The following is a 144,179-nucleotide window of genomic DNA, read 5'->3' as shown; positions in this document are numbered from 1 at the left end:
GTATTTACCTCAAAGATACAGATGTCGTGAAAAGAAGGGCCATCTGTACCCCAATGTTTATAGCAGCAATGGCCACGGTCGCCAAACTGTGGAAAGAACCAAGATGCCCTTCAACGGATGAATGGATAAGGAAGATGTGGTCCTTATACACTATGGAGTATTATGCCTCCTTCAGAAAGGATGAATACCCAACTTTTGTAGCAACATGGACGGGACTGGAAGATAACATGCTGAGTGAAATGAGTCAAGCAGAGAGAGTCAATTATCATAATGGTTTCACTTATTTGTGGAGCATAACAAATAGCATGGAGGACATTGGGAGATAGAGAGTAGAAGGGAGTTGTGGAACATTGGAAGGGGAGGTGAACCATGAGAGACTATGGACTCTGAAAAACAATCTGAGGGTTTTGAAGGGGTGGGGGGTGGGAGGTCAGGGTACCAGGTGGTGGGTATTATAGAGGGCACGGATTGCATGGAGCATTGGGTGTTGTGCAAAAATAATGAATACTGTTATGCTGAAAATAAATAAAAAATAAATTAAAATAAAAGTGATAAAATTCAAAAATATTTAATATTTTAAATTTATGTTTATAGTTTAACATGTATCATTTGCAAGATTTATTTAAAAAATAAACATAATTTTCTCCCTTTTTATTTGAATATAGTTGATACACAATGTTATGTTAGTTTCAGAGGTACAACATAGTGATACCATATCTCTATACGTTATACTATGCTTACTGAAAGTGTAACTACTATGCATCTTCATACAATGGTATTAAAATTTAAGTGACCAAAACCTTTGTGTTATACTTACATTCCCATGACTTATTCATTTCATAATTGGTATCCTGAGAAGATGGCAGAGAAGGAGGACCCTGAGTTCACCCCATCTCACATTTCCTATTAGATATCATCCACATCCAAGTCAACAAGTCAGAAACAAATCCAAGGACTGGAAGAATTAACTCCAAAACTAAGTATAAAGAAGAAACAGCAGCTGAAATATTAGGAAGGTCAGAAAGGCAGTGCTGGAGGCTGGCCACAGGAGAGAGGAGGCTGTGCATGTGGAGAGGAAAGAGAAATGGGTGCTTATACTAGGGAACTCACACGGGGGAGACTAATTCCCATGTTTGGTTTAAAAACCAAAGGGGCTAAATTCCATGAGTTTATAAAATCAGTGGTACTTGGAGCTTAGGGCCTTAAAATTCTCCTGACTCAGGACTAGGCAAGCAGGAAAGGTGAGTGATAGCTGGGTTACTGTCCTTAAAGAGACAACAGCCTGCATGGAGAGGCAAGAACAAAAACAAAAAGTGGCAGTGTCACAATGCAGGGAAAAACAGAAGGCAGATCTATTCATACTGATTTTGGAGCATCTTGCAGGACTTCCCAAAAAATGAAGGAGTTGATAGATGCCAATTTCCTCCCCTGCCCTCTGTAAAAACACAGAGTTCCCTGCCAGAGACAGGGCTGTACAGACTTACTGCCTGACCTAGTGGATGTGCACCATGCCCATGAGTCCTGAGGACTAGCCCATGCCAAGCCTGTTGGCCTTGGCCCTGAGCTAAGGGAAAATTTTGTAAAAGCCATGCATGTGCCCTGACCAACCACCAGGTTCACAGCTACAACTGTATATGATACCCACCCACAGCACCAGGCCCAGGTATTGCCCCATGCCCACCTCTATGCCCTGGCAGCCCTGGCACCCAACTTCCAGGTGCCTAAACTATTTCAAGAATCCCATATAGGACTAGTGGTCAAGCATAAATTGTGTTAATACTACCAAGTTCTCCAGTGGGCACACCCCCTCAGACCTCGCCTGATGGGGTTCACTAACATCACAGAGAGAAAGCACAGCCCACAGCAGGTAGAGATTGAGTGCAGACAACATCACTGAAAGGAAAAGTAACTCAAACACAACAGCAGATGTAAGCAGCACACAGAGGATACTCTCCTGAAGTACAAGGTTCTGGTGAATAATGTCCTGCAGGACACTTCAGAACGTCTTAATAGAGGCCCTACTTTCAATAGCAGAAGACACAGCCTACTTTCTTAACAGAGAAACAGACACAGACTGAATGAGGATATAGAGAAATTTATCCCAAATAAAAAATCAGGGCAAAACCTATGCCAGAGACCTAACTAAAAAATATATATAAATAACATGTCAGATAGAAAATTTAAAGTAATAATAATAAAGATACTGGACTTGAGGAAAGAGTGAAAGGCATCAGTGAGATTCTTAACAAAAATAAGGAATAACAGCAGAGATAAAGAGCTCAGTAAATAAAATGAGAAACAAACTTGATGAAATGAATAGCAGGGTAGAAGAAGCAAAATGACTTGGTAACCTAGAAGACAGAGTAATGAAAAACAATCAAGCTGAATAAAAGGGAGAAAAAATTACACAAAAGGATGGGACGTCTGGGTGGTTTAGTTGGTTAAGTGTCTGCCTTCAGCACAAGTCATGATCCCAGGGTCCAGGGATCAAGATCTGCACTGGGATCCCTGCTCAGTGGGAACCTGATTCTCCCTCTCCCACTATCCCTACAAGTGTTTCCTCCCTAGCTATCTCTCTCTGTCAATTAAATGAATAATTTTTAAAAATTACACATGATCTCACTCATATGAGGAAGTGGAGATGCAAGATGGGGGGTTAAGGGGGTAGGAGAAGAATGAATGAAACAAGATGGGATTGGAAGGGAGACAAACCATAAGTGACTCTTAAACTCACAAAACAAACTGAGGGTTGCTGGGGGGAGGGGGTTTGGGAGAGGAGGGTTGGGTTATGGACATTGGGGAGGGTATGTGCTATGGTGAGTGCTGTGAAGTGTGTAAACATGGCGATTCACAGATCTGTACCCCTGGTGAAAAAAATACATTATATGTTTATAAAAAATTAAAAAATTTAAAGATAAACTCAAAATGGATAAAAGACCTCAAAGTGAGACAGGAATCCATCAGAATCTTAGAGGAGAACATAGGCAGTAATCTCTTTGATATCAGCCACAGCAACTTCTTTCAAGATAAGTCTCCAAAGGCAAAGGAAACAAAATTGAAAATAAACTTTTTGGACTTCATCAAAATCAAAAGCTTCTGCACAGCAAAGGAAACAGTCAAGAAAACAAAGAGGCAACCCACGGAATGGGAGAAGATATTTGCAAATGACAGTACAGACAAAAGGTTGATATACAGGATCTATAAAGAACTCCTCAAACTCAACACACACAAAAGAGACAATCACATCAAAAAATGGGCAGAAGGCATGAACAGACACTTCTCCAATGAAGTCATACAAATGGCTATCAGACACATAAAAAAATGTTCATCATCACTAGCCATCAGGGAGATGTAAATTGAAATCACATTGATATATCACCTTACACCAGTTAGAATGGCCAAAATTAGCAAGACAGGAAACAACATGTGTTGGAGGGGATGTGGAGAAAGGGGAATCCTCTTCCACTGTTGGTGGGAATGCAAGTTGGTGCAGCCTCTTTGGAGAACAGTGTGGAGATTCCTCAAGAAATTAAAAATAGAACTTCCCTATGACAGTGCAATTGCACTACTAGTATTTACCCCAAAGATACAGATGTGAAAAGAAGGGCCATCTGTACCCCAGTGTTTATAGCAGCAATGGCCACGGTCGCCAAACTGTGGAAAGAACCAAGATGTCCTTCAATGGATGGATGGATAAGGAAGATGTGGTCCATATACACTATGGAGTATTATGCCTCCACCAGAAAGGACAAATACCCAACTTTTGTAGCAACACGGACAGGACTGGAAGATATCATGCTGGGTGAAATAAGTCAAGCAGAGAGAGTCAATTATCATATGGTTTCACTTATTTGTGGAGCATAGCAAATAGCATGGAGGACATGGGGATTTAGAGAGGAGAAGGGAGTTGGGGGAAATTGGAAATGGAGGTGAACCATGAGAGACTATGGACTCTGAAAAACAATCTGTGGTGTTTGAAGTGGCGGGGGGGTGGGAGGTTGGGGGAGGCAGGTGGTGGGTATTATAGAGGGCACGGATTGCATGGAGCACTGGGTGTGGTTCAAAAATAATGAATACTGTTATGCTGAAAATAAATAAAAAATAAATTTAAAAAATTAAAAAAAAGAATTACACAAAATGAGAGTAGACAGGGAACTCAGTGGCTCCATCAAATGTAATATTATTTGTATTGTAGGAATATCAGAGGAGCAGAGAAAAGGGAGGGCAGAAAATTTATTTGAAGAAACAGAAGCAGAAATCTTCTGCAATCTGAGGAAGGAAACAGATATCCAGATCTAGGGAGCACGTAGAACTCCCATCAAAATAAAAAAAAAAAAGCAGACCCTCACCAAGACATACTGTAATTAAACTTTCAAAATATAGTAATAAGGAAAAAAAATCCTTAAAACTAACAAGGTTGTAGTAGTCATTAACTTACAAGGGAAAACCAAGGATGTTTTCATCAGAAACCTTTCAAGCAATAAGGGAAGGACATGATATATCCAATGTGCTAAATGGGAAAATCTTCAGCCTAGAATATTCTATCCAACAAGGTTATCCCAGAATAGAATGGGAGATAAGGGGTTTTCCAGACAAACAAAAACTAAAGGAGTTTATGACCATTAAACCAGCCCTGCAAGAAATACAAAAGGGAACTCTTTGAGTATAAAGGGCAGACTAAAAATGGCAGTGTAAGGGTAGAAAACATGAAAATAGTGAAAATGAGTATTCATGTAAAAAATCAGTCAGGAAACTTGAAACGAAAGATATAAAATATAATAACATATACCTAAAACGTGGGGAGTATAGCTGAAAAAAAAATGGGTTCAAATCCAAATGACAATCAACCTATAAAAGACTTCTATATGAAGAAGACATTATATATAAACCTGCATGTAAGCATATATAAAAAACCACTAAGAAATATGAAAAGAATAAAGAGAAAGAAATCCAAATATGTCACTAAATAAAATCAGCAAACCACAAGAGACATAAAGACAAGAAAGGATAAGACAAAATCTTCAGAAACAACTACAAAACAAGTAACAATATAGCATTAAATACATATCTACCAATAATTAGTTCGAATGTAAATGGACTAAACACTCAAATCAAAAGACATAGGGTTCACAATGGATTAAAAAGGGACCTATCAAAAAGTTGCCTACAATACTCATTTGAGTCCAAAAGACACCTTAAAATCAATAATGAAGGAATAGAGATACATCAGTTATGCAAATGATAGGAGAAAGCTAGAGTAACAATACTTAATTCAGAAAAATATTTGACTTTAAAACAAAGTCTGTAACAGGAGACAAAGGGCATTATATATTAACAAAGGGGGTGATCCAACAAGAAGATATGACAATTTTAAATATTTATGAATGCAGCTTAAGAGTGCCCAAATACATAAATGTTAATAACAAACTTAAACAAATAGATAATGCAAAAATAGTAAGGGATTTCAATACCCCACTTACATTAAAGGGAAGATCATCTAAACAGAAAATCAACAAGGACAGAATGACTTTAAATGGCACACTGGAACAGATGGATTTAACCAATATATTCAGAACACTTCCTCATAAAACAGCAAAATACACATTACTTTCAAGTTCACATAGAATATTTCAAAGAATAGATCATGAAAGAACCAACAAAACTAGCCTCAACAAATTCAAGATCAAAGTCAAACCATGCATCTTTTCTGACCACAATGTTATGAAGAAAAACAATTTTGAAAAACCACAAATACATGGAATTCAAATTACATGGTACTAAATAATAATGGGTAAACTAGGGAATAAAAGAAGAAATTTTAAAAAGTACATGGGAACCAATTAAAATGGAATCACAATGGTCCTAAAGCTCTGGAATGCAGCAAAAGCAATTTCGAGAGGGAACTTTATAGCAATACATGCCTAACTTAGGAAGTAAGAAAAATCTCAAACAAATGAGATGCAAGGAACTTTGCATCTAAAGCACCCAGCAAAAGAACAATAAGTGAAAGCTAAAGCCAGCAGGAGGACGAAAATAATAAAATTTAGAGGAGAAATAAATAATATGGAAACTAAAATCAATAAAAGATATCAATGAGGGGACCCTAGAAGATGGCAGAGAAGTAGGGAATAATAGTTTTGTCTCATCACTAAAAATCAGTTATCAAATCTTTCTGAAAACCTACAAAATCAATGAGATTTCTGAGAAAATAATTGCTACAATTCTACAAATAGAAAAGCGAAAACTTTTTGCAAGGTAGGAGGTATGTTGATATGAATCTGAGGAGCTACATTGGAAGGTAAACCCATGAGTGGGGAGTGAGCCTCTGTAAGCCAGCTACTGGAAAGTGTTACAAGCAGCAGAGCTCAAAATTGGACCTTTTAGAAATTTACCTGAAAGGTGTTCAAGAGGCAAAGTGGGACAGAATCCCAAGTGGAACATTGTTGTATCAGGATCCCCAGGATCACAAAAAGAATAGGGGTGCCCAAATGCATCCAGGTTCCCAGGCATTGGAATGGAGAAGATGGTTGCAAACAGTGAGACCAAGTATCAGATTTCTGCTCAGTGTTTCCATAAACCATGAATCGCTGCTCAGTTGGGTGACCACTCTCCATGAAGGGGCCCAGCAAGAGGCAGTACTGCAGTAAGACCCCTCTCCTCCCCACCCCAGGAGGACCAGTATGAGTTACTGCTGCACGAGTCCATAATGTTTGGAGACGCAAAACAGGGTCACATGCCTGAGATAAAATTGCTTTGTCACAGGCTGGGTGAACACAAGAGTTTGGAGAGAAACCAGCAAGAAAAGAGTGATTGTTTTTCTGTGAGGGTCCACTGAAGAGTGTAGAGGAGCAAAATTTCAGCTTCTGGGGTACAGATAAGTTCACCATTATTTTAAGTCCTCCCCCAAGAGCTCTGGGGCCTCTTAAACTGTGATTAGCCCCTTGACAAAGGCTATGCAATTCCTCGAGGGCAAAGACACCTGAGAATCAGCCAAATGAGCCCTTCCCTCAACAGACCAGCAGAAACTTCCAACTAATACGAAGTGTACTGATCATACATAAATGTAAAACTCCTGCTCTTGGGGAAAGAAGTATATAGCACTTGTGTTTTTTTTTTCTCTTATTATCCTTTAGTCCAGTTTTATATTTTATTATACTTTTCAGCTATGTTCTAATTTTATCAATTATTTTTAAGACTTTTTAAATTTTCATTTTTACAGTTATGGAATATATATGTTTGCACATATTATATACAATATATACTATATATACCATATACTATATATATAGTGTATATATATATATATATGAAAATATACTATATATATTCATATTTGACATCCTTTCACTGTGTTCAAGTTTATTTTTGTAAGTCTATACATTTTTTTTCTTACTTATTTTGGGATCTAGTTTCTTCTAACAAGCAAACCAAAATACACTCAGGAACCAGTTTATCATTCTGTTCTGTTCAAATTCTTGTCTGATTTATTCCAGTTTTATCCCCAATTTCCCCTTTTCCTTTCTATTTGGTTTTGGTTCTATTCTGATTAGTATAGTGTATATTTTTCTGATATAGTTATTATTATTTTGTCCTTCAGTTTTATATTTTATTATCCTTTCAACTATTTCAAACCTTATCAGTCTTTTTTAATTTTTATTTTTACATGCTACATATATATATATTTCATTTTTTGTTTTCTTTCATTGTATTCAATTACAATTGTGTGCATGCGCATGTGTGTATGTGTGTGTGTGTATAGATACATATATTTCTTTTCTTTATTTCTTGCTTATTATTGGATCTAGTTTCTTCTAACAAACAGACAAAATACATTCAGAATTCTGTTTATCATTCTTTTCTGTTCTACTTCTTATTTGATTTTGTTCTCTCTCCTTTATTTTTTTCTCTTCTTTTTGTTTTCTGTTCTCTTATGATCTGTTTAGTGTATAATTTTCTGATGTCATTGTTGCTGAATTTGTGTTTTCCCTCTTTTACCTATTCTTTTCTGGACATAATGACAAGATGGGAGAACTCACCCCAAGAAAGAGAACAAGACGCAGAACTCTCAGCCAGGGATATAATAAATATGGACAGAAGCAAGATGTTGGAACTAGAATTAAAAACAATGATTATAAGGATACTGCTGGGCTTGAAAAAAACATAGAAGAACTCTAGAGAGTCCATTAGTGGAGAAATAAAAACTAAAACCGAATCAGATTGAAATAAAAAAGGCTACTACTGGGGTGCAATAAAAAAATGGAGGCTCTAAGTGCTATGGTAAATGAGGCTGAAGAGAGAGTCAGTGATACAGAAGACGAAATGACGGAAAATAAGGAAGCCTAGATAAAAAGATAAACTACTAGATCATGAAAGAAGGATATAAGAGATCAGCAAAACCATAAAGTGAAACAATATTAGAACTGCTGGGGTCCCAAAGTAAGAGGAAAGATAGGGAATGACAAAAAGATTATTTGAACAAATTATAGCTGAGAACTTCCCTAATCTGGGGAAGGAAACAGGAATTCAACTCCAGGAGGCAAAGACAGGCACCTTCAAAACCAATAAAAATATGTCAATTCAACATATAATAGTGAAACTTGCAAATTTCAGAGGTAAAAATAAAATCCTGAGAGCAGCCTGAGACAAGAAGTCCTTAACCTGCAAGGGATGAAACATAAGCAGACCTATCCACAGAGACCTGGCAGGCCAGAAATGGCTGGCATGATATATTCAGGGTACTAAATGAGACAAATATTCATCCAAGAATACTTCATCTAGCAAGCTTGTCATTCGAAATAGAAGGAGAGATAAAGAACTTCCGGGACAATCAGAAAGTAAAAAAAAATTTATGATCACTAAACCAGTTCTGCAGGATAGATTAAAGGGGATCCATTAAGTGAAGGAAGAACCAAAAAGTAACAAAGACCAGAAAGGAACAGGGTCAACATAAAGAAACAGTGACTTTACAGGTAATACAATGACACTAAATTCCTATCTATCAATAATTAATCTGAATATAAATGTATTAAATGCTCCAATCAAAAGACACAGGGTATCAGATTAGATAAAAAGAACAATAAGCCAAACAGAGAAAGATAATTACCATATGATTTCACTCATATGTGCAATATAAGGAATAGAGCTGAGGACCATAGGGCAAGGGAATGAAAACTAAATGGGAAGACATTGGAGAGGGAGAAAAACTACGAGAGACTCTGAACTGTGGAAAACAAACCGAGGGTTACTGAATAGAAGAAGATGGGGGGATGGGTGACCAGGTGGTGGGTATAAAGGAAAGCACATGTTGGGATGAGCACTAATTAATATGCAACTAATTAAAATTATTGAATAAATGAAACAAGATGGGATTGGGAGGGAGACAAACCATAAGTGACTTTTAATCTCACAAAACAAACTGAGGGTTGCTGGGGGGAGGGGGTTTGGGAGAAGGGGGTGGGGTTATGGACATTGGGGAGGGTATGTGCTTTGGTGAGTGCTGTGAAGTGTGTAAACCTGGTGATTCACAGACCTGTACCCCTGGGGATAAAAACATATGTTTATAAAAAATAAAAAATTAATTAAAAAAAAAAGAAGGGCCATCTGTACCCCAATGTTTATAGCAGCAATGGCCACGGTCGCCAAACTGTGGAAAGACCCAAGATGCCCTTCAACGGACAAATGGATAAGGAAGATGTGGTCCATATACACTATAGAGTATTATGCCTCCATCAGAAAGGATGAATACCCAACTTTTGTAGCAACATGGACGGGACTGGAAGAGATTATGCTGAGTGAAATAAGTCAAGCAGAGAGAGTCAATTATCATATGGTTTCACTTATTTATGGAGCATAACAAATAGTATGGAGGACATGGGGACTTAGAGTGGAGAAGGGAGTTGGGGGAAATTGGAAGGGGAGATGAACCATGAGAGACTATGGACTCTGAAAAACAATCTGAGGGTTTTGAAGGGACGGGGGGTGGGAGGTTGGGGTACCAGGTGGTGGGTATTATAGAGGGCACGGATTGCATGGAGCACGGGGTGTGGTGCAAAAATAATGAATACTGTTATGCTGGAAATTAAAAATAAATAAATAAATAAACACACCAAAAAAAAAATTATTGAACCTTATGATGTGCTATATGCTGGCTAACTGAAAATTTTAAAAAAATCCATCCATGTGCTATCAACAAGAGACTCATTTTAGACTGAAGGTCTAGACGACATGTTGAAAGTGAGGGGGTGGAGAACCATTTATCATGATAATGGACACCAAAAGAAAGCTGGGCAGCAATCCTTATATCAGACAAATTAAGTTTTAAACCAAAGATTATAATGAGAGATGAAGAGAGATAACAATATCATAATAAAAGGGTGTACCTAACAAGAATATCTAACACTTACAAATATTAATGTCACTAACATGGGAGCAGTCAATTATATAAATCAATTAATAACAAAATTAAAGAAATATATTGTTAATAAAACAATAAGAGTAGGGGACTTTAATGCCCCACCCACAGCAATGGACAGATCTTTTAAGCAGAAGATATATAGTGAAACAAGGGCTTTGAATGACACACTGGACCAGAAGGACTTCATAGATATATACAGAGGATTTCATCCTAAAGCAACAGAATACACATTCTTCTCAAATGAACATGGAACACTTTCCAAACTATATCACATACTGAATCACAAATCAGGTCTCAATCAGTACCAAAAGTTTGGGAATATTCCCTGCATATTTTTAGGCCACAATGCTTTAAGCCTTGAACTCAATGATAAAAGAAAATATGAAAGAAACCCAAATACATGTAAGTTAAAGAGAATCCTACCAGAGAATGAATGGGACAACAAGGAAGTTAAAGAAGAAGAACAACAACAACAAAAAAGCAAATGAGAATGAATACAAAACAGTTCAGAACATTTGGGATGCAACAAAGGCAGTCCTGAGAGGGAAGTACATAGCAATACAAGGCTTTCTCAAGAAACAAGAAAAGTCTCAAATACAAATCTAAACTTATGCCTAAAAAATTTGAAGAAAGAACAGTAAATAAAACTTAAACCAAGCAGAAGAGAAATAATAAATATAAGAGCAGAAATATATGAAATAGAAACCAAAAGAACAGTAAAACAGATCAATGAAATGGGGAGTTGGCTCTGTGAAATAATTCGTAAGAACAGTAAACCCATAGCCAGATTTAAAAAGAAAACAGATAGGATCCAAATAAATAAAATCATAAATGAAAGAGGGGAGATCACAGCCAACACACACACACACACACACACTAATAATAGAAACAATTATAAGAACATATTATGAACAACTATATACCAACAAATTAGGTTATCTGGAAGAAATGGATGCATTCCTAGAAATATACTACTAAAAAACTACTAAAACTGAAACTGGCAGAAACAGAAAATCTGAACAAACCCAAAACAGCAACAAAATGGAATCAGTAATCAAGACTTCCCCAATAAACAGGAGTCCAGGACCAGATGACTCCCCTAAGACTGTACCAAGCATTTAAAGAAATTAATACCTCTTCCTGTGAAGCTGTTTCAAAAAATAGAAATGGATGGAAAACTTCTAAACTTGTTCTATGAAACCAGCATTGCCTTGATTCCAAAACCAGCGACCCCACCAAAGGAAGAATTACAGGCCAATATTCTTTATGAATATGGATGCCAAAATTCTCACCAAGATACTAGCCAATAGGATCCAACAGTACATTAAAAGGATTATTCACCAGGATGCTTGGGTGGCTCAGTTGGCTAAACCACTGCCTTCAGCTCGGGTCATGATTCCAGCATCCTGGGATTGAGTCCCGCATCGGGTTCCTTGATCAGCAGGGATCCTGCTTCTCTCTCTGCCTCTGCCTGCCACTCTGTCTGCCTGTGCTCACTCTGACAAATGAGTAAATAAAATCTTAAAAAAAAAGGGATTATTCACCACAGTGAAGCAGGTTTTAATCATGGGCTGCAAGGATGGTTCACCATTTGCAAATCAATCAACTTGACATATAACATTAACAAAAGATAGAATAATCATATGATCTCAATTGACACAGCAAAAGCATTTGACAAAATATATCATCTGTCCTTGATTAAATCTTTCCACAGTGTTGGGACAGAGGCAACCTATCTTAATATCATAAAAGCCATCTATGAAAAGCCCACAGCAAATATAATTCTCAATGGACAAAAATTGAGAGCAAGACGGATATCCACACTCAGCACTGCTGGTGAATATAGTACTAGAAGTCTTGGCCTCAGTGGTCAAACAGCCAAAAGAAATAAAATGCATTCAAATTGGCAAAGAAGTCAAACTCTCACTCTTTGCAGATGACATGATATTCTATGTGGAAAACCCCAAAGACTCCACTCAAAATTTGCTAGCTTTCATACAGGATCTCAGCAACATGGTAGGATATAAAATCAATACACTGAAATAAGCTTTCTCACTGAAAGGAGACAGGATGAAGATAAATTAAGGAATTGATCCTATTTATAATTGCACCAAAACCCATAAGATATCTAAGAATAAACTTAAGTCAAGAGGTAGAAGACCTTACTATGAAAATTATAGAACACTTATGAAAGAAATTGAGGAAGACACAAAGGAATGGAAAAACATTTCATGCTCATTTATTAGAAGAACAAATATTGTTAAAATGTCTATGTTACCCAGAGCAATCTATACATTCAGGGCAATCCTTATGAAAAACCATCAACATTTTTCACAGAGCTGGAACAAACAATCCTAAAATTTGTATGGAACCAGAAAACACCCCAAATATCCAGAAGGATTTTGAAGAAGAAAGCCAAATCTGATGGCATCACAATGCTGGGCTTTAAGCTACAATACAAAGCTGCAGTCATCAAGATAGTATGATACTGGCATAAAAACAGACACGTAGATCAGTAGAAGAAAATAGAGAACCCAGAAATTGATCCTCAACTCTATGTTCAACTAATCTTCAACAAAACAGGAAAGAAAACTCAATGGAAAATAGACATTCTCTTCAAAAAATCTTGCTGAAAAAACTGGATAGCCACATGCAGGGAATGAAACTGGACCATTTTCTTACAGTATACACAAAAATAAACTCAAAATGGATAAAAGACTTAAATGTGGGACGATACTCTATCAAAATCCTGGAAAAGAACCCAGGCAGGAACCTCTTTGACCACAACTGCAGCAAGTTCTTGCTAGAAACATCTCTAAAGACAAAGGAAACAAAAGCAAAAATGAACTATTGGGACTTTATAAAGATTAAAAAAAAAAAAAACCTTTTGAACAGCTAAGGAGATAGACAAAGCCAAAAGCAAACTGCAGATAGGAAGATACATGAAAATGTCTTATCATACAAAGGGTTAATATTAAGATTTATAAAGAATTTGTTAAACTCACCAGCCAAAATCAAATAATCCAGTCATGTAATCGAAAGAAGACTTAAATAGACATTTCTTCAAAGAGGACACAAAAATGGTCAACAGACATATGAAAAAATGTTCAGTATTACTTGGAATTAAGGAAATGCAGATCAAAACTACAATGAGATACAACCTCACAGTAGTCAGAATGTCTAAAATTAACCAATCAGGAAACAACAAATGTTGGTGAGGATGCAGAGAAAGGGGAACCTCCTTACACTGTTGTTGGATTGCAAGCTGGTACAGCACTCCGGTTTTTCATATTAAAGTTAAAAATATAACTACCCTACAGCCCAGAAATTGCATTACTAGGTTTAGGATACAAACATAGTGATCCAAAGGGGCAAGTGCACTCCAGTGTTTATAGCAACAATATCCACAATAGCTAAGCTATGGAAGAGCCTGCATGTCCCCTGATGATGAATGGATAAAGCAGATGTAATATACACACACACACACACACACACACACACACACACACACACACACACAGGAATATTACTTAGCCATCAAAAATGAAATCTTACCATTTACAATGATGTGGATGAAACTAGAGGGTATTATGCTAACCAAATTAAGCCAATCAGAGGAAGACAACTATCACATGATCTCACTCATACGTGTAATTTAATAGACAAAACAGGGTACCATAGGGAGGGAAAAATTAAGTAAGTTGAAATCATAGTGGGAGGCAAACCATAAGAGATTCTTAATTATAGGAAATAAACTGAAGGTTGCTGGAAGGGAGATAGGTCAGGGGATGGGGTAACAGGGTGATGTGCATTAAGGAGGACACATGATGTAATGGGCACTGGTTGTTATTTGCAACTGATGAATTTCTGAATTCTACTTCTGAAACAGAGAGTATCATATATGCTAATTGAATTTGAATGAAATAAAATTTAAAAAAAAAACAAAAAGAATTAAAAAGTTAAAAAAAAATTGATACAACCAGGAGCTGGTTCCTTTTAAAATTGAGAAACATATAGGCAGACTATGAAAGAGAAAAGAGAAAAGACCCAATTAAATAAAACCACAAGAGAGAAGAAATAACAACCAATGTCACTGAATGCAAACAATTATAAGAGAATATTATGAAAAACTGTATGTCAACAAAATGGACAACCTTGAAGAAATGGATAAATTCCTAGAAATATATAAATTACCAACTTTGATACAGGAAGAAATACAAAGCTTTGATAACCAGCGAAGATATTGGATCAGTAATTTAAAAAATCCAAACAACAACAATAAAAACAAAAACCTTCAGGGCCAGATGGCTTCACAGACAAATTCTATCAAATATTTTTTAAAGCTTTCCCGCCTCAATCTAGTTACTTTATATGCAAAGTAATATTAGTTTCTGGTGTAAAGTTTAATGACTTGACACTTGTATACAATACCTGGTGCTCACCACAAGTGCAGTCCTTAATCCTTATCACCTATTTAACACATCCTGCTACTCTCCTCCCCTTTGGTGACCATGAATTTGTTCTCTCTAGTTAAGAGTCTGTTTCTTGGTTTTCCTCTTTTTTTTTTTTTTTACATTATGATCATTTTTTTTGTTTCTTAAATTCCACATATAAGCGAAATCATATGATATTTGTCATTTTCTGACATTTCACTTAGTGTAATACTCCCTAACTCCATCCACATTGCTGAAAATGACAAGATTCTGTTCCTTTTTATGGCTGAGTAATATTCCATTGTTTATATACACACCACATGTTCCTTATCCATCTATCAGTTTATGGGCATTTGAGCTCCTTCCAAAATTTGGATATGATAGATAATGCTGCAGTAAACATCAGGATGCATGGATTACTCAAATCAGTATTTTTGTATCCTTTGTTTAAATACCTATACTGCAATTGCTTGGTTGTAGGGTAGGTCTATTTTTAGCTTTTTGAGAAAACTCCACAGTGTTTTCCACAGTGGCTGTACCAGTTTGCATTTGCACTAACAGCATAACAGCCTTCCCCTTTATCCACACCCTCATTAATATTTGTTGAACCTTGTGTTGTTAACTTAAACCACTCTGACTAGTGTGAGATGATATCTCCATGTAGTTGTGATTTGTATTTCCCTGATGATGAGTGATGTTGAGCATCTTTTCATTTGCCTGTTCGGCATCTGAATGTCTTCTTTGTAGAAATGTCTGCTCATGCCTTCTTCCCATTTTTAATTGGATTGTTTGGTTTTGGGGTATTGAGTTTGATAAGTTCTTTATAAATTTTGATAATAACCCTCTATCAGGTATGTCACTTGAAAATATCTTCTTCCTTTCTGTAGGTTGCCTTTTATTTTTGTTTTTTTTCCCTTCACTCTGCAGAGCTTTTAATTTTGATCCATTTCTATTAGCTAATTTGTGCTTTTGTTCCTTTGCCTCAGAACAAATATCTAGAATGAAGTTGCTATGGCCTCTGTCATAGAAATTACTTCTTTTGTTCTCCTCTAGGATTTTAAGGGTTTCCTGTCTACATTTAGGTCTTTAACCCACTTGATTTTATCTTTTTTTATGGTGCATGAAAATGGCCCAGATTCATTATTTGCACGTTGCTGTATAGTTTTCCCAACATCAGGTGCTGAAGAGACCTTTTCCCTCCATTGGATAATCTATCCTGTTTTGTCAAAAATTAATTGACCATGTAGTAATGATGTACAAATCCAGTAAAGTCACAGAATACAAAATCAACATATACAAATCTGTTACATTTTGATACACTAATAATGAAACAGCAGAAAAAGAAATCGACTTTTGCTTTTGTTTCCCTTGACTTTGGTGACATGACTTGAAAGAACTTGCTGTGTCAAAGAAGTTACTGCTTATGTTCTTCTCTAGGAGTTTGTTGGTTTCCTATCTCACATTGAGGTTTTTCATGAATATTTGGGGCTTCATCAAGATAAAAAGCTTCTGCACAGCAAATGAAAGAGTCAATGAAACAAAGAGGTGACCCACGGAATGGGAGAAGATACTTGTAAATGTTATTACAGATAAAAAGCTGGTATCCAAGATCTACAATGAACTTCTCAAACTCAACACTCAAAAAACAAATAATTGAGTGAAAAAATAGGCAGAAGACATGAACAGACACTTCTCCAAAGAAGACATATGAATGGCTCACAAACTCACGAAAAAGTGTTCATCATCATTAGCCATCAGGGAAATTCAAATCAAAACCACCTTGAGAGACCACCTTACACCAGTTAGAATGGCAAAAATGGAAAGAAACAGCAAATGTTGGAGAAGTTGTGGAGAAAGGGGAACCCTCTTACACTCTTGGTGGGAACACAAGTTGGAACAGCCAGTTTGGAAAACAGTATGGTGGCTCCTCAATAAGTTAAAAATAGAGCAACCCTATAACCCAGGAATTACACTACTGGGTTTTACCCCCAAAATACAGATGTTGTAAAAAGAAGTTGCACATGTACCCCAATGTTCATAGCAGCAATGCCCACAATAACCAAGCTGTGGGAAGAGCCAAGATGCCCCTCAACAGATTAATGGATAAAGAAGATGTGGTCCACATATACAAAGGAATATTACTTAGCCATCAGAAAGGATGAACACCCACTATTTGTGTGGACATGGATGGAACTGGAGGAATTATGCTAAGTGAAATAAGTCAAGCATAGATAAACAATTATCATATAGTTTTACTTATATATGGAACATGAGGAATAGCATGGAGGACATTAGAATAAGAAAGGGAAAAATAAGAGGGGGAATTTCAGAGTGAGGGATGAACCTCAAGAAACTATGGACTCCAGGAAACAAATTGAGGGTTTCAGAGAGGAGAGGTGTGAGAGGATGGGTTAGCCAAGTGATGGGTATTAAGGAGGGCACATATTTTGATGGGCATTGTGTGTTATATCCAAACAATGAATCATGGAATACTATATCAAAGTTAATGAAGTACTGTATGGTGACTAACATAACATAATATAAATAAATAAATAAATAAATAAATAAATAAATAAATAAACAAGAAATACCATTTAAAGTTGCATCAAAAACTATAAGATCATAAGAATAAATTTTACCATAGAGTTAAAATATCTGTACCCTGATAACTACAGGACACTTGTGAAGGAAACTGAAGATGACACCAGGAACTTGAAAAATATACATGCTCATATATTGAAGAACAAATATTGTTAAAATGTCTATGTTACTTAAAGCAATCTACACGTTTAATGTAATTCTTATAAACATACCAAAAGCACTGTTAACAGAGCTAGAACAAATAATCCTAAAGTTTATTTGGAACCACAAATGAACAAAATAGCCAAAATAACCTTTGAAAATGAAAACACACCTGGAGACATTTCAATTATGTTCTTCAAGTTACATTACAAAGCTATAGTGATCAACTGGCACAAAAGTGGCACACAGATCAATAGAACAGAATGGAAAACCCTGAAGTTAACCTCCCAAGCATTTAAAAATCAGTAATACCTATTCTTCTCAAACTATTCCAAAAAATAGAAAAGGAAGGAAAGCTTCCAAATTCATATTATGAAACCAGCATTACCTTGATACTAAAAAACAGATAAAGGCATTCCTGAAAAATAAAACTACAGACAAATATTCTTGATGACCATGCAGCAAAAATTCTCAATAAAATATGAGAAAATTGAGTCCAAAGAATACATCAAAAAAAGCATTCACCACAATCAAGTGGGAATTACTCACTGGTTGCAAGTGTTGTTCAATATTCACAAATCAATCAATGTGATACACCACATTCCATTGCATATGTGGACCTAAAGAACCATAGGATCATTTCAATAGATACAGAGAATGTATTTGACAAAGTACAAGATCCATTCATGATAAAAACCCTCAACAAAGTAGATTTAGAGGGAACAAACCTCAACACAATAAAAGCTAAAATCACCCTTGATGTGAAAAAAACAGAGCTTTCCCCATAAGGTGAGGAATAAAACAAGTATGTTCACTCTCTCCACTTTTATTTATCATATTGCTGATAGCCACAGTAATCAAACCACACAAAGAAATAAAAGGTATCTAAATCACTAAGGATGAAGTAAAACTTTCACTATTTGCAGATGATATTCTATTAAAAAAAAAGACCATCAAAAATTGCTAGAACTGATACAAATTCAGCGAAGACATAGGATGCAAAATATTTGTGCAGAAATCTGTTTCATTTCTAAGCAATTAATGAAGCAGCAGAAAGAGAAATTAAGAAAACCATACCACTCATAATGGCACCCAAAATAATAAGATACCTAGAAATAAATCTAACCAAGGAAGTAAAGTCTCAGTACTCTGTAAACTATATGATACTTATGAAAAAATATTGAAGATGATAGGGAAAAAAAAGGAAATACACTCCATGTCCATGGACTGGAAGAACAAATATTGTTAAAATATACTACCCCCCAAATCCTACAATTTTATGCAATACTTACAAATTACATTTTTCATAGAACTAGAACAATCCTGAAATTAATATAAAACAAAAAAAGACCCCAGATAGTCAAGGAAACTTTGAAAAAACAAAAACAAAACTGGAGCCATCATGATTCCAGACTTCATGTTATATTACAAAGCTATTGTCATCAAAACAGTATAGTACGAGTACAAAAATAGACACATATATCAATAGAACAGAATAGAAAATCCAGAAATTAACCCACATCTATATGGTCAGTTAATTCTCAACAAAGAAGGAAAGACTATCTAATGGAAAAAAGGCAGCATCTGCAACAAATGGTGCTGGGAAAAGTGAGCAGCAATATGCAAATAACGAATCTTGACCACGTTCCTACACTATACACATAATATAAATTTTAAATGGACAAAAGACCTAAATGTGAGACATAAAGTCATAAAAATCCTGGAAGAGAACATCGGCAGTAATCTCTTTGATAAAGTATAGCAACTTCATTCTAGATATGTTTCATGAAGTAGGGAAAACAAAATCAAAAATAAAGTAAATGGACTACATTAAAATGAAAGCTTCTGTACAGCAAAGAAAACAAACAACAAAAATAAAACTGGGGTCATCACGCTACCTGATTTCAAGCTTTACTACAAAGCTGTGATCACCAAGACAGCATGGTACTGGCATAAAAACAGACACATAGACCAGTGGAACACAAGTAGAGAGCCCAGATATGGACCCTCAACTCTATGGGCAAATAATCTTCGACAAAGCAGGAAAAAATATACAGTGGAAAAAAGACAGTCTTTTCAATAAATGGTGCTGGGAAAACTGGGCAGCTATATGAAGAAGAATAAAACTCGACTACTCTATTACACCATACACAAAGATTAACTCAAAATGGATAAAAGACCTCAATGTGAGACAGGAATCCATCAGAATCCTAGAGGAGAACAAAGGCAGTAATCTCTTCAATATCAGCCACAGCAACTTCTTTCAAGATATGTCTCCAAAGGCAAAGGAAACAAAAGCGAAAATAAACTTTTGGGATTTCATCAAAATCAAAAGCTTCTTCACAGCAAAGGAAACAGTCAAGAAAACAAAGAGTCAACCCACGGAATGGGAGAAGATATTTGCAAATGACAGTACAGACAAAAGGTTGATATCCAGGATCCATAATGAACTCCTCAAACTCAACACACACAAAACAGACAAGCATATCAAAAATGGGCAGAAGATATGAATAGACACTTCTCCAATGAAGACATACAAATGGCTATCAGACACATAAAAAAATGTTCACCATCACTAGCCATCAGGGAGATTCAAATTAAAACCACATTGAGATATCACCTTACACCAGTTAGAATGGCCAAAATTAGCAAGACAGGAAACAACATGTGTTGGGGGGAGGGGGATGTGGAGAAAGGGGAACCCTCTTCCACTGTTGGTGGGAATGCAAGTTGGTGCAGCCTCTTTGGAGAACAGTGTGGAGATTCCTCAAGAAATTAAAAATAGAACTTCCCTATGACACTGCAATTGCACTACTAGTATTTACCCCAAAGATACAGGTGTCGTGAAAAGAAGGGCCATCTGTACCCCAATGTTTATAGCAGCAATGGCCACAGTCGCCCAAATGTGGAAAGAACCAAGATGCCCTTCAACGGAAGAATGGATAAGGAAGATGTGGTCCATATACACTATGGAGTATTATGCCTCCATCAGAAAGGACAAATACCCAACATTTATATCAATATGGACGGGACTGGAAGAGATTATGCTGAGTGAAATAAGTCAAGTAGAGAGAGTCAATTATCATATGGTTTCACTTATTTGTAGAGCATGACAAATAGCATGGAGGACATGGGGAGTTAGAGAGGAGAAGGGAGTTGAGGGAAATTGGAAGGAGAGTTGAACCATGAGAGACTATGGACTCTAAAAAACAATCTGAGGGGTTTGAATTGGCGGGTGGGTGGGAGGTTGGGGTACCAGGTGGTGGGTATTATAGAGGGCACGGATTGCATGGAGCACTGGGTGTGGTAAAAAAATAATGCATACTGTTATGCCAAAAATAAATAAAAAATAAATAAATAAAAATAAATTTAAAAAAACCCAAAAATGCAGCCTAGGGAATGAGAGAGGATATTTGCAAATGACATATCTGATACAGGTTTATTATCCTAAATATGCAAAGAACTTAAAGAACTTATAAAACTCAGTACCTAAAAAACACAAACAAACAAATAATCCAATTAAAAATGTGCAGAAGTTATGAACAGACATTTTCCCAAAGACATATAGATGACTAAGAGATACATGAAATGATAATTATCACTCACTCATCATCAAGGAAATACAAGACAAAAGCACAATGAGATATCAACTCACATCTGTCAGAATGACTAAAAATAAAACACAGGAAATAGAAGATTTTTTGCAAAGACTGAGAGAAAGGAGAACCTCCTTACATTATTGTTGGGAATGTAAACTGGTGCAGCCACTCTGGAAAATAGTATGGAGGTTCCTCAAAATGTTCAAAATAGAGCTACTAGAATCCAGCCAGTGCACTACGACATTTACACTACTACTACATTTACACAAAGGATACAAAAGGATACAAAATATACAAAAGGATACAAAAAAGGATAAGGATACAAATATACTAATATTTGTCTATTAGTATAAATTTTACTATTTTACCCAAAAAATCCTACAATTTTATTCAATACTTAGAAATTACCAGCAACAGTTTTCATAGAACTACAATAATCCTGAAATTAATATAAAACCAAAAAAGACCCCAGATAGTCAAAGCAATTTTGAAAAAAGAAAAATGTGAAAAAAACTGGAGCCAAGGATGCAAAAATAGGGATACAAAAGGATACAAAAATACTGATTCAAAGGGGCACATGTACCCCATTTTTACAGCTATGTTATCTGCAATAGCCAAATTATGGAAAGAACCCAAACCTCCACTGGCTAATGAATGGATAAAGAAAATGTGGTGTATATATTTAATGGATTATTACTCGGCCATCAAAAAGAATGAAATCTTGCCGTTTTCAATGATGTGGTGTTGCTAGAGTGTATTATACTAAGCAAAATAAGTCAGTCAGAGAAAGACAAATATTATATGACTTCCAAAGTCAAATGTGGAGTTTAAGAAAACAAACAAACAGATGAACATAGAGTAAGGGGCAAAATGAGGAGGAAGTAAACCATGAGAGACTTTACTATAGAGAACAAACTGAGAACTGCTGGGCCATGAGGTAAGTGGACGATGTGCTTTAAGAAGGGCATTTGTTGTGGTGAGTACTATACGGGCACTTGCAAATGATGACTCACTAAATTCTACTCTTGAAACCAATATCACAGTATATGTTAACTAAAATTTAAAATGAAATTGGACCATTTCCTTACACCACAGACAAAAATAGACTCAAAATGGATAAAGGACCTCAATGTGCAAAAGGAATCCATCAAAATCCTTGAGGAGAACACAGGCAGCAACCTCTTCGACCTCAGCCGCAGCAACATCTTCCTAAATACAAACTTTTTAAAAATGATGTAATTGACTAAAAACATTATGTTTTTATTTTAAAAGTAAAAATTGCTCAAAAAGTAAAAAGAAATAGATGAAAGAAAGAATTAAATGAAAAAGATATATTTTTATGAAAATATGTTTCATGTGCATGGACTGAAGGCATAGTATTGCTAAAATGTCTTTATGACCCAAAAGGATCTTCAAATTTAATGTAATTTCTATCATAATTAAAATTACATATTTTTTTCACAGAAAAAAAATCCTGAATTTATAAGGAACGGAAAAAATATCTCAGAAAACCAAAGAAATCTTGAAGACGCATAAAAAGCTATAGGCACCACACTTCCTGACCTCAAACTACATTACATACAACAGTAATTAAAGCAGTAGAGTATTGGTTTAAAAACAGATACATAAGCCAATGGGACATAATAGAGTGCCCAGAAATAAATTCACAAACATAGACAAAGGTAATGTACCCTTCAAAAAGGGCACCATTCATATAAAATAAGAAAAATATAGTATCTTCAATAAATGGTGCTAGGGAAATTAGGTATCTTCATACAAAGGAATAAAATGGGACCCATATGTTTCAACATTCACATAACCAATTCTTTTTTTTTTAATTTTTACTTTTTTTTTAATTTTTATTTTTTATAAACATATGTTTTTATCCCCAGGGGTACAGGTCTGTGAATCACCAGGTTTACACACTTCACAGCACTCACCAAAGCACATACCCTCCCCAATGTCCATAACCCCACCCCCCCTTCTCCCAAACCCCCTCCCCCCAGCAACCCTCAGTTTGTTTTGTAAGATTAAGAGTCCCTTATGGTTTGTCTCCCTCCCAATCCCATCTTGTTTCATTGAATCTTCTCCTACCCACTTAAGCCCCCATGTTGCATCACCACTTCCTCATATCAGGGAGATCATATGAATTTTTACTTATTTTTTAAACAGAATTTATTGTAACCAATTCTTAGATAAATATTTAAATGTAAGACCAGAAGCTGCAAAACTTCTGGAGAAAATACAGAGAGGGAGAAACTCCTTGACATTGGAATGTGCAAGGATTTCCTTGTTAAAATAACATTTTAAAAAAACAGGTAACAAAAGCAAAAATAAACAAGTGGGACCACATTAAATCAAAAGCTTCTGCAGAACAAAAGTCATCAATAAAATGAAAAGGGAAAAATATACTTGCAAGCTATATATCTGATAAGGTGATAATATCTAAATTATGTTTTTAAAAACTCCTTCAATGGCAATAAATAGATAATAGGTTGATGATAGGTAGATGGTAGATGACAGATGGATAAATGGATGATAGATAATAGATGGATGATAGATAAAAGATTATAGATAGAAAATAGAAGATAGATGATTAAGTAGGTAGATGAGAGATGATAGGTGATAGATGGATAGATGATAGAGAGATAGATGATAGGATGGATAGGTAGATGATAGATAACAATTAGATAGATAAATAAATCAATATAGATAACCAGAATATACAATTCTCCAAAGAAAACATACAAATTATCAACAGATATATGGAAAGACGCTTAACATCACTAATCATCAGAGACATGCAAATCAAAACTATGTTGTGATATCATCTCACATGCATTCGAATGGCTATGTTCAGTATACAAATTACAACAGGTCTTGATAAAGAAAGGAAGAAAAAGGGATCCTGGTACATTGCTGGTTGGGATGAAAATTGTCATAGCCATTATGGATAATAACATAAAATTTCAATATGGATATATTGAATTTATATATGAATATATACATTTATATGTATATGATTTATATATGAATCTATATATATACATGAAATATATGTATTCATTACATATATATGTAATGATCCAGCAAACCCACTTCTGGGTTTATATTTAAATCAGGTCTAAAAGATGTATCTGCAGTACCATTTATATTGAAGAATCATTCACAATAGCCAATAACTCAAATACCCATCAACTTATTAATGGATTAAAATGAAATACATACAATGAAATATTACTCAGCCTTAAAAAAGGAAATACTGTCTTTTGTGACAAAGTGTACATATTGATAAGCCATTATGCTAAGTGTAATAAGTCATTCACAAAAGAACAAATTCTGTGTGATTCCTTTTATATGTAACATATTAAATACTCGGTGGTATAGAAGTATAAAATAGAATGATAATTTCCAGGGACTTGGGGGAGAGAGATTTGAGTATTTGTTTGATGGGTGTAAAGTTTTAGTTATATCAGGTGAGTAAGCTCCAGAGACCTGACATACAACATAGTGCCTTTGTTAATAATAAGGTAATGTGTATTTTAAAATGTGTTATGAGAATGCATTTCATGCTAAATGTTGCACACAGACACACACACACACACACATCCAGAACAAATAGACACACATAAATAATACTTTTGGTGGGAATGAACATGTTTAGTGACTGTATTGCAGTGATAGTAACATTAATGTATATGTACAAAGTCACCAGATTATATACGTTGATCAAATATAGGGTTTTTTAAATTTGCTTTTTGCTTCATTTTGTTTTGTTTCTGTATAGGACTACCTCAGAAATATTGTGGTTTTGGTTCCAAACTGCTGCAATAAAACTAATATTACAAAAAATTGAATCATTTTTTTCATTTCCCAGTGCATATAAATTTGTGTTTACACTAAATTGTAGTCTATTCATGTGTAATAGCATTTTGTCTTAAAAATGTATATACTCTAATTCAAAAAATACTTTATTGCTAAAAAATGCTGCCATCATCTGAGCTCTCAGTCACAATCACTGATCACAGATCACCATAACCAATATAATAATAATGACAAAGATTGAAATGTTATAGGAATTATCAAAATGTCCCTCAAAAACACAAGCTAATTACTGTTAGAAAAATGGTACTGATTTACTTGATGAAGTGTGCAACAAACCTTCAATTTGTAATAAATGAAATATTTGCAAAGCACAAAAAAGGAAAGTTCAATTAAATGAAGTTTGTCTGTGTATCAATTATACATCAGTAAACTTGGAAAAATGTTTTTAAAAGACTGATGATTAATGTAACAGCTGGTATAACAGCTATACATGAATGGCTTTATGTTTGGGAAAACAGAAGCCTCTAAAATTTCATGAGGGTTGACTTCTGCATAAGGTGCTTTTGTATCTCTTCTGGGTCTCTAACACAGGACATATCAGTGAACAATATTATATCAACACTGGCACTAAGAATAACAGGTAAATCATAGCAAGGTTCACTATCTATCTCAATGACTGTGAGACAGTCAAATTCAACCTATTTTATCAGGAAATTGAAATATTATAGAAAGGTTTAAAATGTTACACTTGCACAGAATAGCACCAGGATTAGATGATAATATTTGTTCATAGCTAGTCAGGCAGCACACTGAGAGATGAATGAGTCTTAAGAACTTGTAAAATAATAACAGCTTGGGATTTCTATTAGTAAGCTAAGTGTCCTAAGGTCAAAGTCTGGGTTTTATCAGTAAGGAAAGTGGTTGCTACTGGGTATTGATAATACCCTTGAGCTCTCAGAGCAACAAAATCCAATAATGCAGAAGAGTAAGCAATATGCCTATAACCAGGGCCTAATTTTCTGAATAAGCACACTATTAGAAACACCTTTAATCTTATGACAGAAAATGTATAATGTTTTATCAAAGTTAAAACTAATACAGATGCAGAAGCAACAACTATTTTAAGACTGAAAGGGTTCTTCAGCTTATTTTGACTACAATTTTGATACTTTATGTAACGTCTCAGGAGAGACAATGTTTTCATAAAAGTCAAGGATCTACAATCCTCTAAATTGTTGGAGGTTTTTTTTGTCTGTGTATGTGTAGTACATTGTTTCATTGGTATATTAGGCTGAAATCAGATTCCATCTACTGAAACTGTCTTCCATCTGTTGGCCAATAATACATACCTCAAATATTTGACTTCACTTTGATGGTATTGCAACTTATCCAAGAAGGCTTTAGTCCTGGGAGACTAAGAAATTTAGTAAAGCTAAAGTATCTTTTTTGCTAGCATTTAAGGTATTAACATCTAACAATAAATCAACCAGTGTTGAATTAATACGAAAACTTAAGGTGGAGAAAAAATTAAGCTTTCTTATAAATGTCTAGAGAATACAGTAGGTGAATCTTTGAATCCCTGGGGAATCAACTGCTACAAAAACCAAAAGCTTCCATAGGAAAACTTAAGCAAGATACTTGACTTCTTAGGTAAAGCTTAAAAAAAAAAGCTGAACATGTTTATTATAAAAAAAAAAAAATTGACTCCACCACTGTGAGTAAGGAGTGGCAAGGTTGGCTACCACAGGTGTTAGAGGAATTATTTCTCTTACATTATGGACAAATCTGTAAACAAATTACCTTCCTTGTAATTTTTTTTTCTTTCTGACAGGGGAGAATTATAAGGTAAATGTCCTTTTAAAATTATGTTGTTTATTTAATATTTTCCCCTTTTTAAAAATTTAAATTCAATTAGCCAATGTATAGTACATTGTTAGTTTTTGATGTAATATTCAGTGATTTATTAGTTATGTATAACACCCATTGCTCACCACATCACATTCCCTCCTAAATGCCCATCACATAGTTACCACCTCCTCCCACCCACCTCCATTTTCACAACCTTTAGTTTGTTTCCCAGACTCAGGAGTCTCATATGGGTTGTCTACCTCTTTTATTTCTTCCCCTTCAGTATTCTCTCCCTTCCTCTACTGTCCTCTTCACTATTTCTTATGTTCCACCTATGAGTGAAACCATAACTGTCTTTCTCTGATTGACTTATCTCACTTAGCATAATACTCTCCAGTTCCATCCATGTCAATGTAAATGGTAGATATTCATCTTTCTGATGGCTGAGTAAGATTCCATTGTATATATCAACCACATCTTTTCTGGTTACTTGTTTTATATATTTGAACTAGAAATAGAGAATATGTTCTATATGTGGTCATTTTTTCTTTTATTGTAATTTTTAACAATGGAATCAATCCCTTTTATTAAACTGCTATAATTTGTCTGGAGGCCCATAAAGAGAGATCAATTTCTTATGATTTGGGTGTAAACTTATCAGCATTGGGTGACGCTGCCACTTTCCCATCAGAAAGCACATATTTACCAACCTAGATGGCATGTATCTCAGATTCCCCAAAACCACTACATCCATGGTATGGAATATCATATCCTGTAGTTTACACAACTAGGCAGCAGTTCCCTTACTGTCTGTTTATGAAGCACATTGACAGACAAGGCATATTCTTCTATGGGATGACCTACTTGCACAGAAACTTCAGAAGAGAAAGAACAGGCAGATGATTGTCCAAAAACACCCACACCTTGGATGTTTTTCTGGGTAAGGCAAAATAAGAAAGGTAAATAGAATTGCAGAATTCATGACTCCAGTACACACACAAACACACACACACACACACACGGACAAATGTAGGGAAAGATTAAGTTGGGGAAAATAAACAGACATGTAAATTTATCCCATTCCCAGATTTGAGGTTCCATTATTTTTGCCCATTTCCCTCAATTTTGCCCATTAGTTTACAGCATTTGCCAATTATTTCCTCTCTGATTTCCTGGGGCTGGGGAGGATCCTGTTGAGAAGGTGGTGAAGATTCAGTGAGATTGTATCCCTTGCATATTTCTCAGTCTCTTCCTTTTTCCAACATCTTGACTTTCCAGTAGTTACTTACTGACTTCACATTACAGTTTGCCTTCTTGTTTGTTGGTGGCCCCAAATAATTATATGAATTATATGAATTAATATGAATTATTCACAATATTTTTGTGAATAATTATAGGTGGACAGCTAAAACTGCATAACACAAATTTTGTCTTATATTCTACATATTTTTCCAGAACTGGATAGCTGCCACAAATATCTGAGAAACTATCTGTTTTTACCATTAACTTGCTTTTTCTCCCACTTCTGCTGAATTCCTGGAAACAAATCCCATAAAAATGGAGAGATTCAGTGATCTATTATAATTTTCACATGGATTTATATATTTAAATTTATAAAATGCCTGAGTGAAAATCAGTGGAGGAGTCATCCAGCTTCTGAATACAGTATTTAACTTCTCCCTACTCATCTTGTATGGAAATATTTCTTGTATAGAAATATTTCTAGGGCGCCTGGGTGGCTCAGTGGGTTAAGCCGCTGCCTTCGGCTCAGGTCATGATCTCAGGGTCCTGGGATCGAGTCCTGCATCGGTCTCTCTGCTCAGCGGGGAGCCTCCTTCCTCCTCTCTCTCTGTCTTCCTCTCTGCCTACTTGTGATCTCTCTCTGTCGAATAAATAAATAAAATCTTTTAAAAAAAGAAATATTTCTATATTTCAGAAATATAGAAATATTCAGCCCCTCATATTGGGTCTCCAGGGTGCAAAGAACAGCCTGAGTTGTTGCAGGAAGTGTATAGTTGGAATCCTGAGAACTTGTTATTCACTCCCTGATGTGGGGGTTGCCATTTTGCTTCCATTATGACTTTATCATTAGTCAAAGAATGTCAACTGAAGGCAAAAATCCATGTAGCAGCCAGTATGCATCCCCTGTATAGGGCATTAAATTGAAAACAAACTGCAGAGCAACTCAGGAAATTTTTGTGGCTATCTCCAGAGTACTTGAATTCTAAGAATAGCTTAGTTGGGGAAAAGAACATATGGACTTTTACCATTTTCGGTTCTTGCAACAATCTTCAATACATTCTAAAAGGCATTTGAATTGCTGGAGTTAAAAAAGAATAGGGCTGATACATTGTATACTGAAATAAAAAAATAAGTTGATTTCTATGGTGCTGTATTTCTAATTTTGCCATTTAGTAGCATAACTGTTTTTTATTTCAGTTTCTTTCCTTCCTTCTTTCTTTGTTTCTTTTTTTTCCCAATTTACTGGGGCAATCACTGTCCAATCTGATGCTTTCATTCGGATACAATTTCTTATCTAAATTTTCAAAGACTACATCTTCTTTTTTATTGTATCTGCTTTCATAGCTATATTTTCTTAGTCTAGGACACTTCTACAACACTTTCTGAGAATGGCACATATGCTAGTGTCAGCATAATTTTTATATTATCATAAAATATGACCCAAGCCATGGCGTTCTCATTATAGATCTATTTGATCTCAAAATTCTAACTCGAGTTGGCATTCTTAAACCCTTGTGATAAAGTGCATTGGAGTTTGGGAAGATTCAGCAAAGTTAGTCTGGATAGCTCTCATGTGTCCCTAGTGTAGAATGTCAGAAAGTACTCTTCTTCAGTAGTCTTTATTTAAGAGGACAGGAGTAGGATAGTAGTCAAAGTTGAAAACTGTACCTCTATTTTTATTTTTTGAGGAATCTCCACATTGTTTTCCAAAGTGGCTGCACCAACTTGTATTCCCACCAACAGTGTTAACAGAACTCCCCTTTCAGCACATCCTCCCCAACACTTGTTGTTTCCTGTACTGTTAATTTTGGCCATTCTAACTGGTGTAAGGTGGTATCTCAATGTGGTTTTGATTTGAATTTACCTGATGGCTAATGGTGATGAACATTTTTTTTGTGTGTCTCTTAGCCATTTGTATGTCTTCTTTCGAGAAGTGTCTGTTCATGTCTTCTGTCCACTTCTGCCCATATGATTAAAAATAGAGCTACCCTATGACCTTGCAATTGCACTACTGGGTATTTACCCCTAAGATACAGATGTAGTGAAAATAAGGGCCAAATATAACCCAATGTTCATAGAAGCAATGGCCACAGTCGCCAAATTGTGGAAAGAGTCAAGATGCCCTTCAACAGATGAATGGATAAAGAAAATATGTTCCATATATACAATAGAATATTAGGCAGCCATGATAAAGGATGAATACCCAAATTTGTATCAACATGGACGGGACTGGAGGAGATTATGCTGAATGAAATAAGTCAAGCAGAGAAAGTCAATTATCATATGGTTTCACTTACTTGTGGAGCATAAGGAATAGCATGGAGGACAATAGGAGAAGGAAAGGAAAAGTGAATTGGGGGAAATCAGAGGGGGAGAAGAAGTATGAGAGACTGTGAACTTTGAGAAACAAAATTAGGGTTTTGGAGGGGAGGAGGATGGGAGTTTGGGTGAGCCTGGTGGTTGGTGCTAAGGATGCATGTATTGCATTGAGCACTGGGTGTGGTGCTTAAACAATGAATCACTGAAACGATCACTGAAAAAAATAAAATTAAATTAAATGTTAAAAAAAAAGAGGAAAAATAAAACTGCATCTCTTGGGAACTACTCCTAAACAGTAAATAATATACCAAGAAACTTCTAATTTCATTGTTACATCCACGGGAAAACAAATGTCTCACTCTCAATCTTTTGTCCACAGTTGTCAGGAGACTTGAATATTCATAATCTGAAAATGACCCATACTTTGAAAATATGAAATAATATAATGGTTGATTTTGTCTACTTGGTCATTTAGACCCAAGCTAATGTTGCATCATAGAAATTCCAAATGAATCATAAAACTCTTTCAGCTTTCAGTTAAAGCAAGCTCAGGTGAAAAATGAAATTATTCTGTTCAAGAGCCCATCATATACATGACCCTGGGAGAAAAGGAATGCATAATGATAGTCACATTGTTTGAAAGTGGACTTAAATGTCCCAGAGGTAAGTCTTCCCTATTTCCCTATCCCAATTTGGAATTTTTTAGTTACCAAAGGTAGTTAACTAGCCTTAATTCATGTAATGGTGCATATCATGCCAGTCAGATTACTGCAATACACAATATTTTTAAAAAGTGGAGTATAATTTCCCCCAAAAATATGGTAATGAAGAACCAAAATGGAGTTAGTATAAGAGTATTTCTAACTTGAGAGGAGATAGGAAGAGGTGGATGAACAAGTTTTACACAGGAGATTTATTATCAGAAGCCCATCATTAGAATTTCTACTCTAGTAAAGCTAAGAACCCCTTCTTCCACTTCACAATCTGGGATTATCACTTCTCCAGGGCCCCTATGTAATCCTAGCATGATTTTTATATTATCATATCTCCCCAAGACATCATAATTCACTCAAATCATGGTACACCCTCCACCTAGACTTCTTTGTACTGAAAACTCTTACTGTGGACGGAATTCTCAATCTGATCCCAAGTGAACTGGATATATGATAAATTCAGTGCAGGACAACTGTGTAGTTAATGGTGCCCCAGGTGAAGTGAGTGAAATGGTTCTCTTCTCCATTTATCTTTGTCTTTGCACACAGGGTTGGCACAGTAGTCAAAGATGAAAAATATATATCTCATATATGCATTGTTCATGTGCTCCTCTGTGGTTTCTACATTAGGGATATTGGTTGTCCTTACTCAAAAAAGACCACATTCCTTTGACTATAATCCAGAGGTTCACTAAATATAGTCAGGTCGGAGCAAATAAAGTACCTTGGCCAGGGGCATTTATGCAGAAACAATATGTTACTCTTAACCAGTCTTTATAACTTCCTGTATCTTCCAGATGCCAGAGCAGGAAAAAAATGGCATTACTCATAGCGTATGTTTTCTTCCTAAAGTAAACCTAATAATGCCATGTGATAATAAGAAGCTATATATCAGGTATCAGATTGCTTATGATTCTATTCAAACTCAGGTATTATGGCCAAAGCATATGCCTTAATCTCAAACTTCTGGGTGCAAATTCCAAGGTACTTAAATTGTGAGTTGCTCATTTATGATCCACATTATTTCACAGCACCTTAGAAAACTCAAAATAATCTAACAGAAATACATTTATCTGCATGTGAATTTAGATCCACCCCAATAATGTGTCATAAAAACAATACCAATGAACTACAAGGTTTTCAGCTTGAATCATAACAAAACTTCAGGTATAAATTTCTCCTGAAGATATTATCTATGTAAATCACCCATGGAGAAACATTAGCCATCAAAATATCCATGTTCCCTTAAAGAATGAACCTAAATATCTTAGTGGTTACACTTTCTTAGTCTGTAGATATATTTGGAATTATGTGTCTCTGTAATTATTGAGGAGAATTCAAATTAATTTTTATTTTTGTATCATTCTACTTCTTTTTCATACTTGGTGCCACTGCAGTTTCCTATTTATTTTATTATTTTTTAAAATTTGTTTATTTAGTCCTTTTAGAGAGAGAGAGAATATAGGCGAGGGGCAGAAGTAGAAGAAGAAAGAATCTCCAGCAGACTCCAGAGCTCCATCCCAGGACCCTGAGATCATGACCAAAGCTGAAATCAAGAGTTGGACACTTAACTGACTGAGCCACCTGGGCACCCTGGCAGTATCTTTTTTAAGCTCAGCTCTGTAAGCTGGGGATAATTTGACCCTGTGCTAAAAAAGATTTTAGCTTAGCACTTTAGCTTTTTATTCCACACAGTTTATGTATTTACTATACATCTCTGTAGCCCAAAATTTGGTAAAGCAGCACCATGCTTATTGGTTAGGCTTCAACAAATAAGTTCATTCTGCATGTAATTATTCTCATTTTCCCCAGAAGTTCCCTGCATGGGCAAGTTATACCATTTAATATTCTCAGTGTAAGAAAAAGTACTGAAGACAGGTCCCCTGTAGATATTCTCCCCCATCTGCTATTTTAGTCTCTCCATTTGTATTTCCTTTGTATGGTTTGAAAATGGGACTCATTTTTTCATATTGATATCCAATATACCTAGCATAAACTTTTGAACAGACCATCCTTTACTCATCATGCAAAAGAAGTACATTTATTATAAATCAAGTAATCCACAGACTGTGGATTACTTGATTTATAATAAATGTACTTCAATGGACGAATGGATAAGGAAGATGTGGTCCATATACACTCTGGAGTATTATGCCTCCACCAGAAAGGACAAATACCCAACTTTTGTAGCAACACGGACAGGACTGGAAGAGATCATGCTGAGTGAAATAAGTCAAGCAGAGAGAGTCAATTATCATATGGTTTCACTTATTTGTGGAGCATAACAAATAGCATGGAGGACATGGGGAGTTAGAGAGGAGAAGGGAGTTGGGGGAAATTGGAAGGGGAGGTGAACCATGAGAGACTATGGACTCTGAAAAACAATCTGAGGGTTTTGAAGTGGTGAGGCGGTGGGAGTTGGGGTACCAGTGGTGGGTATGATAGAGGGCATGGATTGCATGGAGCACTGGGTGTGGTGCAAAAATAATGAATACTGTTATGCTGAAAATAAATAAAAAATAAATTAAAAAAAAAGAAAATAAGAAAAAAACATAAATCAAGTAATCACATATGTGTTGATCTGTTTGTGAAGCTGATTTTATTCCCAACTGGACTAGTTTTCTGTTTGTTCTCAGTACACAATCTTAACTACTGTAACCTATAAAACTGAAATTTTGAAATTTTGTCATTTAATTCATAAAATTTTCCTCATTTTCATCAAGATGACTGAGATTTTGGGGGGCCCTTTGTATTCTACATAACTTGTGAAATTAAATGGGCGGTTTCCAAAAAACTTAACAGGATTTGTACTTGGAATGTTATTACATTGATTGATGTAGTGTATGGTGACTAACATAACACAATAAAAAATTTAAAATGAAATAAATAAATAAAATGAGATTGTGGAAGTAATTAAAATTTATATGTAACTGAATCTGCCAATTTGAATATATTAAATCCCTGTATTTCTAAGATATTATTTACTTTCTTAGAATAATGTTTTATAATATGTATAGACCTATACAATTGATGTTTCTGATATTCCTGAAAGTGTTATATTTATGAATCTTCATTTTTGTTATTTCACACAGAAATGATATCATTGTAGTTATTTGCTTGTTAATACAGCACTTTTGTTAAACTAACTCAATTTTAATTTTACATGTTCAGATTATACAGATAATAGAGAAATAGATAAGAGATGATTCACATACACTATTTTGTTGTCTTTAAATAAACATACCTTTCCATTTCTAATTGTTGCACACTATTCCTTTTCCATAACTTATTGCATTAGGACATCCAGCATAGTGTTGAACAGAAATGGTGACAGAAAATTCTTTATTCCCAACCTCAGGGGAAAGCTTTGAATATATTCATTATCAATGATTTTTTAATATATTCATTATCAATGATTTTGCAATTGATTTGTAAATTCTTTTTATTTCATTAAATAATTTTATTCAATTCCTAGTTCCTATGATATTTGTGAGGAATAGGTTTAATACTCTATAGAATGTTTTCCCTCTTTTGTGTTACTATGATGAATTACACTGAATGATTTTTTATTATGTTCAATTAGTCAACAAATAATACATCATTAGTTTTTGATGTCATGCTCAATGATTCATTAGTTGCATATAATGCTCAGTGAATGATTTTTAAACTTTTCAAACAACTTATTTTAGAAGTTTTAGATTTATAAATAAAGGTTGTGATGATAACAGAAATTTCTCAAACATACCACCCTCTGTTTCACTATTATTAATGTTGTATATTAGATACTATTAACATCATATTAATATGTTATATTTGTCCTACAAAAAATCAATATTGACACATTATTATTATAGACATGAAGTCTATATTTTATTCATACTACTATTATCTTTACCTAATGTCCTACTCCTGTTCCAGGATCCCATACAGGATGTCACACTAATTTAGTTTTCATGTCTATTTAGGTGGCCTTTGCTGTAACTCTTTTTCAGATTTTCCTTGATTTAAAAAAAAAAATTGTTTGTTTATATTTTATTAACTAGGCACCATGTGCCTGTAGGGCTTAAACTTATGACTCTGAGATGAAGAGTTGCATTTTCTACTGACTGAGCCAGCCAGGTACACCAGATTCTCTTTGTTTTGATAATTTTTACAGCTTTGAGAACTGGTCAAGTTTGCTATAGAGTGTGTCTCAAGTGGGATTTGTCTAATTATTTTCTTGTGATTAATAGTGGGTTTGTGGGTTTGGGGGAGAAGGATCATGAAAGTAAAGAACCATTCACATCATATCAGATAAAGGATTCATATTATCAACATGAGTTATCACTTTTTACTTTAACCTTTATTACCTGAAGTAGTGTTTGTCAGGTTTCTCCACTCTGAAGATAATTTTTTTTGTGTGTTTGAAGATACTTTTTCTCCTACCTGCAATTTTCATACGGTACCCTTTGGAAGGAAGTCGCTATGCAAGGCAACATTTGAGAAGTGAGGAGTAATGTTGCACCTCTTTGAGACTAAGATATCTACAATTATTATTTTGAATCTTTTATACAAGAAATCTGTCTATTCTTCCCAATTTATTAATTTTTATATTACTGTGAATTAACAAATATCTATTTTTTTTTTACTTTAGGTAATATGGTGCCATTAATTTTGTTCAAATTTTTCTAGTTTTGACAATAAGAAGTTCTTTTGGTTCATTCCTGTATCACTTTGACATGCTTTTATTAGTGTGTATATGGGGGGAGTATTTAGCACTTCCTTACTTTCTGGCACTAGAAGATGTTCTGGAACATTTTTTATATTTCTTGTCCTTTCATAGAATCAGTCATTTTTTAAAGGATCCTGGTTTGTTTTATGGGTGATGAGTATAGAAACCAAGATCTGGGTTTTAGATGTGCCTTTTGCTACTGGATTGTCATTGCTTTCTCAGCTAACAGAGTAAGAAAATATGTATATACACAATAATTGTATATATACATATATAAATATTTATATGTGTAGCCATACATATACACACATAAATGAGTTACACTGAGTTAAACACTACTTATACTGATGCTTCCAATTCAAATCCATTATCACTTGAATTATTCTAACCTCTCTTTGTCTGTAACCTTATACCACAACAATGAGAAACTTTACATCATCTGCCAACAATGTACCTAATTGTTCAATTTGTGTTCAATTGTTCAGTTTGTGTACATAATGTTTTCAACATTGCTAACCAAAATACTCATCTTAAACAACTTTTTCAAATACAGTCCCATTTTACCTTTTGCCTTTCAGATTCCACTAAGTCCCCTAGTAAGACAAGTCAGCACCTTTTCCTTCCATCCATGTCAAGTGAGGTCGTTTTACACATTTACAATGCAGTATGGTTTTGTTTTTGTTTTTGTTTTTTACATTGTGCATTGATCCCTTAACCTGCTAATTTTTTTTTACTTGCATATACTAAGGTTCACTCAGTGCTATAAATGTCTAAGGTTTTTACTATAGCTTTAAATCATGCAATGTGACGTCCCCAGGTTTGTTTTGCTGTTTTTTTAATTTAATTTAATTTTTTCAGTGTTCTATGATTCATTGTTTATGCACCACACCCAGTGCTCCATGCAATACATGCCCTCCTTAATTCTCATCACCAGGCTCACCTAACACCCTATATTCTCCCCTCCCAAATTCTCAGTTTGTTTCTCAAAGTCCACAGTCTCTCATGGTTTTTCTCCCCCTCCGATTTCCCCAAATTCACTTTCCCTTTCTTTCTCCTAATGTTTTTTCTTTTTCAGCATTTCCCTGATGATCTGGGCCCTTTTCTGGTTCCATGCACACTTTAAGATTGTTTGTTCCAGCACTTTGAAAAATGCTGATGATATTTTGATTGAGATGGTGTTAAAGCACAAATTGCTCTGTTATACTAGAACAATGAACCTTGGAAGACTGCATGAAGAACTAGTGATGTACTGTTTTGTGACTATCATAACATAATAAATGAAAATTCTATGGTTTTTGACAAATGTAGTGTCATATATGCTACTACTGCACCATACATAATAGGTTCACTGTGCCTTAACCTTTCAGGCTTTAACCTCCCACTACCAACCACTTATATGTTTACTGTAACTTCATCATTCCTTTTTCAGAATGTCATATAAATGACAGCATGCTATGTATTCTTTTCCAACTGGCTACTTTACTAGCAAAATAAACTTAAGATTCATCTGTATTGTTTTGTAGATGTAGAGGTACCACAGTGTTTGTATGCATTCATCTGTAAACTATACCTTAGTTACTTCTAGTTTGGGGCAATTATAAATAAGTTGTTAGATTCCTATGCTAGTTTTTAATATAAGTTTTCAAATTGTTTGGGCAAATACCTAGAAGCACAGTGGCTGAATGTATGGTAGAACATTTAGATTTGTAGGAACTTCCTCACTGTCTTCAAGTATGGTTTTACCATTTCTTTATTATTATTACCAATGAATGATAGTTTCTGTTGCTTGCATCTTCACCAGTGACTAGCATCATCAGTTGTTTGGATTTTAACATTTTCTTAGGTGTGTATGGCATTTTTTGTTTAATTTGCGTCTCCCTAATGACAATAATACAGAGCGCCTTTACATGTCATTACCTGCCATCTGTATATTTCTGAGGTGATGTGTCTATTTATATTTTTTGTCCATTCTTCAAAAAGTTTATTTTCTGGGGCACCTGGGTGGCTCAGTGGGTTAAGTCTCTGCCTTTGGCTCAGGTTATGATCTCGAGGTCCTGGGATGGAGCCCCGCATCAGGCTCTCTGATCAGCGGGGAGCCTGCTTCCTCCTCTCTCTCTCTCTCTCTCTGCCTGCCTCTGCCTACTTGTGATCTCTCTTTCTCTCTCTGTCAAATAAACAAACAAAATCTTTTTAAAAAACTTTATTTTCTTATTCCTGAGTTGTAAGAGTTATTTTTATATTTTGATAAAATATCTTTATCAGACATGTGTTTTGAAAATATTTTATCCCAATCTGTGCTCTGCTTTTTCATTAACTGGACAGTGTATTTTGCCAAAGCAGAATTTTTAATTTTAATAAATCTCATGTTGTTTTTATTCTTTGTGATTTTGGTGTCATATCTAAAAACTCATCACAGGGCGCCTGGGTGGCTCAGTGGGTTAAGCCGCTGCCTTCGGCTCAGGTCATGATCTCAGGGTCCTGGGATCGAGTCCCGCATCGGGCTCTCTGCTCAGCAGGGAGCCTGCTTCCCTCTCTCTCTCTCTGCCTGCTTCTCTATCTACTTGTGATTTCTCTCTGTCAAATAAATAAATAAAATCTTTAAAAAAAAAAAATAAATAAATAAAAATAAAAACTCATCACAAACAGTTCACATAGATTTTCTTTTTTTTTTCTCAAAAGTTTATAGTTTTGCATTTAACATTTATTTCTTTGGCTTATTTTGCGTTAGTTTTTGTGAACCATTTAAGTTCTGTTTCTAGCTCCCATTTTTCCATATAAATATCCCTTTGTTTTAGTATCATCTATTGCTTTGTTCCAGCACCATTGAATTAACTTTGTTCTCCTGCTGAAGATCAGTTAACTATATTTGTCTGTATCTATTTCTGGGTTCTCTGCTCCCTACTATTAATTAATTTATGTTTATTTATTGTCAATACCAAACAGTCTTGATTATTCAAGATGTATAGTAATAAGTATTGAAATAAGGTATATGAATCCCACAAATTTGTTTATATTCAGTATTGTATTCATTAACTAATTCTTTGTCTTTCTATATAAACCTTAGAAAGAATTTGTTGATACCTACAAAATAACGTTTTGGGATTTTGAACAGGATCACACTTAATTTGTAGATCAAATTGGGAAGAATTAACTTCTTAGCAACACTGAGTTCTCTGAGCACCAAACATCTGTGTATTATTTACATCCTGAGTTTTTTCATATGTTTTGTACTCAATACCTTTAAAGCATAGGTATATATCATACATGATATATATTTCCTTTTTGGTGCAATTATAAAAGGTATTTCATTTTTTTTCAAATTTCAATTATTCATCACTTGCTTTATTAACTTTGTATTCTTTCACTTTGTTAAATTCCTTTTGCTCCTGGAAGTTTTTGTTGTTTTGTTCTGTAGATTTCTTGGAAATTTTATACAATCATGTCATCTCTAAATAGAGTTTTCTTTCTTCCATTTTATTTATTTATTTATTTATTTTCTTGCTTTATTTTCAATGTATTTATGTGTTTGCTCAAGGCAACACACAGGGAAAACAGATTCAGAATCGCTGACTCAAACTACTGTAAAAAGAAAACCTACTATCTAAAGTTCAATATTTTTATAGTCTTATTTTTTGTTTTTGTTTTTAATTTTTTATTTTTTATAAACATATATTTTTATCCCCAGGGGTACAGGTCTGTGAATCACCAGGTTTACACACTTCACAGCACTCACCAAAGCACATACCCTCCCCAATGTCCATAATCCCACCCCCTTCTCCCAACCTCCCTCCCCCCAGCAACCCTCAGTTTGTTTTGTGAGATTAAGAGTCACTTATGGTTTGTCTCCCTCCCAATTCCATCTTGTTTCATTGATTCTTCTTCTACCCACTTAAGCCCCCATGTTGCATCACCACTTCCTCAGATAAAGGACTAGTGTCCAAAATCTATAAAGAACTTAGCAAACTCAACACCCAAAGAACAAATAATCCAATCAAGAAATGGGCAGAGGACATGAACAGACATTTCTGCAAAGAAGACATCCAGATGGCCAACAGACATATAGTCTTATTTTTAAAATGTACACCTAAATATTGTTTAAAATTTTTCACACATATTAAATGCACAATTTTATAAGTTTTGATACAATTTATAAATTCAATTAATCTATTACATCTTCAGCATGCTTTTAACCTAGGATTTTATTTTATTTTATTTTATTTTATTTATTTCATTTTTTCAGTGTTCCAAGATTCATTGTTTATACAATACACCCAGTGCTCCATGCAATATGTGCCCTCCTTAATACCCACAACCAGGCTTACGCAAGTGATCTCTACACCCAATGTGGGGATCAAACTCACAACCTTGAGATCAACAGCTGTACACTCTACCACATGAGCCAGCGAGGCACCTTTCTTTCTTCCATTTTAAATCCGTATGACTCTTTTTTCTTTTCTGGTCTTTTCACACTACAGGATAAGACTTCCAGTAAGATGCGGGATAGTAGTGGTGCAAGAAGATATCTTGCCTTTTTCCTGAAATTAGCATAGTCTCTCACTAATAGTGTGATGGTAGCTATAGGGTACTTTGTGGATGTCCCTGATCAAATTTAGAAAATTTTCCTGTATTCCTAGTTTTCTGACAGTTTTATCAAGGATTTTGTCAAATTTTTTATAGTATCTACTTAAATAATCATATGATTTTTCTTGGGCAGAAAGAAAAAATGTGGTAATACATACAATGGAATATTAGTCATCCATCAGAAAGGATGAATACATACCATTTGCATTAACATGGATGGAATTGGAGGGGATTATGCTAAGTAAAATGAGTCAAGCAAAGAGAGATATTATCTTATGGTTTCACTCATATGTGCAACATAAGGAATAGCATAGGGGACCACAGAGGAAGAGAGGGAAAACAGAATGGGAAGAAATGAGAGAGGGAGACAAATCATGAGAGACTCTGGACTCCAGGAAACTGTAGGTTACAGAAGGGAGGATGGCAGGGTGCTGAGGGTAACTGGGTGATGGGTATTAAGGAGAACATATGTTGTGATGAGCACAGGGTGTTACATGCAACTAATGAATCATCAAACACTACATCAAAAACTGATGATGTACTATATGTTTGCTAACTGAACATAATAATAAAAGATAGAATAAAATAAAAGATTTTATTTTATTTGAGAGAGAGTAAAAGTGAGAAAGATCACAGAGGGAGAGGGAGAAGCAGACTCACTGCTGAGTGGAGAGCCCAATTCAGGGCTCAATTCCAAGACCCCGAGGTCGTGATCTGAACCAAAGGCAGATGCTTAACCAACTGAGCCTCCCAGCTGTCCCAGGTCATTATTAATTCCACTTATTTGATAGATTTAGGGCTACTCAAGATATGTATTTATTCTTGTGTGAGGTTTGATAGTCTGTGTCTTTTGAGGAGTTGGTCTATTTCATCTAGTTTATTTGATTAACATTACATTGTCCTTAGCATTCTGTAATTATCTTTTTAATATGTATGGGATCAGAATTTATTATTTTTTATTTCTGGTATTGGCTATTTGTCTCACTCTCTCTTGCTCAACCTGGTTAGAGGTTTAGCAATTTTATTGATCTTTTAAAACAACAAGCTCTTTTTTTAAACTCATTATCTCTATTTCTTTCCTGTCCTTAATTTGACATCTATTTTATTTTTTATTATTTATTTTCTTCTATTTGCTTTAGGGTTAGAGTGTTCTTTCTCTAATTTTCAAAGTTAGAAAATTGGATTATGGATTTTAGAACTTTTTAAAAATTTTTCTAAGGTATAAATTAAATATTCTTTTTCTCCTAAGCTATGTTTTAACTACACCGCCCAAATTATGATAAGTAGTATTTTCATTTGAGTTTAATTTAAAATATTTTTGATTTTTCAATTTTTCTAATGACCTTTTCTTTGATATATCTATTATTTAGGAAGTGTGTTGTTTAATCTAAATATTTAGGAATTTGCAGCTATACCTTTCTTACTGATTTTTAATTTTAATCTATTGTTTTCAAAGAAAATACTTTTTATGACTTTTAAATAATCTAGATTTGTTAAGATCTGTCTCATTGCACAGATCATGATCTATTTTGGTGAAAGTTTTATTTGAGCTTTAGAGGAATGTGTATTCTTATTGACATATGGAGTAGTCTATGTAAATTAGACAAACTAATTGGTAGTGATTCTTATATCACCTATATCCCTACTGTTTTTTTTTAATTTTTAATTTTTTTTGTTTATTTAATCAATTATTCCCAGACACATGTCAAAGTCTCCAAATGCAATAGTGAATTTGTCTATTTTTCCTTTTAGTTCTTTCTATTTTAACCTTGACACACTCTTGTTATACACGTTTATGATTGTTATGTCTTCTTGAATAATTGGCCTTTTATCATTATGCAATGCCATTCTTCATGGATGATCTTCTTCCTTGTTCTGAGGTTTGCTTTTTCTGAAATCAATATAGTTTCTTCAGTTTTTTTTTATTAGTGTTAGCATGACATATCTTTCTAAATCCCTCCCTGAATCCCATCTAAATTTTTAATTTTAAAGTAGGTTTCCTGTTGAATAAATTTTGAATACCTATATTGTACACCTGAAAATAATATTACACTGTACGTTAATTAACTTAACTTAAATAAAAATTAAAAAAAACAAGGTAATAAAGTTATTTCAAAGGGGTAAAAAAATAGATCTCCTGTAAATATTTACTTGAGTCTTGTTTGTTTGTTTGTTTGTTTAGTACATTCTGTCAATGTCTTTCTTTTAACTTAAACCATTCACATTTAAAATAATCATTGTGGGGTAGCTGAGTGGTTCAGTACATTAAAGAGTCAACTCTTGATCTCAGCTCAAGTTTCTTTCTCTTTTTTAAATTTTTGTTTGTGTGTATGTATATACACATGCACGCACACACAATATAATTGTGTTATGTTACAATACAGTACATCATTAGTTTTTGATGCAGTGTTCTATGATTCATTGTTTGCACATAACACCAGTGCTCCATTCAATCTGTGCCTTCCTTAATACCCATCACCTGGGTCACCCATTTCCCACCTGCCTCCCTTCTAAAAGCCTCAGCTTGTTTCCTGGAGTCCATAGGCTCTCATGATTCATTTTCCACTCTGATTTATCCCCCTTCACTTTTCTCTTCCTTCTCCTAATGTCCTCCATGCTATTCCTTATGTTCCACAAATAAGTGAAACCATATGGTAATTGACTTTCTCTACCTGACTTATTTCACCCAGCATTATCTCCTCCAGGCCCATCCATGTTGATGCAACAGGTGGGTATTCATCCTTTCTGATGGCTGAGTAATATTCCATTGTGTATATGGACCACATCTTTATCCATTCATCTGTTGAAGGGCATCTTATCTCTTTCTACATTTTGGCTATTGTGGACATTGCTATGAACCCTGGGGTGCATGTGACTCTTCCTCTCACTACATCTGTATCTTTGAGGTAAATACCCAGTAGTGCTGGGTCATAGGGTAGCTCTAATTTTATTTTTTTTTCAGGAACCTCCACACTGTATTCCAAAGTGGCTGCACCAGTTTACATTCCCACCAACATTGTAAGAGGGATCCCCTTTCTACACAACTTTTCCAACATTTTTTTTCTTCCCTTGTTGATTTTTGTTATTCTATCTGGTGTAAGGTGGTATCTCATTTTGGTTTTGATTTGAATTTCCCTGATGGCTAGTGATGATGAACACTTTTTCATGTGTCTGTTATTTATGCATATGTCTTCTTTGTAAAAGTGTCTGCTTATATATTCTTCCCATCTTTTTATTTGATTATCTGGTTTTTGGATGTTGAGTTTGAGAAGTTCTCTATGGAACTTGAGATATTGGATCTCAACCCTTTGTCTGTAGTGTCATTTGCAAATATCTTCTTCCATTCTGTGGGTGACAGTTATTCAAAAGAATTAATAAGATCAATAAACCACTGGCCAGACTTATCCAAAAGAAAGGAGACAGGATCTGAATTAATGAGATTATGCTGAGTGAAATAAGTCCTGCAGAGAGAGTCAATTATTATATGGTCTCACTTACTTGTGGAACATAAGAAATAACATGAAGGACATTGGGAGAAGGAGAGGAGAAGGGAGTTGGGGGAAGTCAGAGGTGGGTACTAACCATGAGAGACTGTGGAGTCTGAGAAACAAACAGGGTTTCGGAGGGGATGGGGTAGGGGGTTGGCTGAGCCTGGTGATGGATATTAATGGGGACATGTACTGCATGGAGCACTGGGTGTGATGCATAAATGAGGAATCTTGGAACACTGAAAAAATAAAGTTTAAATAATTAAAAAAGTAAAAAGATAAAATAAATAAAATTATGAATGAAAGGAGAGAGATCAAAACTAACACCAAGGAAATAAATACAATTATCATAAATTATTATCAACAGCTATATGACAATAAATTAAGCCACCTAGAAGAAACGGATGCATTCCTGGAAGCCTATAAACTTCCAAGACTGAAACAGGAAGAAACTGACAACCTGAATAGACCAATAACCAGTTACAAGACTGAAGCAATGATCAAAAACCTCCCAAAAAACAAGAGTCCAGGACCTGATGGATTCCCTGGGGGATTCTACCAGCACTCAAAGAAGAGATAATACCTATTTTCCTGAAGCTGTTTCAAAAAAAGAAACAGAAGGAAAGCTCCCAGGATCTTTCCATAAGGCCAGCATTATCATAGTCCTCAAACCAGGCAAAGAGCCCATCTAAAAGGAAAATTTCAGACCAATATCCCTGATGAATACAGATGCCAAAATTCTCAAGATTCTAGCTAATAATATCCAAAAGTACATTAAAAGGATTATCCATCATGACCAGGTGGGATTTATCCCTGGGATGCAAATGTGGTTCAACATTCACTAAACAATCAGTGTGACAGGACAAATAATTAAGAGAAGAGACCAGAACCACATGGTCCTCTCAACTGATGTGGAAAAAGCATTTGACAAAATACAGCATCCTTTCCTGATTAAAACTCTTCAGAGTATAGAGATAGAGGGAACATTCATGAACCTCATAAAATCCATCTATGAAAACTCCAAAGTGAATATCATTCTCAGTGAGGAAAAGCTGAGAGTCTTACCACTGAGATCAGGAACACAAGGATGCTCACTCTCATCACTATTGTTCAACATAGTACTAGAAGTCCTAGCAACAGCAATCAGAAAATGAAAAGAAATAAAATGCATTCAAATTGGCAAAGAGGTCAAACTCTTTCTCCTCACAGATGACATGATACTTTATGTGGAAAATCCAAAAAACTCCACCCCCAAATTACTATAACTCATACAGCAATTCAGTAATATGACAGAATACAAAATCAATGCACAGAAATCAGTTGCTTTCTTATACACTAACAATAAAATTGCAGAAAGAGAAATTAGAGAATCAATTCCATTTACAATAGCATCAAAAGCCGTAAGATACCTTGGAATAAATCTAACCAAAGAGGTAAAGGATCTATACTCTAGGAACTACAAAATATTCATGAAAGAAACTGAAGACACACACACCAAAAAAGGAAAATCATTCCGTGCTCATGGACTGGAAGAATAAATATTGATAAAATATCTATGTTTACCACAACAGTCTATACTTTCAACATCATCCTGACCAAAATACCATTGGCATTTTTCAGAATTAAATGCTGGAACAAACAATCCATGGAAATGTTTAAAAATAAAAACAAATATGTGGGCATCACGTTGCCTGATTTCAAGCTATATTACAAAGCTGTGATCACCAAGACAGCATTGTAATGGCACAAAAACAGGCACTTAGACCAATGGAACAGAATAGAGAGTCCTGATCTGGACTCCCAACTCTATGGTCAGCTAATCTTTGACAAAGCAGGAAAAAAATATCCAATAGAAGCAAGACAATCTCTTCAATAAATGGTGCTGGGAAAATTGGACAGCTATGTACAGAAGAATGAAACTGGACTATTCTCTTACACCATACACAAAGATAAACTTGAAATGGATGAAAATCCTCAATGTGAGACAGAAATCCGTAAAAATCCTAGAGGAGAATATAGGCAGTAAACTCTTTGACATAGGCTACAGCAACTTCTTTCAAGACACGTCTCCAAAAGCAAAGGAAACAGAAGTAAAAATGAACTTTAGGGACTTCATCAAGATCAAAAGCGTCTGCACAGCAAAGGCAATAGTCAACAAAACAAACAGGGAACTCTTAGCTCAAGTTTTTTTTTTTTTTTTAAAGATTTTATTTATTTATTTATTTGACAGAGAGAAATCACAAGTAGATGGAGAGGCAGGCAGAGAGAGAGAGAGGGAAGCAGGCTCCCTGCTGAGCAGAGAGCCCGATGCGGGACCCGATCCCAGGACCCTGAGATCATGACCTGAGCCGAAGGCAGCGGCTTAACCCACTGAGCCACCCAGACGCCCTTAGCTCAAGTTTTGATCTCAGGGTCATAAATTCAAGCCCTGTGTTGGGCTTCATGCTGGATGTTGAGCCTACTTATAGAAAATAATAAAAATAAAAAGATATTGTTATAGATAGATTAGTATCTTCTGTGCTTATACCTGTTTTACAGTAATTTCATTTTTTATGGCCTTCTCTGATTTTAGTTGACCCTTTTATATGATTGTATTTTATCTTCTCTCTTAGCATATCAATTATTTCCCTTTAACTTTTTAATGTTGTCCCTAGAATTCACAATATACATTTTTCAACTAATCAAAACCCACTTTCCAATTTACACCTCACTATTTCATGTGGATGTGGCCTCTTATATTAGATGATTCTCAATTTCTCCCTCTCATCTCTTAAGACATTGCTTTCACTTACTTTATTATTGATATGCCATAATCACCCAGTACATTGCTACTATTATTACCTTAGACATTTTTAATTATTTAAGAATGATGGAAATAACAATTTCATTTTACATCAACTATTACTTCAGATGGTCTTCTTTTCTTTATGTAGATCTACATTTTTAACCTGTAAAATGTTCCTTCTGCCTGAAGACTTTTGACTTATTTTTAATTTCATGTATGCCAGGTCTGTTGGAAAGAATTCCCTCATTTTTTGTCTGGGAGTATTTATTTCTCCTTTACTTTTGAAAGATAATTTTGCTTATTTAGATTTTTATTTATATTTTTATTTATTTATTTATTTATTTATTTATTAAAGATTTTATTTATTTATTTGACAGAGAACACAAGTAGACAGAGGCAGGCAGAGAGAGAGGAAGGGAAGCAGTCCCCCTGCTGAGCAGAGAGCCCGATGTGGGACTCGATCCCAGGACCCTGAGATCATGACCTGAGCCGAAGGCAGCGGCTTAACCCACTGAGCCACCCAGGCGCCCTTATTTAGATTTTTAGATAGATTTTTTTTCCTGCAACACTTTAAACTTTTCACTTTTTTTTCTTCTTACTTTCATGATTTCTGATTCAAAGCTTATTATAATTTATGTTAATTCTCTATAGATAAGATATTGTGGAATTTTTCTAGCTGTATTCAAGATTTCTCTTTTTACTGTGACTTCCTACAGTTGAATATATATGTCTATGTTTTATTGTTGTTGTTTTTTTATTTTTTTCTTCATTTTTTCTCTGCTTTGTATTTTCAGAGCTCTCTGCATCTATAGTTTAATGTCTGTCATTCATTTTGGAACATTCTTCACCATTATTACTCCAAGAAATTTTTTTGCTCTGCACTTTCTAATCTTATTCTAGTAAAGTCTGTTACATTTTTGTTCTACAGCTCTTGGAAGTTCTGTTCTAGTTTTCCATTATATTTTTTTCTCTTTGCATTTCATTTGGTGAAATTTCCATTAATCTTCAAGCTCACTGATTTTTTTTTCCTCTACTGTGTTGATTCTAATGATAAGCCCCCTAACGGCATTCTTTATGAGGTTATAGTGTTTTTGATTTCTAGTATTTACTTTTGGTTATTATAGTTTTCATCTCTCTGTTTATATAAATAAACTGTTTTTTCTATGCTGTCTTATTTTTCCATAGAGGCCTTAACGTATCAATCACAGTTATTTTAGATTCCCTATTTGATAATTACAATATCTCTGTCTTGAGTATGGTTCTGCCAATTGTTTTGTCTCTTTAGACCTTTTTTTTTAACCTCAACATATAGCATGTACTGTAATATTTTTTGTTGTTGAATTGTATCTGATATTAGAGATTGAGACAAATTGCCTTTAGCATGATATTTATTGTAATCTGAGTAGGATTATATTCTGTTTAATGTTCACTGTTGGTAAAAGGATCAAAATTGTCAAATTCCTTTAGTGTGTTTTTGTCTCTTCTTTTTAGTCTGGGCTTAACTTCTGAGAGAGTTGTTATTTTTCAGCTCTTTCAACTGTAATCCACTGTTACTATATTAAAAATTGTTTTGGTAATGGTAAGATGTAGGGGAGCTTTGGGGGGACTTTTTGATTAAGTCTGTATCTATGGTAGTAAACTTCACAAATATTTCTCCAGGATAATAGCAGTTTCTCTCCTTGTCCCCTACTCTTTTCCCTGACTCTAGTTTTCCCCATCTATTTTCTCAAAGCACTAACTTCTATTGATGTGTGTGTGTGTGTGTGTGTGTGTGCACGCACGTGCATGAATGCATGCATGTGCATGCAAATGTGTGCATGTGAGCATTTTTGGGTTGGTAAGATAGGATGGCTACAGTAAGCTGGAGTGAGATGAACACCCTTCCCCAAGTCCTTCCCCTGGATATTCAGTCTTTGTTGTGGAAAATTATTGGGGTGTATTTCACAATGATTACTTTTCTTTCCATTCCAGAGTCATGAGAGGATAGTTCTCAGATTTTTACCATGAGAAATTTGTGAGGTTCTTTTTGGTAAAGCCCACAGAAGTGTGGAAGTTCCTAGGAGTTTCTCCCTTCTAGACCACATCTCTCCCTGTGGATTCTAGTACACATCAGTCCAGCTATATATTTAAATTGTCATTTAAGTTGTTCCTACCAATTTGAAAAAGGAAAATTTACCCATTTCTCAGTGGGTGACTGAATCTCCAGATTTTGAGGTGGAAGTATTCCCTGCAGTCTCATATCACTGATTGCTTTTTCAGTTTGTCAAACTTTAACTTATTCCAGGGACAGAAATGGTGACTTCAAGCTCTTCACATGTCAGAGTTGAAACCAGATGTCTTGTTTGGTTTTTTGGTTTATTAATTAATTAATTAATTATTTTGTTCAGTTAGCCAACACTTGTGATATTAAAGTAAACCCAAAATAGTTCTGGATGCATTTTTAAAAAATATTTCATTTAATTATAGTTTACTGTTATTGCATTTAGAATGTTTGCACCTGTATTCCTAATAGCTATATTCTCTTAATTTATTTTTAACAGTGTCATTGTCTGATTTAATTACTAGAATTAAGCTAGTCTGAGAAAATGATAGTTTTTCTTAAAACTATAGTTTTTCTAAAATATAGTTTTCTAAAATTTAGTTTTAGTTTTCTAAAATACAGTTTTTCTTAAATACAACATAAAAATCCACTGGTGAGAATATTTATGACTGGAATATTCTCATTTAGAAAGATGTTAATTATGGATTCCATATCTTTAACAGATATAAAACAATTTATATTTTCCATTTTTACAGCTTTTGTTTAAATTACAGATAGTTAACATATAGTGTAATATTATTTCAGGTGTACAATTTAGTGATTCAACACTTACATACAGCACTTGGTGCCCATCAGAACAAGGGGACTCTTTAATTCCTATCACCTCCCCTCATCCACCTCCCCTCTGGCAACCATCAGTTTATTCCCTTCCATTTCATTTTGTGACTTTTTTCATTAGTTGCATTTTTAAGGAATTTTCCCATTTTATTAATAATTTTTGAATAGCAAAAAATACTCTTTAAATGTACTTTATATTTAAAAATTTTTAAGTTAGGGATTTCCAATAATCTACAAATGTATATAGAGCATCTAAATGACTATGAACATTGTTATACCTTCCCTATACATTACCAGGTTTTGATGATAAGAAAAAATACTACCTTTGACTGAAGGACACTATCCACATGTACAAAAGTATCTGTAAATTCTACTCTCACCTGAACAACAGGATTTCCCAGTACTCAGGAAGCGGCAAAAAGGTCACAACTGAGTTTTAGATAAATACCCACAATCAGCAAGTACTACTTTAACTGACCTGCTATGTAATTCTTTCAATGATCCTCATTTGGCTTTCATCAAATAAAGTCCATTCAATCAGTTCCATCTTTATTTCACTTAAAAAAATACTGCTTATTATAGATTTTACCTAAATTCCACCCATTTTCAAAATTCTTTATAACATTGCTTCTTTCTCCAAGAACCAAAAAGTTGAAATTCCTATTGAAGTTTCTCCATTACCAGATCAGTAATTTGAATTTAATTTAGTTCCTGATTTTCAACGTTAATTTTTACTTGTTTTGTAGTCAGAGCCAGAAACTTGGGATTCATGCAATAAAAGACACATTCAAAAATCTATATGCTCAGGATGCTTACATTCTAGTACAAGAAACCATTAATTAAAAAATAATTAAATATACATTATATTAGATAATAAGTGCCCAAAGTCATGGAAAGACATAAATGTCAACCAGAAACAGAAGATACAATATGCAAGAAAAAACTAGAATAGAAAGTTGTGAGACTATAAGATCTCCAAAAACTCACTAAATATATTAAAAGAATTTTATAATAAAAACAAAATCAGACAGAGATCAAATTACATCTTTCCATCCCAGACACTTGTAAACATTAGGTACCCTGGGAAAATAAGTTATCATGGCCTTAGTTGAGAATCTAAAAGAAAAAATGAAATAAGAAATCTAGGTGCTTCAACTGAGTACTAAGCACCTAATTATCCATTTTATTCTTAAAATCAAAAGGAAAACTATCTTTAAATATTAAAGTATAAATGTATAATTTTGCAAATTGATATGGATGCTACAACATTAATTTTTATTTAATTTTTAAATCCTACTACTATTACACCCCTTCCTCAGAAATGACAAAAAAATAGAGGTGAAGGTTTTTCCAGTTATCCTCAAATGTTCCCAATGTCCCAGACTATTATGAATTACACTCAGACTTTAAATTAATTTCTTTCACTGTAACACCACATCTGCTTACTTGATACGCAGGTGTTTTCTGTACAAATGTCATTGCAAACTAAATACTCTGAATGGTCTAGACCTCAATTCTTTGAAGATTCCCCTCCTCATAAAACATCCATAGATAATTGACAATTGATTTACTACTACTTTTGTATCTAAATTAATCTCAAATTGACGATCTCAATAAAGTAGTTAACATTTTCATGCACAAAAATTCCTACTAATATAGGTAGGGTTATCTGGGATAAACACAGTGAGGTTTAGATTTATCCATCTAAACTGCTACCCAAACTTGCACATCTTCTAAAACCAGGAATTGAAAAAGACTAAAAACAAAAGCCAAAAATTTGTAGCAGTACTTGTCATTCTTTTACCCTCCGATTTTAAAACCCACTTGGTAGATGGATTGTTCAAGTCCTCAGAGCCATACATAGAATAGATATTTCCTACGCCACACCATATTTCCTACATCACACCCATACATACAATAGATATTCCCTACGCCACACCCATATACCATTTTATTTTGGTAACTTCTTGAAGCTGTGTATGTTATAGTGGTTGTATTTATGTTATAGTGGTTGTATTTTGTTCTACTTTTTTATTAGTGTCCCTTTGTCTACTCAAGAAAATCAACAGAGTATTTGTACTATGACTCATAGCAGAATCTTCTCAGATGTAGAAGTCACTGCACTACACAGATTTGGTCAGTTAGAGATAGGAATGTCACTAGAAACACTGATGTTAAGTATAATTTGAGTGTATTCCATGGTTTTGGAATGCTTCATAAGTGAACAGTGTTTTGATCTCATCAGAAGACTCAACCGAGAATAGTAAAATAACCTTTGAATGATCTGAAATTTCCTGAAGAAGTGGGTATTATAAAAAGTAAACACTTGGGGTGTCTGAGTAGCTCAGTTGGTTAAGTGTCTGCCTTTAGCACAGGTCATGATCCCTTGGTCCTGAGATCAGCCCTGAATTGGGTTCTCTGCTCAGCAGGGAGGCTGCTTCTCCCTTTCCCTCTGCCTGTTGCTCTGCCTGCCTGTGTGCACACAATCTCTCTGTCAAATAAGTAAATAAAGTATTTTTTTAAAAAGTAAACACTCAGGGGCACCTCGGTGGCTCAGTGGGTTAAAGCGTCTGCCTTCAGCTCAGGTCATGATCCCAGGGTCCTGGGATTGAGCCCTGCATCAGGCTCTCTGCTCGGCAGGGAGACTTCTTCCCCCCCCCCTCTCTGCCTGCCTCTCTGCCTACTTGTGATCTCTGTCAAACAAATTAAAAATAAATAAATAAAAGTAGACACTCATACAAAAGGGGATACTATGGAAGCTAGAGGAAATGCCCCAGCAGGCACTAAGATCCTGTCCTTCATAATTAAATATGTTGAGAGATTCAAATAGGTTATTATAAAATGCCAGACATTGGCTCCAGAGTCAGCAAAGAGTTACCAGAGGTAAATTACATGAGAATAATTTTTGACATTCTCAGCATGGACACTTAGTAGTGCCAGAGGACCTCAAATGGAAAATTGCAAAAATTTAACATAAACTTATTCCCCCATAGCAAGGACAAATTGGCTACTGCACTCAGTCAGTATTGGTGAAGAAACATTCTAGAATTACTGAAAGTGCATATAGTGTACATATCATTTGCCATTATTTATAAAACCATAAGAATGAGACATGGGAAAGAGCTGAATACTCTTTGAACAATCCCAGATCTCATAATTCATAATTTCTGCAATTCATTTTGATTGTGTATTGTAATTGTCTGCTTCTTTGAGACATAAGCCTCATTGGAGATTTCCAGATTTTTTAATTGCAATATATGACGTGATTTTGTTTTCCCAAATTATCTTTATAATACTGGACACAACCATTCTACTGAAACTATAACTAGAGAGTTCTGTACAGTTCTGCTACTCAGATGGTACCCCTATCATCCATTACACTCCAATCTTCAGAAAAGATAGAATAAACAGAAGTCTTCGGCTCATATTGACAACATTCTCAAAGACTCTCAAACTCCCAATAAGCATAAGATTTGCTTTAATGACAGTTAACATAACTTCTTTTGGAGTTCATTGAATTTTTCCTTTTGAGTTAATAACAGAACAACTATGACTCTAGGAATATCACCTTTGATATTAGACTCCAAACTACTGTAAGCAATCATGGCCAGATATTTCAGGTAACTTTGGCAATTCATCCAATTGTTATTGTAATAAAATTTTCTACCAATTTGGTGTTATGACAACTTCATTAGAATTCTCAGACATCAGCTTACCAAAATATCTGTTTTGACCCAGTGGAAACAGTTAAACCAGTTAACACTGCTGGCTTGGTTTGAGATTAAGGCTTTCTATAAAACCACAACACACAAATAACCTTTCCTTAATATTCTCCTAAACAGCTACTAAATTTTAAAGACATGGTCTAAAATTTAGGAGACGAGGACAGCCTTTAAACTTCTAAAGGACCCAATCAGGTACAGTTCAAATTAGTGCATAAGTAAAATTCCATAAGTTTGGTATTTAGAATTATATCATTCCAAAGCTTTTGTAATATTTTTAAAGATTTTATTTATTTATTTGACAGAGAGAAATCACAAGTAGGCAGAGAGGCAGGCAGAGAGAGAGGAAGGGAAGCAGACCTCCTGCTGAGCAGAGAGCCCAATGTGGGAATCAATCCCAAGACCCTGAGATCATGACCTGAGCCAAAGGCAGCGGCTTAACCCACTGAGACACCCAGGTGCCCCAAGAAAGCTTCTTTTGAAGAGGGATAGTTCATCTTAAATAATTGCTGGAGACCTCAGACTGGGAAATCCTAGGGACCAATTCAAAGCAGATGGTCTTTGGAGGAAAATGGCTTCTACCTAATACCTTGCAACCAAGTAGATGACTGTATGAAATATAGATCTATATGCTTTGATGGGTCCCAACTTCCACTCAAGGTCCACAGAACAATATTATAAATTGTCATATTTTAATCTGCAGTCTTTTATAGTTTCTTTTCTTATCCATATCATTTAAAGTCACATTTAACTATGTTACTTATAAAACATTTATTATTTGTATTGTTTTATTTATTTTGCATTTCAGTTACTCTTTAGTATAAGTCTGGTACCTGGATAGGATTTATGTGTGAAGTGATTAGTGCATACAATCAAGTTGGCTGTTGGGTTTGTACACATTTTCCTTTGTGAGGCACCCAATTTCTATTGGTTCTAATTCCTTAAAATGAATCAGTAACTAAGGCTTAACAAATAGATGGCCAGGCAAACACAACAACATCCTCGACAACCAGAAATTTCAAAATTCCTGTCTTGCCAAAATGAGTTTCCTGTGTCTACCAAATCAATACTGGAGGATTTGGGGTGGAAGTTAGCTTTTCTAACTAAACTTTCAGAGGACTAGAACTTACATAAGAACTTGAAAGTGGAGAGGTTTTCAGAGGTATCTCAATTTCTCAGATCTTATAAGTAAGTAAGTAATAAGATCCGATTTTTATTTTGTTGTTTTAGATCAATAAATGATATTGAAAACAAAATTTACTGGTTACATTACTGGTTACATTAAACTATTCTTTTTTTAAAAAGATTTTATTTATTTATTTGACAGAGAGAGAGAGATCACAAATAGGTAGAGAGACAGACAGAGAAAGAGATGAGGAGAAGCAGGCTCCCTCCTGAGCAGAGAGCCCAATGCGGGACTCGATCCCAGGCCCCTGGGATCATGACCTGAGCCTAAGGCAGAGGCTTAACCCACTGAGCCACCCAGGCGCCCCTACATTAAACTATTCTTGATGAGTAGTACTAAAAACATTACAGCCTTATTTGGAAATCTCATAGGAATAATTCTTTTAAGATTCTATTTATTTATTTATTCATTATTTATTTAATTTATTTAGACTGAGGGGAAGGAGGAGTATGGAGAGAAAAAAAAACTCAAGCAGACTGCACTGAGCAGGGATCTTTGCAGGGTGGGGGGTCCATCTCACCACTCTTAGATCATGACCTGAGCCAAAATTAAATCAGACACTTAGATACCCCGGGAGTATTTTGCTTTTAAAAAAATCGCTGAGTATCTCTGAAAGACTTTTACTGGATTGGTGAAACAAAAGTCTCCTGGGCTACTTCCTGTACTCTGGACTGGAACTTGTTACCTTGGTAAATTAAAGTCTGCTTTCAGTATATTCTCTGATATCACCTGGGTTGTAATTTGGACAATTAATTTCTCTTCTAAGAAGACATCCTTACATAACTTCATTTTAGAAAAAGAAAAGCCAGGTCTTGATGTTGGATTCAAAGCTCTACCACTCAAGGAGAATTATGCATTCCTTTTTTTTTTTTTTATCTTCAAGTCCCCCACACTGACAGATCCACCTTCAATGAAGCTTCAAAATGTCTTCTCATTTTTTATATACTGCTGAGACTCTGCCAAGGTGGACTCTCTCATACTATCAAAAGATAGCATGGTATTTTGAGTGACATTTTTTCAGTAGCCAGAATTTGACATTCATAACATAAAAAATGATTGTTAAATGTATGTGTCCTCAAATATTCACAAGTAATATTTATTGAACACACAACGCAATAGATGATGTGCTAAAATAAATCTTCCACCAAGAGTTCTCATTTAATTTTGGTAATAGTTGGCATATCTCATTTCTCACCACAGAGGCAACAAAAGGAAGACATGGTGAATGGGTCTTTGAATCCAGGCAATGAATTCCAATATCCATTCCCTTAATTAAAATGCATTTGTATCTATTAATTAAATCTATTTTCATGATTACAGAGAGCTTTACCCCCTTGTTCATATCTATTTCCCTGCTGCCTAGAACAATTTCTGTCTCATTTTATATGCTCCAAAAGTATTTTTAGGGTGAATGGGTTTAAAACATCCCATGTTGGTACACTTAGTGGTATCTGAGAACACGGGCTTTGAATCCAGTAGTCAAAATTACAATAATAGATATGCTATTTAGTAATTATCTTTGTTCCTCATATTTGTAGTGAAGGAGTTATTTTGGTTCATGCTAAAGGATATAAGGTAGAATTATACAAATCAGCAACCACAGGTGCTGGAATAGACTTGATAATACAAAATGTATCTATTATTATGATGATGATTATGATAATAATTCTTGTATCATTTTCACCCCAGTACTCTTCTTCCTGTATGATTTTATCAAATGGCATATTCCCTTACTTTCTTCAGCTTGTTCATGGTTCTTTAGTAACATTAAAAAAAAATCTGTACTGTAGTTTTAGTTTTTTAAAAAAATTTATTTAAATTAAATTTATTGACATAAATTGCATTATTGTTTTCAGAGTTAGATTTTAGTGATTCATAAGATGCATATAATACACAGTACTCATTATTTTATTCTTTTTTCCTCTATTCATAGATTTTATTTATTTTATTTTTGTTTCATTTTTTAATGTTGGAGGTTGTTACCTGAGTTTCTGGAGATTACATATGAAGTGGACCATAACCACATGTGTTTCTAACACATCCTACCCAGAATTAGAAATTAAAAGGAAAACTATGTAGAGTATATGAGGGAGTAAGCTAGTAGTTTTATTCCCAGGGTGGGGATCTTCTCAAATGTTTGTGGCAAGCTGCTTTGCCACTAGGGCAAAGTATATTCCAGATGCCCTTTCTTGATCTCTCAATATTGGAGTTTTTCCTCAATTAAGTGAGTTTAAGCCATATATATATATATATATATATATAAATATCACATAGACAGGGGGTAAAGTATGTGGCTTCCATATGGCAAGACCTCAAGAAATGGTAGTAATAAGATAGTTAGCATTACCATATTTACCTCTGCATCTATTAACTCATTCAATACAGAATATAAATCAAACAACAAATAATCAAATTAATAATCATCAAACAAGTAGCAAAAATGAAATAACTGTCAGTTTAAGCACATGCAATAATATGTTTTTAAACTTCTTCACTTATAATAGGTTAAAAAATCCATGACTTCAAAAATTAGGTCTCATCATAGTTTTAGCTATAAGATCTCTCCTAATACAGCTCTTTTATGGAGGTAACAACTACAAAAAAGCTTCAGACAGAAGGTAGGCAAAAAATTATTTTACCCAGTTTTTCAATCATTCATATTTTTTTGGTAATTAATTCAATAGACAAACATTGCTGTAGCATCTCTTCTATGCCAGGTATTGTATCAGACACAAGAAGAGTAAAACCCTTCCTCTGGCTTTTTTCATGAAGCTCAAAATAGTGCTGATAGCCAATATGAAGTTGTCAATGTCCTTTTGCTCATTATATTATATCACTTGTATCTCTGATACACACCTCCAATAAGCTTTATTCTACCTTTTGAACTTTACATGTTCATGCATACTCACTAAAAGTCACACTAATTAAAGAATGGAATATATATGTGTGTGAACGTGTGTGTTTCTATGTCTGTATACAGTTGCACATTCATGAGATTGTAATTTTTACCTATGTGTATGTATAATATACACACATATGCCTGGATATATAATATATTCTACATATAATTAAGCATATATAATTGCCCATTCCTTCAATAATTTAATAATAAATTATCCAATGTATTGAAGTTGCATTTATTAAGTACAAGATGTGGGAAGCACTTACAATAGAATATGAAAAAAAAAAATCTAAAGAAGCTTATATTTCCTAGAGTCCATAGTCTTCCATGGTCTGTCTCCCCCTCTGATCCTTCCCCATTACAGGAAGCAAACTGAGGGTTTTGGAGGGGAAGGGGGAAGTGGGTCAGCCTGATGATGGGCATTAAAGAGGGCAAATATCACATGGAGCACTGGGTGCCGTACACAATCATGGAACACTACATCAAAAACTAATAATAATGTCTGGGGGGGGGCGCCTGGGTGGCTCAGTGGGTTAAGCCTCTGCCTTCGGCTCAGGTCATGATCCCAGGTCCTGGGATCGAGTCCCACATCAGGCTCTCTGCTTAGTGGGAAGCCTGCTTCCCCCTCTCTCTCTCTGCCTGCCTCTCTGCCTACTTGTGACCTCTGTCTGTCAAATAAATAAATTTTAAAAAGAACTAATGATGTACCATATGGTGACTAACATAACATAATAAAAAAATAAAGCATAAATGATCTATACAAATAAATAAATAAAAAGCTTATAGATTCTCAAGAATAAGAAAACATTGACAGTAATTGAAATAAAAGTGATAACTGGGTGAAATTACAAACAGTTCTAAGAATAATGTTTTGATTTTTTTCCTGAAGTGTTATTTAGAGGATTTTTTTCCTATTTTTCTTAAATTATACATTTAATTTTGTCAGTAATGAATGCAATGTTCTCCAAGCTAGAGTAGAAAAAATCTTGTCCTTCCCTAAAGGGTGTGGAACATGCTAAAGAGAGTTCACTATGGTATCACACAAGCTATGAGTGTCTTGAACAGGGTTTTCAGGGGAGGAAAGAGAGAAAATACCCAGCAATTCCACTTTTAATTGTATAAATATAGCATGAAATTAATACCATTTTCCTTGTGGTCTACCCAGGATACCAGGAATCACATCTTCAAGGTAATAGTTGCTAATATAGCATTTATGTCTTCCACTAAAATTTTAAATCCTATACTCTGGGTACAATTAGAGAAGTCAATGATGCCTGTGTATTCCTTTAACTGCTACTGTTTTATTTTATCTGTATGAAACCCTTCAATCTGTAGTAGAGGTAATGGCCCATTTCTATATATCAGATATGTGGTTTCCTTATCAAATTTCTTCCTTTTATTTTAAGTGTTAAGAGATGACATGGTAATTTAATTTTACACACCCAATTCTACAACTGCCTGAAAAGTATCACTGAGGTGATGGATGGGCAGCTAGGTGGGGCTTAAACATAATTCAGTGGGAAGGAATCAAAGGACAAAAGAACAGTAATTTGTGTGCCTCACATATATTACCTTCTTCACCTTTATAGCTCATTTGAGGAAGTTCTACTTTATTTTACTATCTCATGTCTAACTGAATGGGCTTTCCAATGGAAAACTGGCAATTATTTTGAAATGATATCAAGCAATGCAGTAACATAATATTTGGATATTCATGTATTAGGGCCTTAGAATCTTTATCAAAACATATAATGATGTTAAGGGTAAGGTAATTATTCATGATGAGGTTACCATGAATAAATAAGTGCCATTCCAACTGCCCTTCTAGATTCAGAGAATAGCAAATAACTTTGTGGAGAGCTTTTTTTTTTTTTTTTCTACAAAATACTAAGAAACCTGAGTGTCAAATTGTCATGGAAATAGAAAATTTGTCATACACATATTCCCCAAAAAATTCAGATGAGAAATATTTTTCAATATCTCTAGATACACACTCTCTTCCTTAATGGATAGCATACATCACTAGCCTTTAAAACAATCCATTTAATAGGTCTTTGCCTCAGAAAGAAAGTGATGCTTAATTACTATTCTCTATTGCTTCAGCAGCCTGAGGCCAAGGCAGAAAGAACCATTTTCTCTCTAAAGGTGGAGTCCTAATTTAAGCACCATGCTTAATAATGGTGCCCGATAATGTTTTTATATCCCACGGAGTTCCCTCAGTCAAACTGCCTGTCAGTCTGGTGCTTCAGGGGAATTAAATATGCAAATTGGAAACTAAAACCCTAACCACCAAAGAATAGCAATTCCCTGAAGCATTGATAAAAGGAATTTCTAAGTCATGATAGTTCACAGAGAAGGAACTCCCCACCATTGTCATTATACAGCTTTTAAGCCTACTAGAAAATTAAGTTATTCCACAAAAGCAAACAGGAACAAGTAGATTAATTGGCCAATTAACTCATTTCAGTTGAAATTTATTGCTGTTGTCTAACAGGCTCTAATGCATATTTGGTGGTATGTATGTTTGTTTGATCATGTAAGCTGGTGGTAATTATTAATATGATGTATATGGTCATAAAGACTTGCATTAGAGCACATAACACACTTGTGGTGGGTAGGGATAAGTATACATTATAGTTGCCTGGTCACGTTTACAACTCACTCCCTTTCCTTTTCTCTTAGGGAACATTCTTTTTCAGACTATGAAATACTGGTAGACAATTGATAATTATGGGTTGCCATAGCTCCACTGGGGTTGTGACCAAACTACCCAGAGTCAGTAGATGTCTTAATGAATCAAATTATGCCACTGCTCCACTCTTTGCTTATACATAATTCATTCTTTGCAGTTAATTAAGCTGAAGAAGCCTGAGGATAAAGTTTGAGACAAGGTTAATAAAGACCTTTATCTAGTATATGTATTTTTTCATTGACACTGATTTGTACACAGAAAGCAAAGTTGTTTATAGAAAGCTAATCACAGCATGTAATATGCTGGTCAACTCTGATGACCATTTGATTAAATATATTAAATGACAGTATAATGTCACAAAGGTGGTAAAAATTTCTCATGTTTTAAAACTCTTCCCCAACCAGATGTCTAACAGACACATGAAAAGATGTTTGACATCACTCATCATCAGGGAAATACAATCAAAACCACAAGAGTTACCACCTCACACCTGTCAGAATGGCTAAAATTAACAACATAGGAAACAACAGTTGTTGATAATGAGGAGGAGAAAAGGGAACCCTTTTGCACTGTTGGTGGGAATGCAAAGCTCCGCAGCCACTTTGGAGAACAGTATGGAGGTTCCTCGAGGAATTAAAATAGAACTAGCCAGCAACTGCATTACTAGGTATTTATCCAAAGGATGGGAAAAAATAGATTCAAAGGAGTACATGCACCTCAATGTTTATAGCAGCATTACCAACAACAGCATATGTAAACTATGGAGAGAGCACAAATGTCCACTGAAATTGTATAAAGAAGATGGCATATATTGTGTGGAGCACTGGGTGTTATACACAAACAACAAATCACAGAATACTATATCAAAAACTAATGATGTACTGTATTGTGACTAACATAACATAATAAAAAGAAAGATGTTACACACACGTGCGCACACGTGCATGTGCGTGCATGTGCGCACACACACATACACGACATATTACTCAGCCATCAAAAAGAATGAAATCTTGCCATTTGCAATGGTGTGGATGGAGCTACAGTGTATTAAGCTCATTGAAATAAGTCAGTCAAAGAAGGACAAATACCATATGATCTCACTCATATGTGGAATTCAAGAAAGAAAAAAGACAAACATATGATAAAAAGGGTAAAGGAGAGAGGGATATAAACCATAAGAAACTCTTAATGATAGAGAACAAACAGGGTTGATGGGGAGAGGTATAGGAGAGAAAGGATACATGGGTGAAGGGTATTAAGACAGACACTTTTTGTGATGATCACTGGGTGATGTATCTAAGTGATGAATCACTGGATTCTACTCCAGAAATCAATATTGTTCTGTATGTTAACTAAGTAAAATTTAAATAAAAGGAAAAAAAATTTCCCCAGCAGTCCTCAGGGCTACTATGGTTTATGTAGTAGGTATAATTACAAATGAGAGTGGGAAAAAAAAAAGTATAATCCACAAGAAGATAAAATGTATTGATCCCATTGGAGCGCCTGGGTGGCTCAGTGGGTTTAAGCCTCTGCCTTCAGCTCAGGTCATGATCTCAGGGCCTTGGGATCAAGCCCTGCATCGGGCTCTCAGCTCAATGGGGTGCCTGCTTCCTCCTCTCTCTCTGCCTGCTGCTCTGCCTGCCTCTCTGCCTTCTTGTGGTCTCTGTCTGTCAAATAAATAAATAAAATTTTTTAAAAAATGTATTGACCCCATTAATGATAAATATCATAGCATCAAAATTCATAAAAACAAAAATTGTACAAGATCCATGAAATTTAAGGAATACTACAAAGTTTAAAATACGTTACTCAGTATTTGTCCAATCAAAGAAATTACAAATAAGAGTACAGTTAAAGTAATTACCTCTATGGTTGGCTTTAGGTCCACCATTTTATTATTTGTTCTCTATATAACTTCTTGTATTTAGTTTCTTCCTTCATTCTTTCCTGATTTAGTTTCAGTTAAACCAAGTATTTTTATCCTCATATTTTAATCCTGCTATTGGCTTTTTACCTATAATTCTCTGTACTTCTTAGTATTTGTTCTAAGGTTATAGTATGCATATGTATGTTATCAGAGTCTACATAAACTTTATGTAGTATAGCTTTATGTAAAATATAAAAAACATGCACTACTATAGTTACATTCATCCTTGCTCTATCTTATGTACTCTTTCTGTAATACAGATTATATTTATATGTGTTACAACACCAAAGAACAGTATTATAATTTTAGGTTTTAATAATAATAGTAATATGGCTTCCAATATTGAAAGAAAAGATAAAAAAACATATTTTTATTAACCAACATATATCCTAAATTATGTTTCTGTCCTCCCTTTTTTCCCCAAGACTCCAAATACATTTATGTCAATAGAAACATCCCAAGATGATCTAAATGTGGTATTAACAGAAAAGGACTTTAAAGAACTCATAAAATATGTTCAAAATGGTTGAAGGAAAATATGCTCATAATGAATGAATAGATGGGAATATAAGCAGATAAACTGAAGTTATAAAAGTGAGCCAATGAATGTTCTAGAACTAAGAAAGACAAATACAAAAGTAAAAAAGAAATAAAGTAAGATTGAAAAAAGAAGATATAGTTTGTGAACCAGAAGACATCTCAATAGGTATTACTGAATTGGAAAATCTCACATAAATAATAAATAAATAAATAAATAAATAAATAAATAAATTAAAGATTAAAGAAAAAAAAAAGAACACAGGGGCACCTGGGTGGCTTAGTCAGTTAAGCACCCAACTCTTGATTTTGGCTTAGGTCATGATCTCAGCATTGTGTGATTGAGCCCTACATTGGGCTCAGTGTTAGACATGAAGCCTGCATAAGATTCTTTCTCTGCCCCGCCCTCACTTCCTTCCTAAATAAATAATAAGGGGTGCCTGGGTGGCTCAATTGGTTAAACATCTGCCTTCAGCTCAGGTCATTATCAAATGGTCCTGGGATCATGATCATATTGGGCTCTATGCTCAGTGGTAACTCTGCCTCTCCCTCTCCCTTTGCCGCGGTTATCTCTCTCTTTCTCTCTGAAATAAATAAATAAAATATTTAAATAATTAATAATGAGTAAAAAATAAATATAAAATGAATAGAGCATCACTAATCTGTGTAAAAACTGAAAGTATTTCAACATAGGTATAGTTGTAGTCCATGATGAGAAGGGGAGGGGTGGTAAGGAGGAAAAAATACTAGAAGAAACAAAGGGAACAAGTATCTCAAGCTTTTTATTAAAAAAAATTGTATTTATTTATTTGAGAGAGAGACAGTGAGAGAGAGCATGAGAGGGGAAAAGCTCAGAGAGAGAGGCAGACTCCCCATGGAGCCAGGAGTCTGATGTGGGATTCAACCCCAGGCCTCAGGCATAATGACCCAAGCCAAAGGCAGCTGCTTAACCAACTGAGCCAAACAGACACCCACAAGTATCTCAAATTTCATGAAGAAAGTCAGTCTGCACATCTAAAGGTTTGAACACCAAACAGGATAAATACAAATAAAACCACACTTAAATAAAGAAATAGAGAAAACCTTAAAAGTAGATGGAGGAAAAAAATTAAAATAGATAAGAATAAATAATAATTCAAGGAATGTCTGTATTCTCAAAAAAACAATGGAGGCCAGAAAAGAATAAAATTCCATACTTAAGGTATTAAAAGGAGAAAAATGTTAACCTATAATTGTATATATTCAGTAAAAATGAAAGTAAACATATTTTCAAAAATAGAGGTAAGAAAATTTGTTGTTAATACACCTCCACTCTCAGAACACTAAAAGAAGTTTTTCAAGCTGAAGAAAAAGTAGAAATGATAAACATATAAGTAAATTTCAATATCTCCTCTGTTGATTTAAAATACTGATTGCAGAAAGGGTAATTTTAACATATAGATTTTTATATCATATGTAGATATAAAATATGATGAACACAAAGGATGAAAGAGTACAAAGTTTAACTATTTTGCTAAAAGTTTTTATATTTTAAATGAAGTATACAATATTAATCCTAAAACTATCATAATTTATAGCTACACATTATAATCCATATGGGAACTCTTAAACAAAAACACATAAAAGTAAAGTTAAAACGTAAATAAAAAAACTTAATATGGAAAACTAAAATACATTCAATTAATTCACAATTTGGCACTTACTTAATTTTTGGCCAAAAAAAAAAAGGAAACAAAACAGGTGAAGAGAAATAAACTAAAAGGGACAAATATGGAAAAAAGTAACCAAATAGCAGGCATAAATCCAAATATGTCCATAAGTATATTTAATGTAAATAGGTCAAAAAATTTCAAAATACTTAAAATATATATCAGAGAAACAGTAATCATAAGAAAGCTGGTATTACTATTCTAATAGTAATTCTTCTGAATAGGTGAACAAAGGTTTGGACATATACAATCTTATATCAAGATTTACTATGAAGTTTCAATGAAAAAGAATGACACAAAGTTTAAAACAGAGTTCAAAAGAGATCCATTCATCTATAGTCAATTTATTTTCAAACAACACACCAGATAACTAAACAGAAAAAGAAAATTCCCTTCAAAATGTTCATCATCGCTTGGCATCAGGAAAATAAAAATCAAAACAACTAGGTAACACCTGACAGCAGTCAGAATAGCTAAAATTAACAAGTCAGGAAACACCAAATGTTGGCACAGATGCAGAGGAAGAAAAACCCTCTTACACTCTTGATGGGAATGCAAGCTGGTATACAGCCATTCTGGAAAACAGTATGAAGATTCCTTAAAAAGCTGAAAATAGAGCTAATCTATGACCCAAAAATCACACTACTAAGTATTTACTCAAACAATACAAGCATAGTGATTCAAAGGGGTACCTGCACCCCAGTGTTTATAGCAGCAATGTCTACAATATCCAAAGTATGGGAAAGCCCAGCTGTCCACTGACAAATGAATGGATAAAGAAGATGTTATACACACACACACACACACACACACACACACGAATATTATATATTATATTATTATATAATATATAAATATAAAATACATATATACATTTATATGTTATAAATATTAAACATATAAATATATATAATTATATTTGATGGAATTATATATCTATCATATATAAATTCCATTATATATAAATACAATATTTTATATATGTATTTGTATAATATATATAATAGGACATTACCCAGCCATCAAAAGAAAAAAAAAAAGAAATATTAACATTTGCAAAGATGTGGATGGAACCAGAAGGTATTATGCTAAACAAAATAAGTCAATCATAGAAAGACAATTATATGATTTCTAATATGTGACTCTAATAAACAAAGCAGAGGATTATAGAGGTTGGGAGGGAAAAATAAAATAAGGCAAAATCAGAGAGAGACAAACCTTTAGAGACTCTTGACTACAGGAATAAAACAAGGGTTGCTGGAGTGGAGGTACGTGGGTGGATGGGGTAGCTGGGTGATGGGCATTAAGGAGGGCACATAATGTGAAGAGCACTGGGTGTTAGATGTAAATGATGAATCACTGAACTCTACCTCTGAAAGTGATAATACACTATATGTCAATTGAATTTAAATTTAACCAAATTAAAAAAATATTTTCAGTAAATAATTCTGGAACAATTAGAAGAACACATTAAAAATGAACTTGACTCCAGAAAACAAACAAGATTGCGGAAAGGGAGGTTGGTGGGAGGTGGAATAACTTGGTGATGGACATTAAAGAGGGCATGTGAGGGGTGTCTGGGTGGGTCAGTGAGTTAAAGCCTCTGCCTTAGGCTCAGGTCATTATCACAGGGTCCTGGGATTGAGCCCCACATTAGGCTCTCTGCTCAGCAGGGTGATTCCTCTCTCTCTCTCTGCCTATGTCTCTGCCCACTTGTGATCTCTGTCTGTCAAATAAATACATAAAATCTTAAAAAAAGAGGGAGTGTGAAAAAATAAATAAAAATAAAAACTTCAAATACAGAAGGAAAAAAAAATGAACTTTGACCCTGATAACATACCATACTGGGGGAATCACATTGTCTGATGTCAAGTTTTACTACAAATCTGTGATCACCAAGACAGCATGGTACTGGCACAAAAACAGACACATAGACCAGTAGAAGAGAGTAGAGAGCCCAGATATGGACCCTCAACTTTATGGTCAACTAATCTTTGACAAAGCAGGAAAAAATATGCAGTGGAAAAAAGACAGTTTCTTCAATAAATGGTGCTGGTAAAATTGGACAGCTATGTGTGGAAGAGTGAAACTCAACCATTCTCTTACACCATACACAAAGATAAACTCAAAATGGATAATAGACCTAAATGTGATGAAGGACTCCCATCATAATCCTAGAGGAGAACGTAAGCAGTAACCTATTCAACATCAGCCACAGCAACTTCTTTCAAGATATGTCTCCAAAGAAAAAGGAAACAAAAGCAAAAATGAACGTTTGGGACCTCATTAAGATAAAAAGCTTCTGCACAGCAAAGGAAACAATCAACAAAACAAAGAGGCAACCCATGGAATGGGAGAAGATATTCACAAATGACAGTACAGGCAAAGGGCTGATATCTAAGATCTATAAAGAGCTCCTCAAACTCAACACACACAAAACAGATAATCATGTCAAAAAATGGGCAGAAGATGTGAACAGACACTTCTCCAATGAAGACATACAAATGGCTAACAGACACATGAAAAAATGTTCATCATCATTAGCCATCAGGGAGATTCAAATTAAAACCACATTGAGATATCACCTTACACCAGTTAGAATGGCCAAAATTAGCAAGACAGGAAACAACATGTGTTGGAGGGGATGTGGAGAAAGGGTAACCCTCTTCCACTGTTGGTGGGAATGCAAGTTGGTGCAGCCTTTTTGGAGAACAGTGTGGAGATTCCTCAAGAAATTAAAAATAGAACTTCCCTATGCACCTGCAATTGCACTACTGGGTATTTAACCCAAAGATACAGATGTAGTGAAAAGAAGGGCCATCTGTACGCCAGTGTTCATAGCAACAATGGCCACAATCCCCAAACTGTGGAAAGAACCAAGATGCCCTTCAATGAACGAATGGATAAAGAAGATGTTGTCCGTATATACTATGGAGTATTATGCCTCCATTAGAAAGGATGGATACCCAACTTTTGTATCAACATGGATGGACTGGAAGAGATTATACTGAGTGAAGTAAGTCAAGCAGAGAAAGTCAATTATATGGTTTTGCTTATTTGTGGAGAATAAGGCAAAACATGGAGGACGTGGGAAGATGGAGAGGAGAAGGGAGTTGGGGGAAATTGGAGGGGAAGATGAACCATGAGAGACTGTGGACTCTGAGGAATTAACTGAGGGTTTTGGAGGGGAGGGGTGGGAGGTTAGGTGATCCTGGTGGTGGGTATCATGGAGGGCACATATTGCATGGAACACTGGGTGTGGTGCATAAACAATGAATTCTAGAACACTGAAAAGAAATAAAAAAATAAAAAACTTAAAAAAGAATGTCTTGAGATAGATATTACACTTATGTGGAGAAGCTATTAATGTAAAGCTTCTAGAAGAAAACTTAGAACATATTTGGAAACTTGGGGTAAGCAAAGAGTTAATAGTGAGTTCATAATAACCACTAAAAATGAAAGAATCAGATTGATACACTGGATCTTCATCAAAATTAGTAATGCCTGCTTATCTATGGCTGAGTATATGCATGTATAAATATATACACACACACATACCTTCTTTATATATTCATCCACTGAAGGACATTTGTACTGTTTCCCATATCTTAGCTATAATAAATAATGTTTCAGTAAGTATAGGGAATGAAATTTTGCCCTTTGTGACAATTTGGATGGACATGCGGGGGATAATACTAAGTGAAATAAATCAGAGAAAGAAAAATACCATACAATATCCTTCATACATGAAATTAAAAAAAAAAAAACCAATGAACAAAAAATGACAAGCAAATCAAAACAGACTTTCACATACACACAAGAAACTGGTGGTTGCCAAAGGGAAGATGGGTGGGGAATGGGTGAAATATATAAAGGAGATTAAGAGTATGCTTATCTTAATAAGCACTGAGAAATACATAAGATTGTTGAAATATTACACTATACCTCTGAATCTAATATAACAATGTATGTTGGGGTGCCTGGGTGGCTCAGTGGGTTAAGCCTCTGCCTTCAGCTCAGGTCATGGTTTCAGGGCTCTGGGATGGAGCCCCACATCAGGCTCTCTGCTCAGCAGGGCCTGATTCCCCCTTTCTGTCTGCCTCTCTGCCTACTTGTGGTCTCTCTCTCTGTCAAATAAATAAATAAAATCTAAAAAAAAAGAAATAAGTAAAATCTCAAGTAAACAACTTAATTTTATACCTAAAGTATCTAGAAAAAGAACTAATAAAACTCAAAGCTGATAGCAGAAAAGAAATAATAAAAATTAGAGCAGAAATAAATGAAATAGAGACTTAAAAAACCATAGATCCGATCAATGAAATCAGGTACTGCTTTTTGAAAAGATAAACACAATTGATAAATCTTAAGCTCATTAAGAAAAAGGTAGAGAACACAAATAAAATAAAAAATGAAGAAACAACAACCAACACCGTAAGGGGAAAAAATGAGAAGGAAGGAAGAGAGTAATAATTGCTGTAGGCAAGAATCATCAAAGGGTGCTAAAATTAGTTAGTAAATATATGATGAAAAAGAAGATATCTGCATAACTCTTTCAACATACTTACTAACTACAAAGAGAAAACAATAACTTTGTAGTAGAGAAATCTTGCATGCATCACTTTAACCAAATGAGTATATTTAACGTCAACAGAAATAAACCATAATGACATCATATACTTCTTATATGATCCACTGAAAACCACACACCATTAACACTCTTTTTTCTTTTTACCAGAAATGCATAACCACAATCTAGTCATGAGAAAATATTTAAAAAATTCAAATTGAAGACTATCATACAAGATTACAATCTAGTTTTCATCAAATGTGTCAAGGTTATGAAATGCAAAGAAAGACTGAGGAACTCTGCCATCGGGGGAGTTGAGGGTTGGGTAGTAAGACAAAGAAATGCAATGAATAAATGTATGTGGGATTTTGAATTGGATTCTGAACTAGAAAAAAAATGATAGTAGGCAACTAACAAAATTAAAATATGGTCCTCAGACCTTTTAATAGTATTATGTCAATGTTAATATATTTCAATAATTGTTTTATGTATCAATGTTACAATAATTACATAAGATGTTAACATTAGGAAAGCAGAGTAAATAATACATATGAACTTTACTATTTTTTGAAAACTTACTATAAATTACATATTTAGTAATGCAATTGCTGGATCATAGCATAGTACTATTTTAAACTTTTTGAGGAACTTCCATACTGTTTTCCAGAGTGGCTGCACCAGTTTGCAGTCCCACCAACAGTGTAAGAGGGTTCCTCTTTCTCTACATCCTGTGTTGTTAATTTTAGCTATTTTGACTGGTGTGAGGTGATATTTCTTTGGAGTTTTAATTTGTATTTCCCTGACGATGAGAGATGTTGAATGTCTTTTCATGTGTCTGTTGGACATCTGTATGTCTTCCTTGGAAAAGTGTCTATTCACATCTTCTGCTCATTTTTTTTAACTGCATTATTTGTTATTGGGTGTTGAGTTTTATAAGATCTTTATATGCTTTTTATACTAACCCAGTATCAGATATATCATTTGAAAAATTCCTAAAGGATACAAAAATATTAATTTAAAGGGATACATGCACCCCAATGTTTATAACAGAATTATCAACAGTAGCCAAATTATGCAAAGAACACAAATGTCCATTAACTGATAAATGGGTAAAGAAGATTTTATAACTATATACATAGATATAGATATACATAGATTTTATAGATTTTATATAAATGTATAAAGGTATATGTATATAGATATGTAGGTATATGTATATAGATATAAAATCTTCTTATATCTATATATAGATATAAAATCTTTTTATATATACACGCACATACAAACACAAAGGAATATTACCATGCCATCAAAGATAATGAAATCTTGCCATTTGCAACCACATGAATAGACGTAGAGGGTATTATACTAAGGAAAATAAGTGAGTCATAGAAAGACAATACCACAGGACATCACTCATATGTGGAATTTCTTTTTTAAAGATTTTGTTTATTTATTTGACAGAGAGAGATCACAACTAGGCAGAGAGGCAGGCAGAGAGAGAGAGAGAGGAAGGGAAGCAGACTCCCTGCTGTGCAGAGAGCCCAATGTGGGACTCGATCCCAGGACCCTGAGATCATGACCTGAGCTGAAGGCAGAGGCTTAACCCACTGAGCCACACCGGTGCCCTCATAAGTGGAACTTAATAAACAAAATAAAACAGCAACAACAAAAAAAACATAGGAGGGAAAAGAGAGGAAAACCAAGAAACAGATTCTTAACTATAAAGTACAAACTGATGGTTAGCAGAGGGGAGGTGGGTGGACAGATGTGTTAAATAGGTGATGGGGAATAAAGAAATGCACTTGATGGGGAGACAAGATGGCGGGGAGGTAGGAGGAGGCATCTTTTCAACATGTACCCTAAAGTGAGCTGATTACCTACCAAAGCACTCCGATCATCCATGAAATCAGCCTGATATCAGAATTATACACATCTGGATCTCTACAGGGGAAGAAGACACCAGTAGGCAGGTAAAGCAGAGTGGGAACATCGGACTGATATTGGAAGATAAACAAAAGGGGGAGGGAGCCACCAGAGGTGACCGGTTGGAAAGTAATACCCCTAATAATAGAGTACCCTGCATCTGGGGACCAGCATTAATTTGGAGACTGGTTGAAAGCACTGCAAAAGAGCAAAGGATTGGGGGGGTTGTGGGAATCGGGGTGGCTAGGGACAACCACCTAGGTCTTAGGCCGTAGGTCCCCGGACCCAGGACAACCTCCCCTCATGCTGAGCCAGAGAGAGTGCAGCGGAGAAACCAGGTCTTGGTCCCTGAACTGTCAGTGCACCCAAGATTGCATGGGGTCTGGCTCCTGTGAGGGGCTGGGAGCCTCGCCAGATGGCAGAACGCCGAACCCTGCTATAGAGCCTGAGACACACGCGCCCCTCACCCTTCCCTGAGAGAGGTGCACAAAGGCCCACCCAGCGCTTTTAGACCCGCGCCATTGTTTCAGAGCCTGGGATGCGTGCCCCAAACTCTCCCCTGAGAGAGGTGCATACAAGCCGGGCGCTCTTAGACCCAGAAAGACCAGGCACTCCCAGCCCGGGCCAGCAGGAAAATCTCAGTGTGTGATCGCTGCTTAGAACCTCTCTGGCGGTCTGGAGCTGCCCAGACAGCCACCGCTGTTGTTGTTTTGGGTACAAGCAGAAGATCCTGTGTCCCCAGGGACCACGACTCCGAACCTGCTCTGCCAGCGGCCAAGGGGGAATTTATATGGGCTCTGCAACACCCAAAGAAGAGCAGACTGAGGCTTCTCTCTGAGAGGGAGGTCAGGGTGCAGTTTGTTTTATTTTAAACCTACAAAAACCATCAAAAGTGGTCAAGGTGAAAGAAAAAAAAAGTGAACAAACATAAACACCTCCAGAGAACAAAAGCCTGAAAAAACCGGTTTCCTCAGAGCCCATCCCCTTGAGGGGTGCAGGAGGACTTAACTCAGGGAACATCATTGACTGAAAACCCACATGGCAGGCCCCTCCCCAAGAAAACCAACCAGGAAAGAAAAAAAAAAAAAAAAGAAGAATACAAGAGAACAACCACAACTACTTCATAGGACAACTTTTATTTTTAATTTGTTCCCACTATTCTGGCTCATTTTTTTTAATATAGATCATTTTTTACACTTATATATCATCACAGTGAGCTGTCCAGTACATAAAATTCCATAATAACCTTCTAACTTGAACTTTTTGATACATACACCTGTTTTTTTCTTTTGCATTTCTGTTTTTTAAATTTCATTTTTTTTAATTTTAGTTTAGTCTAGTTTATTCCTTTTTTATTTATATTTTCTAATATTCATATAGAGTTAAACTCGAAAGTAATCCCCTTTCCCCAATAAATACTACCCCTATAGGTAAACCAATTTTTAATCCCCCATTATCTTAGGAAAGTTGAGTCCTTTAACAAAGATATCAAGATAAAACCAGAAAGAATCAAAACAAACTTCCTCGCCCACACTGAGAATTTATAACCACTCTCCTACCTTTTTCTTCCACCAGTGTTTCTGTGTTTTTGTGTTTGTCCTGATAGTATATAAATCTTACACTTGGGGTTCTTTTTGATGAGGTTCTTTCTTTATTTGCATATATATATATATATATATTTTGTATATATATATATATAATTATCTTGTCATATACTTTATTCAATCTTTTTGTCTTTTTTTTTGTATACTTCATAAATCTTACCTTCAGGCCCATTTTGGCTGAACCATCTATTTATCTTCCCTTTCTTTCCTGTCTCTCTCTCTCTCTCTCTTTTCTTTTTATTTTCTTTTTTCTCTCATTTGGGTGGGGAATTTTGATTGCTCAGAAGTGTTCCAGGGTGCACCTTGACTGCACCACGGTTGATACATCCAGCTACATCTGTTTAGTCATCTTTCACCAAAATGACTAGGAGGAGGAATGCCCAACAGAAGAATAATACAGAGGATGGGCCTTCTGCAACAGAGCTAATGGCTATCAACATAGACAATATGTTGGAAAGAGAATTCAGCCTAACAATTATCCAGGCAATAGCTAGGTTGGAGAATGCCATGATGACAAAATGGAATTGATTAGGGCCAAACTGAAAGCGACCAGAGATGATGTTCACAATATTAGGGCAGAGCTTAAAGCTACCAGGGATGAGGTTCACAATGCTCTCAGTGAGTTCTGATCTAATCTAAATTCTCTCAAAGTTAGGGTAACTGAGATAGAAGATAGAATTAGTGATCTGGAGGACAAACAGAGAGAAAGGATCGGAGGAAGTCTGGAACGAACAGCATAGAAGCCACGAAAACAGAATCAGGGAAATAAATGATGCCATTAAATGTTCCAATGTCAGAATTATTGGAATCCCTGAAGGGGAGGAGAAAAAAGTCTAGAAGATATGGTGGAACAAGTTCTTCATGAAAATTTTCCCAATCTCGCGAATGGAACCAGCATTCATGTACTAGGGGCCGAATGGTCTCCACCCAAGATTATAGATTCCAAAAAAACATCAAGGCACCTGATAGTCAAATTGAGGAATCATAATTGTAGATATAATCTCTTGAAAGCCACTAGGACAAAGAGGTTTCCTACTCAGAGAGGAAAGCCCATCAGAATAACGTCAGACCTGTAAACAGAGACCTGGCAAGCCAGAAAGGGCTGGCAAGATATATTCAGGGCACTAAAGAGGAAGAACATGCCACCAAGAATACTTTATCCAGCAAGACTGAAATTCAAAATGGATGGAGAGATAAAGAGTTTCCAAGACCAGCAAAGCTTAAAAGACTACGCAACCACCAAGCTGACACTGCAGGAAATATTAAGGGGGGTTCTATAAAAGAGGAAAAATAATAAGAATAGCATTGAACAGAAATATAGAGACAATCTACAGAAAGAAAGACTTCAAAGGTAACATGATGTCAATAAAAACGTATCTATCAATGATCACTCTCAATGTGAATGGCCTAAATGCACCCATAAAATGGCACAGGGTTGCAGATTGGATAAAACGACAGGACCCATCCATATGTTGTCTACAAAAGACCCATTGTGAACCTAAAGATACACCCAGACTGAGAGTGAAGGGATGGAGAACCATCTTTCATGCCAATGGGCCTCAAAAGAAGGCCAGGGTGGCAATTCTCATATCAGATAAATTCAATTTTAAACTAAAGACTGTAGTCAGAGATATAGAAGGACACTACATCATTCTTAAAGGGACTATCCACCAAGATGATCTAACAATTGTAAATATCTATGCCACCAATATGGGAGCAGCCAATTACATAAGAAATTACATAAGAAAACTGTTAATCAAGATAAAGAGTCATATTGATATGAATATATTAATAGTAGGAGATCTTAACACACCTCTCTCAGAAATAGATCTTTGAAGCAGAAAATCAAGAGCATTGAATGACACATTGGACGAGATGGACCTCATAGATATAGACAGATCATTCCACCCTAAAACAACAGAATACTCATTCTTCTCCAGAGCACATGGAACCTTCTCAAGAATAGACCACATACTGGGTCACAAATCAGGACTCAACTGATACTGAAAGACTGAGATTATTCCCTGCATATTCTCAGGTCACAATGCTTTGAAACTGGAGCTCAATCACAAGGAAAAGTTCAAAAGGAACTCAAACATCTGGAAGCTAAAGACCACCTGCTTAAGAATGCTTGGATCAACCAGGAGATCAAAGAAAAACTGAAGCAATTCATGGAAACAATGAGAATGAAGACACTTCAGTCCAAAACCTATGGGATACAGCAAAGGCGGTCCCAAGGGGGAAATACATAGCCATCCAAGCCTCCCTCAAAAGATTGAAAAATCCAGAACACAGCAGCTGTCTCTACATCTTAAAGAACTGGATAATCAACAACAAATCAAACCAACTCCACACATATGAAGGGAAATAATCAAGATTAGAGTTGAGATCAATGAGGTAGAAACCAGAGATACAGTAAAACGTATCAATGAACTAGAAGCTGGTGTTTTGAAAGAATCAATAAGATCAATAAACTATTGGCCACACTAATCCAAAAGAAAAGAGAGAAAGCCAAAATTCATAAAATTATGAATGAAAAGGGAGAGATCACAACTAACACCAAGGAAGTAGAAACAATCATCAGAAGTTATTATCAACAGTTATATGCCAATAAGCTAGCAACCTAGATGAAATGGATGCATTCCTGGAAAACTGTAAACTCCCAAAATTGAACCAGGAAGAAACTGACAACTTGAATAGACTGATATCTAGTAATGAGATTGAAGCAGTGATCAAAAACCTCCCAAAAAACAAGAGCCCAGGACATGATGGATTCCCTGGGGAATTCTACCAAACTTTCAAAGAAGAAATAACACTTATTCTTCTGAACTGTTTCAAAAAATTGAAGCAGAAGGAAAACTTCCAAACTCTTTCTATGAAGCCAGCATTACCCTGATGCCCAAACCAGGCAAAGACCCCACCAAAGAGGAGAATTTCAGACCAATATCACTGATGAATATGGATGCTAATATTCTCAAAAAGATCCTAGCAGACAGGATCCAACAGCACATTAAAAAGATTATCCACCATGACAGGTGGGCTTTATTCCTGGGCTACAAGGATGGTTCAACATTCGCAAATCAATCAATGTGATAGAACAAATTAATATGAGAAGAAAGAAGAACCACATAGTCCTCTCAATTGATGCAGAAAATCATTTGACAAAATCCAGCATACGTTCCTGATTAAAACGCTTCAAAGTATAGGGATAGAGGGAACATTCCTTAACTTCATCAAATCTATCTATGAAAGACCCACAGCAAATATCATCCTCAATGGGAAAAGGCTTGTTGCCTTCCTGTTGAGATCAGGAACACAAGGATGCCCACGTTCACCACTCTTGTTCAACATAGTATTAGAAGTCCTAGCAACAGCAATCAGACAACAAAGAGAAACAAAAGGTATCCAAATTGGCAGTGAAGTCAAACTCTCTCTCTCTTTGCTGATGACATGATTCTTTATATGGAAAACCCAAAAGATTCCCCCCCCAAACTACTAGAATTCATACAGCAATTCAGTAACGTGACAGGATACAAAGTCAATGTACAGAAATCAGTGGCTTTCTTATACACTAACAATGAAAATACAGAAAGGGAAACTAGAGAATCAATTCCACTTACTGTAGCACAAAGAACCATGAGATACCTAGGAAGAAACCTAACCAAAGAGGATCTGTACTTGAGGAACTACAGGACGTTCATGAAAGAAATTGAAGAAGACACAAAAAAGATGGAAGACCATTCCATGCTCTTGGACTGGAAGAATAAACATTGTTAAAATGTCTATATTGCCTAGAGCAATCTACACTTTTAATGCCATTCCTATCAAAATTCCACCAGCATTTTTCAAAGAGCTGGATCAAATAATCCAAAAATTTGTATGGAATCAGAAGAGACCCGGAATCGCTAAGGAAATGTTGAAAAACAAGAATAAAACTGGGGGCATCACGTTACCTGATTTCAAGCTTTACTACAAAGCTGTGATCACCAAGACAGCATGGTAATGTCATAAAAACAGACACATAGACCGGTGGAACAGAGTAGAGCGCCCAGATATGGACCCTCAACTCTATGGGCAAATAATCTTTGACAAAGCAGGAAGAAATATACAATGGAAAAAAGACAATCTCTACAATAAATGGTGCTGGGAAAATTGGAGAGCTGTATGTAGAAGAATGAAATTTAACCATTCTCTTACACTGTACACAAAGATTAACTCAAAATGGATAAAAGACCTCAATGTGAGACAGGAATCCATCAGAATCCTAGAGGAGAACATAGGCAGTAACCTTTTCAATATCACTCATAGCAACTTCTTTCAAGATATGTCTCCAAAAGCAAAGGAAACAAAAGTGAAAAAGAAATTTTGGGATGTCATCAAGATCAAATGCTTCTGCACAGCAAAGGAAACAGTCAACAAAACAAAGAGGCAACCCAAGGAATGGGAGAAGATATTTGCAAATAACAGTGCAGACAAAAGGTTGATATCCAGGATCTATAAAGGGCTCCTCAAACTCAACACACACAGAACAGATAATCATTTCAAAAAATAGGCAGAAGACATGAACAGACACTTCTCCAATGAAGACATACAAATGGCTAACAGACACATGAAAAAAATGTTCATCATCACTAGCCATCAGGGAGATTTAAATTAAAACTACATTGAGGTATCACCTTACACCAGTTAGAATGGCCAAAATTAGCAAGACAGGAAACAACATGTGTTGGAGGGGATGTGGAGAAAGGGGAACCCTCTTCCACTGTTGGTTGGAATGCAAGTTGGTGCAGCCACTTTGGAGAACACTGTGGAGATTCCTCAAGAAATTAAAAATAGAACTTCCCTATGACCCTGCAATTGCACTCCTGGGTATTTACCCCAACGAAACAGATGTAGTGCAAAGAGGGGCCATCTGTACCCCAATGTTTATAGCAACAATGGCCACGGTCGCCAAACTGTGGAAAGAACCAAGATGCCCTTCAATGGATGAATGGATAAAGAAGATGTGGTCCAGGGCGCCTGGGTGGCTCAGTGGGTTAAGCCGCTGCCTTAGGCTCAGGTCATGATCTCAGGGTCCTGGGATCGAGTCCTGCATCAGGCTCTCTGCTCGGCAGGGAGCCTGCTTCCTCCTCTCTCTCTGCCTGCCTCTCTGCCTACTTGTGTTCTCTGTCAAATAAATAAATAAAATCTTTAAAAAAAAAAGAAGATGTCCATATACACTATGAAGTATTATGTCTCCATCATAAATGATGAATACCCAACTTTTGTAGCCACATGGACATGACTGGAAGAGATCATGCTGAGTGAAATAAGTCAAGCAGAGAGAGTCAATTATCATATGGTTTCACTTATTTGTGGAGCATAACAAATAGCATGGAGGACCAAAGGAGTTAGAGAGGAGAAGGGAGTTGGGGGAAATTGGAGGGGGAGGTGAACCATGAGAGACTATGGACTCTGAAAAAAAAATCTGAGGGGTTTGAAGGGGCAGGGGGTGGGAGGTTGGAGGAACGAGGTGGTGGGTAGATAGAGGGCACGGAGCACTGGGTGTGGTACCAAAACAATGAATACTGTTATGCTGAAAATTTAAAAAAATACATTATTTAAGACTTAAAAAATGCACTTTCTGTGATGAGAACTGGTATTGTATATAAGTGTTGAATCACTAAATTATATACCTGAATCAAATATTTCATTGAATGTTACCAACTTTAATTTAAATAAAAGCTTGGAAGAAAAAAATAAACTTTGGAAAAAAGAAACAGAAATCTTAACAAATAATATATATAACTGGCAGCTAACCTCATGAAAAATTGTTTATCTTTTTAAATAAACACATTGAAAATTAAAGTCACAGTAAGATACCACTTCACACCCACTGAAATAGATAAAATTTAAGAGAATGACAATGACCAAGGTTAGTGATAATGTATAGTAACTGAAAATATCATATAGCATGGGTTGAGAGTGTAAAAATCTGTCAAACATTTTTGATGTTTCCTATAAAGTTAAGCAAATTCTATCTTATGATAAAGCACATTCCATTTTTAGGCAATTATGTAAGAGATCTGCTAACATATTCAAAATGGCTAGAAACAGCCCATTACCTATGCTCCATCAACAGAAGAATAGGTAAGTGAATTATAATATGCCTATTCAGTTAAATGTTACCCTGCAGTTGAAAGTTTTAAAATCCACTAATATACAGAATAACATGGATGAATTCTAATATCATGATAGGTGAAAGGAGCACATACTGTGTGATTCAATTTGTATTAATCTCAAGAACAGATAAAACTCATCTATTATAGAAATTATAACACTGTTTCCTATGAGAAATAGATGTGATTGAAGCAGCAGAGGAGGTTCTCAAGTAATAAAAAGATTCTACTTCCTGATTAAGGTAGTAATTGCATGGGTATGCACTTAGGAAAACTCAATGAATTATACAGTTAAGATATCTGCATTTAACTATGGAAATATTAGCTGTGTGAGAATATAAATATTTAAAAAGCTTCTCAATACTGATATTAATTGATTTGTTAGAAATAGTATAATATTCCTTTTTAAAAAAGATTTCTTTATGTATTTGTGTGAGAAAAGGAGAGCGCACAAGCAGGAGGAGTGGCAGAGGCAGAGGAAGAAGTACGCTCCCCACTGAACAAGGAGTCCAGTGCAGAACTTAGTTCCCAGACCTTGGGATCATGACCTGAGCTGAAGGAAGATGCTTAACCAGCTGAGCCATCCAAGTGTCCCTAGAAATAGTAAAAGATTTATGTAGTACATAAATACAGAAAACTAAGATACACAACATTACAAAATGTGTGTGTGTGTCTGTGTCTGTGTGTGTCTGAGAGGAGAAACAAGAAGCTATAAGGCTAGTTTTCTCCAAAAATGGGAAATTGGGTAGTTATAAAGCACAGAATTGAGCTGAATTACTTTTGCTGAATATACTTTTGTAAATTTTGGAATTTTGTAACATATATTACCTGTAAAAAATATACAATTTTAAAAATGATTCTGGGAAAGAGAAGTTTTATAATTTCTGTAAGTTATTTGACAATACCTTATAATTAACATGAAGTAAATATGGCAAACTGTTGATAATGGTGGACCCTGGTTTCCTGATGTCTGCAAATTTACTGTTCTTTTCTCTTTACACTCTGCATGTTTACACTGTGTTCATAATGAGAGAAGTTTTATAAAAGTTACAATAGAACAATCTTTCATTACCAAAACAAGTGAAAATAGGAGTATTATACATGTTTAGAATTTATTTAAAAAATACAAAAGACTGCAGAAAAATATATAAATAAATTAGAACATAAAAAAAAAAACCCACACTGATAAGTTACACCAAAAAGCTGATTGCGGGAAAGGAAAAGGAAGAGCTAATATTGCTATAATTCCATGAGTTAGACTTCATTAAAAAAAAAAAGCATAGCAGAAATAACCAAAACTGGGATGAAAATTAATATTAATTGAAATGAGAATTTAATAAGAGTGATGAAAGAACACTTTGCATAACTTCCTGTCACTGTGTTGGAAAATATGCTTGACTTACGATTTTCTAGGATGAAACAAGTTAAGTAAAAGTTGAAAAAAAAAAAAAGGAATCACTGTGGAAAAAGGTGAGAAAATTTTCTAGATAGCCTCAGTTCTACTTCAAACCACCAAAATCAAAGGAGAGGTCAGATTATTTAATTATGTGTTCACTTAACTATTCATATTAATGCTAAAGATTTTCAACCCATTCTACAGAATTGAGTAAAAAACAAAATCCTAGAAATTACTTAATGCAAACAGAGCATCTGAAATCAAAATATGGCAAATATATAGAGGGGTGAGAGGTGGGAAGTTGGGTGAGCCTGGTGGTGGGTATTATGGAGGGCACGTATTGCATGGAACACTGAGTGTGGTACATAAACAATGAATTCTGGAACATTGAAAAGAAATTTTAAAAAAAGAAAAAAAATTGCAGATCAACTTCATTTAATAGTATACTTGCAAAAAGTCAAAATCAAATTAAGATACTCATAATTTAGTAATAAATTTAGAGCAACTTTTTGGTACCAAATAGGGTTTTTTCATTTAAGGAATAAAAGAAATTTTCAAAAGTTTGAAGAATAATACAATTTTTTATGCAAAAAGCATTTATTACATCTACAACCTGGTTCTGTTTAAATTTTCTTAGAAATATATATAAAGTGGGAGACTTACCTAACATGATACACAAAAACATTTCAAATTTAAAATTCACCTATTTCATTGATGGTTGAGACCACCTAAATCAAAATAACTTACCTATTGGGACTAGGACTTGATACCACCCCTAGTAGAGTCCTATACAAAAGATAGAACTGCAAACAAATAAATACATTTACAGTTTTCTCATATAAGCTAATATCTCTTCTAGCATTGAAAACATCTTACTCGCATAGGCATACAGCTCATCAGACAACAATTTGTTTTCCTAGACTCACATCAAGGACCCCATGCTACTCTTTTGCCAACCTTATACTACTGCTTCACAAATTTTGTCCATTCTTAGCCAGTTCTATGTTTTGAAAAGCCCATCTTAAATCACATCAGCCCAGACCTCAAAGCCAACTTTTAGAACACTATTAAACATTGTCAAAATGGTGTTTTCCCTTGCTGCAGTAAGTTTAACACACTCAGCTCTTGTTGATTATAGTTTTTTTTTTTCCCTTGGAGTCTTTTGGGGTAATAGACCAGCAACAATGTACTGGTCAAACCTGAGAAACATTCCATTAAAAACTGATTAAATTAAGAATGGGTAATAATTTTGCATGTAAGTGCTCTGAAAGTACCAGTCAGTGAACATTATCAATATAAATAAATCAATATCACTTGGAATAAAAGAATCAAGGTGATCAGTATTTGCAAAGATTTTGGTATGTATTTTGGAAAAATCTGAAAAGTCATGAGAAAGAGTAAGGTGAGCACTTACCCCCCAAAGCAAAACTTTCAGATGTAGAGAAAATATCAAGGGAGAAAATAAACCCCCCATCACAAAGTGAAAATATTAACAGTAATTAAAATTGTTTAATAAAAAGAAAGACATACCTTATTCTTGGGTAGGAAGACTTATATTCTTAAAAACCAAATTCTCCCTTAAATTAATTTATTAAAGTTGATGAAATTGCAGTCTAAACTGTAATTTCTTTCAACGAGAAGACACATGAAACAGGAGGCAGAAGAAGAGACACACAGATCCACAGAACAAAAATGGTGCCAGTCACAGATGAGAATACAGCACGTGTGCAAGATGGCATTACAGATAAATGGGCAATTATTGGCAAATAATCGCAAGTAATGGCAAATAACTTGGCAACTTTAAGATTTCAAATCAAAAAAATTTCTCATGATTTAAGAATTTGAATAAAAGAAAGACAAAAGAATAAAAGTTAACATAGGTGAACGGTTTTATGAAATCAGTATAAATATTTTTCCAAAATGTCATGAAACTCATAAGCCATTAAAGCAAACATGGTTATACTTGGACATATAACAATCATACACATTCTTATAACAAAAATAAAGTTTAAAAGTGCATAAAAAATATCTGTAAAGCTTAACAATCCAAACCTTTTTTCCTCAATAATAAATTAGCTCTTCAAAATTAGAAGATTAAACCTCCACCCCCAAAATTGGACATAAAGAGGAAATTAAAGAATACAAATGGCTAATAAACATATGAAAAAATGATCAAACTCAAAAACAAAAGAAATACAATTTAAGACAATAGTTTGGGCTATCACATTTGCAAAAAGTTTAAATATTTATAAAATCCATTATCTGTGTAGTTGTGGGAAAGCTGGCAATCTCATTCATTGCCATTTGAAGATAAAGTTGTTACCACATTTTAAGGAAATCTTGTAATAATTTTAAATGTGCATAATCCCAGTATTTCAACTGCTAAGTAATTTATTATGATATAAGAGACAAATGCAAAATTATTGATAGGGAGGTTCACTGCACAAAAATTTTGTGCTAACAAATATCTATGGATGAGAAAGTCTTATAACATTTAATTATATTTCATCTACAAAACAGTCATGCAGTCATTCAACAAATGACACAGATGTATATTATTGAAATAGAAAAGGGTATTAAAACTGTAAAATGAAAGGCAATTTGCAGAAGAATGTGTACAGTATGGCCCCACTTCCAAAACCCCTCTAAATAGTTTGTGTATATGTGTGTCTGTGTGTGTGCATCTATCCACTTAAAGAATGCACACAACTCTTAAGAGAAGAAAACTCTGGGGGAGAGAACTTGCAGAGAGGAGGGCACATAATTTATATATTAGATATTTAAATATGCTTTGAATTTTTGAAAAAAATTGTGCAGTTTATTTTAATATATCCTATTTAAAATTTTTACCATATGGTAAATGGAAATTATAAATGTATATTTATGGGAGCACTGAGAAATTCCACCATTTTGAGTTTCTTGTATAATAATATTTCCTCTACTGAGGCTCCTGGGATTGAGTCAAGTGGCAGCAAGGGAAACAGTCACCATGCCCAAATTAAAGTCTCATCGATGATATCCCAACATGAGCATTTCTCAGTTAAGCATTTCTTATCTGCAGGAGGTATCCACTGCAACACGGGAAAGAGAGGAATCGCCAAGCATAAAGAAGAGTGTATCATTGTTTTGGTGCAGTTGGTGGTAGAAGTAATGGCACCCTCAATAACAAATCGACCTCATATTGGTGGTCACCACCTGCAAGGATACAGAGGAAAAAATGGCAAAGGTGAGAGACATTTTCTAAGGAGCACACTGAGGACTATGAAATCCTTATATACTCTACGTCTACATGTGCTATGTAGAATCTACTCAGAGGACAAAAAGAAAGCCACATTTTCAGATACTGCATTCACCATGTGGTCAGAAAAATTACTTTAAACCTTCCTAAATCAACATCAGTGCTACTTTTTCTCCTTCACCAAGCTAAAAACTAATAGATATCTTCAATTAACTAAGAATTTTATCTCTTTCTCTCTGTATGGGACCTTAAAATTCTAGGTCACTCATTCATTTGATCAATTATTTCAGACAAAACTATTATTCTTCCTTCCAGTCTAATAGATACTGAAAACCACTAAATCTCATGCACACAACCACTTTCTGTTAACACAATGAATTCAGCCAAGTAGGAGCTTAGTTCATTGGATAAGAAAAGCTAAGGAAATCTTTCATATTCACCATAAGCACACTAACAGAAATATAGAATATCTATGAAGGTATATAAAAAAAGCTGTATCTCTTTTTAAAAAATATTTATTTATTTATTTGAGAAAGAGAGAGAGAGAGAAGAGAGGAAAGGAAGAGGGAGAGGAAGAGAGAGTTTTAAGCAAACTCGGCACTGAGTGTGGATCCCGACACAGGGCCCTGAGATAACAATCTGAGTGGAAACCAAGAGTTGGGTACTTAACAGACTGCACCACCTGAGAAGCTGTATCTCTTAACTCCGATGCATTGTGGCCCTTGAGTCAATTAGAATATAGCCAAAATCATCAATCTTCAATTAGAATATAGCCAAATCATCAATCTTCAGAAAACTAACATATATTTTCCTACTTAAATATGATTGCTCCTAGAAATCAAGGACTATTCTGAAAAAACATTACCTTCAAAGTGTGGTCCTCAGACCACAGTCTCCTTGTCTGAAGAGTCTTGTTTCAGAGATTTACTGGTATCATTCATACCCAAGAGTTCCCAAGAAGTAATCTGAGGGAGAAAAATGAGAAATACCACTTCTAGTGAAAAAGGTTAATCAGCTGGATACTGGGAAGTTATTCTTTGGTACTCTTTCATATTAATTTCATTTGGGAGCTGCTTCTTACTCTCATACAGCTCTGAAACTACAGCTATTTGCACTATAACTCTATACATTTCAATATCAACATATTTTATCAGAACCTTTCTCTCCTGTGCATTTCCAAGACAGCCTGAATTGCTTGAATCCCACTGAAAATCATGCCTCTTTTCCCCCCATCATTTATCATTTTCTGCTTAGTTGGCCAGGTTATTTACAAAATCACTTAAATAATCTACTTATATATCTATATTCAATAAAAGTTCATTGAGAACCTATTCTATGCCTGGCAATCCATAGGCACTTGTATCACAAAAGTGAACTAAAAATATCAGGTCATTGAAAGGGAGTTGGGGTAAATTGGAAGGGGAGGTGAACCATGAGAGACTATGGACTCTGAAAAAAATCTGAGGGGTTTGAAGTGGCGGGTTGGGAGGTTGGGGTACCAGGCGGTGGGTATTATAGAGGGCATGGATTGCATGGAGCACTAGGTGTGGTGAAAAAATAATGAATACTGTTACGCTGAAAAAAAAAATCAGGTCATAAGAAATTAAAAGCCCATTTGATTAGTCAAACATAGAAATAAAGACCTGAGAAGCAACTTAGTAAATGGTCTTATAGAAGTTGATTCTGTTTTAGGAGTGATTGTTGAGGAAGTCCCCTATTTGGTAAGACCTGTCATGACCCACAGATACAACTCCCAGTTTTTGTGCCCACTATTACATGGATCTTGGATGGGTTTTTAATGATATTTAGTTACAACCAAATATCATCAAGCTTAAGAAGAGTAAGATCTATCAACTGCTGTCCCTCTTGGGATTTTTTTTTTTCCCAGTAATCATGCAGTTCCCTGATAATGTAGTCATACCTGCAAGGGTGTCCAAAAGGCCACAGGTAGCAATGGAGAACCACTGACTTAAAAATAATTTGTCATCTCACTCTCTGGAAATGGCATATGCATCCATCATTATCTGGCAGGAAAAAAAAAGAGGAAAAATAACGAATTAAGAAAAAATATGCAGATATAAATATAAATTTATCTATATACACAAAGAGCTGTGTATGTAATCACATTTTGCAATAAAATATTCACAAATTGTGGGTATCATGTTTTACAGATTTCGAAGGGTGGATATTACTAATTCTTTATGTGTCATGGGCACAACCTTCAAATTTGTACTGCTCTCCCTTCCCCTGAGATCCAATAGACCCAAAAATTGGCTGGCTAATAATTATTTTAGCAAAGTAAAATATTCTTATCCTATTAAGACTGCATGTTACAAAACATTTTTACTATTATACATAGATCGCTAAAAATATGGTTTCTCTATTACTATCTGGTGAAGTCCAAGGGACGTTCCCAACAATTCCAATTACAAAAGAAAATTGTTATTTATCAATGTTTTCAAGACCATCTTCAGAAGAAAATACACACATCAATAACATACAAATATTTGGAAAAATTAGACTAAACTAAATTACTCTTTTATAACAACAGTCTAATATTTGCCACAAAACAAAGTTATTTTCTTAAATCTCAAATTTACTGATTACTCAGTGAACTAGAACTATGTCTATCTTAAAGCGATGTCCTAAAATGTCTTTCTGAAGTCATCTGTAGAACATCATATCACAGAGTTAATCAAATATATTTAGATTTTCTTCTTTTAACATGTAAACCATTAAAATATCTTGAAGTACTAAATTTATGTAGAGGTGCAAAATGTTAACCTTTATATTAAAGAAAAACTAATCAAAAAAACCCATAATTGTTACAAAGTGTATTTGTCTTCTGAATATAAACATATTGATACAATACCATTGTCTTCTTTATTTCAGTTCCTGTCTACTGACAAATTTAGAGATATTTATCATTATGTGGTATCTTATAATTCTATTTTCAAATATATTTTCAGAAAAATTATCTTAGTAAAGATTTTAACAACAGATATTTTAAAGAGTTATTTTTATAAGATCCATATATTTAATAATGTATTGGCATATATGAGAGTAGTTCTAGATAATTTATTTCCAACAGAAGTTGGCTCCTGCTGAACAAAACTTTATAAATCTCAGGGGCCAAAATAATGGGATAACATTGTGCATATATAATTCTCTGGTCTCAGAGTAAATTTGATTCTGAAAATTGCTATTAGCAAATAGATAGATGTGGACCTTGGGGTTTTCTCAAAGTCCCAATGAAAGACAAAAGCCTTTCCTTTCAAAGGAACCACACAGATACAGTTCTTCAGAAAATATTTAAGATCTAAGTTAGAATAATATATCCTGGAAGAAAAAGATATTAAATGAATCTAAATGGGAAAAGAACCACTGTCACTGAAAAAACTGCTACTACTGAGGAAATCTTGACCAACTGTAGCAACTGCTCTAGCTTCCATCACATCTGATTCTTACAGTTAAATGGCAGAAATAGATTTTCTTTAGACTTGTATGATAGTGTTTCTCAACATTTAAAAAAATTATTATCACCTTCATGGATATCTTTTTTAGGCATCTCCCCCTAGTTTTCACACCCTTAAACTTTAATACCATAGATACGTTTTATATCACTCATGTATGGTGGCTGTCTGGAGGGCCATGATACACTTAATATTTAAGATTTCTTTTGCTCCCAAGAACTAATTTTCACCTCAGAAATATGACATCAACTCTTTTGAGAGCCAAGGTGTACAGTAAATTGAGGAAAATAACTAAACAGGTTGGGAGTGCATACAGTCTTCCAGCTTGTCATGAAATGTGTTTACAGTAGTTTCTTATTCTTTTCTAATGCTTGTACCCAACAGGACACACTATTGAGGGCTCAGGGATGTTCTCTCAATCACATACCTTACTTTATCCAATGTCATCTGCTTGCCTGAAAAGAACTATGCTTTTATGCTTTGGTCTAAACACAAAAATGCCCCAAATCCTAGAATCCATAGGAATGGAAAATATGGAGGACTCACAATATCATTAATGTATGTATCTAAAGTTGAGATTATGAAAGGTCTCCTAAAATTGATTAAGTTATTGACTAATTAAAACAGACATTGGCTAGAAACATAGATAAATATGAATGGGTTATACAATAGTGTCAAGGAACCTTCTGGAAGTTTCACAGAGATAAGCACTGATATTGATTGGAATCTAATCAGTGGCACATTGTTGAGTCTTAAGTGAAACTATACCTTGGATTCCTCCATATCCATCTCCCCTCAAGAAAACACAAGGTAAATAATATTTCTTTTTTTTAAATTTATTTTTTATTTTCAGCATAACAGTATTCATCATTTTTGCACCACACCCAGTGCTCCATGCAATCCGTGCCCTCTATAATACCCACCACCTGGTACCCCAACCTCCCACCCCCCGCCCCTTCAAAACCCTCAGATTGTTTTTCAGAATCCATAGTCTCTCATGGTTCACCTCTCCTTCCAATTTCCCCCAACTCTCTTCAATAGCATGGAGGACATGGGGAGATAGAGAGGTAAATAATATTTCTGATGGAATCTAGAGGTCATTAGCAATGCCCCTCTTTCATTCCTAACTTTTTTGGTTTCTTGTTCAGTCTAATTAAAGTCTTTTTAGATTTTAGAGTTTCATTAACCTTTGAAGAAATGTAACTTTTGGTCTCATGGGTTTTCTTTACAGTTTTTTGGAGGTTTTATTTGTATTTAATTGACTTTGTTCAAATATTTATTTACTTCTACATACTTGATTTTCTAGTTGAGTCTTTTTCTTGTATCTTAAGATAGGAGTTTAGATTATTTATTTGATATATTTACTCTTTTCTCATAGTCATTTAAAACTATAAATCTTGGGTAATGGGCAAGATGGTGGAAAATTAGGAGATCTTGTTTCAACTGGTCCCCTAAAGTGAGCTGAATGTCTACCAGAACACTCTGAACACCCACAAAATCAGCCTGAGATATAAGATTATACACTTCTGGATCTCTTTGGAGACAGAAGACATCAATGGAGAGGTAAAACACAGTGGAAATGCTTAGACTGATGTGGGAGGATCATCAGAAGGGGAGCGAGCCACCAGAAGTGACCCATTGGAAAGAAATACCCAATAAAAAAGTGCCCTGTGATTGGGGACCAGCATTAACTTGGAGTCTGGTTAAAAGCACTCAAAAAGAGCAAAACATCTTAAGGGGCAACTGGTGGAATCAGGCAGTCATGGGCACAGGCCAAATCTCACATTCCCAGGACAGTCACCGCTGGTGACTACCCATCCAGAGAGTCCAGCGGGGTCCAGCGGGGCCTCTGGTCCATGGTCCCTGAGCCCATGGCTTTCTGCTGCTTGTGCCACAATTCAGGCTGAACACACTCCCGCTCGTACCTGAGAGAACCAGATGTGGGCACCAGCCAGTGTTCTCTAGGACTGAAGACTTCCACAACCAGCCACAGAGTCCAGATGCTCCCAGCCCATGCCTGAGGGAAGCCAGTGCAACCTCAGGTCAGAATCCCTCAGCAGGCAGCCCTCCATGACCTGCATGACCAGTGGGTCTGAGCACACCTGGTATTGCCCTAGACTCCAGACAGCAGTCCCAGCAAAGGCAGCCACCTAGACAGCTCCCTAGACCAATATCTCTCACAGTTTTAGTGGAATGGGGGTGCAGAATAAAGCAGGGGCCTCACGTGACCACTGGGATGTTGACTTGGGGTACACACAGCCTATGGGTGGTTGCACTGTTCAGTGGTTTAGAGAGAGGAAGTCTGTGTGCTGTGGACCACCCAGAGGGGAACAGTTTGAGGCTTTTCTCTGAGGCAGAGGTCTGGGTGCAGAAAGATACTTTCTTTGCTCTGACCCTCCAAAAATCCACAAAAACCACCAAAGAACAAAAACCTCCAGGGAACAAAAGCCTGAAAAACTGGTTTCCACAGAGCCCAACCCCCTGATAACCTGTAGGGCAATTCAACCCAAGCAAGACTGACAGGAGAACAATGCAGCAGCACTCCCTCACCCAGAGAAGCCAAAACACAACAGGGTCCCCATAAAACTGTAAAACCCTAACACCAGGGGAAAACAATATATTAAGCTCACGGTATTCCCCTAAAACAGTCAACAAAACAAAGAGGCAACCCAAGGAATGGGACAAGATATTTGCAAATGACAGTATAGACAAAAGTCTGATATCCAGGATCTATAAAGAACTTCTCAAACTCAACACACACAAAACAGAAAATCATATAAAAAATGGGCGGAAGATATGAACAGACACTTCTCCAATGAAGACATACAAATGGCTAACAGACACATGCAAAAAATGTTCATCATCACTAGCCATCAGGGAGATTCAAATTAAAACCACAATGAGATACCACATTATACCAGTTAGAATGGCCAAAATTAACAAGACAGATAACAACATGTGTTGGAGAGGATGTGGAGAAAGGGGAACCATCTTACACTGTTGGTGGGAATGCAAGTTGGTGCAGCCACTTTGAAGAACAGTGTGGAGATTCCTCAAGTAATTAAAAATAGAGCTTCCCTATGACCCTGCAATTGCACTCCTGGGTATTTACCCCAAAGATACAGATGTCGTGAAAAGAAGAGCCATCTGTACCCCAATGTTTATAGCAGCAATGGCCATGGTAGCCAAACTGTGGAAAGAACCAAGATGCCCTTCAACAGACGAATGGATAAGGAAGATGTGGTCCATGTACACTATGGAGTATTATGCCTCCATCAGAAAGGATGAATGCCCAACTTTTGTGGAAGAGATTATGTTGAGTGAAATAAGTCAAGCAGAGAGAGTCAATTATCATATGGTTTCACTTATTTGTGGAGCATAACAAATAGCATGGAGGACATGGGGAGATGGAGAGGAGAAGGGAGTTGGGGGAAATTGGAAGGGAAGGTGAACCATGAGACACTATGGACTCTGAAAAACAATCTGAGGGTTTTGAAGGGGCAGGGGGTGGGAGGTCGGGGTACCAGGTGGTGGGTATTATAGAGGGCACAGATTGCATGGAGCACTGGGTGTGGTGCAAAAACAATGAATACTCTTACGCTGAAAAAAATAAATTTTTAAAAACCTGCATATTTCATAGATAATTTTTAAAAAATTTGTTCTCATGATTCTTGTTCTTTTAATTTTTTTAAATCTACTTACCATTACAACTAGAGGTTTAATGCAACATATTCCATAATAACTTTTTAAAAAAAGCTTATTTATTTATTTGACAGATATCACAAGTCGGCAGAGAGGCAGGCAGAGAGAGAGGAAAAGCAGGTTCCCTGCTGAGCAGAGACCCTGATGTGGGCTTGATTCCAGGACCCCAAGACCATGACCTGAGCCAAAGGCAAAGGCCTAACCCACTGAGACACCCAGGTCAACCCATAATAACTTTTGTTTTTTTTTTTAATTTTATTTTTTATTTTCGGCATAACAGTATTCATTATTTTTCACCACATCCAGTGCTCCATGCAATCCGTGCCCTCTATAATACCCATCACCTGGTACCCCAACCTCCCACCCTCCGCCCCTTCAAAACCCTCAGATTGTTTTTCAGAGCTCAGTCTCTCATGGTTCACCTCCTCTTCCAATTTCCCCCAACTCCCTTCTCCTCTCTAAGTCCCCATGTCCTCCATGCTATTTGTTATGCTCCACAAATAAGTGAAATCATATGATGACTGACTTTTTAATTTGAACTTTTTTCATACATAAACCTGTGTTTCTTTTTCTTTTTCTTTTCTTTTTTTAAATATATATATAGATATAAGCTTAAGGTAATCTTTTTTCCCTATTCAATACTACCCTTATATATAAACCAGTTTTATTTCCCTGTATCTCTGGTTATTGAATCCTTTAACAAAGATATCAAGATACACCCAGGAAAAACCAAAATAACGTTCCTCACCCATATCAAGGATTTATAACCACCCTCCTATCTTCTTCTTCTGTTAGTGTTTCTGTGTATTTGTTTTGTTCTGGGATCATATAAATCATATTCTTGGGATTCATTTTGGCTGGGCTCTTCTTTTTTTCCCTGTCCTTTATTTTGTCAGTCCTTTTGTTTGTTAGTTTTTGTTTATATACCTTGTAAATCTTACTTTTGGGGCTCATTTTGGCTGGGTTTTATTTTTTTGTTGTTGTGGTTCTCTTTCTCTCTCTTTTTTTCTTTCTTCTTTCTTTTTGGTGGTGACCTCTGATTGCTCCAAAATGTTCCAGGATGCACCTTGCCTGGATCACAGTTGTTACATTCAGCTATACATCCTCTCATCCACCTCTCACCAAAATGACTAGACGGAGGAACACCCAACAGAGGAAAATTTCAGAGACTGTGCCCTCTCCATCAGAACTATTGGATATGGATATAAACAGTATGTTGGAAAGGGAAAACAGGGTAACAATTATCCAGGCAATGGCTAGGTTGGAGAAAACCATTAGTGACAACATAGAACCTCTAAGGGAAGAAGTGAAAGCTGCCTGGGGAGAACTTAAAAATGCTATCAATGAGATCCAATCTAATCTAAATACTCTAACAGCTAGGGTAACTGAGGCAGAATATAGAATTAGTGGTCTAGGGAAGAAAGTGATAGAGAAAAAGGATCAGGAAGAGGCATGGAAAAAACAGCTTAGAAAACATGAAAACCAAATTAAGGAAATAAATGATGCCATGAAATGTTCCAATGTCAGAATTATTGTGATCCCTGAGGGAGTGGAGAGAGAGAGAGAAGACTAGAAGATAAAGTTGAAAAAATTCTGTATAAAAATTTTTCCCAATCTGGGGAATGGAACCAATGCTCATATCCTAAAGGCAGCGTGGTATTGGCACAAAAACACATGAACCAGTTAAAGAGAGTAGCGGGTCCAGAAATGGACCCACAACTCTATGGCCAAATACTGTTCAACAAAGCAGGGGAAAATATCCAGTGAAAGAAACAAAGTCTCTTCAAGAAATGGTGCTGGGAAAATTGAACAGCTATGTACAGAAGAGGGAAACTTGACCATTCTCTTATAACATACACAAAAATAAAACAAGAGAGACTGTGGAGTCTGAGAAACAAACTGAGATTTTGGAAGGGAGTAGGTGAACCTGGTAGTGGGAATTAAGGAGGGCACATATTGCATGGAACAGTGGGTGTGGTGCATAAACAATGAATCTTGGAACACTGAAAAAATAAAGTTAAATTAAAAAAACAGATTTAGCCATCTATCATTATATAATATATATTTTCGTTTCTAATAATATTTTAACTTAAGGCCTGTTTTCTATATCAGAATAGAAAATCCAGTTCTCTTCTGGATATCCCTTGCATAATATAGCTTTACCCACCATTAACTTTCAAACAATTTGTGTATTTTATTCTAAATTGTCTTTTTCAAAAATAATATATAGTTGCTTAATTTTTAAATTAATTTCTTTTCAGCATAACAGAATTCATTGTTTATGCACCACACCCAGTGCTCCATGTCTTATATGCCCTCCATTATACCCACCACCTGGCTCCCCCAACCTCCCATCCCCAGTCCCTTCAAAACCCTCAGATTGTTTTTCAGAGTCCATAGTCTCTCATGGTTCATCCCCCCTTCCAATTTCACTCAACTCCCTTCTCTCCATCTCCCCATGTCCTCCATGCTATTTGTTATGCTCCACAAATAAATGAGACCATATGATAATTGACTCTCTCTGCTTGACTTATTTCCCTCAGCATAATCTCTTCCAGTCCCATCCATGTTGCTACAAAAGTTGGGTATTCATCCTTTCTGATGGAGGCATAATACTCCATAGTGTATATGGACCACATCCTCCTTATCCATTCGTCCGTTGAAGGGCATCTTGGTTCTTTCCACAGTTTGGCTACCATGGCCATTGCTGCTATAAACATTGGGGTACAGATGGCCCTTCTTTTCATGACATCTGTATCTTTTGGGTAAATACCCAGGAGTGCAATTGCAGGGTCATAGGGAAGCTCTATTTTTAATTACTTGAGGAATCTTCACACTGTTCTCCAAAGTGGCTGCACCAACTTGCATTCCCACCAACAGTGTAAGATGGTTCCCCTTTCTCCACATCCTCTCCAACACATGTTGTTATATGTCTTGTTAATTTTGGCCATTCTAACTGGTATAAGGTGATATCTCATTGTAGTTTTAATTCGAATCTCCCTGATGGCTAGTGATGATGAACATTTTTTACATGTGTCTGTTAGCCATTTGTATGTCTTCATTGGAGAAGTGTCGGTTCATACCTTCTGCCCATTTTTTTGACATTATTATCTGTTTCTTGTGTGTTGAGTTTGAGAAGTTCTTTATAGATCCTGGATATCAGACTTTTGTCTGTCCTGTCATTTACAAATATCTTCTCCCATTCCTTGGGTTGCCTCTTTGTTTTGTTGACTGTTTCCTTTGCTGTGCAGAAGCACTTGATCTTGATGAAGTCCCAAAAGTTCATTTTTGCTTTTGTTTCCTTTGCTTTTGGAGACATATCTTGAAAGAAGTTGCTGTGGCTGATATCGAAAAGGTTACTGCCTATGTTCTCCTCTAGGATTCTGATGGATTCCTGTATTATATTGAGGTCTTTTATCCATTTTGAGTTAATCTTTGTGTATGGTGTAAGAGAATGTTTGAGTTTCATTTTTCTATATACAGCTCTCCAATTTTCCCAGCACCATTTATTGTAGAGACTGTCTTTTTTCCATTGTATATTTCTTCCTGCTTTGTCAAAGATTATTTGCCCATAGAGTTGAGGGTCCATATCTGGCCTCTCTACTCTGTTCCACTAGTCTATGTGTCTGTTTTTATGCCAGTACCATGCTGTTAGATCACAGCTTTGTAGTAAAGCTTGAAATCAGGCAACGCGATGCCCCTAGTTTTGTTTTTCTTTTTCACCGTTTCCTTAGCAATTCACATTCTCTTCTGATTCCATATAAATTTTGGATTGTTTGCTCCAGCTCTTTGAAAAATGCCGGTGGAATTTTGATCGGAATGGCAATGAAATTATAGATTGCTCTAGTGAGTTTAGGCATTATTACAATGTTTATTTTTCTTATCTATAAGCATGGAATGGTCTTCCATCTTTTGTGTCTTCTTCAGTTTCATTCATGAGTGTTCTGTAGTTCCTCGAGTACAGATCCTTTACCTCTTTGTGTAGGTTTATTCCCAGGTATCTTATTGTTCTTGGTGCTATAGTAAATGGAATCAATTCTTTAATTTCCCTTTCTGTATTTTCATTGTTAAATGTATAAGAAAGCCACTGATTTCTGTACATTGACTTTGTATCCTGCCACGTTACTGAATTGCTGTATGAGTTCTAGGAGTTTGTGGGTGGAGTCTTTTGGGTTTTCCATATAAAGTATCGTGTCATCTGTGAAGAGAGAGAGTTTGACTTCTTCATTGCCAATTTGTATACTTATTTCTCTTTGTTGTCTGGTTGCTATTGCTAGGACTTCTCATATTATGTTGAACAAGAGTGGTGAGAGTCGGCATCCTTGTCATGTTCCCGATCTCAACGGGAAGACTGTGAGTATAGCTGTTTAATTTTTGATGGATCTCCCACTTTCTGTCTTTTAAACTTAATAGTCATATGGTTGGATTTATGTTCCCCCTTCTTTCTTCTATATATCTTGCATCATTTTGGCCCCTCTATTCATTCTTAGCTGCTTTCTTTTTTTATTAAATGGGTACTTAGCTATTGTACTATTTAAATCATTTAGGGATCATTTTGTAATTATATATATTTAAGTAGGCTCCACGCCCAGAATAGAGCCCAATGTGGGGCTTGAACTCATGACCCTGAGATTAAAAGCTGAGCTGAAATCAAGAGTTGGATGATCAACTGACTGAGCCACCCAGACACCCTCCCTGTAGTAATTTTGTGTTATTACTTAGTATTTATCCTGTGCCTTTATTTTCCTGATATCTATTTTATCCAATAAAATAGATCTTAAGTTACCGCTATCTATTTCAGGTCAACACTAACTCTGTTATGTGGTCTTTATATGTCTTGAACTCAGTTTCAGAGAAATGTTTTTGTCATTCAGGTTTTCCAACAAATTATTGATGTTGTCATTGACCCAGGCATGTTTGTAAGTGGCTGGCCATCTGAGATAAGTGATAGACACTAAACGTTAAGGATTTTGTGATCATTGGACACTAGGATCACATCTTGAAATCAGGGAGAATAGCAAATACAATCAATGGCTAGCCAATGTAAGCAGAAGCTTACTGCCATTTGGAGCATTATAATTCCCTGGAAAAATATCAGTATTCTTGGAAAAAAACGCATACCTACTGTTTAATTTTCATATATTTGTTTCACTTACTAGAGAAAAGTAAATCTATAATCTTTTTGGATTTTGACCATCTAACAGTCCCCAAAAGACCAATGAACACTGAGAAGTTTCCATCAGCACAGACAAATGTGTAAATGGCTCACATGTAGACAGAACTATTTCTCAAATTTTCAGTGCTCATGTGATAATTCCCCAGGTCTCTTTACTACAAGTATATTTAGGCTGCCATCTATGCACTCAAATAGATAGCTTCACCCATGAATTGGATATGTATAGATCACAGTATAATTTAATCCCTCTAATGCATATAAGTGGCTTAGCCTTCCTTTTTTTTCATTTACAAATACTTAAATTCTATTGGGTTAACATGTAGTTTCATATCAGTTTCAGGAATAGAATTTAGTGATTCATCCCTTACAAATAACACCCAGTTCTAAATACAACAAATGTCTCCCTTAATACCCATTGTCCATTTTGCCCATCCCCCAGCCACCTCCCCTCCTTCAGCCCTCAGCTTCTTCTGTATGATAAGGAGTATCTTGAGATCTTGATGTGCAGGGAATATGGTGGAAGAATGGGGGACCCTCGTTTCATCTGGTCCTTTGAATTCAGCAAGATATCTATCCAATTATTCTGACCACCTGTGAATTCAACCTGAGATCTAAGAAAAGAATTTCTGTAATTCTACAAATAGAAAAGCAACCACTTTTGCAAGGTAGGAGGTGTGGATAAGTGAGTTGGAGGGGATATATTGGAAGATAAATCACCAGGGGGTGAGAGCCTGCATAAACTCGCTACCAGAAAGAGGTATAGCAGTGGTGTGCAAAATCAGAACTTTTAGAAGTCTGCACCTGTTAGGGACATCCATACCAGAAATATGTTCACATGGTGATGTGGGGCAGAATCCTAGGTGAGCCAGTGTGGACTCAGGTCCCTGGGGTCACAGAAATAACAGGGGTGTCTGAGTGTGGCAGAATTTCCAGTCATTGGAATGAGGAAGCCAGCTATGATCACTAATCCCAGGAGTGGGCTCTCGAATCAGTGTTGTCACACCATGAACCATGGCACAGTTGGGCAGCTGCTATCTGAGCAGGGGCCCAACAAGAGGCAGGACATCAGCAAGACCTTCCTCATTTCCCTGGGAAGATAAATGGGGGTGTGCACTATAGAACTCTGCAGACTTTGGGGCACATAAAAGTAACTAACTGCTCTTGCCAGAGGGTAAAGTGAAGAGTGCAAGACATGATCTTCCAGTTTCAGGGCTGGAAATCAGGGTACCACCATTTTTATTTTATTTATTTTTTTCTTTATTCTCTCAAGTGGCAAGAAAAGCCTCCAGGGAACAAAAGCCACATAGAGCAACCCAGTGCAGATTAAACTGAGCCTGACCAATTAACAAGGGGTTCTGCAACTCCACCCAGGAGAAGACACCTGAGGATCAATGGAACAGGCTCCTCCCACAAAAGACCAGCAGGAACATTAGGCTAATGCCAAGTTTATGGATCACAGAGAACTGAAAAACTCCTACACTGGGTGAAGCAGTATATAGAATTTGAGGGTTTTTTTCTCATGATTCCTTAGTCTTTCAGTTTAAAATTTCTTTTTCTCTTTTTATTTTTTATTTTACTTTCAACTAGTTTTTCTAAATTTATCAAATCTTTTTTAAATTACTTTTTTAATTTTTATTTTTACATTTACCATTTATAGATATATTCTTCATTTTGGCTTCCTTTCACTGTACACATTTTTTTCTTCTGTATTTACATATCTGAGTTTAATTACAATTTTGGGACCTAGTTTCTTCTAACACACAGACTAGAATACATCCAGGACCAAGTGTTTTTATCCACCTATTAGATAGGTCTTTTTCCTTTTTCCTTTTTTATTTTCTTTTCTGGTTTCTAATCTCTTTTTCCTTTTTTCTTTTCTTTTCTGGTTTCTAATCTCTTCAGATTTGTCTAGTGTACATTTATCTGGAATCAAAAGAAAGAACCAGAGGTAATACTATCTGTCATAGATTTAATCATAGATATAAGTAAGATATCAGACCTAGAATTCAGAATGATTACAAAGATACTAGATAGATTTAAAAAAAAGCATAAAAAACACTATAGAATCCCTTAGTGCAGAAATAAAAGAACTAAGATCTAATCAGTCAAAAAATTTCTTTAACTGAGATGCAGTCTAAATGGACACTCTAATGGCTAGGGTAAATGAGACAGAACAGAGTCAATGGCACAGAAGACAAATGACAGAAAGTAAGAAGGCTGAGAAAAAGAGATAACTACTGGATCATGAATGGAGGCTTCAAGAAATGAGCAACACCATGAAGTGAAACAATATTAGAATAATTGGGGTCCCAGGGGAAGAGGAAAGAGAAAGGTAGAGAAGTATATGTAAGCAAATAATAGCTGAGAAGTTGCCTAATCCGGGGAAGGAAACAAAGATTCGTGTCCAGAAGACAAGAAGAACCCTCCTCAGAATCAGTAAATATAGATCAACACCCAGACATATTGTAGTGAGCCTTGCAAATTTCAGAGATAGACAGAAAATCCTGAAAGCAGCTCAAGATAAAAGTTCCTTAACCTACAAGGATGGAAACAGTAGACTGGCATCAGACCTATCCACAGAGACCTGCCAGGACAGAAACAGCTGGTATGATATATTCAGGGTAATAAATGAGAAAAACATGCAGCCAAGAATACTTTATCCAGCAGGACTGTGATTCAGAATGGAAGAAGATATAAAGAGCTTTCAGGATAAACAGAATCTAAAAGAACTTGTGATCATTAAACCAGCCCTGCAGAAATATTTAAGGGGGATCCTGTAAGTTAAAGAGGGACCAAAAGCAATACAGGCCAGACAGGATCACAGAAAAAATACAGAGAGTGATTTTACAGGTAATACAATGACACTAAATTCCTATCTTTCAATAATGACTCTCAATGTAAATGGGCTAAATGCTCTAATCAAAAGACACAGGGTGTCAGACTGGATAAAAATGCAAGGCCCAACCATACACGGTCTACAAGAGATTCATTTTAGACCCAAAGAACCATTTATCATGCTAATAGACATTAAAAAAAAGTTGAGATAGTAATCCTATAAGATAAATGAGACTTTAAACAAAATACTATAGTAAGGGAAGGAGAGGGACACTATATAATACTTAAAAGATCCACCCAAGAAGAAGGTCTAAAAGTTATAATTATTCATGCTCCTAACTTAGAAGTAGCCAATTATATAATCTAATTATTAACAAAATTAAAGAAACACATTGATAATAATACAAAAATACTAGAGGATTTTAACACCTCACTCACAGCAATGGACAGATCATCTAAGCAGAATATAAACAAGGAAACAAGGGCTTTGAATGAAACACTGGACTAGATGGACTTCACAGATATACGCAAAACATTCCATCCTAAAGCAACAGAATACACATTCTTCTCAAATGCACATGGACCATTCTCCAGAATAGATCACATACTGGGTCACAAATCAATTCTCAAACAGTACCAAAAGACCGGGATTATTGCCGGCATGTTTTCAGACCACAGTACTTTAAAACTTAACCTTAATCATAAGAGGAACTTTTTTTTTTTAACATTTCAGTTTATTTTATTAAGATTTTCTCTTTTTAAATTTATTTTTTAATTTATTTTCGGCATAACAGTATTCATTATTTTTTCACCACACCCAGTGCTCCATGCAATCCATGCCCTCTATAATACCCACCACCTGGTACCCCAACCTCCGACCCACCCTCCAATTCAAACCCCTCAGATTGTTTTTTAGAGTCCATAGTCTCTCATCGTTCACCTCCCCTTCCAATTTCCCTCAACTCCCTTCTCCTCTCTAACTCCCCATGTCTTCCATGCTATTTGTTATGCTCCACAAATGAGTGAAACCATATGATAATTAACTCTCTCTGCTTGACTTATTTCACTCAAAATAATCTCTTCCAGTCCAATCCATGTTGCTACAAAAGTTGGGTATTCATCCTTTCTGATGGAGGCATAATACTCCATAGTGTACATGGACCACATCTTCCTTATCCATTCGTCTGTTGAAGGGCGTCTTGGTTCTTTCCAGTTTGGTGACCATGGCCATTGCTGCTTCTTTTCACTACATCTGTATCTTTCGGGTAAATATCCAGGAGTGCAATTGCAGGGTCATAGGGAAGCTCTATTTTTAATTTCTTGAGGAATCTTCACACTGTTCTCCAAAGTAGCTGCACCAACTTGCATTCCCACCAACAGTGTAAGAGGGTTCCCCTTTCTCCACATCCCCTCCAACACATGTTGTTTCCTGTCTTGTTAATTTTGGCCATTCTAACTGGTGTAAGGTGATATCTCAATGTGGTTTTAATTTGAATCTCCCTGATGGCTAGTAATGATGAACATTTTTTCATGTGTCTGATAGCCATTTGTATGTCTTCATTGGAGAAGTCTGTTCATATCTTCTGCCCATTTTTTGATATGATTGTCTGTTTTGTGTGTGTTGAGTTTGAGGAGTTCATTATAGATCCTGGATTTCAACCTTTTGTCTGTACTGTCATTTGGAAATATCTTCTCCCATTCCATGGGTTGCCTCTTTGTTTTTTTTGACTGTTTCCTTTGTTGTGCAAAAGTTTATTTTTCTTTTGTTTCCTTTGCCTTGGAGATATATCTTGAAAGAAGTTGCTGTGGCCCATAGAACAAATTAATATGAGAAGAGAGAAGAACCACATGGTCCTCTCAGTTGATGCAGAAAAAGCATTTGACAAAATCCAGCATCCGTTCCTGATTAAAACACTTCAAAGTATAGGAATAGAGGGAACATTCCTGAACTTCATAAAATCTACCTATGAAAGAACCACAGCAAATAGCATCCTCAATGAGAAAAAGTTTGCAGTCTTCCCATTGAGATCAGGAACACGACAAAGATGCCCACTCTCACCATTCTTGTTCAACATAGTATTAGAAGTCCTAGCAACAGCAATCAGACAACAAAGTGAAATAAAAGGTATCCAAATTGGTAATGAAGAAGTAAAACTCTCTCTTTTCGCTGATGACATGATTCTTTATATGGAAAACCCCAAAGACTCCACACCCAAACTACTAGAACTCATACAGCAATTCAACAACGTGGCAGGATACAAAGTCAATGTACAGAAATCAGTGGCTTTCTTACACACTAACAATGAAAATACAGAAAGGGAAATTAGAGAATCGATTCCATTTACTATAGTACCAAGAACCATAAGATACCTGGGAATAAACCTAACCAAAGAGGTAAAGGATCTGTACTTGAGGAACTACAAAACACTCATGAAAAAAATTGAAGAAGACACAAAAAGATGGAAGACCATTCCATGCTCTTGGATTGGAAGAATAAACATTGTTAAAATGTCTATACTGCCTAGAGCAATCTACACTTTTAATGCCATTCCGATCAAAATTCTACTGATATTCCTCAAAGAGCTGAAGCAAATAATCCAAAAATTTGTATGGAATCAGAAGAGACCCCGAATTGCTAAGGAAATGTTGAAAAACAAAAATAAAACTGGGGGCATCACGTTACCTGATTTCAAGCTTTATTACAAAGCTGTGATCACCAAGACAGCATGGTACTGGCATAAAAACAGACATATAGACTAGTGGAACAGAGTAGAGAGGCCAGATATAAACCCTCAACTCTATGGGCAAATAATCTTTACAAAGCAGGAAAAAATATACAGTGGAAAAAGACAGTCTCTTCAATAAATGGTGCTGGGAAAACTGGGCAGCTATATGTAGAAGAATGAAACTTGACCATTCTCTTACACCATACACAAAGATAAACTCCAAATGGATAAAAGACCTCAACGTGAGACAGGAATCCATCAGAATCCTAGAGGAGAACATAGGCAGTAATCTCTTCAATATCAGCCACTTAAGAGGAACATTTGAAGAAACTCGAACACTAGGAGGTCCAAGACCATCCTACTAAAGAATTAATGGGTAAATAAGGAAACTTAAAAAGAATTGTAAAATTCATGGAAACAAATGAAAATGAAAACACAAATGTTCAAATCATTTTGGATGCAGCAAAGGCAGTCTTGAGAAGGAAATACATACTAATATAAGCCTTTCCCAAGAAACAAGGAAAGCCTCAAATAAACAATCTTAAAGTACACCTAAAGGAGCTGGAGAAAGAACAGCAAATAAAGCCTAAATCAAGCAGGACAAGAGCAATAATAAATGTCAGAGCAAAAATCAATGAAATAAAAACCAAAAGAAAAGTAGAACAGATCAATGAAATTAGGAGCTAATACTTTGAAAGAATTAATGAGATCGATAACCCCCCCAGCCAGACTTATCAAAAAGAGAAGAGAAAGGACCCAAATTAATAAAATCATGAATGAAAGAGGAAAGATCACAATTGACGCCAAGGAAATACAAATAATTTTAAGAACTTAACGTGAGCAACTCTATGCCAACAAATTAGGCAGTCTGGAAGAAATGGACACATTCCTGGAAACATGCAAACTACCAAAACTGAAATAGGAAGAAATAGAAAGCCTGAACAGACCCATGACCAGCAAGGAAATTGAAGAAGTAATTTAAAAAATCTCCAAAAAAAAAAGAGTCCAGGGTCAGATGGCTGTCAATGGGACTTCTACCAAACTTTAAAAAATAATAATACCTATTCTTCTGAAGCTTTTTCGAAAACAGAAAAGGAAGAAAAACTTCCGTACTTGTTCTATGAAGCCAGCATTATCTTGATCCCCAAATTAAAGACCCCACCAAAAAGGAGAATTATAGATCAATATCATGATGAACATGGATGCAAAAATTCTTACCAAGATACTAGCCAATAGGTTCCAAAAGTATATTAAAAGGATTATTTACCACAACCAAGTGGGATTTATTACTGGGCTGAAAGGTTGGTTCAACATTCACAAATCAATCAACTTGATACATCACAATAAAATAAAGGACAAGAATCATATGATCCTCTCAATTGATGCAGAAAAGCATTTAATAAAATATAACATTCTTTCTTAATTAAAATTCTCCACGTAGAGGGAACATACTTCAAAATCATAAAAGCCATATATAAAAAGCCCACAGTGAATATCATTCTCAATGTGGAAAGCCTGAGAGCTTATTCCTGAGGTCAGGAACAAGACAGGGATATCCACTCTCATCACTTGTTCAACATAGTACTAGAAGTCGTAGCCTCAGCGCACACATATCAAAAAGAAATAAATGCATTCAAATGGGCAAAGAAGAAGTCAGTCTCTCACCCTTTGCATATGACATGATACTTTATGTGGAAACCCAAAAGACTCAACACCAATATTTCTAGAATTCATACAGGAATTCAGCAACATGTCAGGATATAAAATCAATGCACAGAAATCAGTGGCATTTCTATACACTAATAGTGTGAATGAAGACAGAAATTGGGGAATCAATCCTATTTATAATTGCATCAAAAACCATATGATACCTAGGAATAAACCTAATCAAAGAGATAAAGAATCTGTACTCTAAAAACTATAGAATACTTATGAAAGAAATTGAAAATGATACAAAGAGATGGAAAAACATTCCATGCTCAGGGACTAGAAGAATAAATACTGTTAAAATGTCTATGCTACACATAGCAATCTACACATTCATGAAATCCCAATGAAAATACCATCAAGAAATATCTGTTCATGTCTTCTGCCCATTTCTTGACTGGATTATTTGTTTTGTTTTTTTTTTTTTTTTTTTTGGCTCTTGAGCTTCATGAGTTCTTTATAGATCTTAGATATTAGCCCTTTATCTGTATTGTCATTTGCAAATATCTTTTCCCCATTTTGTAGGTTGCCTGTTAGTCTTGTTGACTGTTTCCTTTGTTGTGTAGAAGCTTTTTATCTTGATGAAGTCCCAATAGCTCATTTTTACTTTAGTTTCTCTTGCCTTTGGAGACGTGTCAAGTGAGAAGTTGCTGTGGCTGTGGTCAAAGAGGCTCCTGCCTAGGTAAAATCCTCTAGGATTTTGATGGATTCTTGTCCCACATTTAGGTCTTTCATCTATTTTGAGTTGGTAATTGAGTAATGGGCATTAAGGAGGGCATGTGATGTGATGAGTACTGGGTTTTATACACGACTGATGAATCACTGAACACTATATCTGAATCAAAAATATTCTTTATTTTAAGTAACAATTTAAATTTTAAAAAGTCATTTATGGTTGGCTTCTCTTTCTACCCCTTCTCCTGTGTTCATCTCTTTTGTTCTTTAAATTCCATATGTGACTGAAATCATATGGTATCTTTCTCTGAACTGATATATTTTGTTTAACACACAAGCTCTATTCATGTTGTTGCAAATGGCAAGATTTAATTTTTTTGATGACTGATGACTTTTGATGACTGCTCCATTGTATATATATATATATATCTCTTCTTTATCTGTTCATCTGTTGATGGACATTTGGGCTCGTTGCATGATTTGGCTATTGTTTATAATCCTGCTATGAACCTCAGGAGACATATCCTCCTTCAAACCAGTATTTTTTTTTAAACATTTGAGTGAATAGCTAGCAGTGCAATTAGAGGGTAATAGGGTACTTCTATTTTGAATATTTTGAACAAAGTGACTGCACCAGTTTGCATTTATACAATGGATTGTAAGAGGTTTCCTCTTTCTCTATATCTTTGCCAGCACCTATGCTGTTTCCTATGCTGTTAATTTTAGCCATTCTGATAGGTATGAGGTGGTATCTCATTGTGATTTTCATTTGTATATTCCACTGATGCTCAGTGATGTTAAGCAACTTTTCATGTGTCTCTTGGCCATTTTGATGCCTTCTTTGGAAATGTGTCTATTAATGTCTTTGGCCCATTTCCCAACTGGATTGATTTATGGGTATTGAGTATGATAAATTCTTTATCTGATATGTCATTTGCAAATATCTTACTCCACTCCATAGGCTGTATTTTACATTTGTTGATTGTTTTCTTTGTTGTGCAGAAGCTTTTTGTCTTGATGAAGTCCCAATGGTTCATTTTCACTTTTGTTTTCCTTGTCTCCCAAGGTATGTCTACTAATAATTTGCTACAACCTAGGTCAAAGAGGTTGCTGCCTGTGATATCCTTAAGGATTTTGATGGTTTACTTTTTCACATTTAGGACTCTCAACCATTTTAAATTTATTTTTGTGTATGGTGTAAGAAAGTGGTCCAATTTCATTGTTCTGCATGCTGCAGTCCAGTTTTTCCAACATTTATTCAAGACTATTTTTCCATTGGATATCCTTTCCTGCTTTGTCAAAGATTATTGATCATACAGGTGTGGGCTCATTTCTGGGTTTTCTCTTCTGTTCCATTGATCTGTGTGTCTGTTTTTGTGTCTGTGCCATATTATCTTGATGACTACAGCTTTGTAATATAGCTGCAAGTTTAGAATTTTTCTTTTTTAAGAATTATCCTCAGGATTTTTCTGTGGCTCCACACAAATTTTAAGATTTTTTTGTTCTAGTTCTGTGAAAAATGCTGGTGCTATTTTGAGAGGGACTGCATTAAATGTGTAGATTGCTTTGGATATTATAGATATTTTAACAATATTTATTTTTCCAATCCATAAGCATGAGATGTTTTTCCATTTCTTTGTGTTATCTTCAATTTCTTTCATATGTTTTATATGGTTTACAGAGTTTTACCTCTTTGTCTAGGTTTATTTCTAGGTATCTTTTGGTTTTTGAGATTGCTTCCTTGAGTTTTATTTCTGCTGCTTCATTATTGCTGTATAGAAATGCAACTGAATTCTGTACACTGATTTTATATCCTGAGACTTAGCTGAAGTTTTGTATCAGTTCTCAGGTTTTCTACATATAGTATTATGTCCTCTGTGAATAGTGAAAGTTTTACTTTTGCCTTACTAATTTGAATGCTTTTTATTTCTTTTTGTTGTCTTTTTTGCTGAGGCCAGTACTTCCAGTACTATGTTAAATAGGACATCTCTCTCTTCTACATGACCTTAGAACAAAAGCTCTCAGATTTCCCCAGTGAGGATATTAGCTGTGTTTTTTTCATATAAGGCCTTTATGATGCTAAGGTATGTTACCTCTATCCCTACTTTGTTGATTATTTTAATCAAGAATGGATGCTATATTTTATCAAATGTTTTTTATGCATCTTTTGAGATGACCATAAGGTTCTTATTCTTTTATTAATGTGGTGTATAACACTGATTGATTTGCAGATATTGAACCACTCCTGAAGCACAGGAATAAATCTCACTTGACCATGGTGAATAATTCTTTTAATGTACTGTTGTATTAGATCTGCTCATATCTCAATGGGAATTTTTAAATCTGTGTTCATCAGGGATATTGGTCTGTAATTCTCCTTTTTAGTGGGGGTTCTTGTGGGTTTTGGAATCAAGATAATGCTAGCTTGTAGAATGAGTGTGGAAGTTTTCCTTCCAGTTCAATTTTTTGGGACAGATTGAGAAGAAACTGTATTAACTCATCTTTACATGTCTGGTAGAATTCCCCTGGGAAACCATCTGCTCCTGGACTTTTGTTTGTTGGGAAATTTTTGATAACTGATTCAATTTTTTGCTGGTTATGGGTCTGTTCAAATTTTTTGTTCCTTCCTGTTTCAGCTTTGGTAGTTTGCATGTTTCTAACAATTTATCCATTGTTTCCAGATTGCCTACAGTTTATGGGCATATGATTATTCATAACATTCTCTTATAATTGTTTGTATTTCTATGGTGTTAGTTATGATCTCTCCTAAAGTAATGATTATATTTATTTTGTTCCCTTCTCTTTGCTTTTTGGTAAGTGGCTAGGAGTTTATCAATTTTGTTAATTCTTTCAAAGACCAAGATCTTAGTTTTGTTGATCTGTTCTACAGCTTTTTTGTTTGTTTCTATGTCATTTATTTCTGCTCTAATCTTTATTATTTTCCTTCTTCTATTGCCTTTATGTTTTATTTGCTCTTCCTCTTCTAGTTCCCTCAGTTGTAAGGTTAGGTTGTATATCTGAGACTTTTTTGCTTGTTTGTTTAAGATTTATTTATTTGTCAGAGAGAGAGAGAGCAGAAGCACAGAGAGCTGCAGGCAGAACAGGCAGAGGGTGAAGCCAGCACCCTGCTAAGCATGAAGCCCAATGTGGGACTTGATCCCAGGACCCTAGGATCATGACCTGAGCCAACGGCAGATGCTCAACCAACTGGCCACCAGGTAGTCCTGTATTGCTATATATGTCCCTTTGAATTCCAAAGAATTTGGACTATCATGTTTTCATTGTCATTTGCTTCTATGTATTTTTTATTACTTCCTTAATTTCCTGGTTAACCTGTTCATTTTTTAGTAGGATATTCTTTAACCTCCATGTATTTGTATATTTCCAACTTTATTTTTTGGTGTGTGTGTGGGGGAGAGGATTGATTTCAAGTTTCATAGCATTGTGGTCTGAAAATATGCATGGTATGACCTCAATCTTATTTTACTTATACATCCTTTTGTACTTGACGCAGTACGTGATTTACTCTGGAGAATGTAGCATGTGACCTAGAAAAGCTGCTTTAGGATAACATGTTCTGGATATATCCATTAAGTACCTCTGCTTCATTGTTGGTATTCTGCTTAAATGATCTGTCCATTGCTGTAAGTGGGGTGTTACAGTCCCCTAGTATTACCGTAATAAGTCATCGAGTTTCTTTACATTTATTATTAATTGATTTATATATCTGGCTACTCCTAAATTGGGAGCATTAATATTTACAATTGCTAGAACTTCTTGTTGGATATACCCCTTAATTATGATATAGTGTCCTTCTTCATCTCTTATTACATTCCTTGGTTTAAAATCTAGTTTATCTAATGTAAGTATTGCTTCTCTGGCTTTCTTTTGATGTCCTTTGGCATGATAGATGGTTCTACATACTCTCACTTTCAATCTGGAGGTTTCTTTAGGTCTAAAGTGAGTCTCTTGTAAGCAATATATAGATGAGGTAAGCAATATATAGATGAGTCTTATCCTTTTATCCATTCAGATACCTTTTTGGAGTATTTAGTTCATTTACATTTAGGATGATTAGTGATAGACACGTACTTGTCCAATTGTATTATCTGTAACATTGGTGTTTCTGGAGATTTTCTCTGTTCCTTTCTTTGTTGCTTTTGATCTTTCTTTCACATTTGAAAGGCCCCCTTTAATATTTCTTGCAGGGCTGGTTTATTGGTCTGGGAACTACTTTAGTTTTTATTTGTCTGGGAAACTCTTTATCTCTCCTTCTTTTTCTGTATGTTCATTTTCTCCCAAGTTTGTATTTAAATTTAAGTTGGTTAACACACAGTGTAGTATTAGTTTCAGGAGTAGAATCCAGTGATTCATCATTATGTGTAAGACTTAGCATTCATTTTAACCATTTTCCTTAATGCCCATTACCCAATTAACCCATTTCCCCACACACCTTCCCACCACCAATCCTCACTTAATTCTCTATAGCTAAGTCTATCTCTCTTTCTATTCTGAATGTCAGCATTGCTGGATAAAGTATTCTTGGCTCCATATTTTTCTTATTCAGCTCATTGAATGTATCATGCCACTTTTCTCTGGTTTGCCAAGTTTCTGTGGACATATATGCTGCAAACCTCATTTGTCTACCCTTATAGGTTAAAGACAATTTCCCCTTGCTGCTTTCAGGATTCTTTCCTTTTCTGTGTATTTTGCCAACTTTACTGTGATTTGTCTTGATGGCTGGCTTTTGTTGAATTTGATGGGAATTCTATGTGCCTCCTGGATCTGGATGTCTGTTTCTGTCCCCAGATTAGGGAAGTTTTTAGCTATAATTTGTTCAAATAAACCTTCTGCCCTTCTTTTTCCCTCTTCTGGGACTCCTGTGTTATGAATGTCATTACTCTTTATGGACTTATCGAGTTCCTTAAGTCTACATTCATGATGCAATATTTTTCTTTCTTCCTTTCAGCTTCATTTTTTCCATAATTTTATCTTCTATATAACTGACTAATTTCTCTGCTTCTCCCATCCTTGCCAATATATTCAGTTGGTTTTGCATCTCAGTTATAACATTTTTTATTTTGGCCTGACTAGCTTTTAGTTCCTTTATCTCGCAGTAAGACTTCCTAGAGTCTTCTATGTTTTTTCTATCCCAGCTACAATCCTTATTATTCTTTTTTTAAATTATCATTCACATATATTACTTACTTCTGTTTTGATTAGACACTGGCTGTGATTGCTTCTTGTTCTTTATTTTGGGATAAATTCCTCCATCTGGCATTTTTGCCTAGACCTCCTTCTTCTGTATGTTAAGGGAACTTGTTATGTTTCTTGCTCTTGAATGTAATGGCTATATTAAGAAGAGGTCATATTCTGTCTAGGGCCTTGTGCTTCAGGAAGTTGCCTTCAGTGGGGTGTGTTTGGACCTGGTCCACTGTGTGGTAAGTTTTAATTAGGTATGTTTTGGTCTGCTTGTTAGAAAAGGCTAATTCTACTTTGCCTATAGCTGAATATTTGCTGCACTTCATGACCAGTAGAATTGATGTGTGTGTGTGTGTGTGTGTGTGTGTGTGTGTGTGTGTGCACGCACGCGTGTGTGTGTGTCTAGAGGGTTGTGCTGTGCAGGTCTTCTGGGGGATGGACCTACTGTTCTGATTCTCAGGCAGACTTGACCTAGTAAGGATTGGCCTGCAGGGTCATATTGGTGGCTTATATGGCTAAGCAACCAACTCTTGATTTTTGGCTCCAGTTATGATTTCATGGTCATGAGGTCAAGCCCTGCTTTGGCTCTGTGCTGGACCTGCTTAAGATTCTCTCTCTCATTCTCCTTCTCCTTCTGCCCTTCATCCCATCCCATTTTATGTTTTTATGTATTAAAACATTTTATGTTTTAAACATAAAATAAAACATAAAATTAAATTAAAATTTAAATTTAAATTAAAAAAAAATGCATCCACAGGGCACAGTGAGATGGGCATTGGTTTAAGTAGCTCCAATCTCCACTGGGGGTGCTATGCTGTTCACTGAAATATGTCTGTACTGATAGGTTTTGGAGGAAAGGGTGTCATCCCACTCTCGTGTCCCCAGAGAGGGGACTTCACACCTGCAGCTATTTAGGGAGCCCTCACAGAAGAGCAAATTCTTTCCCCTCCTGTGTCCTGGTTTCCATCAGAACCCTGCCCTCACCCTGTGTGTGTCTGAGCTAACTGTCTGTGTGGCAGCACAGTGTTTCTGTGTTTTATCTCATTCACATGGCGGGGTTTCAAAACTCCAAATTCTAGGGACCCAGCACAACTCATACCCACACTGGTCCTCTGAATTATGGTCTTGCTGTGGTGTGGTTGGTGCCATTTGTCCCAGAAAAGTAGTCACATGACCACACAGGGGCTCAGAGTTTATGGTAAAGCATAGCAAAAAGATGGTTTCCAGGTTAGCTGCCTTCAGGAGATGCCTCTGCTGGTATGCTAATTAAAGATTTGCTTAATCACGCCTGCCATCTTTTTTGTCCCGAGTGAGGGCTATATTTCCCAAATGCACTGCCTCTTTTACTGTGTCTTAGGGGATCCATAGATGCTGTCTCCTCTTGGCTTTCTGCCCTCCTTCCCCATAGGAGCACTCCTAAGCCTGTCAGGCATGACCCTGGTGATAGCAGAGATTTCTAAAGCTTCAGACTTTCAGCTCGGCTGCTTATAAAATCTTCTGACAGTCAGCTCTTCTCCTTTTCTCAGTAAATGGTTTTTGGGAAGAGTTTTTCTTGTGCAACTCCCTGTATACTGTGCTCACTCTTTCTTCCTCTCTTTCTCTCTCTCTCTCCCTGCTCTCTGTGATCAGGGTTCCATCACCTCTGCAGCACCTGCAATTCTTTTCTCCCCCAAATCAACTCTCCACAGCACCTACCTTCCACAATGTGGCCATTTTTCCTCCTCTATGTATGCAGTTCATTCTCAGTCCTCAGATGAATTTATTGGGTATTCAGAATGATTGATATCTATCTAGCTGTGTTTGAAGAATGAAGCAAGAATATAATCCCCCTACTACTTCACCATATTAAGAATTCAGCAGCTTTTGGGGCACCTGCATAGCTTAGGAATTAAATGTCTGCCTTTGGCTCAGGTCATGATCCCAGGGCCCTGGCATCAAGCCTTGTACCAGGCTCACAGCTCAGTGGGAAGCCTGCTTCTTATTCTCCCACTCTCCCTGCTTGCATTCCCTCTCTCACATCTGTCAAATAAATAAATGAAATCTTTGAAAAATCAATACCATGGTTTTCTAATACTGCAGTTATTGCTGATACCACACAAATGAAAACACAAATCTCCTTCTTGTACATATTTTCTCTACAATGGATATCTGTGATGGGCCTCAATTTCACAGAAACAATTGCATAACTTATTTTGTTAAGATTTTTCAATGACCTCAATTACAGTCACCACTGATACATACAAGTTCCTAAAATAGGATATTGTGTACCTCAGAAAACAAAAGAAACGGAGTACTCTGAAATTCATTACTCTGGGAAATAGTCCCTATTCAGTCATGGAGACCAGCCCCAACATTAATGATTCATGTTTTCTAGCTGACTATCATAGAGTACCTTATGATAACTGAAGTATCACATAATCACTAAAAGAAAGATCAATATTTTAGGGACAAATGCTAACTAAAAATTATTGAGCATTCCTACTGGCCCTTGAGGATGGTGTCATATCTCAAGGGTAAGGAAAAACATTTTTGTGTGAAACCTGAGCTTTATCTTCATTGACCTGTGGGAATAGAGTAAATACGTAGAAAGATGAGTAATAAATATGTTCATTAGTCTGCCAGAGGCACAAGGTAGGAGGGTTCAATAATGTGCCTCTTATTGAATAACCTAATATACTGCTATCTTAGGATGTTTCCAATGATATTCTAAAAATACATTAATTGTGTTAATTTATAGCCTCCATCAGAGCAAATTTTGTCCAACATTTTCTGCTATACAAATTAAATGAGCAACCAGAGTATCTGAGTATGCTTAAAGTTCCAAGAAAATGTTGGTCTGGCAAAAATTTCAATCACAACGATGCACATATATCTCCGGTAACTCAACCTCAGAATTATTTTATCCTCAAAGATGATCCAGTGATTTGGAGAGGAGGAAATCACAAAAAGATATTATAGAGAAATAAAGGCCAGTTGTTTAAAAATTACTTACAGCACTTAATCTTCTTGAGCTCAGGAACATGGCAATTTTCAGAGGACACATATGGTTATGCTACACCTAATTCCACAGTGTGGTCACAGCAATGCATGCAGGGCTCACACAGGCATAATACATATTACACATGACTAGAGGGGTTCAGAGTATACAGAAAACTCAGACACTGCAGTCAAATGCTCTACCACTGAGCTATACCCCCGAAAACTCAGACACTGAACCCTCTTAATTAAAATACTTCTCATTCTATTTTTAGTGTGGTGTTCACAAAAATACACTGCTAAGTACTAATGGCATTTGGGTAAGCACACTTTTTGGTACGAACACTGCTACACTGGTGAGAAAAAATCTTGCCATCATTTCTGTGCCTAACAGGAATTATTAGGCATTAATGGAAAGACTGAGAAACTGCAAAAATTCTGGAAAAAAATAAACAAAAGTCTTGAAGAATCTAGATTATTAAAGCCTCACAGTGTTTAAATTGACTCTATACAACATTAATTAATTCTTGATTACTTAAACAAATAATAAAAAATAACCCAGGAAAAAGTTCATAAAAATTTGGGTATTACCTTCAGAGTGCATCATTGTTTCTTCTCAGATAAGGGAGTTGGTAAAAGTGACAAAATCAAGTATTCTTTGGTGAAGTGGCAAGAATTCCATGCAACTGCCATCTTACTTCCAACCTACAAACCACAGGGACAATCAGAGGAGCTAAGGAAGAAAAACTTTCAAATTCAAAGTTTATTGACAAGAGCTTATAAGCAATTAATTATATACTTTCAATGATCACCTATATGACAAGAATAAAAAGTACCCTGCTCCATGGAATAGAATGGTATAGAAAGTAATTTGTTTTAAAACCTAGTCAAAGTTTCTCCAAGGACCTTCCTTTAAACAGAAGGAAAAAAACTGAAGGAATATCAATATTAACCAATAAAATTCCAAGATTTGGAAATAACTGGCAACAATTTCACAGTTACAAATATTTATTTTTTATTTCTTTAATTTTGTTCAGTTAGCCAACAGATAGTACAATATTAGTTTTTGATGTAGTGTTCAATGATTCATTAGTTGTGTATAACACCCAGTGCTCATCATAACATGTCCCTCCTTAATACCCATCACCTGGCTAGCCTACCCCCCACTCCCTCTCTTCTAAAAAAAAAATTTAATACAATATATACTTGAATCCATTACTCAAATATCTAGAAAATTTCTCTTTGAGTGACAAGAAAAAAATTCTGTATGAATTATTGTGACTGGGTTAACAAGCAAATTAAAACACTGAGTTATTCCCATAAATACAAACCATTGTTCAACTTCTATTATATTTTCTTTATCTAAAAAATAATTGACAACTAATTAATTATAATATCTTTTTAATTATCTACTTGACCTCAATGGACTATGCCTCACTCACAAGACTGCAGCATCTTAGGAAATCATATGAATGGCTTAAGGGTAGACAAAAATGTGACTCATCGGTCTCAATACTCATGTGCAGGTTCCCCAGTGTCTGGTTATTATGAGTGTATACATGCTGCCAGCCAAGCACTCAAAGAATTACCATGTCATTTCCAAATCAGATATTTATAGATCTCTGTATAATCTTTTTCTCCTAATGTATGCAATAAGTTTAGGTTTAAAATACGACAGACCTAGCTGTTACTATTACCTCATTAACTGAACTTTATCCATAATTTTTTGCATTATATGGTCCTTTGGCAGACCTCAGCTCACAGAATTGTTTCTGTCACTCATTTTTTTTCAGATTTTAATGAAATCCACTTTTTAATTCATCATTGATCCAGTCACATTTATAAAAAGGATACTGATCCTAAGATATGTGACAAACACTAAGCACTCCAGATTCTCTCTCCCTGCGACACACTCACCCCTACTACTTAATCATGGAGACTAGTCATCACAGTCAATGACAGCCTAACAACTGATTAGTACAGTCAGGATTTTACTATCATATGAATGTTTGAGTATCCCAAGAGGAATGCCAGTATTTTCAGGACAAAATGTTTACTGATGTAATTCTCTTTTTAAAAAGATTTTATTTATTTATTTGACAGAAAGAGAGAGTGAGAGAAAGAGAAGCAGCATGGTGAGGGGCAGAGGGAAGGGAAGAAGCAGATTCCCCACTGAGCAAGAATCCTGATGTGGGACATGATCGAACCTGGGACTCCAGGATCATGACCTGAGCCAAACACAGAAGCATAACTGAGCCATCCAGGGACACCCCCCAATGGAATTCTCTCAAGAAGAAGGAATAAATTATATGAGACCCATATAGTGGTTCATGTCAACCTGTTAAAATAGAGTAAAATATGGAAAGATGTGATGTCCATTTGTCAAACATGCGTAATACAGAAGAGATTATAATATACCTTCATATCAAATGAACTCATATTACTTTACTAGGATGTTTCTGCTATTATTCAAAGAGAGAAGTCATAAAAATCCTGGAAATAAAAGAGACAAAATATTTCACATTTCATCAGATAAATAATAACTCACATTGCCTGGATTAACAGATACTTCACAAAACCAATTATCTACTTGACTACAGAAAAATATTTTTAAAATAAGCCATAAAAGTATACTTATTTAAAATTGGTTGTTACCCTTGGAATCCATTGTTTTGGTCCATCTCAGAAAAGAAACTGATAAAAATGACACAATCAGCACTTCTTTGTTATGGTGATGAGTATTCTATGTAATTAAAAAATCACATTCCACAAAAACACAAGAAATTTAAAAATTGGTGAAACAAAGTCTTCCCAGTTGAATGTTTACTGATAATAGATAAGTAAGGAATCAAAGATGTTCCCTTGACCATCTACATAACTAGAAAAATTGTTCTTTCCTCAGGAAAAAAGTAGTATAGAAAATCAAATTTTCTGGGGCACCTGGGTGGCTCAGTGGGTTAAAGCCTCTGCCTTCAGCTCAGGTCATGGTCCCAGGGTCCTGAGATCAAGCCCCACATCGGGCTCTCTGCTCAGCAGGGAGCCTGCTTCCTCCTCTCTCTCTCTGTCTGCTTCTCTGCCTACTTGTGATCTTTGCCTGTCAAATAAATAAATAAAATCTTAAAAAAATTTAAAAAAAAAGAAAATCAAATTTTCTAAAACTTCGGTCTCAAAGCTGACCCAAAGCCCACCTCCCAAGCATTACTAACTAAAATTATAACTTATCTTTATACACATAAACCCACTGATGGAATATGGATGTTAGGCAATGATGTCACCATAAAATTCCAAGATTTGGAAATTTAATCTTTTTATGTTAAAATGTTCAGTGAAATATCTCATTTAATCTGCCATCAAATATCTAGAAAATTTCTCCCTGAGTGAGGAGAAAAAAGAAAAAAGAAGCTCTATTCTTGAAACTAGCCTAAAAAGCAAATTAAAACATAGTAAGATCATCCAATAAACATGATATGCTTACTCTTCAACTTTCTCATATTATATTTAAGAGATAAATGGCAAGCAAAAACATGAATAATTTATTTCTATCTAATAAAACCTAAATACGTTGATTCTCACAAATTACTGTGACTGAGAAAATGGTGTAAATGGCTCAAGACTAGACACAGTCTTTTCCCAGTATTCACTACTCATGTTTTTGCATACACTGCTTACTGTGGGTGTATGAAGGCTATCAGGCAAGCACTCAGAGTTGCTATGTCATTCTGCAGTGGTTATTTATGTACCACTCATGTCCTCTAGCATTTGATATCATGCTAGCTCTCCAATGCCATAATCCTTTTTATTTGGTACCACTTGCTGACCAAATTGAATTCTCTTTCACATTTTTTGTCTAGTACCATGCTCCTCAGCTTATAGAACTGATTTTTGTCACTCATTTTATTCAGATTTCAACAAGACCAATTTGTGAAGCCATCATTCTTCTAAGCACATTTGCAAAAGTGATTTTAATCCTGAGATATATGGCAGACACTGAATACTCAGGATTCTGTTTCCCTAGGACACACTGAATCATACTATTCAGTTATGGAGACTTGCCACTACAGTCAAGGGTCTAGCCTCATGACTGATGAGCTTTGTCAAAATTGTATCAGTAGAGGTTATAATTTCCTGAGAGGAATGACAATACCTTCAGAAAAAAAAAATGCTTACCAGCATAAAAATTCCCACTGGCCCTTGAGAATGGGATGCAGAATTCCTCCCAAACTTTCCTTCATTTCACGTCTCAAAAGAAACATAGGCAGTAACCTCTTAGATATCAGACACAGAAACTTCTTTCAAGATAGGTCTCCAAAGGCAAAGGAAACAAAAGTGAAAATGAACTTTTGGGACTTCATCAAGATCAAAAGCTTCTGCACAGCAAAGAAAACAGTCAACAAAACAAAGAGGCAACTCACGGAATGGGAGAAGATATTTGCAATTGACAGTACAGACACAAGGTTGATATCCAGGATCTATAAAGAACTTCTCAAACTCAACACACACAAAACAGATAATCATATCAAAAAATGGGCAGAAGATATGAACAGACACTTCTCCAATGAAGACATACAAATGGCTATCAGGCTCACGAAAAAATGTTCATCATTACTAGCCATGAGGGAGATTCAAATTAAAACCACATTGGGATACCACCTTACACCAGTTAGAATAGCCAAAATTAGCAAGACAGGAAACAACATGTGTTGGAGAGGATGTGGAGAAAGGGGAACCCTCTTACACTGTTGGTGGGAATGCAAGTTGGTGCAGCCACTTTGGAGAACAGTGTGGAGATTCCTCAAGAAATTAAAAATAGAGCTTCCCTATGACCCTGCAATTGCACTCCTGGGTATTTACCCCAAAGAAACAGATGTGGTGAAAAGAAGGGCATCTGTACCCCAATGTTCATAGCAGGAATGGCCACGATCGCCAAACTGTGGAAAGAACCAAGATGCCCTTCAACAGACAAATGGATAAGGAAGATGTGGTCTATGTACACTATGGCGTATTATGCCTCCATCAGAAAGGATGGATACCCAACTTTTGTAGCAACATGGACGGGACTGGAAAAGATCATGCTGAGTGAAATAAGTCAAGCAAAGAGTCAATTATCATATGGTTTCACTTATTTGTGGAGCATAACAAATAACATGGAGGACATGGGGAGATGGAGAGAAGAAGGGAGTTGAGGGAAACTGGAAGGGGAGGTGAACCATGAGAGACTATGGACTCTGAAAAACAATCTGAGGGTTTTGAAGGGGAAGGGGGTAGGAGGTTGGGGGAACCAGGCAGTGGGTATTATGGAGGGCACATATGACATGGAGCACTGGGTGTGGTGCAAAAGCAATGAATTCTGTTATGCTGAAAAGAAATTTTAAAAAAAGCTGTACATAAAAAAAAGAAAAGAAACAAAAGCTTTTATATGAAACCAAGTTCTATATCCATGCTGAAGTTAGTATAGAATAAAATTATGGAAAGATGAGAAGTATACATGTCCATTGGTATCATTCTCAACACAAGAGGTTTACTATGCATAACTATATTATAATACTATTTTTCAACTAGGCCCTTCTGATGTAATTTAAAAGAGAAAGCATATAAATCCTGGGGGAAATATACACAGAAGCCTCAGATAACCCAGAAAAAATAGGCTTCACATTTTTGGATTAAGAGACTCTTCAAAATTACGTGTAATCTTGTTTGCCGACAATAAACAAGAAATAACCTAAATTATAATAAATACTAAATTTAATTAAAAATTGTAAAGTTACTCTGGAGTCCATTGTTCTGCTTATTCTCATAGAAGAGAACTAGTAACAATGACAAAATCAGCAGTTCATTGAAGCAGTGGTAGAAATTTTATCACCAATTTCAATTATCATCTATATTCTATAAAATATACTGGGAAATTAAGAAAGTTGACAAGCAAAACCACTATAATTGAAAGTTTACTAGCAACAAGTTATAAAAAAATACACCACATATATTCATCTGACTCTCTAAATAACCAGAAAAAATACGTTCACTAATTGAAACAGGGTAGTGTTGAAGGTAACAAGACTTTGGTTCCAAAGTTTCCCCAAATGGCCTCCATCAGCACTGGGCATTAAACGAGTATCTCTCTTTCAACACTAAATATGAAACTCACTAACAAAATATGAATATTAGGCAATAAAATCTACCCAAAACACCAAGATTGAAAATACGAACATTTTATAATTAAAAATGTTTAGTGCAGCATCTACTTGAGTCCACAGATCAAATGTCTAGAACATTTCTGATTGGGAGACAGGGGAAAAAGAATTATCTAATTCTTGTGACCTTATCAGCAAGGAAATTAAAATCTTTTGACAAATGGAAACTCCTCTTCAACTTCCATATTTCTTTTACTTAAGAGATAAATAAGTAAAGACTCATATACTTTACCTTATCTAGTTGATCTGTCAATTGCTCTTCATTCTAAAGATTTTGGCTTGTAAGAGAAATGTATGAATGGCTCAAAGGTAGGCATAATCATTTACTACTTGTCTGTCTCCTCACATGTTGGTTCTCCAGGGTTCAGTTACTATGAATGTATGGAGGTTGCCAGCCCAGCACTCAAAGAGTTGCCATGTCGTTCCTAAATTAGAAATTGAAAGATCCTTGTATAATTTAGTACTGTTAATATATGCAATCAGGGTAGAATTCAATTACTATATTCCATATTATTCATACCAGATGACCAAACTCAACTTCCCTCCATATTTTTTGCCTAGCATGATCTCTTGTGCTGGACCTCAGTTCACAGAAGCAACTTTTTCACTAATTTTGTTTGGACTTCAATAAGAATCAAAGATCCAGACACATTAAAAAAAAAATCTTGATCCTGACATAAGTGGCAAACACTGAGCACTCCCAATTACTTCACCCTGGGACATACTAAACCATAGTTTTTATTCATGGAGACCAGGCATCACAGTTAATGATCTGACTTCATGGTTGACTAGCACAGCCAGAGTCTTAGCGTAATAGAAGTGTTATAGTGTCTTAAGAGAAATATCAGTATCTTCAGGACAAAATGCTTACTGGCGGTAGAATTCCAACTGGCTCTTGAGGATGAGATGGGATGATTATTCCCAATATTTTCTTCTTTTTCACATTTCAAGAGAGAGGGATCATTTTTTATTCATAATAAACCAAGATTTTAGTTTCCATTGGCCTGTGAAAGTAGAGTAAAAATAAGAAAATATGAGAAGTATACATGTCCATTTGTCAACCATGGAAAAGACTGAATGGTTCCTTATTTACCTGCATATAAAATATACTAATTTGCTACTTTACTAGGATTTTTTCTGATATTATTCTTGGAAATAAGTGAGACAGAAGCCCCAGATGACTCCAAAAATTATTAAACCTAACCCTGGTTAGTTTCACAGAACTTTTGCAAAACCAATTATTAACTAGTTAAAAAAAAAGTGTGCACTTGCTGTGATGAGCAACAGGTGTTGTATGAAACTTCTGAATGACTATATTGCACATTCAAAACTGATATTACACTGTATGTTAACCAACCAGAATTTAAATAAAAATTAAAAAAATAAATGAGTGATCCATGAAAAATAAATTTATTAAAAGTTGAGAAGACAGGGACACCTGGGTGGCTCAGTGGGTTAAGCCGCTGCCTTCGGCTCAGGTCATGATCTCAGGGTCCTGGGATCGAGTCTCTATTGGGCTCTCTGCTCGGCAGGGAGCCTGCTTCCCTCTCTCTCTCTCTCTCTCTCTCTGCCAGCCTCTCTACCTATCTGTTATCTCTCTCTGTCAAATAAATAAAATAAAATCTTAAAAAAAAAAGTTGAGAAGACATACAAATGGCTATTCAGACACATGAAATAATGTTCATCATCACTAGCCATCAGGGAGATTCAAATTAAAACCACATTGAGATACCACCGTATACCAGTTAGAATGGCCAAAATTAGCAAGACAGGAAACAACATGTGTTGGAGAGGATGTGGAGAAAGGGGAACCCTCTTACACTGTTGGTGGGAATGCAAGTTGGTGCAGCCACTTTGGAGAACAGTGTGGAGATTCCTCAAGAAATTAAAAATAGAGCTTCCCTATGACCCTGCAATTGCACTCCTGGGTATTTACACCAAAGAAACAGATGTGGTGAAAAGAAGGGCATCTGTACCCCAATGTTCATAGCAGCAATGGCCACGATCGCCAAACTGTGGAAAGAACCAAGATGCCCTTCAATGGACAAATGGATAAGGAAGATGTGGTCTATATACACTATGGAGTATTATGCTTCCATCAGAAAGGATAAATACCCAACTTTTGTAGCAACATGGATGGGACTGGAAGAGATTATGCTGCGTGAAATAAGTCAAGCAGAGAGAGTCAATTGTCATATGGTTTCACTTATTTGTGGAGCATAACAAATAACATGGAGGACATGGGGAAATGGAGAGAAGAAGGGAGTTGAGGGAAATTGGAGGGGGAGGTGAACCATGAGAGGCTATGGACTCTGAAAAACAATCTGAGGGTTTTGAAAGGGAGGGGGGTGGGAGGTTGGATGAGCCTGGTGGTGGTAGTATTATGGAGGGCACGTATTGCATGGAGCACTGGGTGTTGTGCATAAACAATGAAATCTGTTACACTGAAAAGAAATTAAGTTTTTCAAAAAAGCCTAAAAAATTTGTAATGTTATCTTTGGAAATCAGTGTTCTGGTCATTTCTAGAAAGGGGTATTTGTAAAAGTAACAACATCAACATTTCCTGTGGTGTAGAAAGAACAATTTCAGGCAATTTCAAAGTCACTTCCAAACAATAATGCTTGGGGGAAGCATTGAAAAGAAAACCTTCCTAATTAAATATCTATAATTAACAGGTTCCAAGGAATTAAATATATAGATATGCATGAGACAACCTACCTGACAAGAAAATTATATTCACTCCTTGAAAGAGAGTAGCATAGAACGTCATCTTTTATTTAGAAGACAATGGTGTCAAAATTTCCCCAATTATCCCCCTTAGTGTCATCCATTATGACTATAATCCACCTTTAAATACTTATAAAATCAGCTGAAGAAATATCAGCCAGTGAAATATATCTTGAATACCAAGAATGAGAAATTTATTTATTTAATTATTTAAAAAATGTTTCATGTACTATCTACCTGAACCCTTTACTCTAACGTCTAGAAAATTGCCCCTTGGATGATAAGAAGAAGAAGGAAAAAAAGCTATTCCACTTCCCATGACTATATCACCAATCTAATTAAAATACATTCTAAAACATTCACAGGAATAAAATCAACTCGAAAATCATCATTCATTTGTTCTACTTGAGATAAAGGACAAATGAGACTCACAAGTTCTTTCAAATAGGTTCTCTAATAGATCTCAATATACTGCTCCTCATTCAGAAGAGTAATCTAAGAAAATAGCATGAATGACTTAAGGGTATGTACAGCCATTTTCCACTGAGTTCATTATTCATGAGTTGGTTATCCATGGTCTGTTTACTATGAGTACATAGATGCTACCCATGTGGCAAATAAAATGGTGCCATTTTCCCCAACAATTAGATACTTGTAGACAACTATAGAATTACTTTCCCTTAATTTATGCATTCTGGTTAGCTTTCAAATACCCTGTTGGTACTACTACCTCATCAACTGAATTCTCCAGAGTTTATGCCTTGCATGGTCCCTATCCTGGAGTTCAGCTTATAGAAGTGATTTGTTACTTATTTTGTTAAGATTTCTACAAGACCCATTTTTGAAGACTTTACTGATAGAAGCACATTTATAAAATAGATATTTAGAATGAGAGCTGTGATAGATACTAGAGCAATCAGGATTCTATCAACCTGGGAAATGCTGACCCAGCCTCATGGCTGACTAGCATAGCCAGTCTTATTGGAGTGTTACGATTCACTAAGAGGGATGTCAGCACTTTCAGGACAAAATGCTTACTGATGTTAAAATTCCCAATGGCCCTTAAGGATGGGAGGCAGAATTACTCTCAATACTTTTCTTCATGTCATACATCAAGGAGAAGGAATAAACCATCTATATGAAACCCAGTGTTTGGTCCACACTTGCCTGTGGTAAAAGTATAAATGTGGAAATCTAAAAGGTATATATGACCATCTGCCAAAATGGCAAAAGACAAGGCTTACTATGTACCTTTATGTAAAAATATACTAATTTATTATACCTGTAGGATGTTTCTGATTATTTGAAGTAGGGGAAAGAATAAAATATGGAAAATAAGGGAGTCTGAAGCTTCACATAACCCAATGGATTATTGATGCTAATAATAGTTTGTATTAACTGTCCACTAACTCAATTAAATTTTTGATTACTTAAAAAATAATAAGAGAGATACATAAATTTACTATAAACTGTGTGTTGTATCAGGGGTCAATTGTTTCTTTCCTTTCCAGATAAGGGAGCATTTCAAAATAAGCACTTCATTGGTGCAGTGATGAAAGTCCATGGAATTCTAATACTACACTCAGTCTACAAATTACATAGGAAAACAGAGAAATTGCAAAACAAAATTTTCCTAGTGGAATATTTAGTATAAAAAGTTATAAGAATTCATAATGGATAGTCATTGGACCATCTGATGACAAGAATGACTATGCTCAAATTTTGATCAAAGTAGTACAGAAATAATTGCTTCTAAGATATTTTTCTCAAAAATTTCCCAGCACGCTCATACAAAATCATGTATTATAACTAGAGTGTCTCTATAAACACATTAGAAACCCACTGATGATATATGAAAGTGGCCAATGAAATTCATGTAAGAATCCAATAATTTTAAATATAATCATCTCACATCTAAAAATGTTTAACCTAGCATGTAGTTGAAGCCATCACTTGAAAGTATATGAAATTTCTTGCTCAGGTTATAGAAAAAAATAAAACATGTGTAAACAACTGATCCAATCATCCCTAGTGACTGGGATGACAAGCAAATTAAAATATGAAGATTGTACATAGGGTACCTACTTTTCAATTTAAATACAATTGTTCCACTTAATAGAAAATAATAAATAAAATTTAATAGTATCTTTGGATTTTAATAATCCAGTCACACTAGAGACACTGATCATGACTCAGAAGATTCTGGCAATTCAAACATATAAATAGATCAAAGGTAGTCACAGAATTTATCATTTAAGTGGTGATCCACAGGATCTATTTATGACTTATAGATACTTATCTTGTAGACTTGTAGGTACTGGCAGCCAAAAGTTATAGTAACATTCTGCAATTGGTTATATAGACCTTTCTACAGTTCATTTCCTCTAGCACATGCCAGCATGTTATTTTTCAAATACCACAGTACTTTTTTTTTTTTTGGTAATACTTGTGGACCAAATTAAAATTCCCTTCACATTTTTGTTTAGCATAATCTATGGGTTGGAATGCCTTCACTTATAGAAGTTATTTTTGTTACTCACTGCGTTCATATTTCAACAAGATCCATCTGTGGAGTCATAATTTATCCAGGAACATTTATAGAAGCAACCATCAGAATGAGATACATGGTGACACTGAGCACTCAGGATTTTCTTACCCTAGGAGACCTTGATCCATACTAACTTGATCATGGAGACCAGAATCACTGATGACCCAGATCTAATCTTACTGATTAGAATAGCCAGAGTCTCATTGTCATTGAAGTGCCACAATGCCATGAGAGAAATATCAGTGTTTTCAGGACAAAATGCTTACTGATGTGAGAATTTCCATTGGCATTTGAAGATATTTTGGCAGAACTATACATGAAGAGCTCCTTTATGTAATACAACAAAGGATAAACTTATGAAACCCACTTCTGTCCACCTTGAACTATAGTAAAAAATACACATCATACATTTTGTCAACCAAGCAAAAGACAGTAAAATCCACTGCATATATACAATTAAATTTAACTATATAAATTAACTTACTATGATATTTTTAAATATTTTAAGAAGAAAAGAGCAAAAATACTGGAAATTTTAAAAAAGAGAGCATGAATAGATTATAAGGCCTCATAGTACAATAGAAAGAGAAGAGAAAATCAGCAGATGCCAAAAAAGGATTAAAAATCATGATGTAGTAGTCTCACAAAGATTTTAAATTTGTGATGATAAACATGTATTTTGTAACCACAAGATCTATAGAAACAAAATAAAGCTAACTTCAGACAACAAGGAGAATTTGTAAAAAAAAAAAAAAAAAGAAAGAAAGAAACTTTAAAATGATATAAAATTCTCACCAGATGGGCTCATTATTCATGTAGACAAAACAGGAAAATATTAAAAGAATTTAGTATGAATCAATGGATTTTATCTAATCATGGGAAAAAGAACTTAACCTAAAACAGTCACAAAAATAACATGATAAATTAAGATTCTCAATATGACATCATTAGAAATATGGTAACATAATGAAAGTCAAACAGAAAACTACATTGGTAATATAAACCTAAAAATATGATTTCACTAACAAAAACAAAAATTATTCATCTGACATTTCAGTAAAAAAAGGATATTTGGAAAACAAATGAGAAAAGTTCAATTCCATTAACATTTTATAAATAATTGACTATAGAAAGTAATGGATAGATACTTATATATGTAGAAAGTTAAATATGAGTGAAATTAATCAAAGTATAATATATTGGTTATATAAAGCTTCCTGAATTCACAATAAGTAATCATATATCTGAATATTAATATCTAACATATGGGAATGTGAATCATGACACATTGTATGACCTAAATATAAGAGATACACTTCAGGGGCACCTGGGTGGGTCCGTTGGTTAAGTGTCTGCTTTGGCTCCAGTCATGATCCCAGGGTCCTGTGATCATGCCCTGCATTGGGCTCCCTGCTTGTCAGGAGGCCTGCTTCTCCCTCTCCATCTCCCACTGTTTGTATACCCTCTCTCTCTGTGTGTCTCTGTGTTAAATAAATAAAATCTTTAAAAAAGATAGAGATAGACTTCAATAAAATCTACTACCTTCCATGGAAACTAAAAATGTTACTGAATATATTGTTCCAAATATAAATTTGATAAAATGTGGACCGAGAGCCTCAGGTAACATTCAAAACAACTACACTTGAAAGAACAAGACCACAAAACCATGAGATTGTCATCATCAAAAGTGACCCTGCAAGAACACTAGCAACTGAAGGAACATGGCTACCTGAACTGTACAAAAAACATTTAAAAGCACAGTTAATAGGACAAACACAGTGCAGTATACTCCACTGGAAAAAACAAATCCAAAAAGGACTGGGAAATATCAACACCAAGAAATTTAGGAAAATAAATATTTCATAAAGTAAATCATTTGGCTAAAGATTCACAGTTATAATTATTGGAGATCAATAATACGATGTAAAAATAAAGCTGAAATACACACATAAAAATAAATCTAACTCAAGGAGAAATGCCAAATGAAACAAAAAAAGTCCGTCACTAAAAAATTCATGATTTCTTTTGGGACTTCATCAGAATCAAAAGCTTCTGCACAGCAAAGAAAACAGTCAACAAAACAAAGAGGCAACCCACGGAATGGGAGATGATATTTGCAAATGACAGTACACAAGGTTGATATCCAGGATCTATAAAGAAGTCCTCAAACTCAACACACACAAAACAGATAATCATATCAAAAATGGACAGAAGATTTGAACAGACACTTCTCCTATGAAGACATACAAATGGCTAGCAGACACAGGCAAAAAATGTTCATCATCACTAGCCCTCAGGGAGATTCAAATCAAAACCACATTGAGATATCACCTTACACCAGTTCGAATGGCCAAAATTAGCAAGACAGGAAACAACATGTGTTGGAGGGGATGTGGAGAAAGGGGAACCCTCTTCCACTGTTGGAGGGAATGCAAGTTAGTGCAGCCTCTTTGGAGAACAGTATGGAGATTCCTCAAGAAATTAAAAATAGAGCTTCCCTATGACTCTGCTATTGCACTACTGGGTATTTACCCCAAAGATACAGATGTCGTGAAAAGAAGGGCCATCTCTACCCCAATGTTTATAGCAGCAATGGCCTTGGTCGCCAAACTGTGGAAAGAACAAAGATGCCCTTCAACGGAAGAATGGATAAGGAAGATGTGGTCCAAATACACTATGGAGTATTATGCCTCCATCAGAAAGGATGAATACCCAACTTTTGTATCAACATGGACGGGACTGGAAGAGATTATGCTGAGTGAAATAAGTCAAGCAGAGAGAGTCAATTATCATATGGTTTCACTTATTTGTGGAGCAAAACAAATAGAATGGAGGACATGGGGAGATGGAGAGGAGAAGGGAGTTGGGGGAAATTGGAAGGGGAGGTGAATCATGAGAGACTATGGACTCTGAAAAACAATCTGAGGGCTTTGAAGTGGCGGGGGTGTGGGAGGTTGGGGTACCAGGTGGTGGGTATTATAGAGGGCACAGATTGCATAGAGCACTAGGTGTGGTGCAAAAATAATGAATACTGTTATGCTGAAAATAAATAAAAATAAATTTTAAAAATTCATGATTTCTAAAAATGAAAAAAATAAACAGCATATATGGAAACACAGAAAATAAAAAAAGACAAAAAATTTTGCAGTACAAAGTGTGAAGATGAGAGAAAGAAAAATCACACAAATACTATAACACATCTAGTAAATAAAAAGTTGAAAAAAAAAATCATTTATACTGTGATCCTACCTAAGCAAGTGAAGATGACAGGCAGACTCAAAAAAAGAAGATACACATTTAAAGGGGAAAATGAAATAAGAGGCAAAGAAACACACTCTAAAAAGATGGTATATCCCAGGCAGGGTAGACAGAAATGCAAAAAGATCAAGACCCAAATGACACTAAATATACTAGACAACCACAAGGAAACATAACAGCATATTATGTGTCCTCTGCCACGCAACAGATGAAGAAGCCTGCCCCACCCCTAGCCTTGGATAGTCCTCCAGGCTCCTATCCAAAACCCAAGCACGGGGGATCCACAAGACACAAACATTGATGTCACAAGGCCAGGTTGCTCTTGGGACAATGGTTCTAGCTGCTTCAGTCTCTACCCAGGGCTTCCTCGGGGCCCCCATGTGCCACAGCCCTGTGACATCCCTCCCACGTCCCTGTAAACCTTCACACTGGCCAAAGTCTACAGGGTGGACGCACTCGCCCAGGGGATGCGATCAGAGTCACCGACCTTGCCCAGGCCCAGAGCCCCCTGAGCCTGCCCAGAAAGCATGGTGGGCTGTGTGAACTCTGATGCAGAGCAGCTAAGGAGGAAGCTTGTCTCATGCCTGGCCCAGGGCCCTCCTCCCATCCTGTATCCAAAACCTCTCAGCCCTGGAACAGACAAGGCAAAAGGACAAGGGAGGGGCAGAGGCCCCCTCCACTACAGGAGGGGACAGGTCTTCCTTTGCCATGGAGATGTTCCCAGGTGCCATCTCAATGTGCCGAGCACTACGAGCTCCAGCAATATTCTCAGGTGGCCTGGGTGCAGAACCACGTGCTGGAACTCATTCCCAGTGAGGACGACAGTAAAGATTGGTACTCATTTTGTTCAGATTTCTAAGGAATGCATTTGTAGGGAGTCATCACCAATCTGAGATCATCTAAGGACATGGTACGTGAAAAGGGTAGGGCTAAAGCCTGGGACAGCCACTGAGTTCAGGCATGTCGGCCCTCATGAAAACAAATGGCTAGGCCAAAGTATGGCCAGGGGAGCGATCCTTGGTACAGAAGGCCGCAGGAATGACCAGGGCAGGAGGTGAAAGGGGCAATCCACTTACTGCAGACAAGGCTACTCTAAGATAACCGCAAACCACACCTCATGGCTCTAAAGGCCCATCCTCTCCAGGCAGGCCAGGTATCGAGAATCAGGCAAATGGGACTCACTGATGTCTACAACACCCATGTCCAGCCAACACCACCTGGGGCATGGGGAGAAGTGACAGGAGCTCCACAGCAAGGTGGACACGTCTGCGGAGGACCAAGTCACAGACAGAAGTGGGGATAATCTGTTCCACCTCACCCTACAACGGGGGGCTGGTGCCGGGACTGAGGACCAATGCCTACATACGGAGGATTCAGTGGATCAGGGCCCTGGTCACCACAGGCCATCTGCTACAGGAGGGGGTGATCTCCCTCGAAAAAGGAGCAATGACCCAGCCAGAGGGGTGACATCCCCACGTGCTGAGCACTCCGAATTCACGGTAATAATCTCGGGTGGCCTAACTCCCTCACTCGGAATTCCTGGCAGGGAACCACGTGCGGGACCTCAGTTCTGATGAGGACTACGGTAGGGATTGTCACTCATTTTGTTCAGATTTCCAAGGAATGCATTTGTAGGGAGTCATCATCGATCTGAGCAAATCTCAGGACACAGAGCATTCACAGGGCAGGCTCTAGCCTGGCACGGCCACTGAGCTCAGACACGCCGGCCCTTGTGAACACCCAGCCCCAGGCCACGGGGTTGCCAAGGGGGCCATTCTCAGCCAAGGAGGCCTCTGGAAAGACCTGAGCACATGGTGGCAGGGGCGAGACACTTACCGCAGATGTGGGCGACTCCCAGGTGACCACAGCCTACACACCCTGACTCTCCATGGGCGTCCTCGGCTCACAGGTAGGGCATCGCGGATCAGGAAAATGGGATTCGCCAACAGGCACCGACACCCGCGTCCAGCCAACTCCACCTGGGACATGGGGAGAAGTGACAGGAGCGCCTCAGCCCAGGGAAACGTCTATAGGGTTCCACGCCAGTGCCACGCAGTGGGGAAACTCTGCTCTACCTCTCCCTATGATGGGCAGTGCCTGGTCCCGTGCCTGAGGACTAATGCCTACACATGGAAGTCCCCAGGCGTGCAGACACGGGTCGGGCGTCGGGGGTATGGAGGGAAGGGTAGCAGGAAGGGGAGAGAGTGGGGGGGGGCGCACAGTGGGTTTGAGACGTGGGACAGCGCACACACTGTGTCCTTTAATGGAAAAGAGTCCCTAGACCACATACGGCAACACTCGTCTCCTCCATCGGGTGAACACAGGGACCGTGTGTGGCGCATCCCCAGTGAGCACCAGGGGCATCCATGCGACCTCGGCCTCCCCAGAGGAGTATGACCCCAGAGCGAGCACCTCCCCAACTAGCTGCCTCCCAATGTTGGTACCCACCATGCACCCATCAACTACTCGGCCCGACAAGGAGATGCACGTCACAGAAACACGATGAGGCATCAGTGAACCAACCCAAGGGAAATCCCCTTGGCTCCAGGGCAATCACCCTAGGAGCAATGAGCCCCGGGTTCGGGGTGGGAGTAAGTGGCCTCCCACAAGTGGGGCTCAACGCTGCTGCCCTCCATGCCATGGCCCGATCCCCTTGCTTCCTCCATAGAGAAAACCCATGCCGGCTCCAAGATACCCCAGGTAACGAGGGGGTGACCACAAACCAACCCTGCAGAAGGTCACGTCCACGTCGTTCCTGTGGGCTCAGGAGCAAACTGCGAGAAGCGGTGACCCCGAGCGCTAATGCCACCGGCCTGTCAACCCCGCCTCACATTAGCACCCTTGGAAGCTGGTGCAGCCAGCAGTTCTGGAGATCTGGCACCTGGCCCGAAATAGCCCATGGGTCAGGGCAGCACGCCCCAGGTCTTCCCAAGCACAGGAGGCTGAGCATCTGACCCGGAACACTACCTAGCCTGCCACAGGATACAAGTCTCTGGGCCAGGGGTCCCTAAATCTATCGCAAATGCAGGCCACTGCAGAACCACATGTGACTTGGACGAGCAGGCAGCAAGGCCTTGACGGCACTCTCCCACATCACGCAGCCTCGCCTGCCACCCATATGAGAGCCATATTCGTGCACCGTCCCCACCCGGATTCTGCCTGCTGCAGTCCAATTGGCAACACAGACTAGTGGGAAGCAGGCAGGTGCCGGCAACACACCCTGAAGAGCCTCTCCACGAATGCTTCCACTGCCAGGTCAGCCCACGGCGTTGCAAAGGGCGTCACCCTCCAGATAGGACCTGCCCCACTGAACCTAGCCGGGCACCACTAGGGTGCCCAGGGGCTGCCGCCACCAACCGCGAGGAAACCCATCAGACCCGCCATGGTTAGACTCCACGCACACTCGTGGCTCACAGTCACCTGGGCAGCCTTACTCAACGTGAAACTCTAGCAAGAGGAGAAATGGCCCTGCGGCCCGGGGGCCGCCGCCTCCCATCCCAGCAACGCGTGGCCAAGTCTTTCCTGGGACGACACTTCTAGCTGCCTTGGTCTCTGCCCAGGGCTTCCTCCCCGCCGCCATGTGCGCAGCCATGTAGCCTCCCTCCCGCCCCCATGTACAACTCCATGGTGGCCGGGGCCCAAAGGATGGACGCTCTGGCACAGGCGATGTCCTCGGAGTCACCGTCCTGCCCAGTCCCGGAACTCCCTGAGGATGCCCAGCCGCCACGGTGGGCCTCATGCGCTCCGACGTGGCGCCGTTGCAGATGAAGTACGCTCCACTCCTGGCCCAGGATCCTCTTCCCATTCCGTGACTAAAACCTCTCTGCCCTCAGTGGACAAGGCACAGGGAGGTGGAGGCACAAAAGCCAGGGACCGCGGCGAGGACAGCGGTGCTGGTGGCGGTGAGCCGTGAGTGGCGGGGAGGGCCTCGGGGGCCATGGGCCACGTGGCCGGCCGACCTCTGGCATGCACGACCTCCCTGGCCTCTCTGGAAGCAGCCAGACCTTTGACCCCAGAGGGCCCTGGTTCCCGCTGGCCATCTGCTACCGGAGGGGGCATACTCCTTCTGCCACCGAGCAGTTCCCCGGCCCGACGAGCGACATTCCCACGTGCCAAGCACTCCGAGTTAGCGGTAAAGATCTCGGGTGGCCTGAATCTCTCTCTCGGACTTCCTGGCGGGCAACCACGTGCTGGACCTCAGTTCCGATGAGGACGACGGTAGGGATTGTCACTCATTTTGTTCAGATTTCCAAGGAATGCATTTGTAGGGAGTCATCATCGATCCGAGCACGTCTCAGGACACGGAGCATTCAAAGGGACGGCTCTAGCCTGGCACGGCCACTGAGCTCAGACACGCCGGCCCTTGTGAACACCCAGCCCCAGGCCACGGGGTTGCCACGGGGACCATTCTCGGCCAAGGAGGCCTCGGGGAAGACCCGGGCACGTGGTGGCAAGGGAGAGACACTTACTGCAGATGTGGGCGACTCCCAGCTGACCACATCCTACACACCCTGCCTCTCGATGGGCGTCCTCGCCTCACAGGTAGGGCATCGCGGATCAGGAAAATGGGATTCGCCAACAGGCACCGACACCCGCGTCCAGCCAACTGCACCTGGGACATGGGGAGAAGTGACAGGAACGCCTCAGCCCAGGGACACGTCTGAGGGGCTCCACGCCAGTGCCACGCAGTGGGGACACTCTGCTCTACCTCTCCCTACGATGGGCAGTGCCTGGTCCCGTGCCTGAGGACCAATGTCTACACATGGAAGCCTCCAAGCATGCAGGCACGGGGCCGGGCGGGGGAAAATGGAGGGAAGGGTGGCAGGAAGGGGAGAGCGTGTTGGGGGGAGGGGCGCACAGTGGGTTTGAGACGTGGGACAGCCCGCACACTGTGTCCTTTAATGGAAACGAGTCTCTAAACCACATACGGCAACACTTGTCTTCTCCATCGGTGCACAAAGGGCCGGCGTGTGGCGCATCCCCAGCGAGCACCAGGGGCATCCGTGCGACCTTGCCCTCCCCCGAGGGCTATAACTCCAGAGGGAGCACCTCCCCAACCAGCCGCATCCCAACGTTGGTACCCACCACGCAACCAGCACCTACTCGGCCCGACAAGAAGATGCACGTCCTAGCAACACGATGCGGCATCAGTGAACCAACCCGAGGGAAATCCCCTTGGCTCCGGGGCAGTCACCCTAGGAGCAACGAGCCCCGGGTTCGGGGTGGGAGTAAGTGGCCTCCCACAGGTGGGGCCCGATGGCCCTCCGTGCCATTGCCCGTTCCCCTCTTCCTCCATAGAGAAAACCCATGCCGGCTCTAAGATACCCCACGGCCCGAGGGGCTGACCACAAACCAACCCTGCAGAAGGTCACGTCCACGTCGTTCCTGTGGGCTCAGGGGCAAACCGCCAGAGGCGGTGACCCCGTGCGCTCATGCCACCCGCACGACCCCCCGCCTCCCATTAGCACCCCCGGAAGCTGGCGCAGCCAGCAGTTCTGGGGATCTGGCCCCTGGCCCGAAATTGCCCATGGGTCGGGGCAGCACGCCCCAGGTCTTGGGTGGCCCAGGAGGCTGAGCCTCTGACCCGGAGCACTGCCTGGCCTGCCACAGGACCCAGTGTCTCCGGGCCCGGGGTCCCTAAATCTATCGCAAATGCAGGCTACTGCAGAACCACATGGGACTTGGACCAGCAATCAGCAAGGCCTTGTCGGCACTCTCCCACATCGCGCAGCCTCGCCTGCCACCCATATGAGAGCCGTTCTCGTGCCCAGGTCCCCACCCGGATCCGGCCTCCTGCAGTCCACTGACAACACAGACTTGTGGGTAGCAGGCAGGTGCCGGCAACCCACCCTGAAGAGCCTCTCCACGAATGCTTCCACTGCCAGGTCAGCCCACGGCGTTGCAAAGGGCGTCACCCTCCAGATAGGACCTGCCCCACTGAACCTAGCCGGGCACCACTAGGGTGCCCAGGGGCTGCCGCCACCAACCGCGAGGAAACCCATCACACCCGCCATGGTTAGACTCCACGCACACTCGTGGCTCACAGTCACCTGGGCAGCCTTACTCAACGTGAACCTCTGGCACGGGGAGAAATGGCCCTGCGGCCCGGGGGCCGCCGCCTCCCATCCCAGCAACGCGTGGCCAAGTCTTTCCTGGGACGACACTTCTAGCTGCCTTGGTCTCTGCCCAGGGCTTCCTCCCCGCCGCCATGTGCGCAGCCATGTAGCCTCCCTCCCGCCCCCATGTACAACTCCATGGTGGCCGGGGCCCAAAGGATGGACGCTCTGGCACAGGCGATGTCCTCGGAGTCACCGTCCTGCCCAGTCCCGGAACTCCCTGAGGATGCCCAGCCGCCACGGTGGGCCTCATGCGCTCCGACGTGGCGCCGTTGCAGATGAAGTACGCTCCACTCCTGGCCCAGGATCCTCTTCCCATTCCGTGACTAAAACCTCTCTGCCCTCAGTGGACAAGGCACAGGGAGGTGGAGGCACAAAAGCCAGGGACCGCGGCGAGGACAGCGGTGCTGGTGGCGGTGAGCCGTGAGTGGCGGGGAGGGCCTCGGGGGCCATGGGCCACGTGGCCGGCCGACCTCTGGCATGCACGACCTCCCTGGCCTCTCTGGAAGCAGCCAGACCTTTGACCCCAGAGGGCCCTGGTTCCCGCTGGCCATCTGCTACCGGAGGGGGCATACTCCTTCTGCCACCGAGCAGTTCCCCGGCCCGACGAGCGACATTCCCACGTGCCAAGCACTCCGAGTTAGCGGTAAAGATCTCGGGTGGCCTGAATCTCTCTCTCGGACTTCCTGGCGGGCAACCACGTGCTGGACCTCAGTTCCGATGAGGACGACGGTAGGGATTGTCACTCATTTTGTTCAGATTTCCAAGGAATGCATTTGTAGGGAGTCATCATCGATCCGAGCACGTCTCAGGACACGGAGCATTCAAAGGGACGGCTCTAGCCTGGCACGGCCACTGAGCTCAGACACGCCGGCCCTTGTGAACACCCAGCCCCAGGCCACGGGGTTGCCACGGGGACCATTCTCGGCCAAGGAGGCCTCGGGGAAGACCCGGGCACGTGGTGGCAAGGGAGAGACACTTACTGCAGATGTGGGCGACTCCCAGCTGACCACATCCTACACACCCTGCCTCTCGATGGGCGTCCTCGCCTCACAGGTAGGGCATCGCGGATCAGGAAAATGGGATTCGCCAACAGGCACCGACACCCGCGTCCAGCCAACTGCACCTGGGACATGGGGAGAAGTGACAGGAACGCCTCAGCCCAGGGACACGTCTGAGGGGCTCCACGCCAGTGCCACGCAGTGGGGACACTCTGCTCTACCTCTCCCTACGATGGGCAGTGCCTGGTCCCGTGCCTGAGGACCAATGTCTACACATGGAAGCCTCCAAGCATGCAGGCACGGGGCCGGGCGGGGGAAAATGGAGGGAAGGGTGGCAGGAAGGGGAGAGCGTGTTGGGGGGAGGGGCGCACAGTGGGTTTGAGACGTGGGACAGCCCGCACACTGTGTCCTTTAATGGAAACGAGTCTCTAAACCACATACGGCAACACTTGTCTTCTCCATCGGTGCACAAAGGGCCGGCGTGTGGCGCATCCCCAGCGAGCACCAGGGGCATCCGTGCGACCTTGCCCTCCCCCGAGGGCTATAACTCCAGAGGGAGCACCTCCCCAACCAGCCGCATCCCAACGTTGGTACCCACCACGCAACCAGCACCTACTCGGCCCGACAAGAAGATGCACGTCCTAGCAACACGATGCGGCATCAGTGAACCAACCCGAGGGAAATCCCCTTGGCTCCAGGGCAGTCACCCTAGGAGCAATGAGCCCCGGGTTCGGGGTGGGAGTAAGTGGCCTCCCACAGGTGGGGCCCGATGGCCCTCCGTGCCATTGCCCGTTCCCCTCTTCCTCCATAGAGAAAACCCATGCCGGCTCTAAGATACCCCACGGCCCGAGGGGCTGACCACAAACCAACCCTGCAGAAGGTCACGTCCACGTCGTTCCTGTGGGCTCAGGGGCAAACCGCCAGAGGCGGTGACCCCGTGCGCTCATGCCACCCGCACGACCCCCCGCCTCCCATTAGCACCCCCGGAAGCTGGCGCAGCCAGCAGTTCTGGGGATCTGGCCCCTGGCCCGAAATTGCCCATGGGTCGGGGCAGCACGCCCCAGGTCTTGGGTGGCCCAGGAGGCTGAGCCTCTGACCCGGAGCACTGCCTGGCCTGCCACAGGACCCAGTGGCTCCGGGCCCGGGGTCCCTAAATCTATCGCAAATGCAGGCTACTGCAGAACCACATGGGACTTGGACCAGCAATCAGCAAGGCCTTGTCGGCACTCTCCCACATCGCGCAGCCTCGCCTGCCACCCATATGAGAGCCGTTCTCGTGCCCAGGTCCCCACCCGGATCCGGCCTCCTGCAGTCCACTGACAACACAGACTTGTGGGTAGCAGGCAGGTGCCGGCAACCCACCCTGAAGAGCCTCTCCACGAATGCTTCCACTGCCAGGTCAGCCCACGGCGTTGCAAAGGGCGTCACCCTCCAGATAGGACCTGCCCCACTGAACCTAGCCGGGCACCACTAGGGTGCCCAGGGGCTGCCGCCACCAACCGCGAGGAAACCCATCACACCCGCCATGGTTAGACTCCACGCACACTCGTGGCTCACAGTCACCTGGGCAGCCTTACTCAACGTGAACCTCTGGCACGGGGAGAAATGGCCCTGCGGCCCGGGGGCCGCCGCCTCCCATCCCAGCAACGCGTGGCCAAGTCTTTCCTGGGACGACACTTCTAGCTGCCTTGGTCTCTGCCCAGGGCTTCCTCCCCGCCGCCATGTGCGCAGCCATGTAGCCTCCCTCCCGCCCCCATGTACAACTCCATGGTGGCCGGGGCCCAAAGGATGGACGCTCTGGCACAGGCGATGTCCTCGGAGTCACCGTCCTGCCCAGTCCCGGAACTCCCTGAGGATGCCCAGCCGCCACGGTGGGCCTCATGCGCTCCGACGTGGCGCCGTTGCAGATGAAGTACGCTCCACTCCTGGCCCAGGATCCTCTTCCCATTCCGTGACTAAAACCTCTCTGCCCTCAGTGGACAAGGCACAGGGAGGTGGAGGCACAAAAGCCAGGGACCGCGGCGAGGACAGCGGTGCTGGTGGCGGTGAGCCGTGAGTGGCGGGGAGGGCCTCGGGGGCCATGGGCCACGTGGCCGGCCGACCTCTGGCATGCACGACCTCCCTGGCCTCTCTGGAAGCAGCCAGACCTTTGACCCCAGAGGGCCCTGGTTCCCGCTGGCCATCTGCTACCGGAGGGGGCATACTCCTTCTGCCACCGAGCAGTTCCCCGGCCCGACGAGCGACATTCCCACGTGCCAAGCACTCCGAGTTAGCGGTAAAGATCTCGGGTGGCCTGAATCTCTCTCTCGGACTTCCTGGCGGGCAACCACGTGCTGGACCTCAGTTCCGATGAGGACGACGGTAGGGATTGTCACTCATTTTGTTCAGATTTCCAAGGAATGCATTTGTAGGGAGTCATCATCGATCCGAGCACGTCTCAGGACACGGAGCATTCAAAGGGACGGCTCTAGCCTGGCACGGCCACTGAGCTCAGACACGCCGGCCCTTGTGAACACCCAGCCCCAGGCCACGGGGTTGCCACGGGGACCATTCTCGGCCAAGGAGGCCTCGGGGAAGACCCGGGCACGTGGTGGCAAGGGAGAGACACTTACTGCAGATGTGGGCGACTCCCAGCTGACCACATCCTACACACCCTGCCTCTCGATGGGCGTCCTCGCCTCACAGGTAGGGCATCGCGGATCAGGAAAATGGGATTCGCCAACAGGCACCGACACCCGCGTCCAGCCAACTGCACCTGGGACATGGGGAGAAGTGACAGGAACGCCTCAGCCCAGGGACACGTCTGAGGGGCTCCACGCCAGTGCCACGCAGTGGGGACACTCTGCTCTACCTCTCCCTACGATGGGCAGTGCCTGGTCCCGTGCCTGAGGACCAATGTCTACACATGGAAGCCTCCAAGCATGCAGGCACGGGGCCGGGCGGGGGAAAATGGAGGGAAGGGTGGCAGGAAGGGGAGAGCGTGTTGGGGGGAGGGGCGCACAGTGGGTTTGAGACGTGGGACAGCCCGCACACTGTGTCCTTTAATGGAAACGAGTCTCTAAACCACATACGGCAACACTTGTCTTCTCCATCGGTGCACAAAGGGCCGGCGTGTGGCGCATCCCCAGCGAGCACCAGGGGCATCCGTGCGACCTTGCCCTCCCCCGAGGGCTATAACTCCAGAGGGAGCACCTCCCCAACCAGCCGCATCCCAACGTTGGTACCCACCACGCAACCAGCACCTACTCGGCCCGACAAGAAGATGCACGTCCTAGCAACACGATGCGGCATCAGTGAACCAACCCGAGGGAAATCCCCTTGGCTCCAGGGCAGTCACCCTAGGAGCAATGAGCCCCGGGTTCGGGGTGGGAGTAAGTGGCCTCCCACAGGTGGGGCCCGATGGCCCTCCGTGCCATTGCCCGTTCCCCTCTTCCTCCATAGAGAAAACCCATGCCGGCTCTAAGATACCCCACGGCCCGAGGGGCTGACCACAAACCAACCCTGCAGAAGGTCACGTCCACGTCGTTCCTGTGGGCTCAGGGGCAAACCGCCAGAGGCGGTGACCCCGTGCGCTCATGCCACCCGCACGACCCCCCGCCTCCCATTAGCACCCCCGGAAGCTGGCGCAGCCAGCAGTTCTGGGGATCTGGCCCCTGGCCCGAAATTGCCCATGGGTCGGGGCAGCACGCCCCAGGTCTTGGGTGGCCCAGGAGGCTGAGCCTCTGACCCGGAGCACTGCCTGGCCTGCCACAGGACCCAGTGGCTCCGGGCCCGGGGTCCCTAAATCTATCGCAAATGCAGGCTACTGCAGAACCACATGGGACTTGGACCAGCAATCAGCAAGGCCTTGTCGGCACTCTCCCACATCGCGCAGCCTCGCCTGCCACCCATATGAGAGCCGTTCTCGTGCCCAGGTCCCCACCCGGATCCGGCCTCCTGCAGTCCACTGACAACACAGACTTGTGGGTAGCAGGCAGGTGCCGGCAACCCACCCTGAAGAGCCTCTCCACGAATGCTTCCACTGCCAGGTCAGCCCACGGCGTTGCAAAGGGCGTCACCCTCCAGATAGGACCTGCCCCACTGAACCTAGCCGGGCACCACTAGGGTGCCCAGGGGCTGCCGCCACCAACCGCGAGGAAACCCATCACACCCGCCATGGTTAGACTCCACGCACACTCGTGGCTCACAGTCACCTGGGCAGCCTTACTCAACGTGAACCTCTGGCACGGGGAGAAATGGCCCTGCGGCCCGGGGGCCGCCGCCTCCCATCCCAGCAACGCGTGGCCAAGTCTTTCCTGGGACGACACTTCTAGCTGCCTTGGTCTCTGCCCAGGGCTTCCTCCCCGCCGCCATGTGCGCAGCCATGTAGCCTCCCTCCCGCCCCCATGTACAACTCCATGGTGGCCGGGGCCCAAAGGATGGACGCTCTGGCACAGGCGATGTCCTCGGAGTCACCGTCCTGCCCAGTCCCGGAACTCCCTGAGGATGCCCAGCCGCCACGGTGGGCCTCATGCGCTCCGACGTGGCGCCGTTGCAGATGAAGTACGCTCCACTCCTGGCCCAGGATCCTCTTCCCATTCCGTGACTAAAACCTCTCTGCCCTCAGTGGACAAGGCACAGGGAGGTGGAGGCACAAAAGCCAGGGACCGCGGCGAGGACAGCGGTGCTGGTGGCGGTGAGCCGTGAGTGGCGGGGAGGGCCTCGGGGGCCATGGGCCACGTGGCCGGCCGACCTCTGGCATGCACGACCTCCCTGGCCTCTCTGGAAGCAGCCAGACCTTTGACCCCAGAGGGCCCTGGTTCCCGCTGGCCATCTGCTACCGGAGGGGGCATACTCCTTCTGCCACCGAGCAGTTCCCCGGCCCGACGAGCGACATTCCCACGTGCCAAGCACTCCGAGTTAGCGGTAAAGATCTCGGGTGGCCTGAATCTCTCTCTCGGACTTCCTGGCGGGCAACCACGTGCTGGACCTCAGTTCCGATGAGGACGACGGTAGGGATTGTCACTCATTTTGTTCAGATTTCCAAGGAATGCATTTGTAGGGAGTCATCATCGATCCGAGCACGTCTCAGGACACGGAGCATTCAAAGGGACGGCTCTAGCCTGGCACGGCCACTGAGCTCAGACACGCCGGCCCTTGTGAACACCCAGCCCCAGGCCACGGGGTTGCCACGGGGACCATTCTCGGCCAAGGAGGCCTCGGGGAAGACCCGGGCACGTGGTGGCAAGGGAGAGACACTTACTGCAGATGTGGGCGACTCCCAGCTGACCACATCCTACACACCCTGCCTCTCGATGGGCGTCCTCGCCTCACAGGTAGGGCATCGCGGATCAGGAAAACGGGATTCGCCAACAGGCACCGACACCCGCGTCCAGCCAACTGCACCTGGGACATGGGGAGAAGTGACAGGAACGCCTCAGCCCAGGGACACGTCTGAGGGGCTCCACGCCAGTGCCACGCAGTGGGGACACTCTGCTCTACCTCTCCCTACGATGGGCAGTGCCTGGTCCCGTGCCTGAGGACCAATGTCTACACATGGAAGCCTCCAAGCATGCAGGCACGGGGCCGGGCGGGGGAAAATGGAGGGAAGGGTGGCAGGAAGGGGAGAGCGTGTTGGGGGGAGGGGCGCACAGTGGGTTTGAGACGTGGGACAGCCCGCACACTGTGTCCTTTAATGGAAACGAGTCTCTAAACCACATACGGCAACACTTGTCTTCTCCATCGGTGCACAAAGGGCCGGCGTGTGGCGCATCCCCAGCGAGCACCAGGGGCATCCGTGCGACCTTGCCCTCCCCCGAGGGCTATAACTCCAGAGGGAGCACCTCCCCAACCAGCCGCATCCCAACGTTGGTACCCACCACGCAACCAGCACCTACTCGGCCCGACAAGAAGATGCACGTCCTAGCAACACGATGCGGCATCAGTGAACCAACCCGAGGGAAATCCCCTTGGCTCCAGGGCAGTCACCCTAGGAGCAATGAGCCCCGGGTTCGGGGTGGGAGTAAGTGGCCTCCCACAGGTGGGGCCCGATGGCCCTCCGTGCCATTGCCCGTTCCCCTCTTCCTCCATAGAGAAAACCCATGCCGGCTCTAAGATACCCCACGGCCCGAGGGGCTGACCACAAACCAACCCTGCAGAAGGTCACGTCCACGTCGTTCCTGTGGGCTCAGGGGCAAACCGCCAGAGGCGGTGACCCCGTGCGCTCATGCCACCCGCACGACCCCCCGCCTCCCATTAGCACCCCCGGAAGCTGGCGCAGCCAGCAGTTCTGGGGATCTGGCCCCTGGCCCGAAATTGCCCATGGGTCGGGGCAGCACGCCCCAGGTCTTGGGTGGCCCAGGAGGCTGAGCCTCTGACCCGGAGCACTGCCTGGCCTGCCACAGGACCCAGTGGCTCCGGGCCCGGGGTCCCTAAATCTATCGCAAATGCAGGCTACTGCAGAACCACATGGGACTTGGACCAGCAATCAGCAAGGCCTTGTCGGCACTCTCCCACATCGCGCAGCCTCGCCTGCCACCCATATGAGAGCCGTTCTCGTGCCCAGGTCCCCACCCGGATCCGGCCTCCTGCAGTCCACTGACAACACAGACTTGTGGGTAGCAGGCAGGTGCCGGCAACCCACCCTGAAGAGCCTCTCCACGAATGCTTCCACTGCCAGGTCAGCCCACGGCGTTGCAAAGGGCGTCACCCTCCAGATAGGACCTGCCCCACTGAACCTAGCCGGGCACCACTAGGGTGCCCAGGGGCTGCCGCCACCAACCGCGAGGAAACCCATCACACCCGCCATGGTTAGACTCCACGCACACTCGTGGCTCACAGTCACCTGGGCAGCCTTACTCAACGTGAACCTCTGGCACGGGGAGAAATGGCCCTGCGGCCCGGGGGCCGCCGCCTCCCATCCCAGCAACGCGTGGCCAAGTCTTTCCTGGGACGACACTTCTAGCTGCCTTGGTCTCTGCCCAGGGCTTCCTCCCCGCCGCCATGTGCGCAGCCATGTAGCCTCCCTCCCGCCCCCATGTACAACTCCATGGTGGCCGGGGCCCAAAGGATGGACGCTCTGGCACAGGCGATGTCCTCGGAGTCACCGTCCTGCCCAGTCCCGGAACTCCCTGAGGATGCCCAGCCGCCACGGTGGGCCTCATGCGCTCCGACGTGGCGCCGTTGCAGATGAAGTACGCTCCACTCCTGGCCCAGGATCCTCTTCCCATTCCGTGACTAAAACCTCTCTGCCCTCAGTGGACAAGGCACAGGGAGGTGGAGGCACAAAAGCCAGGGACCGCGGCGAGGACAGCGGTGCTGGTGGCGGTGAGCCGTGAGTGGCGGGGAGGGCCTCGGGGGCCATGGGCCACGTGGCCGGCCGACCTCTGGCATGCACGACCTCCCTGGCCTCTCTGGAAGCAGCCAGACCTTTGACCCCAGAGGGCCCTGGTTCCCGCTGGCCATCTGCTACCGGAGGGGGCATACTCCTTCTGCCACCGAGCAGTTCCCCGGCCCGACGAGCGACATTCCCACGTGCCAAGCACTCCGAGTTAGCGGTAAAGATCTCGGGTGGCCTGAATCTCTCTCTCGGACTTCCTGGCGGGCAACCACGTGCTGGACCTCAGTTCCGATGAGGACGACGGTAGGGATTGTCACTCATTTTGTTCAGATTTCCAAGGAATGCATTTGTAGGGAGTCATCATCGATCCGAGCACGTCTCAGGACACGGAGCATTCAAAGGGACGGCTCTAGCCTGGCACGGCCACTGAGCTCAGACACGCCGGCCCTTGTGAACACCCAGCCCCAGGCCACGGGGTTGCCACGGGGACCATTCTCGGCCAAGGAGGCCTCGGGGAAGACCCGGGCACGTGGTGGCAAGGGAGAGACACTTACTGCAGATGTGGGCGACTCCCAGCTGACCACATCCTACACACCCTGCCTCTCGATGGGCGTCCTCGCCTCACAGGTAGGGCATCGCGGATCAGGAAAATGGGATTCGCCAACAGGCACCGACACCCGCGTCCAGCCAACTGCACCTGGGACATGGGGAGAAGTGACAGGAACGCCTCAGCCCAGGGACACGTCTGAGGGGCTCCACGCCAGTGCCACGCAGTGGGGACACTCTGCTCTACCTCTCCCTACGATGGGCAGTGCCTGGTCCCGTGCCTGAGGACCAATGTCTACACATGGAAGCCTCCAAGCATGCAGGCACGGGGCCGGGCGGGGGAAAATGGAGGGAAGGGTGGCAGGAAGGGGAGAGCGTGTTGGGGGGAGGGGCGCACAGTGGGTTTGAGACGTGGGACAGCCCGCACACTGTGTCCTTTAATGGAAACGAGTCTCTAAACCACATACGGCAACACTTGTCTTCTCCATCGGTGCACAAAGGGCCGGCGTGTGGCGCATCCCCAGCGAGCACCAGGGGCATCCGTGCGACCTTGCCCTCCCCCGAGGGCTATAACTCCAGAGGGAGCACCTCCCCAACCAGCCGCATCCCAACGTTGGTACCCACCACGCAACCAGCACCTACTCGGCCCGACAAGAAGATGCACGTCCTAGCAACACGATGCGGCATCAGTGAACCAACCCGAGGGAAATCCCCTTGGCTCCAGGGCAGTCACCCTAGGAGCAATGAGCCCCGGGTTCGGGGTGGGAGTAAGTGGCCTCCCACAGGTGGGGCCCGATGGCCCTCCGTGCCATTGCCCGTTCCCCTCTTCCTCCATAGAGAAAACCCATGCCGGCTCTAAGATACCCCACGGCCCGAGGGGCTGACCACAAACCAACCCTGCAGAAGGTCACGTCCACGTCGTTCCTGTGGGCTCAGGGGCAAACCGCCAGAGGCGGTGACCCCGTGCGCTCATGCCACCCGCACGACCCCCCGCCTCCCATTAGCACCCCCGGAAGCTGGCGCAGCCAGCAGTTCTGGGGATCTGGCCCCTGGCCCGAAATTGCCCATGGGTCGGGGCAGCACGCCCCAGGTCTTGGGTGGCCCAGGAGGCTGAGCCTCTGACCCGGAGCACTGCCTGGCCTGCCACAGGACCCAGTGGCTCCGGGCCCGGGGTCCCTAAATCTATCGCAAATGCAGGCTACTGCAGAACCACATGGGACTTGGACCAGCAATCAGCAAGGCCTTGTCGGCACTCTCCCACATCGCGCAGCCTCGCCTGCCACCCATATGAGAGCCGTTCTCGTGCCCAGGTCCCCACCCGGATCCGGCCTCCTGCAGTCCACTGACAACACAGACTTGTGGGTAGCAGGCAGGTGCCGGCAACCCACCCTGAAGAGCCTCTCCACGAATGCTTCCACTGCCAGGTCAGCCCACGGCGTTGCAAAGGGCGTCACCCTCCAGATAGGACCTGCCCCACTGAACCTAGCCGGGCACCACTAGGGTGCCCAGGGGCTGCCGCCACCAACCGCGAGGAAACCCATCACACCCGCCATGGTTAGACTCCACGCACACTCGTGGCTCACAGTCACCTGGGCAGCCTTACTCAACGTGAACCTCTGGCACGGGGAGAAATGGCCCTGCGGCCCGGGGGCCGCCGCCTCCCATCCCAGCAACGCGTGGCCAAGTCTTTCCTGGGACGACACTTCTAGCTGCCTTGGTCTCTGCCCAGGGCTTCCTCCCCGCCGCCATGTGCGCAGCCATGTAGCCTCCCTCCCGCCCCCATGTACAACTCCATGGTGGCCGGGGCCCAAAGGATGGACGCTCTGGCACAGGCGATGTCCTCGGAGTCACCGTCCTGCCCAGTCCCGGAACTCCCTGAGGATGCCCAGCCGCCACGGTGGGCCTCATGCGCTCCGACGTGGCGCCGTTGCAGATGAAGTACGCTCCACTCCTGGCCCAGGATCCTCTTCCCATTCCGTGACTAAAACCTCTCTGCCCTCAGTGGACAAGGCACAGGGAGGTGGAGGCACAAAAGCCAGGGACCGCGGCGAGGACAGCGGTGCTGGTGGCGGTGAGCCGTGAGTGGCGGGGAGGGCCTCGGGGGCCATGGGCCACGTGGCCGGCCGACCTCTGGCATGCACGACCTCCCTGGCCTCTCTGGAAGCAGCCAGACCTTTGACCCCAGAGGGCCCTGGTTCCCGCTGGCCATCTGCTACCGGAGGGGGCATACTCCTTCTGCCACCGAGCAGTTCCCCGGCCCGACGAGCGACATTCCCACGTGCCAAGCACTCCGAGTTAGCGGTAAAGATCTCGGGTGGCCTGAATCTCTCTCTCGGACTTCCTGGCGGGCAACCACGTGCTGGACCTCAGTTCCGATGAGGACGACGGTAGGGATTGTCACTCATTTTGTTCAGATTTCCAAGGAATGCATTTGTAGGGAGTCATCATCGATCCGAGCACGTCTCAGGACACGGAGCATTCAAAGGGACGGCTCTAGCCTGGCACGGCCACTGAGCTCAGACACGCCGGCCCTTGTGAACACCCAGCCCCAGGCCACGGGGTTGCCACGGGGACCATTCTCGGCCAAGGAGGCCTCGGGGAAGACCCGGGCACGTGGTGGCAAGGGAGAGACACTTACTGCAGATGTGGGCGACTCCCAGCTGACCACATCCTACACACCCTGCCTCTCGATGGGCGTCCTCGCCTCACAGGTAGGGCATCGCGGATCAGGAAAATGGGATTCGCCAACAGGCACCGACACCCGCGTCCAGCCAACTGCACCTGGGACATGGGGAGAAGTGACAGGAACGCCTCAGCCCAGGGACACGTCTGAGGGGCTCCACGCCAGTGCCACGCAGTGGGG

The 144,179-nt window shown here is 38.8% G+C and overlaps 1 long non-coding RNA gene, 8 other non-coding genes and 1 pseudogene across 13 annotated transcripts; all 10 read right to left on the bottom strand.

The window, feature by feature from the left end:
• Positions 1–81,775: 81,775 nt before the first annotated feature.
• On the bottom strand, positions 81,776–144,172 carry LOC116583975. Of its 5 annotated transcripts, XR_004282994.1 has the most exons (11): positions 143,955–144,172; positions 141,325–141,467; positions 138,695–138,837; positions 136,065–136,207; positions 133,435–133,577; positions 130,805–130,947; positions 128,172–128,314; positions 112,206–112,319; positions 85,064–85,166; positions 84,008–84,107; positions 81,776–83,099 (listed from the first exon to the last, which is right to left on the bottom strand). It is a non-coding gene; the product is annotated as an uncharacterized LOC116583975 (long non-coding RNA). The 5 variants fall into 5 exon arrangements; XR_004282995.1 differs by lacking the exon at positions 112,206–112,319; XR_004282998.1 differs by lacking the exon at positions 138,695–138,837.
• LOC116583981 lies at positions 113,363–113,445 on the bottom strand (annotated as a pseudogene).
• On the bottom strand, positions 127,134–127,226 carry LOC116583980. The gene has a single exon (XR_004283003.1). It is a non-coding gene; the product is annotated as a small nucleolar RNA SNORD116 (small nucleolar RNA).
• LOC116583979 lies at positions 127,895–127,987 on the bottom strand. Its single transcript, XR_004283002.1, has one exon. It is a non-coding gene; the product is annotated as a small nucleolar RNA SNORD116 (small nucleolar RNA).
• Positions 130,528–130,620, bottom strand: LOC116583978. The gene has a single exon (XR_004283001.1). It is a non-coding gene; the product is annotated as a small nucleolar RNA SNORD116 (small nucleolar RNA).
• LOC116583977 lies at positions 133,158–133,250 on the bottom strand. Its single transcript, XR_004283000.1, has one exon. It is a non-coding gene; the product is annotated as a small nucleolar RNA SNORD116 (small nucleolar RNA).
• Positions 135,788–135,880, bottom strand: LOC116583986. Its single transcript, XR_004283007.1, has one exon. It is a non-coding gene; the product is annotated as a small nucleolar RNA SNORD116 (small nucleolar RNA).
• On the bottom strand, positions 138,418–138,510 carry LOC116583985. Its single transcript, XR_004283006.1, has one exon. It is a non-coding gene; the product is annotated as a small nucleolar RNA SNORD116 (small nucleolar RNA).
• Positions 141,048–141,140, bottom strand: LOC116583983. The gene has a single exon (XR_004283005.1). It is a non-coding gene; the product is annotated as a small nucleolar RNA SNORD116 (small nucleolar RNA).
• LOC116583982 lies at positions 143,678–143,770 on the bottom strand. The gene has a single exon (XR_004283004.1). It is a non-coding gene; the product is annotated as a small nucleolar RNA SNORD116 (small nucleolar RNA).
• Positions 144,173–144,179: the final 7 nt, after the last annotated feature.

Source organism: Mustela erminea, unplaced genomic scaffold (genome assembly GCF_009829155.1).
Source record: "Mustela erminea isolate mMusErm1 unplaced genomic scaffold, mMusErm1.Pri scaffold_40_arrow_ctg1, whole genome shotgun sequence".
NCBI classification, from domain to species: Eukaryota; Metazoa; Chordata; class Mammalia; order Carnivora; family Mustelidae; genus Mustela; species Mustela erminea.
This window is presented reverse-complemented; position numbering and strand designations above follow the sequence as displayed.